Here is a 144179-nt window from a genome sequence, read left to right as displayed (position 1 = left end):
ATCTAGTAGCTCCCAGTCAGACACTCACTATCATTCATACAAATCCTCTACTTAATCTCAGCATTAAGACCTGCCATAACAATCCCATTGCATAAGTATGGGGCTAGATTAAATGAAGATGAGTAGCACAAACAAAACTGATTATTAGAATCAATAAATTTAGAATAAAATTTATGTGGCACATTTAATTACACATAATTGTTATTTTGCTGCTTAATAAATAAATCACAGTTGGAATTAGGCCACAGAAGTATTAAAAGTGATTTTTTTTAACAACCAAACTAAACTTTGAACATTTGCATTATATGCTGTGCCTAATATTAATAAGATTTCCAAGTGTCCCACAGACTTTACTTTTTAGTTCTCTTCTCTGGTGAATTAGCATAAGCACTCTGACAATGATTGTGATGTTAAGAAAGTCGGGTCTGAGAGGTCCTGCTCCCCCAACTCTTGTCCTGCCCCTAGAAGTATTTGGTTTATATTCATATCTCACTGTTACAAACTAATCACCAGAACTTGAGGTGTCTTTGCAGTTGGCTGGTCTCTGCACCATGCCTGATCCTCTTAGGGACACAACAGATTCCCAGGCCCTGGAACTTCGGACAATGTCAGTTACCCAGTCCAGGTATAAGCTCAGCAGATGTGGATAAGTAGTGAATGGGGAGAAGTAGAACAAGGAAAAAGTGTGCATTCCAGAGGCTGGAAAGATGAGCTTTAAGGAACATAAAAGACAGAGGTGAGCCCAGAGATCTGACTTCTAACTCAGGTTCTTTAGCATTCTAAAAGACTACAGCTGCTTTATTCTCAGGGTCAGTCTTAAGACCAATTTAATTTAGGAATGAGGTGGATACTGGCCAAAAATATGTCTAACCATTCATGCCTGAAATTATTTGAGCATGCACAAAGAAAGCCTTGATTCCCAATGAAAGAAACACAATAAAATACTAATGCCAGAGAGAATTCACTTATTCAAAGAATAAATGAAAATTGCATACAGATTAATAGAATTCTGGGGCTGGACCTTAGAGATCAATTATAGCAAGACCTTCATTTTCTGATGAGACCATTGAAATCCAGAGAAGCTTTACTATGGAGAGTGTAATAATTTCTTAAGTCCCAAAACACTGAAAACAGAAGTAAAGTGGAATTTTTTAATGTAAGTTTTGGGACAAAGATAATGACTGGTAATTTTCTACATGGATATATTAGTTTAATTGAACTTATAACCTTGCAAATGTCTTAGGAAAATAAAGGTTTGACAACTATAAATTGAGATACTGAGTGGATTATTAATGAAGTTGAGAATTTGAAGGATTGATATTGTAGCAGTCAATAGACTTTAGAACAGGCCTCAGAAGATGTATGCTCTCTGCTCCACTAGCCCTACATAATGGTCCTAGACAAGATAACAGGCCTCTTCTGAGATTCTCCAGGCCACATAGTGTAAAACCCAGAGGCGAAAATATAGTCTCCAATACTAAAATGTCGATTTAATACTCTGCATATCACTTGCTGCAAACCTCTGAAGTCACTATTATCAATATCAGAGGATTTCCACTAGATGCTTAGTCCTGTCCAGTACATCTTAAGAAACAAACACAAAGAAAAGTTTCTCCAATCATTTTCACTGCTGCTGCTCCGTATCAAGATTGTCTTAGGTCCCATATGACTGATGTTAAAATTATACACAATGGGAAGCTCTGATTAGTGATAAAATTCTAACGAAAACGATGAAAAGCATCTCAGAAGAATCAGACAACAGCAAAGCTACAGTCACTGTTTACCCCAAAGAATGATGAGCTTGTACATTAAAGAACTGCTTCAGTAAAGCTTATGAAAACTTCTATGACTAAAGATTAAAAATGAAGGATTTTAGAATTTGGTCTCCAATTAACAGTGGAAAGGAGCTGTTTCTTATCAACACGTTCAGTAAAGGAAGATTCTGTTTGGTAGCTCTTCAAATGACTGATTAAAGTGTTTTGAAAATGAATCACAGTATTGCTCAGATTACAGAATCTTATCAGGCCACAGAAGAAGGTTTATAATTATTGCCTGAAACGCAGTGATGAGATACTTTGGGAAAGGATTTGAAAGAGTTGACAGTGCCAAATGCCTCACCCTCTCTTCTTCAACCCCTTTTGACTAAACTAACAGTTCAGGTTCCATGCTGCCTCCTACTCCAGAGAGATGTAAACAGCTCTGTCTCTCATGCGTAGCTTTAGTTTAGACCTAAAAAATTATTTCTTTCTAAGACTTTTAGAAAGAACAAAAGTATCCACTTATATCATCCATTCAAAGACTGAGCATTATTCAAATATTTAAATTATTAAAATTTTCAACCATCTGGAAATATAATAGTTGGAGAAGTGCTGAAGGGCTTTGAAAAATTACAAATTGTTTCAAGTTTTAAAAAAGACCATGAATGGGTGCTACCATTTCTATTAATTTATCCTACAACACTATAGACCCCAGAACCCTCTTCCATGGAGCACCTGATCTCCACAAAAGCTGCTACACTCATACACTTTTCCCAGCAAAGAGTTTGGATTTCTGAGCTTTCCTGGCTTACAGTTTTGAAGCAAATCTTGCCATGAATTTTCACACGTGTCTCTGACTGATTCCAGTGGGATCCTGTGTGAGTTCAGCTCACAGGGTCCCCAGCCTGGTGGGCTGTGTCCTGCCAGAAACATATTTTATAGTTTCCAATTACCAACTTTCTATTTCCTAAATCATCTACTCGGATTTTCACAGTAAGTCTCTTCCTAGATCCTTTGACATTTGAAGACATAAATTTCAAAGCCTGGGTAAGCCCTTTTTAGTTATAATCTTAAATTATTTCCTTAACCTGCAGCCACTGTGGTCTACCTTGCCTGCAAGGTCCAAACACTGTCACTAGTACTGGCTTCCAAAAAAAAAAAAAAGAAAAAAGAAAGAAAGAAAGAAAAAGGAAAATTATAATGATCTTAGGAACTGTTCACTTTATAGTGAGACTGAAAATGAGAGCAAGGGCTTGTATCCTTCCACTTGGTTGTCAACAGAGATGAATAGAATTTGTTCTTTTCATAAGAATTTTGACATTTATGAGGACTTGTACTTCAGGTAACAGGGAATGTGAATTAAAGTGGCATGAACAATAAGAACATTTTAGCATGTCGCATATCAAGAATCCTTGAAGCCCAAGTTTCAGAATTCATTAATTTAGCTGCTTAAAAATGCCAGGGCTCTATGCTGGCTTTCCTACTGCTGTGATTTCTGTGTCTCACCACAAAATGGCCCAAATGTCTTCAGCTTCTCACCTTCAATAGCTGAAGGAAGGGCTTCAGACTCTTGCTTTGTTACAGATCCTTAACTCCCTGGAGTTAAGAGTCACGTGTGAAGCTCCACCTTCTTTCCTTATACAGTATGAACCTGAATAAAGTTAGTTTTGTGTAGAAAGAACTAATTTACAGCAGCCAGTCAACAGCCGTGATAGCTGAAACTCCTTGCTTGTCCCATTACTTTGCCTGCTTTTGGTCTAACTCCACATGCAAGGACAGTTGCAGATAGAGATACAGGATATATGCATGTAGGTGTGGTGCCCAGGAACCTAACATGCTTTGCTCCAAGGAAGGACCCCATTTTCAAACAAGGCATCATAGGCAGAGCTATCAAAATAACTAATGAAATATTTCAAGAACAACTGATTATGTTCACTTTATCATAGTCCTAACATGAGTACACATTTTATTTTATTATGTATCCATTCATATAAATGCCAGTAGTATAGACTTTTTGAACAACATTCAAGTTTTTAATTGTGCATAATGCTCTACTTTCTGTATTCTTCAATGGAAAAATTTAGGTCCTATAGCTGTAATAATGGAGGCCCAGAGCAAAAGGAACAAAAGTAAGCTAGGATTTGGAATAGTGAAACATTAATAAAAATGTAAACTCAAAAATGAATGGAGAGATCAATTCAGAGGCATGTGCAGCAGATATGTGGACAGGAAAGGACTTGAAAGTCAGAGGCTAAGATATGACCATGGATATCAGTGAACACATAGTCTGAGACAAAATGCAGAATCTCTACACTGAGATAAGACTAAGGTTATGTCAGCATTCCTCAGAGAAGGATGAAAACCTGTGACATCTATGCCACAGAAAATTTACAGATGAATTAGCAAGTTCCAACAATAAAGGACATATGTGCACCAACTACTAATTGTTAAAATTAGCCAGGCAGTGGTGGTGCATGACTTTAATCCCAGCATTCAGGAGGCAGAGCCAGGCAGATCCCTGTGAGTTCGAGGATAGCCTCGTCTAAAGAGTGAGATCCAGGACAGACACCAAAACTACACAGAGAAACTGCCTGGAAAAACATATATATATGGATAGGGTCCAGGGAGATGGGTCAGTATGTAAAAGCATTTTCTATGTAAGCTTGATGACCCAAATTCATATTCCCAGGACCCATATAGAAGCTGGATTCAGTTGCTCACAGTCTGTAATCCCAGAGAGCCTACAAGGACCTGGGAGATGGAAACAAGACAATAACTCCTCTTCTCCCTCTCCTATCTTCCTCCCCCTTTCTCTCCTCTTCTTTTCCCTCCTCTTTTTAGCTATTTACCCTAGAAACAGCCTCATAATATTATGAGAAGGTCCAGTAGTGAGGACAAGACTACACAGAGACATTCGAATTAACACCCCTGTTAGATGCTCAACTAACAGCCAGTATCAACTGGCAGGCCCTTGAGTAAGGTAACAACCTGACAGTTACAGCCCAGATGAGGGAGGGTTCAAGCATCACAGAATGGAACCAAAACATTCTTGCAATGTCCCATTTGAATTCCTGATCCACAGAGAACATGTTAGTTTAAGCCATAGCATTTTGAAGTAATTCAAAACACCAGTACACAATAACACAGGAAATGACAAAAATCGCCACACAGATGAGTGCAAAATGCTGAATATGACTTGGTATAACTTTAAGTAATAACTAGAGAAGTGAGAATATTTAATTGGTAAATGAATCCATTCCTCACAATGAACTCACAGAATTCATTGAATCAAAAAGTACTTACAGCTGCCACATGCTAGAGGTCTGGGCACCACTAAACATGGTCAATGACGACATTAAAAAAAATGACTGCATGGAAGACAGGTACAGAAAGATTAACTTGTTATGCAAGCCTCCCCAGTTAACATCCCTGTTCAGTCACAAGCAGCTCTGTCACACTAGACAAGTAACGTTTATAACCTCAGTTTTCCATATTTGTCAAGACCCTGTTCGAGAGTGTTAAATGGGTCAGAATAATGTATGTTAAACAGCATACAATCTAATTCAATTATTGTTGGTTAACCATAACAAAATGCGTGAGCTGTCACCAGTAGTATGGTCCCAAATAATCTCTGTCACTAGGGCTGGCCCTTAGTGTATTATTTAGAGGCTTGTATGTGTTATCATTAGAAATCCTCCTTGTGCATAAATGGTTTGAGAAATTCCAATGTCCTTTTTAATTTTTATTACTGATTTCTGGGATCCCACCTGCTATGATTTGAGTCTGACATGCCACTTGCACCTTATTGGCTCTTGCTTTGAGTGCTTGGTTCTTACCAAGTAGCACTCCTTAGAGAGGCTATTTAGTCACTTTAGTGACTGTGACTTAGCTGGAGGAGAATCAAGAGTGAGACAAATCATTGAGTATATCCTATCCTTGGCCCCTTTCTTTCCCCCTCTCTGACTCCTGGTCAGCCACAAATCACATTCTCCCAGTACCAGTGGAATTCTGCCCAGCCACCTGGTGCAAAGAACACATGGACTGAGCCCTCAGAAACCAAGATTCTGAATCTTTCCTCTTTTAGATTTTTTCTGTCAAATTTGGTCATGGCTATGCAAAACCCTCATTAATCCTACATTTATTAAATCTTCCTAATTACTTGTAGAAAATAATCACAGAGTTGTAGAGTTGTAGTTCTTACCAATTGGTAGGTGAGGTTTGTACCTCTTGTCTGTAATTCACGAACATGTCAAGTATTATTTCCAGTGATGCCTCCATTTCCATAGAGGCATTTCTGCCATAATATTTTTGAAATAACTATCAGGTATTACTCTACATGATATTTGCTGTTTCATAAAATAACCCAGGAGGTGAAGAGTATCTAAATTACAGGGAAAGAAGAATGTTGACTCCAGGTCTTCCATTAACGTTATTGCATACTCAAGCTCTGAGAAGCTGATCAGTAAGGCAGGCAGATACTAAGCAGCTTCGTGCAATGATGCCCTGCTACTGATAGCCAGACACTATGAATCAGATTCATCTGATATTGTCATCTTCTGTTGTACTTCCCTGAAAGACTCAAAAGGGGAACAGAAAAGGATGCTGACCTCATGTGAGAACACGCATGCGTTTGGAGCTCTTCATTTTGCTGCTACTTCAAGGACATCAGAACAGAATTGTCATCCAAGGGCATTTATAAAATAGAGAGAACCTCTCTAAGATTTAGTGCAGACTATTATCTTTATCTTACCTGTCATTCCTGTCCCTGGAGCTCTCTTCATTCCCAGACCACAAGTGGTACTTGATTAATGTGTGCTGGACTGAATGTAAGTATCAGGTCAGAAAGTAGACACAAAACCTTCTGAAAACTATTATGCAGAGACTGATGCTTAAAGTTGTTTCTCCTCCAAGACCCACTATACCTGTTACTTTGTTTTTCTCTTGCTATCTGGTATTTTCCCTGGTTAGAACTATGTAGTATAGAATGGAGTGCAAGAGCAAAGTCCCCACAACAAGGCTGGGCTGAGTTCAAATCCCAGTTCTGCCACTTTCTAGTAATACCTTAGGCAGAGTCCATGATTTTATCAATAAACCAGAGACTAATGATGCTTACTGGACTGGTTTATTATCTCTGGATAAGCCCATATGCTTATTGAAGTAATCACGCAGAGGCCAGTGTATATGAAGCAATTGACTAGTGTCTCTCACAGTGACAGCCAAACCATCTGGCACAGCGCTGGGCTTGCTGGCTAGAGTCAGATGCCCTCACTGGTATGCACTCTTGCAGTAGGAGAAAGTGGCTGGAGAGAGCTTACCTTCCAGAGCTCAGAGTGTGCTATACAGAAAATAACACCTCTGGTCCTTGGAATGGCCTGCTGTGCACTATCTGCCATTTTGTTTCATGGACAGATAGATAGTTTCCTGCCAGTTAATGGGTCCTGGAAATTCAACAAGATCTTGATTTTTCTCAGCAAATTAAGTAGTCTTGCCAACCTTCCCCTAAATTATCACCAAGCAGATTGAGAAATACATCCTTGCATCTTTTTTTTAAAGAGTGTATTTTAAAGGTTTGAAATACTGCCACCTACAGACTTGTGTTGCAAAAAGACAACAATGGCAGTGATCATGAAAGATCTCCAAAATGGAATTTGGATGTGGACCCCAAATGTCACCTGAAAATTCTACATTATTCTTCAGACCTATCCAAGTTATTTACATTTTGTATAAGCAGCCATTATCAAGCAAGAAAATAAAAATAAATCATAGCAGATGTGACTAATACTCTGCATAATTAATAATGGATGCTCAACCAGTGGTCTGATGTAATCAACTCATACTCTGCATAATTAATAATGGGTGCTCAACCAGTGTCTGACGTAAGCAACCTGCTACTTTTGTTTTGTGAGATATTTCCTTTCGTTCAGAACTGAATGGTAAATAATATGACATAAGTAGTTAGGCCTTAGTCCTAATTTTGTATGAATTTGAAGGAAAACATTAAATGAGGTAATTATTTCCATTCCACAAGAAAAGGAAAGGGTTTTAAGAACACAAGAAACAAAGAAATATCCTACTATAAGCATATTGAAGGTTTCCAGTTGCTGTGAAGCAGTGACCTCCAAAGAAAAGCATTTCCATCTGGGAGAGTGACCCATTTAAATTTTAAATTTAAAGGACATCCTTTAAAATTACCAGATTCATAAGCCAACCAGCCCAGTTTCCCGGAGAACACCCTCTGACTACAGAGCTGCCTGCAAGGGATATGGAGAGCTCTAGGCTTGCGGCTTCTGTGATTCATCACCCACATTAAGGTGGCCTTTTCAGTGAGACCTTTGAGCTGTCTGTGTTTAGCAACCCCTCATTTATGCTTCTGTTAGTAACCCTAATAAGATCATTATTTCTTCAAATTGGACTTTAGTACAATTGCTACTTTAGCCTATCACTGGTTACCTATCTGGGGTAAATAGATATTTGTTTATGCCTCCCCCAAAAAAGTCACATTACACCAATTTTCATTAGTATATTGACTAATTGCATGTGTTCTAGTCCATCTTTCTTGCTGGCTTATGTGGATTTAGAAAATTTATTGCCATTGGTTTTCACTAATCTTTGAATCTGGTTTTTTTGTTTGTTTGTTTTTTGGTTTTTGGTTTTTGGTTTGTTTTTTTTTTATATTTTTACCTGCCACCTCCTCTCTGAAGGGGCTCTAGTCAGCCTGAGCATAGCAAACATGAATCTGGAAGACCTTGCCCTTTTCCCCCATTCCCTCTACCTTGCTGATGAGAGATAAGGATAATGTCCTAGTTTTATTTCTGTTGTTGTATTATTATTACACCATGACTAAAGCAACTTGGGGAGGAAAGGATTTATTTCATCTTATATTTCCACATCACAGTCAGTCATGGAGGAAATCAAGGCAGGAACTAAAGCAGAGACCATGGCAAAATGATGACCACTGGATCATTGTATGTGTTACAGTTGTGAGGGGAAAGGCTTCCCCTGTGTGAGTGTTTCATCTCTAAGGGGAAAGGTATCCTGACAGTCAGGAGCCAAAGAAAACCACAAAGTCACATCACACAACAAACCTCACACAAGAGATTTGTTGGGAAAGACACAAGATGGGGTTGCCTCTGCTCAGGCCAGAAGTAGCAGGAAACTGAGCAGAAGACAGGCTTATACAGGGTTTCTTGAGGTGTAGTAGGACAGGCCTGTAGAGTCAAGGAAATTGGCTCAAACCAGTTGCTAAGGCATGCACATAACATACTTCTCTATGAGCCAACCTGGAGTCTGCCTGAGGGGGTGTTGTCTAGAGTTCCTGATTGTGCCCAGCTAAAGAGGGGCAATCATGCAATGTCATCATGTCTTGCTGTCAAAGCTCCTGATCACACCCAGCCAATGAAGGACGACCTCACAATGTCACCAGATTGGGACACAGCCTGGGTGCTGGGAGATGGGTATAAAAGGCCTTCCCTGTTACTGAAAAAATGAGTCTGCTGCTTGCCTTTCATCTGACTCCTGGTGTCTGTGTTGTTGATGCCATGCCTTCTCATCCCCTCCTCTGAGGGAGCCATTAGGACCCAGCAACACTGAGGGAGGAAATTTCCAGGGCTCCTGCCGCCATGCCTTTACCCACCATCAAGAACTCTAACCCTCTGGAACTATAAACCCAAATAAACTACTTCTGTAAATCACCCTCATCATGGTGTTTCAATGGAAAAGTAGCTGATACACTAGGTGATTCCAGTTTGTGTCAAGTTCACAAAAACTAACATAATTGACCCCTTATCAGTCTGACAACACAAACACCTCACTATTAAACCATAACTTTCCATTTCTATCTTTTATCAGGGTCTCATGTAAATATTGCAATATAAAGATAATACACTTTTAAGTTTTAAAAAATTTCAACACTTTAAAAGTTCTCTTTAAAAATTCAGTGTCTATTCACTGCTTGTTCTAGTAAAATCCAAATTAAGTTATACACTTGCTGATTTTAAAAGGGAAGAGCCAGAACACAGCTGCAATCAGATCAAAACAAAACCAAAATCCAGCAGTGTAAATAGCTTAATGCCCAGTATTTGGGATTAATTCATTATATTCTGGGCTCTAAAGGGCCTGGATAGCTCCACTTCTCTGGCTCTTTCATCCACAACACATTCAGCATTCTTGTCATCTCAGGCTGGCTCCATTCCACACCTATTGCTATCTTTGCTGGTTATCCCATCATCCTGGTATCTCCAATATGCTGAGTTTTCCACTACACCTGAAACTGCACCTTCACTAAATGCCTCCTGGCTCTCTGTGTGTACTCCAACCCTATTACATTTACTACAACCCTACCAATCCTCAGCTTCACTCCATGAACCTTTTATGCCTCCAAACTCAGCACCATATGAGAGACTCCTACATATTACAAAGTTGTGCTACCAGCTATACACAAGCCTTGGCCACTTCTGAATGATAGCTTCTGTTTGCTGACATTAAGTAAATATTTCCCAGAATTCTTCTCAATTATGCTGGTCTCTTGTTAATCATAGCTGATTTTTTTTTTTCATTGCCAGTTAGCCAGCATCTCTTTTCCTGGTTGAGCAAAGGTAACATTTCAACTATGTTGGTATCTTGTTAATCACAACTGACTCTTCAGATTACCAGAAACCACAGATTCTTAATAAAATGCAAATTCAAATTAGCATAGGAATGGCCTTTATAGAGTCTTTGAGGACCTCTCAAACTTCCTATTGAAACTTCACAAGCCAAGTCTGCATTTCCTTAAGTATTATCTTCTAAATTTCAACAACAGCTCATAAAGGTCTAAATATTCAATGACTTTTCCAACCGAAAGCTGCAGAATCCTTCACCTTCCTCTATCAAAATAGTCCAAAGCATAAAAGCCATATGGCCAGATCTGTAACAACAGTGCCCACTATCTTGTATCAATCTGTGTCCTAGTTTGCTGCTCTGTTTCTGTGATAAGAACTGACCAAAAGCAACTCAAGAGAGGAAGAGTTTAGTTTCACCTTACAGGTTACAAGGTAACAGTGTATGGTCAATGGAAATCAGGACCAAAACTCAGCGTAGGAAGCTGGAGGCAGAACCAAGGAAGAATGCTGCTTATTGGCTTGCTCTCCATGGTTTCCTCAGTTTGCTTTCTCTTAGAATTCAGGACCACCTGTTCAAGAGTGGCACCACCAGAGTGGACTGGGCCTCCCATATCAATCATTAGTCAAGAAAATTCTCCTATAAATATTATAGAAGTCAATCAGATGAAGGCAGTTCCTCAGCTGAGGTTCACTCTTCGAAGAGGTCCCTAATTTGTGTGAAATTTAAAAAACTAATCAACACACACAATGTACATTTCATTTTACACTGAGCTGGAGCAATTTCACTTTTTGGTTGTCCTCAAGGCATGACAGGATCTCTGTAGCCCACTAACTTATCTGCTGTGCATTTTCAGGTGGTATATGTTTAAAGATAACATGTGCATCAGGATCTCAATGCTCATAACAAGATAGGATTTAATTTAATGCTTCTGAAGTGCAAATACAGTACAATTATATATTTAAATTAGGAGTAGGCATCACACCAAAATATTACATTTATTACAGAATGTTGGATTAGGCATAAGTAAAATGCAAGTGATAAAAACTATCTTTAGTTTTTTCCTTACTATCATAACCATAGGTTTTTTTTTCTTGACATGTTCAAATCCAATTCTAATCCATTCTTTTAAAGAGGACGTGAATCAACTTCATACTCAATTACATATTCAAATCTATTATGATATTTATTATTAATAATGCTAATCAATGACTTTCATTAAGCAAAACATGAAACTAAGAATTTCATAAACTGTGTGAGGTTACAAAAACATGGAACAGAATAAAGCAAAATGACAAAACATTTTTGAGATGGAAGCCTAGTCTCTCTCTCTCTCTCTCTCTCTCTCTCTCTCTCTCTCTCTCTCACACACACACACACACACACACACACACAATTATTGTGATTTGTAATAACACTCAAGTGATGAGATTCCTCTTGGTAACTTAATACAATGGTTAGCAAATTTCTCTAGAAAAGAAAATTTATATGTAGCATGAATCCCTTGTGTTTCTCTTTGAGCTTATTGTGAATAAATTCAAAATTTATTGAACATTTTCCTTGTTAAAGCCACTAGGGTAGGGTCATTAAAGAAGAAAAAACATATTAAAACTATCTGTATCCTGATTAAGGCTAAATATGTATGAAAGATATATAAATATTCATGTAGTTAATTAAAAATATAAAGAATATGATAAATATTAATTAGATAGCAAAGACAACAATGAGTCTCTAGAAAGTACATATAAATGTGAGATGTTCCAATTAGTAGTGTTTCATAGAGAATATTCAACTTCCTTTGAACCTGTAATCACTCATCAGTAGTAGGGCTTGAGTTTGTGGTGATACTCTGTTCCCCAAAATATTGTGCACCCTAATAAACTTACCTGAGGTCAGAGAACAGAACAGCCACTAGATATAAAGGCCAGAAAATGGCAGCACACACGCCTTTAATCCTATCACTTGGGAGGCAGAGAACCACCTGGATCTCTGTGAGTTTAAAGCCACACTGAAACAGCCAGGCATGGTGACTCACACCTTTAATCCCAGGAAGTAATAGCAGAATGCAGAAAGGTGTATAAGGCGTGAAGACTAGGAACTAGGGCTAGTTAAGTTTTTAAGCTTTTGAGCAGCACAGTTCAGCTGAGAGGCGTCCACTCTGAAGAAACAGGATCAGCTGAGGAATTGGCAGGTGAGGTGGCTGTGACTTGTTCTACTTCTCTGATCTTCCAGCATTCACCCCAATACCTGGTACTAGGTTTGTTTTTATTAATAAGACTCTTTAAGATTCATGCTACATGAGTTGGTAGAAGAAAATATGTGAGTGCATCCCAAATGAGGAAAATTCAGAAATGATTCCATACACAATAATGAGTATATATATAGTGCTTTGAAAACTAAGGGTAGATAATCTAAACAGAACAACAGATTTGAGTGAGCACATGACAGGGAGAAAGACAGTGTGGCAAGATGGACAGAGCTTATAGATAGCAATAAATACAGGCTAGCTTGACTGCTACAAAGAGCCATCAAATATCATTTTCAGAAAAGCAACATAGGAAAAGTATTTTTCAAAATGCACATGGTTGTAATGCGCTGCCTGCATTGTAGAGGGGACAGTTTATTAAGTTTGCCTTTAGAACAGCCAGAGAAGGAGTTTATTGTGTGGGGTTCTTTTTTAAAATTAGCACATAAAGCATGAGGTATCATCAGTAGCATGTTCAAACAAAGTGTGTTTTAATAGAATCTGCTTGTCCCGTACCTCCACCCTCTTCCTAGCTTTCACCCCTCCTCCTGTCTGTCCTCTTTTACTTTCATGTCATGTGTCATTCGCTCTTCCCTGTCTTCCTCAGCACCTCTCTGTGCTCACTTGATCTCCTCTCTATCCTCTAAGGATTCACCAAAATTTACATCTATTTATCTGTACATACATGCATTAAAATGAGAATTCATATATAGAAGGACATGGAGGCTTTTTTCTTTCTGAATTCAAGGTCATCTCATTTATTATATTTTCCAGATCAACCCATTTTTTTCCAAAAAAAAAATTTTTTTTCAGGATAAAGAAGTGTTTAGCATTAGTAAAGGCATAAGTGCATCTACTCTGATCTAATTTTGTAAAGCAGGTAAGGCAGTGCTTAGATTAAATTAGTTGTGTAGGCTGTTGAAATGTCATGTTTTGGGGATTTGAGAATTTTCATTAAGGAAAGTTTCTATGATTATGGGTATGATCTTTTAATAACCATATAACCTACTATACACTCAGTTAGAAAACTCACTCTGAGAGAGCATACAGATTTAAAGTCTGTCATTGGCTTAACTTTATTAGCAACTCTTTCTTCACAAAAATAGACGAGTTCTACAAAAACACAATTTCCTTATTAACAAAATAAACTAGTAATGTTCCCATAGGGTAATTTGAGCCTGTTTCATTTTGGCTTCAGGCTTATTTCAACCCTGTGTGATAAAGCAAAACACATCTTTACCTTTACTCATCTAGAATAGACTGATGTGACTCAGACAACATAATATCTAGAGCACCTGCACACATCTGGAAACTTTAGCATGAAAACTAACACTAGCACTTGTAGTGGGTAGCCATTCCACCTTTGATCTGGAAATTCCAACCCCCATTGAAGCTTCGGCAACTGTCACACCTACAAGGTGCGGCCAAGAGAGGCGCTGAGAGACCCAAGATCTGGATGGGCCAACACTCGCTCTGTTCCTGGACCCTAGACAGTGAAAGTTGACTGAGCAGAGCTCCAGAGAACACCGCTGGACTTCGATACACCTTCCCCAGACCCCGCGACCTACCTATCCCTTCATTTGTAAGTTACTCACTAAATAAATCTTCCTTTTAACTATGTGGAGTGGCCTTAATAATTTCACCAATAAATGCTAACCACAATACAAGCACATGAGACGAAACTGCTTCTTTCCTGATGCAAGATATTTTATTATACTGTGTAAACATATGTCACTGTGATTGGTTTAATAAAACGCTAAATGGCCAATAGCTAGACAGCAGGTATAGGCAGGAAAGAAAAAAGGGGGAGTCACCATCCAGACACAGAGGAAGCAGGATATGCAGGAGGAGAGGTAAAAGGCACAAGTCATATGGCAGCACATCGATTAATAGAAATGGGTTAATTTAAGTTATAAGAGCTAGTTAGAAACAAGTGTCAGCTAAGGTTTAATAAAAAAAGATCTCTGTGTTGTTATTTGGGAGCTAGCTGACAGGACAGAGCTAGACTCATTACATATGCTGCCCAGTGTCTAGCCATGCATATCCACATAAGGCCAGAGTATGGTGATATATTGTATACCCTAATAAAATTTGCCTGAAGATGAGAGAACAGAACAAGCCACTAGATTAAACATAGTGGCCAGTCAGTGGTAGCACACACCTTTAATCCTAGCACTCCAGAGGCACAGATCTGTCTGGATCTCTGAGTGCAAAGCCAACCTGGTCTACATGAAACTAACTCAGTCTAGGCAGTGGTGGCACACACCTTTAATCCCATACTTGGGAATCACACGCCTTTAATTGCAGCACTTGAGATCTCATGACTTTGCTTGGGAAGCACACAATCCTTTATTCTCAGAAAGTTAAACCTGAAAAAAAGAAATGTATATAAGATATGAGGAGACAGGAACTAGAGATGTTTTCAGGCTGAGGAGCTGGTGAGGTAGGAAGTAGTGGCTGTCCGTTGTCTCTCGGATCTTTCAGCATTTACGACAATATCTGGCTCTGGGTTTTTTTATTATAAGACCAATTTAAGATTCAAAAAACATCTAAAATCCAACTTGTGGGGTACTAATTCACAAAAAGGCCACTTGCCTGTGGCCTTGCAGTCCTTGGCTCAGGCCTGAAATATACGAGATCAGAATCTCCACCCTACATGGGCCAGACTCCCTAACCTGCTGACTAAATTTTTATTGCAACCTCTCTGCAGCAAACATCATAGGTTTTTGGGCCCCCAAAACTGAAGGAGTTAGCCACATTTCTTTTTTTTTTTTCAAGACAGGGTTTCTCTGTGTAGCTTTGTGCCTTTCCTGGGACTCACTTGGTAGTTCAGGCTGGCCTCGAACTCACAGAGATCCACCTGGCTCTGCCTCCCGAGTGCTGGGATTAAAGGCGTGCGCCACCACTGCCCGGCACCACATTTCTTATATTTTCCTTGTGAGATAGTTGGATCTTTCACCCCTCTCTTCTCCTGGTGGGTTTTGTCTTTCTTTGAGCCCCCTCCTCAGGCTGCTGCCACACCATCATCTGAATCATCACTGTCAGCAGATTTGGTGAGTCAATAGGGATTTCATAAAGGGAGAAATTAGTTAAAAGAAAGTTTATTCCCCGCATTAAAAAATGGGAAACTTTTTTACAATGGAAGACATTTGGTCTCTGTTTGATAATACATTAGTCACTCTGAAAATGGAACAATTAAATGAGAGGATATTGTTGGTGGGATTTATGTAATGTCAATTATAAATGTTATTTGTTTGATCATTTATGTTTATCATTAAAAAAGTTGGTTAATATGAGTGCCAAGATAAAAGTTTTAGAAAAAAACTGTTAAAACAAATCACAACAATATTCAGACCCAGACAGAAGAATTTAAAGGAGAACCAATCTCAATGTTGCATTATAAGGTTACAGAGAAACAACCTAAGGCTTTCAAATAGCCAACCTTAATCTACCCAGTAACGTTACAGGTACTACCCAGTGGTCGATATCCTCAAGGCTGTGTAAGAGTTGACTGGATTATTGTGAAAATGTTAGATTTGAGGAGACTCAAAGAAGCAGTAGTCTCATATGGCATCCACCCATCTTTTGTGAAGCAGATGTTAAACTTGTCAAATTGTAATAGAATTATCCCTCAAGACTGGAGAGATTTGGTTATAGCTGTCTTAGAGGCTGGTCCCCAATGGAGGACCTGGTGGAAGGATGAGGCTAATACCATTGAACAATGGAGTAGGGCTAGAGGTATTGGAATTTGCCAAGACCAACTTCTTGGAGAAGGTAATTATGCTGACATACAAAGACAATCTTTATAAGAGGACCACACCCTGTCTTTATGCCACATGGTAGCCTTGAATACTTAGGACAGAATTGAAGAAGTAGGAAAGAAAATTGAGTCATTTACCAAAGTTATACAAGGCCCAAAAGAAACCTTCACTGATTTCTTACCAAGACTGACTTCAGCAATAAATAGAATGTTACCAAATTCAGCAGCTAGACAGATAATAATTGAATCTTTGGCTTTTAAAAAAATGCTAATATAAAAAGGGTAATTAAGCTGTTAAAGGCAAGAGCAGCACCCTTGGAAGAATAGATCCATGATACAATAAATATTCAATCTCATGATCATGATGATGCTTGGATAGGAGAGATGATTTCCAGAGGATTGAAGAAAAATAGTAATGTCAAAAGTTTTAATTGCAGTAAACAAGGTCATCTAAAAAGTGCTATAAACAGGGCATTCCTAGAAACAGTCTTTTTTCAAGGAATAATCCCAACAGAATGCCCCTTCCTTCTGGATTAGGTAGAAAGTGTGGCAAATGCAGACATTGGACTAACAAATATAGATCAACAAGGGAGAGACAAGGTAATCCCTTACCTTTCCATCAGGAAACTCCCTGAGGGGCCTCTCATAGGCCCCCATGTCAAATTCCATCCAGTCATTTCTTGCCATTGTAGAGGAAACACCTTCTCAGAGCAATTAAAGAATCTAATGCCTATTATAAAAAACCATACTGCTCTGATGATAGAACAGCTATAGAAGAGAAAACAAAAAAAATTCAGGAGAAACCATAAATCAAAATTGAAAAAGATTAGATTTGGAAACTCTCCAAAGTCAGGGTTAGGGAAGGGTTTTGCTTTTGTCTTTCAGGAGAATGGAGGCTAAGGCATCTGAGGAACACTGGACAAATGAGACATCTGAAGAAAAAGGACAAATAATCCAGAAAAAAAATGTCCCACAAGAAACATTTTATGCGGTGAACCATGACTAAACCTAAAAGCAACTTTGAAGTCTCCAAAAAGATGATGGAACCCCACAATGACATTCCATCAGGACAATGATAACTGACAAACACCACCCAAAGATTGGCTTTGGACCACAAACTGCTCAGGACAATATCAAGATAGTTACTTTAAAGGATACAGTCTCACAGACTATTCCAATCAGGACTTGACCATAATCTTAAGTTTTCTTTGTCTCCTCATAAGTCTACCAGCACCCCCAATCAGCAGGAAGTAGCCTGGAAAACTATGCCCACATTCCCAAAAAAAATTTATTATGGACCTTTGTCTTTGTTTAGAGGTTGGTTAAAAATTGTTATGGGTCACAGTCAATCTCTTTCTAAAAAAAAGAAATGGAGATATGATATAGAAAGATATTATATAGAAAAGATAGGCTAAAGAAGTAGATTATTGAATCTACTCTGAAAAAAAAAGATATAGAAATGATAGGATAAAAGGATAGATTATTGAATCTACTCTGAAAAGAAAAAAGAGAATATGGATAGGATAAGATAAAAAGGTAGATTATTGACTCTACTTTTAAAAGGCAACTACTAGTTTTAAATATTTAACACTGGATTGGATTTTTGTATATTGTATACAAATTGTGTATACTGATACAAATTTGAGATTTTGTTAGAACATACTGTACATACATTTCTAATCTTGTTCAAGGTATTGTACCTATGAAACTCATTTAACAATGTAATGCATATTGCTAGTCCTTGAAAGTTATTATTATCAACTAATTAGGATATAAAATAATGTAAGATAGTAGTTAGTCATTACAATCAAACTTGTAAGTCATATTAGGTATGTTTTCAAGGCCAAACAGATATATTTTAGATAGGTCATCTTCAAACACTTCAGAGATCTACAGATTATTGCATTGAAGATGTTTTAATAACATAGATTCTTATGTTTTTATGACTGTGCGACATGTCTGCTCCTGGCAGCAGCAATCTACTTCAGAGAAGATGATGGACACTGAAGAAACTCCTTATGGAGTTTACTTTCCTTGTGGGAAAAGTTAGCTGGACAAGAAAGTGCCCCTGCCTCAGCTGCTGGCAGTATGTTGTCTAAATGCACAAGCAGGACACAAAAGAAAAGACTGCTGAATCTTGCCAAGACAAGGTGGGACAGCCCTTCAGAATACCCTGCTTCACAGAAAAGTCTGTCAGGTATGCTAAGCCTCTTGGCCAAAGATGGATGCCCCAATTTTGCAGAGCAACTTTGGGTGATTGTCCAGGGAGCCAGCTGTTTATGTCAATTCTCACATTTTTTTTTTTTTGGAAGTCATTTGTTTGCATTTCCTGCTTACTTAGATAATATTATTTCCTTCTTGATTCTCTGACAGAGTTAAAGGCTAGATCATTATAGGTTTTTTTTTGTTGTTAACAAATTCTGAAAAGAAACTCACTAAAGAGGTGTAAAGTGTCTAAGTTTGAAAGACATCAAAAGATAGTTTTTGGTTGGTAATACAAGTTAGAACAGAACATGAATTAGGTACAATATTTTGGACTCACAAAAACAAGATGAATAATGGAGTATTTTCTCTGAATTTGTCAAATGTTATGGACTGGACATTGTTAATGTAATGCTTGACTGTATATATTATATATACTTATTGTATATAGTTTTTCTTATATTAGTTATAACCTACTTTTATTATTTTAGAAAAAAGGGGAAATGTGGTGATACATTGTGTACCCTAATAAAATTTACCTGCAGATCAGAGGACAAAATAAGCCACTAGATTAAACATAGAAGCCAGGCAATGGTGGCATACACCTTTAATCCTAGCACTTGGGAGGCAGAGATCTATCTAGATCTCTGTGAGTTCAAGGCCACCCTGTCTGAAAGCCTTAGGCTGTTTCTCTGTAACCTTATAATGCAATGCTGAGATTGGTTCCCCTTTAAATTCCTCTGTCTGGGTCTGAATATCTCTATGATCTGCTTTACCAGGTTTTTCTAAAACTTTATCTTGGCACTCATATTAACCATTTTTTTAATGATAAAACAGAAATGATCAAACAAATAATATTTATAATTGACATTACATAAATCCCACCAACAATATCCTCTCATTTAATTGTTCCATTTTCAGAATGACTAATGTATTATCAAACAGAGACCAAATGCTTTCCATTGTATTGTTTCCCATCTTTGAACGTGGGGAAAAAAACTCTCTTTTAACTGATTCCTCCCTTTAAGAAATCCCAATTGACTCACCAAATCTGCTGACAAAGACGGTTCAGATGATGGTGTGGCAGCAGCCCAAGGAGGGGTCCCAGAGGAAGCCAAAACTGGAGAGGAAAGAAGCAAAAGTTCCAGCGGTCTTCACAGGGGAACATACAATTGGAGCCTGATCCTGGGGAGTTCACCGTAGAGAGGCTGTAACAAAAACTTAGCCTGCAGGGTAGGGACTCCAGCCCAAGTGGAGTGGAGACTCCAGTCACATGCAGCTGGGGCCTCAGCTAGGGACTGTAAGACCACAGGCAAGTGGCTTTTTCATGAATTTGTACCCCAAAAGTTGGACACCAGGTGTTGTTTGAATTTGTATACTGATCTTTTAATAATTAAAAAAAAAAACTCAGTGCCAGATATTTGAGTAAATGCTGAAAGATCGGAGAGACAAAAGAACAAGCCACTGCCATCTCACATCGCCAACTCCTCAGCCTCAAATGGCCTCAGTCGATAGGCCTCCAGCTGAATGAGCTTCCTCAGCTGAAAAGGTTTCAGTCAAAAAAGCCTTTAGTTCCTCCTGTCTCCTCACACCTTATATACCTTTCTCCATCCAACCATATCACTTCCTTTTTAGTGCTGGGATTAATGCTGTGTGTGCCTCCCAAGTACTGGGAGCAAAGGCATGAAATCCCAAGTGCTGGGATTAAAGGTGTGTGAATCCCAAGTACTAGGATTAAAGGTATGTGCCACCACTGCCTGGCTTCTATGTTTAATCTAGTAGCTTGTTCTGTTCTCTCATCTTCAGGCAAATTTTATTAGGGTACAAAATATATCACCACATATTCCAAAAGTAAAACTCCTTTTTCCTACGTCCATCTTTTATGCTACTGCTTACAATACTTTTCCTGTATTCTAAACATATTATTAACCTCCAACGTCAACTATCTTAGACTAGAGATATAGCTCAGGAGCAAAGTGCTTGTCTGGTATGTGCAAAGCCCTAGGTTCAATCTATTCTATTGAAAAAAATGTCAACTGTATTTAAAGAAAATTTTTTAAAAAAGTATCTATTCCCCTTATATTTACCTACATATTTAACATGTATTGTCCTCTTCTTCCTTTTCAGTGGGAGTAAGATTCACAGAATGTCATTTTCCTCTTATGCCAAAGAACATTCTTTGCCACATCTTAAAAGCTCAGACATTGTAATATCTAATTATCTCTTATTTTGTTTTAATAAAAAATTAGTTTATTCAATCCTCATTTTAAAGATTTTTTTTTACAGGAAATAAAATCCTTCACTGATAGTTATATTATCCTGCAGTGTTCTAAAGTACAAGTCTACTGTTTGAGTCCTTCAACATTCTGATTAGTAAACATTTGCTGTCCTAGTTTGTTCTGTGTTACTCTGATGAACCCTGACCTAAAGCAATTTAGGGAAGAAAAGGGTTTGTTTTACCTCACACATTACAGTCCATCATAGAGCGAAGGTATAGAATGAACCCAAGGCAGGTACCTGAATCAGAGACCACAGAGAAATGATGTTCAGCGTCTTGCCTCCCCTGGCTTCCTCTACTTTGATTCTTATACAGTGCAGCTCCACCTGCATCAGGATAGGACCACAAACAGTGGGCTGAAACTGCCTACATCACTTAGAAATTAAGAAAATGTCCCAAGATATGTTATCAGGCCAATCCTTTAGAGGCAGTTTCTGGACTGATATTTCTTCATCCCAAGTAGATGTAGGTTTTTGTTAAGCTGACAGAAAGTGACCATGATGTCTGTCATTTGTACTTCTGCTACATATGTAATCTTCTTTTTTCCTCTAATAACTTTTAAATTTTTACCTTAATCTTGTCTTTCCAATGCTTTGACTAAGATGTGCCTAAGGTGTGGCTCTACGTGCACTCATGCTGTCTAGCGTACCCTGATTCCTAGATCCAGACATTGATGTTTCCCATTTAACTTCAGTCAGTCTATCTTCGACAACTTGTCATGCTCATTCTGTGCCTTCTCTCTTTCTAAAGTTCAATTTAGGCAAGTATTACACTGTTTGGTGTCATCTCATAAGTCACTGAAACTATGCAAATCTTTCTGCAGTCACAATCTCCCCTATTTAGATTGAGTAATTATCATTGATCTGCCTTCTAGTTTATTGATTCTCTTCTGTGACATCCAATTTACCGAGAAGACCATTAGTGAATTTTTCATTTAAGAAATAAACTTTCCAGTTACAGGATTTCTAGGTTTTTCTATAATTGAATCTTTGAGACAGTGTTTTCCCATGTGCCCCAGTCTGACATTTGCTATGTAGCTCATCTGGGACTTGAACTCATAATTCCCCTTAGTTTTCCTCCCAAGCACTGAAATTACATATATGCACTTGATTATTTTAAATTTAATTTCTCACCTGAGATCCCCTGTATATTAGCTTCTTATTAGCAGAGCTTTCCATGGGTTCTTTTTTTATAAAGGAAGGCTTAAGTTCCTCAGATGCTGCTTTCACAGATGAATCCCCTGCTTTTCTTTCTTGGTTGTGAACTGTACTTCTCCAAAACATTATTTTTTCATTGAAGAAATATGAGTCTATTCTTTTCTTCAGGAGTTCATTTTGTTTTGAAAATGAGTTACATTCCTGGCTTATCACCGAGAACCTGAGTAGTATATTGGAGAGTGGGTGGGAAGTCTATCAAGGTTCAGTTTGGAAAGATTAATGTACTAAACTCTATTTTTCTTGCCACAAGAAAAATCTCAACTCTATTATCTCTGGTTTTAGTAGTGACTTTCTAGTAGGCTTCTTGGTTTCTTTCCTGTGACTGCAGGGTGCACCAAGGAATGATAAGAATCTTTGGACAGAGTACATTTCTACAGATGCCTCTCCAACAAGTATTTTTAATTAGTCTTTCATCACTTCCTGTACTTGAACTCTATATTCTGATCCTTCAAGCCATTAGAATGTTGGTTTTCTAGGTAAATGTAGATATTTTATGTCATCCTAGTGGCAGAGTAATTTGTATTTTTAAAAAATCCTTGTGGATGTGACTATCCCCAGGGAGTATGAATCTTTTACAACAGGTAACTCCCTTCAAAGCTCTGTCTGCATCAGGCCATTTGCCATTGCCTTTAAAACATTTGCACAAATACCTTTAATGGGTTGGTCTAATTTTCTGCAGTTACTGGGACTAGTATGTTTTTCTCAGCATTTACTTTCAAGTCATCTGTCTGAGGTACAGCAAGAGTCTCTAACTAGTTTCCAAGAGCCTTTAACTATTCTTTGGCTTATAATTTTCTCTGTTCAAATCCATTCTCTTAATGACCTCCAGAGTTATTTTATTAAAACCACAATTTTATTTGATCATGCTACTCACCTTGAAATCTTTGAATTGAGTCTCATTATTTGTAGCATCCAGAATTCTTAGTTTGCAAATCTGTTCACCTGTTTCTTCCACTTTTTTCTACTTTCCTATTTGCCCCTTTAACTAAATTTATACCATGAATCCTTGAGTGAGGGGAGGGACCCAGGCAGAGATCACACATGCTGTTCATTCAGTTAGATCACTGTCCCTACAAGCTACCTTACTAATCCTTGCATTTTTAACCTAAATGCCACTTCTAGATCTAATTCCATTGTTTGTATCAGTGAAATGCTATACAGTCTTTTAGTAAAACCAATGAATTTCATAAAGAAGCCAAAAGCTATCATTCTTAGTGAGAGTGCATTCAAACAAGAGATAGTGGTATTTATAATATATTAAAGAATGAATAGGGCACTTCTGTGTTCCTATACAGACATCTGAAATTTCACAGACACATAGAAAAGAATTTTTTTATTTATTTAGAAAATTCACAGAAGAAATGGGGAAGGGAAACATTACAAGAAAATTAAAATATGTAAAATCTATAAATAAGTAAAAATAACACGGTTGCTTGAAAATTGAAGAATATAAGCTTATCTGGCAAATAGAGCTTCCAGCATTACAGTAAGGCTTGGGAATTGGGAGCAGGATCGTATAAGTTAGTGGTTATATAAAGTTGTTCATATAGAGTGTGAATGAAAGACTGAGTAAAAAGGCTAACCCTCTTTGCCACTCACCCATACTTATATTCACTGAACATGCATAGGAGGTAAGTAAAATCAGCAGTATCTGAGGAAGCTGAGTTCATGGGAGCTTGAAATTTGGTGATAGTATCCAGCTGGGGAAGAATGACATGTGATACTTGAAAGAAGAAAAGCAGCAAATGATACAATGAGAGGATGCATACCTGTAACCCAGCACAAATGGGCAAATACAGGGAGGATCAAAGGTAGACAGAGCAGCTGTGAAAAGAATAAGAACTAAGAACAAAAAGAAGCCAACAGTAAACATATACATCATTAGTGGTGAAACTTTAGCATCACCTTTCTTCATTCTGAAGAAGCCATCAGTCAAGATTCTACCCATTTTGCCTCCAAAGCTGGATTCCATATTTGCACACCCCTTCATTTTGGTTAATATGATCTCTTTCTTTCTCCAAATGCACTCTGCTTAAACCTTTGCATTCAGCATGTTCCCCCTTTCTGATCTCACATCATGTATGTCATGTGTGTTCTACTGTCTTTGCTGTCTTGAGGCATTACCCCTCACAAACTTTTCTAAAATCATTGGCCTCTACAGGAACTCCAAGCAGAATACACAAAGCTGGTGGTTCCAAGCTAGTATCCACATAGGAAATAGAAACGTAGCATTTGTTTTCTAACCCTGAGCTACCTCACTCAATATATATGTCCAGTTTCATCCATTCACAAGCAAATTTTGCAACTTCATTTTTTTCTTTACAGCTTATGAAATTTCATTATATATCTGTGCTATATCTTCCTGATACATTCATCACTTGATAGACATCTAGGATGTTTTCATTTCCTGAGAATAGCAAAATAATGAACATAGATGAACAGGGATCTCTGTAGAAGAAGATAGTATCCTTTGAGAGGAAGCTCAGAATTAGCTATTCCTACTGCACTTCCATCTCTATCTTTGTGGGGATTCTACAATGATTCGCACAGTAGCTGTACCAGTCTTCACCACCATCAGTGGTGAATAAGGATCCCTCCTTCCCTGTATTTGTTGTCCTTTGATTTCCTCATGGCATTCATTCATACTGGGATGAGATAGATTATCAGAGCAATTTAATTTGCATTTTTCTGTTGACTATCGATGATGGACATTTTTTAAAGTGTTTATTAGCCATTTGTATCTTTTTCTTGAGAATTTTCTGTTCAGATATATATCTCACTTGTATTAGATTATTTATTCTCTTGGTGTTTTGTTTTTAAGTTATGTATGATGCAATTTACTGCGGGGCTGGAGAGGTAACTCAAAAGTTAAGAGCACTTAATTGCAAAGGACCAAAGTTCAGCTCCGAGAACCCGTATGGGGGCAGTTCACAACTGTCTGTAACTCTAGCTTCAGATGATCTGATACCTCTGACCTCTAAGGTGCCAGCACACACATGTACACAACACACAATACACACACTTCAAAATAATAAATTAAGTATTTTCTGTTGCCAAAAAAATATTTTATTGATGAATACATCAAATACTTTGGATAAGCAATATATAGAAATCAAGCTGGAATGGAACTAGAAGCTTCCTCCTTTCTGATTAGTTTTCAAAGTTCCCGATGTGTAATATGAAGACTGCTTGGGTGGGGAAATGCATTAATTGTCTTAACCAGTTGTGAAACCCACAATCAACATGACCAATTTGCCAAGCAAAATCAACCCACTTCTGTAATAGAGGTACTATGATTATAGAATCAACCAAATGCTCTCTGATTATATTGAGGAGCAGCTCTGCAGGAGAGGATACATGCCTGACACTAGACGCCTGGTCAAATATCCATGCTGGGAAGAAATAGGTCCTAGTGGAAAACTGAATATTGCCATTTAGCTAAATAGACAAAGCATCAAACTGCCTTCCAAATACTAAGACTTATACCAATAGATAGACATTAATGACACCTATAATCAGAGAAGCCTCTTTTCAGTGAATGGTGATGAATGTAGAGATTCATGGGTAAACAAGATGCTGAGAATAAGTGATGGATGAGTGCTAATTCCTGTAAAAGTCATTTATGCAATTCTTTTTAAGGCTCTTTGATTGCAGAATATGTGTTATAAAGACTGTAAGAGCCAGAAAATAGGGAGAAGCACTGGAAAATGTCATTCCTGGGCCATTGACACAGCCATTGCAGTCACAAGCTCATAACAATTGCAGATGTGTACATTGGGAGTACACAATAATGAACTCATTAACAGTAAAGGTGGAGTAGGAGCTCAGGAGTCCCTATCTCTTATGGCTGAACTATTTGCTGCTGATAGATTCATGGAAGGGGAAGTCATTACCATCAGTTGTGTAACCACTGATTACCCCATCAGCCTCCAATGGATAGTTCCAATCCATGGGATGATCCTGATCAAATGGGTCATCAAACAAAATCAAAAGTCCTGAATCTGGAAAGGATACTAGTAGAGATGTGTGGAGAAGATCAACAGGGAGAGGGGAGATAAGAGAAGATGTGTAGGGAAAAGGCATCAGAATCCTCTGTGTGTGTGTGTGTGTGTGTGTGTGTGTGTGTGTGTGTGTGTGTGTGTGTTGTCATAAAATAACAAAATTAATCAAATAAGAAGGAAAAGGAGGGAAGAAAGAAAAATAAATAAATACATAAGATAGAGACCTGAGGATTGTTTTCATCAAAGCAAAAGAAGGACTAAGGAGTCGTTTTTCACTAGAGTTTCCAGGTGATTACATTACAGAGAAGCTGCCAAATGACAGCACAGTCTCCATGCAAAAACAGCTTCCAGTCAACTCTTACTGCCTGACTCTACAATACAGTCAGATAGCCAAAGATCACTAGACTGTGGAAAGGATGTCATGTAAAGAACGAAGGGTATAGGACATCACACACTCCAAAATGAGTTTGCCAGACACAGAAATTATAGATATTTTTAAAGGTTTGGTTAGAAACAACATTGATTTAGGAAAACAGCAGAAGTGAGTTCTCCTCTACGTTTATGATTTCTCCAGTTACATGTAATTGGCTATGGTTACAGTCTTAGGCATGAATTCCTACCTACTGAGCTGGCTTGAAATTCAATTGGACAGGCATTGGATATCCTCATCATATAACTGTGATGACTGCACCACCAATGATGTCTTGCCAGGATAGTTATTCTGTGGTTCACAGGTGTACTGGCTAGTTTTATATCAACTTGATTGACACAAGCTAGGGTCATCAGAGAGGGAGCAGTCTTAATTTAGAAAATGCCTCCATTAGCTCCCACTGTAGGCAAGCCTGTAGGACATTTTCTTCATTAGTGACTGAACCCCTAATGAGCTGGGCCTTCCCTGGGCTGGTGGTGCTGGGTTCTATAAAGAAGCAAGCTGAGCAAGTCATGATGAGCAAGTCAGGAAGCAGCACTCTTCCATTGCATCTATGTCAGCTTCTGCCTCCAGGGTCCTGCTTGAGTTGCTGTCCTGACTTCTTTTGATGATGAACTGTGGAGTGGAAGAGTTAGCTGAATAAACCCTTTTCTCCCTGCGTTGCTTTGGTCATGGTATTTCATTACAGTAATAGTAACCCTAAAGCAAGAGGGTTTACAGCTGGGGCAGGCCAGCTAATGTCTGAATGCTAACAATAAGAATTTTCTATCCAAAGTGAACAGCCCTAAACATGTAAACACACACACACACACACACACACACACACACACACACACACCTATATCAGCAATACTATATGTACTCAGTAGATATGTTTTATTTAAGTGTATATAACAATAATAACCAAAGAAGAGGTCATTAATTTGAGGGTTAACAGGGGGATACAAAAGGAGTGAAAAGAAGGTGAGGGACTGGTGAAAATGATGCACTTATGTATGAAAATCTCAAAGAAAGAAATTAAAATTAAATTTTAAAATGTTTCTAAATAATAAATCATTGAGGGCTTGGAGAGCTAGCTCAATAATAAAGTACTTGCTATATAAGTATGGGAACTTAAGTTTAGATCCCAAGAACTATCCTAGAACCTAGGTGTGGTAGTGTATACCTTTGACCCCAGAGCTGAGGGGAAACAGATGAATCTCTGAAGTTCACCAGTCTAATTGTGAATTGGTGTGTTATACATTCAGTGCAAGAAACTGTCTCAGAAATAGGAGAGAAGCTGAAGAAGGTCACTGGAGGATGACCTCTAGCCTCCAAACTCACATGCATTCATGTGCTTGCACAATCACACACTTACACACTTACGCACACCATATAGCATAAGCCAATCATTGATATCTTCACATGACTAAACTTTTGTTTCTATAAAAGATATAACAAGAAACTTTAACTGTGGTGCTGTAATTAACACCAGAAATAATATCAAGTCAAGAGCTAACAATATTGAGAATTTACACATTTTCCAACTGATATGGCTGAGAAGTAGTTGAACAACTAACTACTCAGAGTTTTATCTGGTGAATTTATTTGGAGAAATTGTTTGGGAGAATTCCTCATGTGAGAATTCACTGGATTCTGTGAGCAAAGGAGCAAAGAGGGTCTTCATTAGAGAGGTTCAAAGTGTCCTGAAAAGTAGGGAGTCCTTGAAAAGCCGGGGCCTGACTCCCGTCCAGGATCTCTGGCGTGGCAAGAGCACGCTGTCGCAGTGGTCTTCCTTAAAAGTATGTGAAGAGCTGGAGAGAGTGCCTCATTCTGAGTCTCAAAAGATATTTCAGTCTCCAAGGAATTCACTAAACTGCTCATGAATAGAGGACCATCAGCATAAAACAACATCCAAGAGGCCCAAAGTGAAGTGGCCATAAGGCAGGACACTCATCAAAGGATTAGTAATGCAGAGAGAATACAAGCCAGGTGCTGATAGAACTGATGCTGGTAGGATTGCTTGCTGCTCTTCCTCCTCACAACAGATCGGTAAAGTCGTGTTTACTGATCAGTTATGAGAAATGATGGGAGACCAAACATGTATCCAGCACTGAGTATCTTCTAATTACTTCCTGTGAACTTCACAGGAAGAAACCCATTTGAGCCTTACCACACAACAGAATTGTTGCTGGAGTTATCTCCAATCCCACCCGGGCCCGCAACTACTCAGACCCAAATAAACACACAGACGCTTAGATTATGTAAACTGTTTGGCCTAATGGCTCAGGGTTCTTGCTATCCAGTTCTTATATCTTAAATTAACCCATTTCTATTCATCTATAAGTTGCCACTTTTACATCTCACTTCCTCTGTGTCTGGCTGGTGACCCCTCACTCAGCCTTCCTATTCCCAGAATCATCTTCTCAGCTTATCCCACCTGTACTATACTTTCTGCCTGGCTACTGGCCAATCAGCATTTTATTTATCAATCAATCAGAGCAACACATTCACAGCATCCTCAGCACAGAATAGGTGGTATCAGCAGGCCCCTTGTTCAGATGATGAGTCTAAGGCCCTCAAAGATCATGAATCACTAAGGTCACACAGCTGGTAAGTGGCAATTTCAGTATCTAAGAACTTATTTATTGCTTCCTGTCCTACACTCATAACCACCATACTTTATGGTTAGATCTCTCATTCAAACTGAATTAATTATCCTCTGGTAAATCTTGATAACAACACATACTACTAAGTATTCTGGTGTATGTCCAGCCTTGTGTAAACTGTGTTCTAAAGAAGCAGGTTTCTGCTGTTTCAGCTGCCTTTCTATGCATTACCTTTTTTCAGAAGAAACAAAAAGAATTTATGGTCCTCGGGGACTACTGCAATCACAGGACTTGACCTCTGAGTACTGCAGTGCCAGCTTTGTGCTGAATTAAGCGGGAAGTGGATTTTTACATTGATGAAAAGTCTCCTGAATGAAGCTGCCACACTAGTACAAGACTAAAATCTCTGGACTGAGAAGGCTGAGATGAAAGAATTTTTTAATTCAAAGGTAGTCTGAGCTTCAGCTTAGGCCCATAGAAAGACCATGTCTCTCAAAAATAAAAGTTCTTTTGTTGGGACAATATTTAAATATAGTATATCATAATTTAATATTTGTTAATTTTTTTGTTTGTCGAGAAAGGGTTTGTCTGTGTAGTTTTGGTGGCTGTCCTGGATCTCACTCAGTAGACAGGCTGACCCTGAACTCACAGAGATCCTCCTGGCTCTGCCTACCAAGTGCTAGGATTAAAGGCGTGCACCACCACGCCTTTATAATATTATTTATTATAATAAATAATAATTTTTAATGAATTTGGTTTAAGAACACTATAAAAAGATACCAATCAATCTACTTAAAGGTCATTATTTTAAATTTGTCTCAGTTTATGTTGTTGATAATATGCATTTGTTTGTTGTTTTTTTTTTTATCAACTATGCCTTCAGGCTTAATTTTGCTTTCAATCTCTGTAATTGTCAATATTAACAATTAAAACTTCCATAATATAGGTCATTCAAGACAGAGCTGACAAATTTCAAAATAGAATAGAATACATCCCACTTGAATTGTCTCTAAAAGGCAACACTGAGAGCATCATAACTGGGGTGTTTTGAATTTGAAGGTTATATCATGCATTTAGATTTCTTGACTAGGCTCAATTAATTTCCACCCATTCATTCTGCAAATATCCCTGGGCTGCTATACACAGTAGGCATATGCTAGGCATAGGAAGTCAAGACTAAATAAAAGAAAAATGGTCCTTGTTCTTATGGGTTGACATACCTGTTCTACACTGGAGCTGCAGATAATCAGAAACACAGGAATGTCATGTAAAACACATACGTAACATCCGGAGAGTACCTGAGGGATTTTGCTATAAGCTGCAGGATTCATAATACAGTTCTATCAACAGGAGGCTCATTTTTTATTTTTTTTCTTTACTCTCTACTTTTATTAGTCCTGCTACTATTTTTGTAAGAACTAGTAGCCTTTGCCCTATTTGTAAATAAAAGTCATAATCATCTGTGTTTTCAGTAATCATGTTTCAACCAACTTTTCAGCAGTCCTCCATACAGTGTGTTCACTTTGAAGGCAGAAAAGAACCAAGGACTGGATGAATATTGAAGTTTCATGCTAGGGAGGGCTCAGCAAACTCAGAACTTTGAAAGGAGTCACTTACTCAAACTTCCTGGAGTCAAGGTCAGAAAATTATAACAGAGATCGCTGCTGGAGGTAAATCTGAGCAGTTTTTATAGGCCAGAAATATGTCTAATTCTCACGGTCTTCCAAACAAATACCACAATGATAAAATGCCCAAAAAGAAAATATTGGCAATCTCTACAATTCTCACCACCAAAATTAAATGAAACAACTAAGCTAAGTACTTGTTTATGCTCATCATAAATCCCCCCAGGGTGCTAAGCTAACAGGAGCCCCCAGAGCCAAGACTTGCAGGAGATGCCAAGAGCTGGGAATCAAGTCAACTGCTACTTAATTGACTCTGGGCACTTCCCATGCTCCCTTACCAAACCATTTTTGGAAATCCTTTCTGCGTGCAATCTGGTCTTTACAAATTTAAAAGACATTTTTGATCTTATTAATTTTTTTCAATTTATATCACTGCTTATTGCTTGGGATTTCTTGTTGGTTTTCCTTAATTTGTTTTTTCAGGATATCCTGAAACAAAGGTTCTGCTTTGTTTTTTGTCTTGTTTGTTTGTTTCCTCATAGAACCTGCTGGGAGTGAAATCAACAAAGCTTGTCCATCCATATTTAATTTTCTTCCCAGCAGGTGCTGTGGCTCTGCAGCTCATCTGGATAGAAACATGATAGGGCTCTTGTTGAGGCTGCCATACTACTTGCCAGATCAAGAAATGATTGGAAGACCCAACTAACACACAATGAGGGGTTCCAACAACTGCAATGACAAAACAGTAAAACACTTAAAATGCATAGAATGCACATTTTGAGCTACCTAGATAATGTGTAGTGACTAAGTAGTTTTGGAGACTTCTATTTAACCATTAAAGTTTGTTTGTTGTTATGATTTTTACTTTTCTATATATAGTGAAAGAAAGAATTATTTTTCATCAATCATCCAAAAACCTTGTCACTTCAAAAAAGTACAAATACAATAAGTAATAAAGAACCCCAATGGAAAAATGGAAGAAATTACAGAGAAAGAATTTTAAAATTATTATAAGTATTGTCAAACAACTAAAAGAACATGGAAATGAATAAAATTAAAAAGTCAATCTAAGATGTGAAAACAGAGTTTGAAAATATTTTATTTTATTGAAAATAACTTTTGTCTCACATATTATATCATGATTATGGGTTCCCCTCTCTGTACTTCCCAGTTCCTTCCCAACTGCCCTCCCATCCAGATCCATCCCTTTCTATCATTAGAAAACAAACAGGCAACTAACAAATTAAAATATAACAAATATAATATAATAAAATAAGAGAAAAACAAATACATCAGAATAGGATAAAACAACAGAGGAACAGAGCCCAAGAAATGGCACTTGAAAGACACAAGACTTAATCATTTGCATCAAATATCCCATAAAAACACTAAACTAGATGTCAGACTATATAGACCAAGGACCTATAGGGCAAAAAGAGAGGAAATACATACATACATACATACATACATACATACAGATGTATAAATACATATATATGTGTAAGTATAACTTCTTTAAAATGTATGTATGTATAACTGCTGTGGGATGGTCTGTATGTCAAATTGCTCTGATTGGTCAATAAATAAAACACTGATTGGCCAGTAGCCAGGCAGGAAGTATAGGCAGGACTAACAGAGAGGAGAACAGAGAAAACAGGAAGGTGGAAGGAGTCACTGCCAGCCACTGCCATGACAAGCAGCATGTGAAGATGCCACACAAGCCATGTGGCAAGGTATAGATTTATGGAAATGGATTAATTTAAGCTATAAGAACAGTTAGCAAGAAGCCTGCCACAACCATACAGTTTGTAAGCAATATAAGTCTCTGTGTTTACTTTGTTGGGACTGAGCGGCTGAGGGACTGGCGAGTGACAGAGAATTGTCCTGACTGTGGGCAAGGCAGGAAAATTCTAGTTACATATGACTTCTTTAAAAAGCTCTGACATGACATTATGACACAAGGAACCGCCAATAATGACACTGAGTTAGTTTTCTTTTGGCCATCAACTGGTAAGGATCCAATCTACACTTAAGAGATGTTTGAGCTGATCGGCAGTGACACATGCCTTCAATCCCAGCACTTGGGAGGCAGAGTCAGGCAGATCTCTGTGAGTTCAAGGCCACCCTGGTCTACAGAGTGAGATCCATGACAGGCACCAAAACTACACAGAGAAACCCTGTCTTGAAAAACAAAAACAACAATAACAACAAAAGAGTAGTTTGTTCCACCAAGTTTCCAGAAAACTAAATTTTCATTTGCAAGAGATTATCAATTGGAGATTGATTCTGGGTTAGGGTTGGGAAATGTGTCGACTTCTCTTTTCAGACCTAGGACTCCATAGGTTCACACCCGTGCAGGCTCTTTGCATGTTGTCTCAGTCTCTGTGCATCAGTGTATATGGTAATTGGCCCCCATAATCTCATAAGGAGTAACACTATTAGTTGTGGCCTAGTTGGAGGAAGTGTATCACTTTAAGGGGCAGGCTTTGAAGTCTCTTTTGCTCAGGCTTCCCTCAGTGTGACACTGTCCATTTCCTGTTTCCTTCTGATCAAGATGTAGCCAGCACAATGTCTGCCTACATGCCACCATGCTCCTTGCCATGATGATAATGGACTGAACCTCTGAAACTGTAAGTGAGCCATCCCAAATGTAGGACATTTTCTTTATCCATTCTTCTGTTGAGGAACAACTAGGTTGTTTCCAATTCCTGACTATTATAAATGAATATGAGTGAGAAAGTATGTTTATAGTAGGATAAAATGTCCTATGAGTACAAAACCAAGAGTGATACAGATGGATCTTGAGGGAGATGGATTCCCATCTTCTTGGGCAACCACCACACTTTTTTCCATAGGGGCTATACATGTTTGCACTCCCAGCAATGGATGAGTGTTCCTTACTCCACATCCTCGCAAGCATGAACTACTGAGAGAATCTTAGCTATTTATTGATCTTAGCTATTCAGATAGATGTAAAATAAAACCTCAAAGTACCTTTAATTTGCATTTCCTTGATGGTTAAGGATATTGAACACTTCTTTAAGAGTTTCTCAGCCATTTGGGTTTCCTCTTTTGGGAATTCTCGGTTTAGATATCTACACCACTTTTTAATTGGGTTATTGCTTTTGTTTATCTCTAGTTTCTTGAGTTCTTTATATATTTTAAATATGAGTCCTCTATCAGATGTGGAGTTATGTGGCCAGCTACAAGAATACGTTATAAGGAGTCCATCTGTGTATTAAAGCTGTACCTTGACTAGGCCAAGGGCCAGTCAGGTAGAAAGCCATCTAGCATGATCTATTTGGGGTTATACAGCTTAATATTCAGCTGTGCCTTGTTATGAATTTCTTGTGCTCACAATTTCGATAGAATGTGTGTGTGAACTTCCCTGTTCCAGTCAGTACTTGGATAAGGTCATGTAGGCAAAGACAAGCTAGTGGGAGATGCATAGATTTGCTTCTTGTGTTTCTTGTGCTCAGACCATCCCCTTGCCTTGAGATCTAGTGGCTCTCCAGAGCAACTGACTGAGAACAAAAGAGATTTTTACATATCAAGGTGGAAGGTAGGATGGAGCAACATTCCTGAGGAGGCAGAGAACTACATGGTGAGGGGAAGAAGGAACAGGCATTTTCTGTAGAGGCAGACACAAAGGGAAGAACACAGAGGTTCTGTAGATGGTAAGGCGGAACTCTTAAAGAGTTCATCAGAGCCAGGAGTAGAGAGCAAGTAGAGATGGAGTGTGAAGAAACAGAGGATGAAGATGAGGCTGGAAGCATAAAAGCTTAGTCATTAGCAGGACCATGAGAGGGCAGTAAATGAGGGGACAAAGAGGAACTGAATGTCAGGATAGAACTGAAGCTATGTAGACAGGATTTTATCTGAGAGAAAAAAGTAGACGGACAAGGAGCTTAGTGTATCTAGATTTATTCCTGCCCTGAATGCCTGATGGAGTTGTAGCTGTAAAGATAGAATTTTGTTTTAGAGTAACAGACATAAGAGCATAGGGTACATAGATTTTTTTTTTTTCCTCTCAGATATCCCACGCCAGACATAGTGTCTTCCCCGGACTTTGGACAAACCATAGAGTTGGTAAAAATCTTTTCCCATTCTGAAGGCTGTCGTTTTATCCTAATGACAGTGTTCTTTGCAATATAGAAGGCTTTTAGTTTCCTGAGGTCCCATTTATTAGTTATTGCTCTTAGAGCAGTGTTAGCAATGTTCTATTCCAAAAAGTCTTTTCTTGTGCAAATTACTTCAAGGCTCTTCCCCACTTGCTCTTCCTTCACATTCAGTGTATCTGGTTTTATGTTGAGGTCTTTGACCATTTGGAATTGAGTTTTGTGTAGGGGCATAACTATAGATCTATTTGAATCTTTCTACATGCAGCTGTTCAGTGTGACAAGCACCATTTGTTGAAAATGATGTCTTTTTTTCCCACTGTATTCCTGGCTTCTTTATCAAAACTCTTCTTTTGGTTCTAGAGCTTTCAGGTGTGGTGTTAAATTACTAGTATGAGATCTCTCTGTTTTTGTTTTTGTTTTTATGTAGGCACATACTGCTATGAACTTGCCTCTAAGAACAACCTTCATTGTGTTCCACAAGTTTTGGTATGTTGTGTATTCATATTCATTTAATTCTATGAAGTCTTTAATTTCTTTTGTAATTTCTGTCTTGACCCATTTTTCATTCAGTAGAGAGTTGTTCTGTTTCCATGAGTTTCTAAGCTTTCTGTCTTTTCTGTTGTTGTTCATAGCCAGCTTTAATCCACGGTGGTCAGATAGGAGTCAAGGTGTTAATTTAAATTTTCCTGTAGCTATTGAGACTTTTTGCTTCCGAGTATGTGGTCAATTTTGGAGAAAGTTCCTTGAGGTGCTGAGAAGTAATATATTTATAGGAAGTACAGCTTACAGAAAGCATTAGAAAAACAAGATTATTAAATACACATGTTTTAGTTCAAGGCAAGAAAATGAATGATACCTGGTTACCCAGAATGCTGGAATGGATGTTTTCTAACAGTTTGGTGATCTTTTGCTAGGCTGTGGAGCCAGCCTTCAACTGAATTCCCCCAAATCTCTAGACCTGGAGCCTTATCCTCAGCTTTGTTTCTTAGTGAATAGAACTCATCCTTATGAAAGAGGTCCCATGTACTCTGCATCCTCCATCAGTAGAATCCATCCTTATGTTTATTATAAGTTCTTGCTCCCTAGGCCCTTAACCTGAGAAACTGTTTATCAGTCAATAGAAGTCATTCTTGTAAAGATTACAGGTGCTTTGCTATAGAGATGTATGTTGCAACAGAGTTTCAGTGTGGCAATCCATGAAGCTTTGTTGTAAAAAGTGTCTTGTGGAATCCTTTTTTCCAAAGTATACTGTGTTTAAATGTGTTAAAAAAAAAAAAAAAAAAAAAAAAAAAAAACATAAGGTCAGATTCTAGAAGTTTTTGACCCAGCTCCTGTTAAGGTGGTGATGACCTGAGTTTGGTTCTTTATCTCATTGTTTTCCTACCAACCATGATACTTGTCTTTGGGTGAAATATTATGTAATTATCACATCCATTTGGGTTGTAATGTCCTTTTGCTTCAGCATTTCTCTGTTTAGTTTTTGTCTAAATGACCTGTGTCTATCAATGAGAGTGGGGTACTGAAGCTTCCTACTATCAGGGTGTATGGTGAGTTGAAAGAAAATGGCCCCTAAAGGGAGTGAGTGGTACCATTAGGAGGTGTGGCTTTCTTAGATTAGGAGGTATGGCCTTTTTGGAGGAAATGTGTCACTGTGGAGATGGGCTTTGAGGTCTCATATATGCTCAAGCCACGCCCACCGTCTCAGAGTACTTCCTGTTGCTTGTCTATCAAGATGTAGGACTCTAGCCCCAGCAGTATGTCTGCCTCCATGCCACCACACTCCCAGCTGCCATGCTCCCAGCCATGATGATAATGGACTGAACCTCTAAAACTGTAAGCCATCATCTTAATTAAAGGTTTTCCTTAAAAGAGTTGTCATGGTCACGGTGTCTTTTCACAGCAATAGAAACACTGACTAAGACTGGGAGTGAGGGTCAAAATGTGATTCTTTTACAAACTTGTCCTCTTGGTGGATTTTTTCTTTAATAAGTATGTAGTGTCCTTCCCTATTTCTTTTGATTAGTTTTTGTTTGAAGTCATTTTGAAGACATTAAAATGGCTACATCAGCTTGACTCTTCTTTTTTTGTTATTGTTTTTGTGTTTTGCTTTTCAAGACAGAGTTTTTCCATGTAGCCCTGGCTGTCCTGGAACTCACTATGTAGTCCAGGCTGGCTTCAAACTCACAGATCCACCTATCTCTGCCTCTCAGTGCTGGGACTGAAGGCATGCACCACCACCACCAAGAAAGCTTGCTTCTTTTTTAAAAATAATTGTTTAAGTATATTTTTATTATTTAAAACAATTTAAATTTAAATATATTTGATAGTATTCTTCCCCTTCCCATGTCCTTTTATGCCCCCCTCTATCCAGCCAACTTCAAGTTTTTTTTCCTCAAAAAACAAACCAAAGCCTAATAAAACAACAAGCCCCCGAAATCAAGGAGAAGCAAACAAACAAACTGTAACCAAGCAAACACACACACACACACACACACACAAAGTGTGGAATCCATTATATGTTGATCAAACATTCCTGAACATGAGGCCTATTCTAGAGTGGTTGATATACCCAGTGTCACGCCTTTGAAGAAAACTGATTTCCCTCTCCCAACAGGTATAAATGACAATTCAATTGTTAAACTTTACCCAAATGGCTAGTTATTCATTCATTCATTCATTCATTCATTTTTAAAAGATATTACAAAATAAAAGATAAAACAAAAGCTATCACATCAAAGTTCAATAAGACAAACTGCTACAGAGAAAAGAGCCCAAAAGAAGGAAAATATATCAGAGATCAACTCGTTACCACACTCAGAAATACCATAAAACAAACTGGAAGCCATAATATAAGCACACAGGACCCAGTGCAGACACATTTAGCCTCTGCACATGCTGCTTTGGTCTTTGTGAGTTCATATGAGCTTTTTTCATGTTGATTTAGAAGGTCTTGTTTTCTTGGTGTCTTCCATCCCCTCTGCTTCTTACATTCATTCTACATCCCCTTCGTAGGGGCTCCCTGAGCTCTAAGGGGAGGGATTTGATGGAGACATCCTACTTAGAACTGAGTGTTCCAAGGTCTCTCACACTCTACATACTATCTGACTATGGTTCTCTATATTTGTTTCCATTTGTTGAAGGAGGAAGCTTCTTGGAGGAAGCTTCTCTGATGATGACTGAACAAGGCACTTTGTAACTAGAGTTTTCCTGCCTTGCCCACAGTCAGGACAAATCTTTGTCACCCGCCAGTTCCACAGACACTCAGACCCAACCAAGTAAACACAGAGACTTAAATTGCTTACAAACTGTATGGCCGTGGCAGGCGTCTTGTTCTTATAGCTTAAATTAATCCATTTCTATAAATCTATACATTGCCACATGGCTCATGGCTTGCCGGCATCTTCACATGCTGTTTGTCATGGCAGTGGCTGGCAGTGACTTCTTCCTCCTTCCTGTTCTTTCTTTTCTCCTCTCTGTTAGTCCCGCCTATGCTTCCTGCCTAGCCACTGGCCAATCAGTGTTTTATTTATTGACCAATCAGAGCAATTTGACATACAAACCATCCCACAGCAGCACTTTTCATCTATCTATGAGTATAGAAAAATATCATTTGGAGTCATTTTATCACTGTATTTTTTCTTTTTTTAAACCAGTAGTATTTTTGTTTTAACCTGTGGTTCCTGTTTGAGTTCCTAAATTTTTTATTTCCAGAATTACCTCAGTTTAGTTTTTCTAATTATAATTATTCTATTTCCACTTTTAGGTCTTGAACTGATTCATTTTATTCCACTGTTTTGAGGTAGAGGGCTCTTTTTTTCTTTTTTGTATTTCCATAGCTTTCTTTAAGTGATTTTTCATTTCCTATTTTAGGATCTCTATCATATTCATAAAGGCTGTTTTAAGTTCTGTAGTGGGTAGCCATTCCAGCTTGGATCTGGAAGTTCCCCCATTGAGACTCTGGCAACTGTCATGCCTAAGAGGCAGGGCCAGGGGAGGCACCTGGAGACCAGAGAGCGGGATGGACTAGCGCTCTCTGTGCGCTCTCTCTGTGCCGGGACCCTGAGCTGTGGAGGTGGACCCAGCAGAGCTCCAGAGAACACTGCTGGATTGCGATACACGATACACCTTTCCCAGACCCTGCGACCTACCTATCACTTAATTTGTGAGTTACACCATTAAATAAATATCTTTTAACTATGTGGAGCGGCCAAAATAATTTCACCAATAAAGTTCCTTTACTTGAGTACTCTGGACATGCTGTGGAAGGGTTTCTGGGCTCTAGTGGAGCCACTTTTTTTTTGTGTTATTGATTGTGTTTTTATGCTCGTGTCTAGGAGTCTTTGATAGGGAAGATATAATTCTGGGTGCTGATATCTGATCTTGTCTTTGTTTGCTGGTGTTTTGTTCCTTGGTTTCTATTTCCTCTCTGGTTCTTGGGAGAGTGTGGTGGCTGTATGTTGCCATGTAGAAAATTCTTCTGGGTTCCTGAGAGGTGTGGCAACTGGGGGTTCCCGGTAAAATGTGTTAGTGGGTATTGGGAACTGATACTTAGGAATGGGGATGGGCTTGTGGGTGCTGACGGGGTACACAGGAGGGAGGAAAGCAGAGAGGTCTGCCAGTATCTGTGTAGTCCCCTGGGAACTGGGTCAGAGAGTAAGGAGAGGCCAGAGCATGTGTTCTGCTATAGAACTGGGGATGAGACTGGGGGATTGGACTTGGAGGAATAGAGCAAATGGTGGAGATCTGCAGTTAGCCTGCTTGCTTCCATGGCTGGAGTGATCTGTGGCTTTCCAAGGAGTGCCTGCTAAAGTCGGAGAGAAGGGAGCCTTCGATAAAGCACTGTGTTGAGGGAGGGAGGCTAGGAGGGGAGGTCTGTGTAGTTCACTGGAGATGGGTGCAGGACAGAAATGGAGCCTGGAGCAGGTGGTCTGCTGCAAAACTGGGGATGAGACTGAGGCATTGCTTCTGGAGAAGAGGGAGATGTGAAGATCTGTAGTGAGCCTACCTCCTTCTCTGGCAGGAATGGCCTTTGGGTTCCCAGAGAATGTTTGCTGAATTTGGATTTTGCTTCCCTGGTCAGAGTGTCATTTTGTTTTTTACAGGGTTTTAATGACAAACATAAATCATGTGAAGCCCCTGCATGCCAGTGTGGGATTGTACGCTATAGAAGAGATTCTCTATTCCATCCACCCCAGCATGTATCATTTGCTCGAAACATGAGCAGTCTATACTGCAAAGACTGGTGTGGCTGCCAGTTACAGTGATGAAAAACTCTAGTGAACAATGTTTTCTAAATGGATTATAATTAATTGAGCGCCACCTCCACTCTTAAATTAATTTATCCTCTCGTTAACAGCAAACATCACCCAACACCCTCTATCCTCACCTGTCAAAGTGAATATGATAGCAAAAACAAGATTTAAGAAAGCATTTCTGAACAGTATTCAACCATAGCCAAATTACAAACTTTATTTATAAAGAAAATCCACTGAGCTGTAATGTGTTGCAGGCTATCACAATGTAGAACATCATGTCATTTCAATATTTCAATGAAGCAATTTTTGTGAAAGTTGTTTCCACTTTAACCAACATAATTAGAAATTCCCAACAGTTTATAAATCACCATGCATGCCTTGAGACAGATATGGCAATAGCAACAATGTGTTCACTTTCTGATCCATTACTTACACCTAAATTTTGAAAGACATAAAACCAAATGCTTTTTCTGTCTTTGTATAAATGGTAAAAAGTTTAAAAGAACCCACTTTTAACTCAATTTGACATTGTCTATATACAAGGTAGTCTACCAAACAGAAAAATTAGAAATGTCCTAAAGGCAATATGTATAAATTGAACATTAGTTACTCACCATGGTCATCTCCAAGACATTGTATGATCACCCTTGCTTTGGAGGGCCATTTTTCAGAGGAAGAGATTTCCCCTTTCACACCTGTTCATATTAGCTCACCATGACTTCCAAAAAAATAACACATACTTTGTCCTTTGCAACAACAGAAATGTCTTCTCTTCTTACATCTTCAAGCTTCCTGTGGTTCTCACTGTGTCAGACCACATGCCCCAGTTTTCTTATCCTCTGTATCTCAGCCTTAAAGATGTTGTGGTGGTATTGTGTTCTCCAAAATATTGTGTACTCTAATAAATTTATCTGGGGTCAGAGAACAGACAGCCACTAGATACAAAGGCTAGAAAATGGTGGCACTCACACCTTTAATCCTAGCATTCCAGAGATAGAAATCCCTCTGGATCTCTGTGAGTTCAAGGCCTCATTGGAAATAGCCAAGCATGGTGACACACACCTTTAATCCCAGAAAGCCAGCCTTTAATCCCAGGGAGTGGTGGTAGAAAGCAGAAAGATATATAAGGCGTGAGGATGAGAAACTAGAAGATTTGGCTGGTTAAGCGTTTTGGGCTGGTTAAGCATTTGGCCTGGTTAAGCTTCAGGCTTTTGAGCAGTAATTCAGCTGAGACCCATTCCGGATGAGGACACAGAAGCTTCCAGTCTGAGGAAATAGGACCAGCTGAGGAACTGGTGAGGTGAGATAGCTGTGGCTTGTTCTATCTCTCTGACCTTCCAGTATTCACCCCAATAACTGGCCTCGGGTTTGATTTTATTAATAAGAACTTTTAAGATTCCTGCTACAAGATGTCTCGACTTCTGTCCAATAACGATATATGAGAGTGTGTTTAAGGCCCACCTATGCAATAATGGATAAGCCATTTGCCCTAAGAGCCTTAAAATTCATCACATCTTTTATCGCATAAATAGTCTCAGGAATTTGACTTCGCTTTGGTTTGGATTAAAGTCTTGCTACCTGGACTAGGCCAGAGAGCTTCCTGCCTTGGCCTCCACCCTGAGTGCTGCTAGACAGGTGAACGTTACACAAGCAGCTTGGCATGGATTTCTTTTGCTGCCACTTAACCGACCATGCCACTTTCCATGCCTTTAGTCCTACCTTCTCTGCTAAGCTTAAGGTTTTCTCCTCTGATCTTTCCCCTCTCCTTGCCTCCTCCTCTTTCCTCATCATCATAGATGCACAGTTTCAGTTTGCAGGGGCTGCCATAACACCTTACCACCACCTGGGAGGCTGAAAGCCAGAGTCAGGGAGACTTGGGTGTCCACAGATGTGGCTTTTTCTGAGTCTCCTCCATGGTTTGTTACAGCCTGTTGCCATGTGTCTTCAGACAGTCTCCCCTCTGGAGATGCCTACTTGAACTTATTTTGTAAGTACCCAGACCTAAAGACGTCATTTAACTTAATTACTGCTTTATAGACTCTAACTTCAAACACAATCAATCATGTCCTGAAGTACTAGGCATTAGGAATTTAACTTATAGGTTTTGGAAGGACAGAATTGAGCCTGTAATTCCTATCATTCTTTCCCATTCTTGAAAGAAAGATAAAACCATCCATCTAAAAGTTGACTTCAAATTACCAGATGCATTAGACATATAATTCTCATCAGGTGTGCTGTGCCTTTCCTTTTACTTAGGCTCTTGATATGGGAGATGTGTTGGAACATAATTTGAGTAGGCAGTATTGCAATCCTAAATGACTGAAGAGGTTTGTACTTTGCGTATTAGAATAGGAGAAAGGAATGTAATTTCACTTTGGAAAACACTGCCTCATAATACAGGTTTGGTGGCTTGAATGAGAATGGCCCCTATAAGCTCATATATTTGAATGATTGTTTCTTAGTTGGTGGAATAGTTTGGGAAGGATAAAGAAGTGTGGCCTTGCTGGAGGAGGTGTGTCACTAGGGATGTGTTCTCTTTGCCTCATGATTGTGGACCAGATGTAGGCTCTCAGCTAGTGCTCCAATGCCATGCCTGCCTGTCTGCTGCAATGCTCCCTACCATGATAGTGTTGAACTCTACCCCTCTAGAATGGTAAGCCCCAAGTTCAGTGCTTTCTTTTGCATGTTGCTTAGGTCATGGTATTTTGTCACAGCAATAGAAAAGTAAATAAGACAACTGGCAACAATTAAATCACACTTTTTCCAAAAAGAAGTTTGTATGATATTTTAGATGCATTTTTTTTATTCACAGACTCTCAGATTTTATCAGTAGAGGCTATAAAAACAAAACTTCAAAAGTCAGTTGTGACATTAGCACATTAAAATTACCTAGTACACTTCCAAAAATGTTTGTATCCCTTGATGATTTCTTTTAATCTTTTGGTCAGAAATAATCTTGTAATTGATACATTTATTAAGTTGGGTCTTGCTTATCTTTGCTTTACCTGTGATATAAGTTGCACAACTATAATATAATCACAGTGGGAGCAACTAGTCTATCTGAATTATTTGCTTGTCATAGAACAGGTGTCCCATAAATATTTATTAAATAAATCAGCTATTTGTAGCCTGAATATAACATTGTAATTTGGGGGAAATGTTGATCTTATTTTTTTATTTATATTTCTCTGAGCCTGATTTTTCTCTACTTGTGCTTGTAATTAATTCTATGGTAATAATTTTGGGGGTACTTACTCTACATTATGAGTTTATACACTGATAAAAGTCCTAAGCCAAATGTGGTGGCACATGCCCATGATCTCCACAGTTGGTGGGTGGAAGAATGATCTTCCAAGCTGCACAGTGAGCTTGAGGCCAAACTGAAATATATAAGCTCTTATATACTGAAAGTATATCCAATAAACATTGAACAGAGTTGTATTAACATACAAGGTGACATATGCAAATTTCCTGTCCTTTTTCAATGATGCAATGTAAAGGAGAATCCTAGCAAGGGATGTTCTGCATCTGCATTCATCTTACATCAAGTCATCAGTCACTTCAGGACTAGGTAAGGCGGCAGTTCCCAAAGTATAAGTCAAGAATCTGTGATGTTTCTAAATCTCAGAGGAGGTCTGTTGGATTAAAACTGTTTTCAAAACCATACTAAGTCATTTGTCTTGTGCACTCTGATTTTCTCATGAGGATACAGTAGCATTTTCCAGATGATATATAGTGTCATAAATGAAGCAGTTGCGAGTGTTCTACTAAGTCAAATATCTAAAATATTTGAGAAAATATAAAATGATACCAGTCTTATCAGTAAAATATTCTAAACTAATATAACATTTATGGTGGCTAGTTTTATTTGGCAGATTGAAATAGCCTACAACCATCTAGGAAGACAGCTTCAATTTAGGATTGTCTAAATCAGGTTGGCCTATGAGAATGCCTATGGGGGACTGTCTTGATTAGGTTAATTAATGTGGAAAGACCCAGAACACTGTGAATAACACAATGTTATAACTCAAATTCTGGGGTTTGAATTCTGGGCTATAGATGAGTAAAGAGGTAATAAATAATCTGACTAGTAGGCATGGATGCATTCATTTTTTTCTCTCTGCCCTTGCCTCTGGATGTAACTAGCTTCTAGAATGTTTAACAAAAAGTAAGAACCATGAGATAAAAAAAAATGGCCTTTTCTTCAATGTTATAGGAAACTAAAGCAAAAAGTAAAGGCCTCCCCTTTTCACTGCTCCTTTGGATCATTGATCATCGGGAATACCCATGTTGCCATCATTGGGCACCACATTGGGCCATACAAAAAGTCACTCAATGGAAGGATAGAATTCTGAGTAATGGTGTCCCAGACAGGCAATCTAAGGGTCTAGGGACACACCCCAAAAATGTGTATTCAATTTATTTCCTTTCTGTTTCTACCTTAAGCCCAAACCCCTGTAAATTTCTAGCTCCTGATAAAAAGTGATATCTCTGTAGAGGCCTTCCAGCAACTATCCCTCATTCAGAGAGATTCCTGATCTCCATCAGTGGCCCTCATGTTGCTGATGCCATCACTCATGAAGTCACTTTAAACTTGATGCTATTTATCAGAGGCATGGCCTTGCTCTGTAAATGGCAAATATATCTCATAGCAAGCATCAATTCTGATGAATGGTTACTGGAACATTGTTTTAGATGGATTCTGAAGCTGTTTCTTGCCTTTGTAAAGCAAATGTCATAATTGATTAGTGCTCTACCAGGGTACCTAAGCTTCTATGCTGTGTATTTGCTGACCCTATGAAATCACCTGAATTCACTATGGTCAAACACACGTTGAGCAAGACAATAAATGTCTAGTCAATATAAAAATTGTACAGAAATATAGCTACTATGTGGAACAATAAAAAGCATCAGCATTAGCATCTCTCTCATCAAGAAAATGGACCTGCTTAAAATGTGAGCAAAGGAGAAAATGCATAAGGATATATAAATTGCTTTTAAGTTTGCAATAACATAGGTTATGAACCCACACACCTGTGCTGGTTAGGTTTTAGCAACTAAATACAAGCTAAGGTCATCTTGAAAACAAAACCTCAATTAAGAAAATGTCTTCAGCAGATTGGCCTGTAAAAAAGGTCTTTGTGGTATATTCTTAGCTAATTTTGATGCAGGTGGGGAGAAAAGCTCCTTGAGAGTAGTGAGGAGGTCCCGGATTATATAAAAACTCAGGCTGAGCAAGCCTTCTGGGGTCAATAAATAGCATTCTAACATCTCTGCTTCAGTTTCTGCCTCCAGATTTCTGTTGAGTTCCTGCCCTGTCTTCCTTCCATGATTGACTATAAGCTGTAAACTGAAATAAACCCTTTCCTCCCCAGATTGCTTTTGGTCATGGTCTTTTTTGGTTTTTTTTGTTTATTTGTTTGTTTTGTTTTGTTTTGTTTTTTTGTTTTTCGAGTCAGGGTTTCTCTGTGTAGTTTTGTGCCTTTCCTGGAACTCGCTTTGGAGACCAGGCTGGCCTCAAAAGTCTTGGTCTTTTATCACAGAAATAGAAAGCAAACTAAAACAATAGCTAAAGATGCATTTATTTTTCAGAACTCCTCTTAATATTGCCTTTTTCAGAAGCTTAGGCAGATCTTCTAATCAGAAATGACTTTTCCTGTATGGAATATTGGAAGGAAGATTCTAGGAATGCCAGCTGTGGCTCTGATCTCTTCTGGATGATGTCACTGCTGCTGCTGCAGTATAACATCTGTTGTTTTGGTATACGTTTTTAAAGCATGATTATAGTATATCATTTCATTGATGTAACTAATACCTTATGCATAGAGGAAAAGGAGAAGATGGAGAAGATGAAGAAGGAAGAGGAAATAAAGGCAGACATGAGCTGTTCCTAGACATTTGGGAAATCTTGGCTTTCCCTTCCTTGGCAGGTGGAGCAGACATTCTGCATTTATTTAGAATGTGTTCCTACGGCTGTTAGCTGTACTATGAACACTACTGCAGAGCAGTGATAAAAGCTGATGATATATTTTTTTAAATCACATTTGGTTGATAAAACAGGAGAATTTTCATCTCATTTGGGACTAGGGCATATCAAAGCTCTGACAAGAACACTAACTGGTTCTTTTATGGATTTGCCTTTCGTCATTTTCCTGACTGTAGAGAAGTACAGAGCAAAACAAGTGATGCCCACAGCTAATAAATCTGGCATTGTACAGAAACGGGAAAAGACTAATATAGAATTTGTTCCCTTGGAAACCAAAGAATACTTACTGTTTCTGGGAAAATATATTTACAGCAGAATTCTCACAAAGATGTGGTACTGAAATGAAATTCTGACAACATAATCACAAATAATACTAGTAAGAAATAAGTGGAAGCAGAAATATAAAGAGATGATTTATACCTTTAAAGTACTTACATGGATTTGACTGGACTGGTCAAAGTACAAATATTACATACAAAATAATAAAATGATAGAGAGTAAGGAAATATAAGTCTCTGTTTCCTTAACAAGGGTTGAAGACCATAATCAGAGCCAGGCTGCCGATCTGTCAAGAAAACATGAAGCTAGTAAAAGAACTTTACACTATGTTGGGGTAATAAGAAGAAAAATAAACAAGAATGATTCTAAAACAAATAATTAAAAGAATAAGTTCACAGGTTGTACATTAAGCAAATGGTAATTAAGGACCAACATGAGTTCTTCTTTGTTGTTTTTGTTTTTTGAGACTAGTTTTCTCTGTGTAGCCTTGGAGCCTGTCCTGGAACTCGCTCTGTAGATGCTGGCCTGGAACTCACAAAGATCCACCTGCCTCTGCCTTCCAAGTGCTGGGGTTAAAGGCATGAGCCACCACTGCCCTGGCCAGCAAGGCTTTAACGGGTACTTGACCACCCTAAGGACAGAATGTAGGAACAGGAGATACAAAGGAAATACACCAAGTCAAGATTCTGATCAAGGTGCAACTATATTTTTCTCCAGGAGGGTTTATAAAGTTCCTGAAGGGTGGGGGGAGCAAGAAGCTGTCATCTGCATAATGTAGGGCAAGCTAACAGGATGTTTGTATAGGATGTTTACAGGGTGAAAAGGTCAAGGGCTCTGACTCAATGTCCTGTTGTTAGGCAATGTGACTGTAAAATAATCTAGTTCCCTGTCTTATGGGGATCTGTATTTTTCCACTAACTAGAGATTCTATCCTTGTCCCTGACACACCACCACCTGCAACAGTTCTTTAAGGTCAAATCTAGAAAAACTATTCTTATAAAACTGAAAACTTGAATACTATAACTTTCCTTAAAGAAGATGTCATTCTATCATCTTCCCTTCTAATAGAAGAAGTGTGAGGCTTAGGAAAATCGCATTAAAATATATCAAATAAATAATAGATAAAATACATCAAAATATTTTTAAAGATTTAAATATATTAAATAAATAAATAATTATAAAATATCAAACTCTTTTTAAAGTTTTTTGTTTATTGTGTGCATTGTGAGGAGGGCCATGGAATACATGAAGCACCTATGGAAAGCAGAGGCATCAGATATCCCAGACAGTTCTGAGCCACCTGACATACATACTGAGAATTAAACCCCAGTCCTTTGCAAGAGCTTAACTGTAGAGACCCACAAAGGTTTCCTAGTGAGATCTGAGCTTGCTTTACTCAGCAGGGCTGCATTTACAGGATTGCTTGACCATGTGCATGGTTACTAGGTAATTTGAAGGGTCTACACTTGACTGAGCTAGGGGGAGGTCTTTTGCTCCACCCCTTGGCATTCCTATAAATAGCCCTTTAGAATAGACAAAAGGGGCCAGTGGATAATGATCCAGACCCTCCCTAGGGTATCTTTCTATCTGTTTCTCTCCCCTCTATCCTTCTATCTAATATCTCTTATCCCTCACTCCTCAAGAGTAAACTATCATAAAATGTGGACGCCAGTCTCCCAGCTGGGCTCCCACAAATGGCATCAAGAACAGGGATGGGGACTTGGTGAAAGAAGTGTTGGGAATGTCTCAGATGTAAGGGGGCATGCCCAATAATAAATGAAAAATAAATGTAACAGTATTTTATTCTTGGGAGTGAAAGTAAAGTAGCTGAATGCCAAAGTTAAAAGTGAAGTTGCAGCAAGTATCTCTCTCTATCTAGGTTACTTTATTTTTCTCTCTCTTAATTTCCATCTATAAAAATTAAGAAAAAGATGTAAGATAGAATATAGGGCCGCACGGTGGTGCTCACACCTTTAATCCCAGCACACGGGAGGCAGAGCCAGGCGGATCGTTGTGAGTTTGAGGCCAGCCTGGGCTACCAGGTGAGTTCCAGGAAAGGCACAAAGCTACACAGAGAAACCCTGTCTCCAAAAAACAACAACAACAACAACAAAGAATATAATGTAAGAAGAAATTGAGCATAAGAGTAGAATTATGAATATTGGGTAAAAAGAAACTTAGGGTAGGTAGAACAAGAGAAGCAACAAGACAGAGGAGCTATGTCCTTGATTTTCCAGCTATGGGACTGTAAACACAAACTGGGAAGAATCAGAGTCATAGAAAAATACTACAAAAGAAAACAGGCAGAAAAAAAGATTCCTGTGGAAGCTTTTGGCCTGTGGTTAGCTTAGATCTAAGCCCTGAGTGGCATGGAAAGAATTTTCCCTGATGTAGATGTGAATGAAATAAAACTTTTCACTCTGCTGGCATCGGCACTGTATGAAAACATCGTACCATCAGAATTAGTTTCTTCTTGGCCATGAAGCCAACATTTAGTAAACTGAAGTTTTGGGGAAAATTTAGTAATCTTTCTCTAAAAAATTGAAAGCTTCTCAGGTCTTTCCTTCTCAGATTTTTTTTTCTTCTTGCAAGGGCAGAATTAAACTCACCTGGAAAATCTATCAGAATGAAAAAAAAAATGACCTGTAATTCTCATAGAAATAACGAAAAACCTCATGGTATATGGCAAATCCTCTCTACTTGTCCTGTCTCTCCTTCAAGCCAGTATTAGAAAAACAGCAACCAGAATCCCCTGAGACCAGAGCCTATGCCTAAGAAAGTGCTGGTGGAAAGCTGAGCAGGACAGCTTCCCCCAGGGTGGAACCACAGCAGAGGTGGTGCAAGACCCAGGTAGGGGCTGCTAGCATGCAGGCAGCAATGGAGGCTTTGAAATCCTCCCTGCAATGAATGTAGGGTCTAAGTTCCTAGCAGTATATAAGCTCTTACCCTAGGACAGAAATCAGAGAGCTGAACCATGGCTGAGGCATCACAGACTCTGCATCTTGGGAGAACAGACGAGCAGGGACAAGTAGGAGATCTACTGGGGGAACAAAATCTTTCTAAAAAAGCTTATTTTTTCAAGTATTCTCTTTACTTTTTCACTGATCTGGTAAGGCGGGGGAGCAAAGGGTTACCAAATGCCTGTCCAAGTGTTCATGGGCAGACAGATGAAACCGGCTCCGGGAACAGTGGCAGGTGAAAAATCTGACTAGAGAGGTCAAACAGTAATGCAGGTATCCTAATGCAAGCTTGGGGAGGACAAAAATCTCCCATGGTAAAAACAGAAGCTTGATTTTGACTTCAGCATGAATACAGACCGTATGAACGCAAGTTTTCTCCTGGACCCAGAAAGGCAGAATGGGAAATGTAGTTTGCAACAGCATGGCGCTATAGAGAAAAGCAGCTTAGGGAATGTAGTTCATAAAAGCGAGGCAACATAGGGTAGTAGGCCCGGAGAAAAGGCAGAGAAACTGGGACAAAAACGGGCTAATAAAAATCTATCAAAGACAAGGCATCATTGAAAGAGCTCATGGCAGTCTGAAAATGCAGCTTCAAAAAATTAAGAAGGAGGAAATTTTACCCTCAGAAGCTTGATGGCTGTTTTAGCGTTTGGCGCAATATGTGGAACAGAGAGGCTCTGACTTCAAACTGTCAGGATAACTTTCAGAAAGATGTCAAAGCTGACCAGGAACTCTGAACTTTTATAAATAAAGCAGTGTTGAGTTCACCTATAATTTTTACTATGGTAACTCATGATTTGCATACTCTGTATCTTGTTGAAAGAAAATATAATAATTCTGTTAAGAAATCTTTTCTAGGTGTTTGCTAAAGTTTGGAAAGAAGTCCTATAGAGTTTGCTTTTGAATATAAGTTAGTTCTCTTAAGAGATTCTTCTAGATAAGTTTGTAAAATAGTTCTATAGAGTTTTGTTTTGAATATGTTTGTAAAAAGTGTAAATATTGAATGTAAAAGGTGTTAATATTGAATGTAAAAAATGTAAATGTTGAGTGTAAGTTTGTAAAAAGTGTATAGTGATGTTCATACTAAAATTGTTTTTATTACTCTTTTATCTTCAGATATATTTGAACACATTTTATGGTAGTCCAAGATACAATTTTATGGTCAGTGGCCCTTGGAGAACTTAGGTAAAGGTATAATAATTAGGGAAGCTTTTCTGTATTTTTCCTAAAAGTTTCCACTCTTTCTTTATTTCTGTTTAGAAGGGGGTAGGCTTCCCACAAAGGGGTAGGCCTCTCACAATTGAGTTAGTTTGTACAGAAATTCTACTGCTGTGGTAGGAACACATGTATATATGAGCTACTTAAAAAGCTAAAAGTGTCTTTATAATTAACATGGATTTTTGTTTATTTGAGTGGATACTTTGAAGTGTTTAGGAATGACTGCTTTCTCTTGGGAATCAAAATATTCTCTTGAAAATTTTATCGAACATCTGTTAGGAGACATTTTTGAAAAAGGCTTGGTGCAGCTAACACTGCTATAGTCATCTTAGACCCATTCCAAAAAGGATATTCAATCTTTATTATCCTCTTCTCCTTTACTGGGAGGTGTGGCAGCTAAGGAGATCACTGTAGATGTTTGCAAGCTCATAGTAGGGACCTGGGTCAGAGCTCTGTAGCCCCCCCTCCGCCAAAGGTTGGTAGCCAAAGATGAGCTACTTTCTTTTTGATTGCTTCCTGAATGTACATATGTAAAATTAATCAAGAAAAGTGACCTAAGACAGGCACAGTTTATCTAAGGGGCCTGGAGGGCCCTTTATTATATCAAGAAGGGTAAGTTGTGGAGGCCCACAAAGGTTTCCTAGTGAGATCTGAGCTTGCCTTACTCAGCAGGGCTGCATTTAGAGACTTGCTTGACCATGTGCATGGTTCCTAGGTGATTGGAAAGATCTACACTTGGCTGAGCTGGGGGAGAGGTCTTTTGCTCCATCCCTTGGCATTCCTATGAATAGCCCTTTAGAATAGACAGAAAGGATAATGATCCAGACCTTCCCTAGGCTATCCTGTGTTTCTATCTGTTTCTCTCCCCCTCTATCTTCTATCTAATATCTCTTATCTCTCACTCCTCAAAGGTACCCTATCATAAAATGTGGGAGCCAATCTCCCAGCTGGGCTCCCACACTTAACCACAGAGCTACCTCTCCTACTCCAAATATATATCTTAACTTCTAAAATAACAAACAAATCTGGTGACCTCTGGTTCCGGTTTGTTTTTAAATATAGAAGTCTAATAAATTGGATCACTGGCTTGTCTTTAATTCTCTCAATCAATATTGTTAGCCACTTTAATAAACATATAAGCTTCATCAAATGTTTTGTGACAACGGGAAATGAGAAATAATTTTAAAAATAATCTCAACTGATTTAAACAACTTTTCTATAGTATTTCCAGAGCAAAAGGCTGTTATACCAAAATCCTGATACCTGGCCCTTGATTTCCATAGGTTTAGAGAGCACTGTGCCAGGTCTTCAGTTTCTGCTGGACCAAGACTACCCCAAAATCTGGGAGTACCTGCAACCAGCTCTCCAGCTAGTGCAGATCCAAAGAACACCATGGTACCAGAGATTACCACACAAAACAGCCCTCTAGCCCCACAAACAGTGGCTTCAGAAGTAAATGCAAGGTCCAAGTTTTGGCTCCAATGTGCACAAAGTTCTTGAGGAGTCTAGACATTTAGCTCTACATCTCTCTCATGTCTGTGTGGTAGTGGTATTTGACTTCTGAGGTTCCAGTTGTTACTGTGGAACCAGGAGTCTATACTCTTGTTCTGGAGGGTATTTCTGGTCTGGCATTCTAACCACAGTCCTTAGACAGTACACAGACTTGTCTAACATTTGGTATCCAAGAGATCAGCACTGAAATCATGTACACAGAAGCATCCCTAAGCAAACTCACCAAATTTTATTTATATATTTATGCATTTATAAATGTGTGTGTGCGTGCATGTAAAACAACAATAATTCAAGAACAAAAGACCATAAATTTGAGAGGAGTAAAGAGGAAAAGGGAGAGAATGGAGGAAAGGGGGAAAGGGAAAATAATATTAATATATTTTAATTTTTAATAACTGTGAGAAAAAGATATTGGAGCAGTAAAAGTCTTTCTTAGTAGAATATCAATAGCACAGCAACAGATGGAAGGTAGAAGCTTCCTGTAAAGGAAAGAAAACTAAATGAATATGCCCATTATGGAAATCAGTTTGGGGTTTCCCGAAAAAATTAAAATATAACTACCATAGGGCAAAACTATTTCAGTCCTGGGCATATACCCAGAGAACCCCATGGAAATATTGGAATCCTCATGATTTTATTGCTGCTTTATTCACTATAGCAAGGAAATGGAACCAACCTATTTGCCCTCAGCAGATTAATAGACAATACAAAGCTGGTGCATATATAAAATAAAATAATATTAAGTTCTAAGAAAATGAAATCCCCAAATTTGTGAGACAACAGATGTAGAATATATAATATTGAGTGAGGTCAACCAATATTAGAAAGAAAAAAGCCACCTGTTTTCCCTATATGTGAATCCTAGTCTATAATATATAGACATATGTATGTAAGCAAAGGAATATGTAGACATAGTATAACATTTACAATGGAGAACAAGAAAGGGTACTTCAAAAAACATAAAATGCATACTGAGTTCACATAAGCATTAAACATTGTGCAAATCCTCTGAATAATCTCTCAAAAGAGATCTCAATGTTAAATTATTTTATTTTTATCCTTTGAATATTCCTGTAGACTAGTTCTTTGTAAGCACTACTAAATTTAGTGCATTTTATTCTTTAAAGATGAATTTTAGATAGCCAAATAATGGAGTATGAGGATTGTTAGACATATGTTTAAAATAATCACAATTTTAAAATATCTTAGAATTCCTGGGAATACTGATGAGTTGTCATTGAATCTCAAAACATAATATTTTTTTGAAAACACTAAGAAATTTGTTTTATTTATTTCACTGTGTGTTATCATTATAAAGTATACCATTGCTTCTGAATAATTGTACTTAAAATAAATTTTAAAATCATAAATTACTTGTTAAAGAAAAGAGAAGTTGAATAGAGATGTATCACACACACACACACACACACATATATAATCTTTTCTGATAAATAATAGACTAAACCTGGTTTGATGGCAATTTAGGTAACTATGAGTGAGATAGAATATATAATAGCTGGATTTAAGTCAAGAGAACAATTAACAGAGGAAAATATCTAACAAAATTAATCTTGCTGTCATTTTTCCAACTCAGATTATGTATTAAATACTAAATTCCATATGGACAACCATGTTTCAAAACTGACATCAATGTTACTAAACTGTTCACCAGTCTAACCTGTGTCTCCAAAAAATCCACAGGCCTGAGTATATTACCAGGAGATATAATTGAAATATCTGGGATTTTTAACTTAGAAAAAGCAAACAGGAAAAGACACATTTCATATATTTAGATAGCCATTATATAAAAGGAATATTACCGATTCTGTCACCCAAGGAAAACACACAGAAAGGACAGAAACAAGTCTTACTTTAGTACAGACATTGTAGTTTTAACAGATCTGTCCTTAATGGATGACTCTGTCTTCCAAGAATCAGAACTCTCACCATGTTAAGAGTTCAAGAGAAAAAATTAACTACTCTGCCAGGAGTTTTGCAGGGCAATTATTCCTTTGTTGGTCTAGCCATTATTGGTGTATTAAAGAGCCTTCTATGATTCATGCAGGTCTGACACCTTCATCTTCAACATTATCTTGATCTTGCTTTCCATGATTTATCTTCTTTGTACGTAATGTCTGGTCAGGTCTAAGTCTATTTGTTCTGGCTCCAGTTTTTCTCTCTTCCTCCTCCTCCTCTACTTCCTCCTCCTCCTCTGCCTCCTCCTCCTCCTTTGTCTCCTCCTCTTCCCCAATTCCCCTCTCTCCACATTTAACAGATACACACACACACACACATGCACGCATGTGTGTTCATGTTTGATATATATATATATATATATATATATATATATATATATACACATCATGTATAAATACATAAATATATATTAAAAACCTGTTCAATCCATTTAGTACTACTTGTTTCAGGGCTGATCACTTGGTATTGGGTAACCAATTGGGGGCTCATCCATGGGGAAGGTTATTTCTACCTCTCTCAGCATTCTTTAGTTGCCTGTAGTTTAGAGGTGAGCCTCCATGAGGCTTCCATCTTCCATGTTAGCATGTGTGTTTGTGTTGCCATTGTCTAGGTCTTGTTTAGGCAGGCGTATTGTTGAGGTATGGATTTAGCTTCCCCATCATTTCTAGGAGACAGAATCACACAGCTGGTTTCTTGATCCTCTGTCTCTTACAGTCTTTTCACCTGAACTTAAGTGATGTTTCCTGAGCCTGCAGGAATGGTTTTGTAGATGTATCTACTGAGACAAGGCATCCCATGGTTGGTTGTTCTCTGCATTTTGATCATTTGTGGTTTTCTATAATGGTCACTGTCTATGGTAAAGAGAAGCGTCTGTGGTGAAGAATGAGAGCTACACTCTCTCTACCCCCTCCCCATTGTCCCATTTTACTTTCTTGGTTTCTTAGTTACTCGAGGTTACATACTCATGCCTGAAGATTGGGAGCTTGGAACTGCAATTAGAGAGAATATGTATGTAGTGTTGTTCTTTCTGGCTCTTGGTTCCCCTCACTTAACATCATCTTTTCTAGTTCCATTTACCTGAAATTTTCATGATTTCATTTTTCTTTCATGTTCCATAGTGTACTTGTGCCACACTTTCATTATCTATTTATCAATTGGAGGACAGTTAGGTTATTTCCACTTCTTAGGCATTGTAAATAGAATGGCACTGATCATGGCTGTGGAGTAGGATGTTTAGTCCTTTGGGCATATGCCAAGGAGTGATACAGCTGGGTCACAGGGTAGATTTATTTTTATCTCTTTGAGAGTTTACCCTGATTTCTGGAGTGATAAGACCAATTTTCAACCACACCAACAGTGAATGAGAGTACCCTTTCCCACATTCTTCCCAATATTTATTTTCAGTTGTAGTAGTAGTAGTAGTAGTTTAGCCATTATGACTGGGTATGACAATATCTCAAAGTTGTTTTGAGTTGTATTTCCCAAATTGCTAACAAAGATGACCATATTTTGCAACAATTCTTAGCCACTGTTCTTTCTTTGAGATCACTGTGTTCATCTCTATAATCCCCTAGTTTTGAGTGGGTCATTTGTGGGAATTTTTGTTGTTGTTATTGTTCTTTGATTTTTTTTCAATTATTTATATATTCTGGGTATTAATCACCTGACAGATGTGTAGCTGACAAAGAGTCCTTCCCATTGTGGGCTTCTTCACTTGTCTAATTGATTCCTTAGCTGTGCAGACAGTTCTTAGTTTTATGAGGTCCCACCTGTCAATTGGACAACCATGTACTTTATATCTTATAGCGCTAGAAGGAAGGATAATATTAAATGTCTTTTTCATGGATAGTATGTGAAGGGTTGGAGGTTTGACATAATTTAAATGCTATGCAAGTATGCATATGTTGAAGCATCACAGTGTTTCATTACTGTGTGTAATTTTATTATGTCAAAGGACAATAAGTAAGTCTGAGAATGTGTCATAACTCATGTACACATTGTAGTTAAAGACAATACCAGCTGTCTCCAGATTGTCTGCATATCAACATTAAGACAGTTTGCACACAACCACAGCCAGCTATCAGAAAATTTTACAAAGAATAAAACTTCACCTCCCCAAATACACACAACGTTCATTTTTCAAAGGAATTGCCTGAGTCTAGAAAACAGCCACTTAGTGTTTGTTCCATTGATTCACTCAGTGCATTGCTTAAAGTACCTCTGTACATCGCTTTTGGGCAAAAGTGAAATATCCCTGATTCAAAAGCACTGAAGTTGGTGGGTGGGGAGATGGTTCAGCGGTTAAAGGGCTCACTGTGCCAGCATCAGGACTTGAGTTCAGAGACCAGAACTCAGGTCAGAAGCTGGATATGGTGATCAACATGCCAGGGAGGTGAAGCCAGGGCAATCTCCAGGGGCTTGCTGGCCAGTAAGTCTAGATGAAATGGGAGCACCGAGCTTGCTGAGAGACACCGCTTCAGAAGATAAGATAGAGAAAGACAAGTGTAATGATGGAGTTCTCTAAATTTTAATCAAAGCTAGGTACTTAGAAGACATATTTATTTGTTGGATGTGTTATCTAGACCAATATATATTTACATTGAAAGGAAGTAAAATATTACTAAGTAACAATACTAACTACTAAAATATTCTCTACCAGGTGATTTCCCCACTGACTAAGTGGGGAACGTGGTGAATACGAATGAGCAATGGCAGTTGTCTTGCCTAAGGATGACAGTGCAGAGAGGCAGTGTTATCTTGTGCTCCACCATTTCATTCCCAGCTATGGTCATTCCTTTGTCTGAGTATATATTCCCCATAAGAAAAATAACAGCCTCTAGAATACATGAACTCAATTCCATGGCGTTTGCAATATCCAGATGGATTCATTTTGGGGAAATAAAATGTAGCGGTGATGTAGTAGTGAAGCCCACGTTTCTCCAGAAATGACTTCATTCTTGGCCCACGTAAAAGCCCGATTCATTGTTCCAAGTGGATTAGTCACGGTCTGTAATAGCCCGACAAAAGAAGCGTGTCTCGTCCCCTCAGCAAGGGCTCACGATCATTTGATGGTTGCTGAGCACAAACAGGCACCATGCAAAAGGAAGGATTACTGAGTCAGCCTTTAGCCAGGCTTTGAAGCGGTTTGCAGCCGCCTCCCGGAGGCCACGCCCATCCGAGGGCGCCGAGCGTGACCGCCACGCCCCTGTTCGCGATTTGCGTTGGCGCGGGTGTCTTGGCCCTCGGCGCGGCCCGTCCCCGGACGCCTGCTGCCGGCTGAGGGCTGACGTGTCTGCTGGTTCCCGGTGTGGTGCGAGCGAGGCGGCGATGGCGGACGCCTGGGAGGAGATCCGGCGGCTGGCGGCTGACTTCCAGCGGGCGCAGTTTGCGGAAGCCGCGCAGAGGTGCTGGCCCCCTCGGGTCTGGAGCCGGTGTAGGCCCGGGACGCTGCCCCATTCCCGCACTGCCTGCCGGGCGGGACCCCGGAGCCCGGCTGCTGCAGCTGCCGGTAGAGGCGCTCGCTGCCCGGCCTAGAGCGAGCTCGCAAAGACCCCGGTGCAGTGCGCAGCAAGTAGCCTAGCCCTCCTCTAAATCCTTCCTTATCTGTTGCCACAGCTCTAAGCCTGATCCACACGCCATCTGTCATTTTCAGGGACTCCCGGACCCAGACTTTTCTGTACTCCACGAATCTTGGGAGGCGTGGCCAGAACACCCCGACTCCATGTCCAGGATTACAGATCACATATATAATGCGAATAGACTTTTTTTTCCCTCGTAAACGAGGTCTTGTAGTATTTTATTACCACTGGATCTACACATAGAGTCCTTTCATGCTGCTTGTAGCATCGAGAGCTACAAACACATGTACAATCACACACCAAACAAGCAACAACAACAAAACCCAAACCATCAAAATCCCAAGAAAACAAAATCTAGGGCACGGTAAACTGTGTGGGTAACTAACAGTAGTAACTGTGGTTTTGCTAAGTCAGCTGTCCTGTCTGTACACCAACTATACTAGTAAGGTCAACATGCTGTGATTTTTAAGAAATGTTTATTTCATCGGAAAATTAAAGGCATAGCTGGTGTTTCTCCTTTTTTAAATTGTATGTCCACAATTATGGAATTTGAAGACTGAAGGCAGGACTAGAAGAGAACACTTTTAGAATCATAATACAGTGATGTGTCTGGATTAAGAAAGTAATTCAAACAGATGCAAACTTGCTAACTCTGAAGTTTTCTTTTTAAATTACTTATGTCATTGTACTAATAAAGGACAGAATTTGTAAAGTAGAAGTTACTCAAAATTTTGCTTTCAAACACTTTTGTGGAACATATCAACTACACTCTTAAACTTCTGGTTTCTGTCAGGTTGTCAGAGCGGAACTGCATTGAGATTGTGAATAAATTGATCTCTCAGAAACAGCTAGAAGTAGTTCATACGCTTGATGGAAAGGAATATATCACTCCAGCCCAAATCAGTAAAGAAATGAGAGATGAGCTCCATGTCCGAGGTGGTAAGTAGTTCCTTAGTGTTATGTTTTAGCTTTTACTGGGAGTTTGGGGAAATACATTAAAACTGTAAGTAAATAATCAACTCTATGGAGTTATAGGATATTCTCCTCAATTGTTCCTTTTTCTCCCGCACTTTGTCTTTGTTGGGAATTAAACTTGGGCATGCACTAGCAAATGCTACCCCTGAGCTGTAACCCTTCTCAACTGGTAACTTCATAGGTTCATGCATTCAGCCTTTCTAGGTTCACACAAACATGATCCTAAATATTGCTATGTAACAAATACCATATTTTTTTGTTGTATTGAATCAAATGTACTATATATGTGGGGCTTTTCTTTTCATATTAATTTACTTTGTTAACCAGGGGTGGGTACCTAGCTGCCAATGATGAGATGGTTAATTGTATATGAAGAATAGTGATTTAATTAGATTATAAGTTCTCAAATATTAAAGCTATATTACTATGTTCCTTAAAAAACTTTGTAAATCTATATACTATGACCTGAGGCCCATCGTATTATATAAAATTCAATTACTAGCAGCAAACATAAAATATTGTTTTGCTTTGTATTTTCAAAGTTTGAACAATGACTTAAAATAATTGAGCGCAGTTTGATTTGAACAAAACCCACTTTTCTATGGCTACTATTAGGGTGTAATATTGGTGTTTTGTTTCTTATCTTCCTGCAATAGTGCTAATAAAATACAAACTATGATTTGGAATATCTAACAGATTCTATCTTGCTGGTAGATAGATGCTTACCTTTTCAATTTCAAAGAATGAGGCATTCATCTTAATTTAGTTGCAGATGTTTCTTTTGGTCATTTTCGATAAACTGAATTGTGTAGAGAGTTGAATGTCTCCCATAGGTTTGTCATATTGTGTTGGTTGATGTTCATAATTGGGTCTGATGTGAAAAAAACAGCTTTGCAAACAGTATTGCCTGTGTCTTTAACCGTGGTGATTGATCAACTAGTAACTTGTATCTCAATGCATCAGTTATTGTGCCCTTTGTAGAAGAACTTGGACTGATCAACGCTGTGTCTGTTAGAATTGATGCTGTTTGGCTGTACTTCCATGTAATTTAAATGCCTGTCTTTTGTTCAAAGGTCGAGTAAACATTGTTGACTTACAACAGGTAAACTTATAAAAATTTTGCTTTTATTTCTTAAAAGTTTCTTAATTTCTGATACCATGGATTTGTTCAGTTCCTTTCTAAGTATTCACTAGTACTGGTGTGATATATTGTGTGATGTTTGTGAAGAAATAGTTGTGAATTCTTTGCTGATGCCTTGAGTTGATCTACTAAGTTTTCGTTCTTGTTTGAGAACATTCTTTACAGATAAACTCAACAGTTATTACTTTATAAAATTGTAAAGTTTGTGTAATTTTGGGTGAAACATCATTAGGAATTCATATTTATGTATTTTAGTATATAGAGAGGAAGTAATAGATAAATAGTTTTAAAAAGGAAAGAAAAGTATTTTTAAAATATTAAAAAGTGTATGTGACCACCAAGGTGGTCTAGAAACTAAAAAATTTTATATGAAATGCTGTTTTATGAAAATAGAGTTCACTGCTTAATACAAGTTTTCCAGGAAAAAATGTAATTCTTCAGAACTCAAAAGTAAATAAATAAGCAATGTTTTTTTTTACTTTGTCTCTTCTTTTTTTCTTTTTTTTTATAAATATAAAAAACATAATTTTATTTACATCAACCTATATATTAATCATAATGCATTTCCACTAACTTGTCTATAATAACAGTTCATGAAACACTTAGACTTTGAAAATCAAAGAGCAGAGTGTTGGTCACAGCAACCTGAAGTCTGAAATACATCTACTGCAGTTTTCTCAAAAACAACCAACCACTTTAACAAACAAGAATGCCTACAAATCTCAAAAACATATACTACCAACAATTTTGTAGCCACATCAGACCTCATAAATGGCATCATTTGAACATGGAACACTTCACACAATCTCTATTACATTAGTACTTTGTTTTCTTTGCAATAAAACACAAAATGGATACTCAAATATACAATTCAATTATACAATTTTCTTTCTTTCTTTTTTTTTTATTAGTGGTGTCTTCTCTTATTCTGTGGCCCTGTCTTACCTAGAACTGTCTCTGTAGACCACACTGACCTTGTGCTCGTGGCTGTCCTTCTACATGTTAGAATATTATAGGTGTTTTCTTTCCACCATACTTAGCTATCAGTATTTTAAAGCAAGCCAAAATTCATGTAAGGATGAGTATAAAACATAAATCTTCTTAAATTTAACAACTAGTTCAAACTTCATATAATTTCTATCTAATTCTAGGTTATCAATGTGGACCTGACTCATATTGAAAATAGAATCAGTGACATTATTAAATCAGAGAAGAATGTCCAAATAGTATTGGGTCAACTGATAGATGAGTAAGTATAATATTTAGAAGCACTTTCTTTCCTTCTTTCAAATAATATATGTTTAGGCTGGTCATGGCCAGTAAGGCTTTTTGTTTAGAGCTCATATAATACAGTATAAAAATCATTTCATGGCCGGGCAGTGGTGGTGCAAGCCTTTAATCCCAGCACTCAGGAGGCAGAGCCAGGCGGATCTCTGTGTGTTCAAGGCCAGCCTGGCTACAGAGTGAGTTCCAGGACAGGCACCAAAACTACACAGAGAAACCCTGTCTTTAAAAAAAAAAAAAAAAAAAACCCAAATCATTTCATTCCATTTTAAAAGTAAGTGCTAATTATGGGGAATACATATTCATAAATAATATAAATTCTGATATTTTTCCTATTAAAGCAATATAAAAACATAACTTTTATTATTTGTCATGAGTTAACTGAACGCAAAGCAAATGTATTCTAAAAATATGTGAAATGACTATAAAATCTATTGGTAAAAGAAAAGAAAACTACCATTTCATTAACCATACATTTGATTACATCCATGAGCAAAAAATTAGCTTTAGAGTCTGAGCAGTGAATGTTGTTCATTCATATCCTGTTCATTACTTTGGGGACCTATCATACTCCAAGAAAAGCATGAACGGGAAAGAATACAGAAGGAAACATTTTAAGTTTTTAAAAACCTTTTCTTCAATATTAGGAATTATCTGGATCGGTTATCAGAAGAGGTAAATGACAAATTGCAAGAAAGCGGTCAAGTAACCATCTCAGAACTGTGTAAGACCTATGACCTTCCTGGGGACTTTCTGACACAGGTACTTTTCCCCTAATAGTGTTAAGAATTTTAAAGCTTCTCAGTGGGGGACGGGGTCAGGCAGATTTATATAAGCTACAGGTGATTACCTCTCACAGCCATGGACTTTGGTTGTGAATTCCATCTATGTCTCTAAAGAGATGTGTTGAAAATGATTACAAGTATCCCAAGTCCCAAGCCACAAGATGCCCAAGAGCACTTAATAAATACTTTGTAGGACTGTCTTGGTGCCACGGAAGTGCATGTACCACGGGTGCATAGATTTGCCTCGTACTTATGATATCCACTGTACAGAAACTAACCAAATATACACCATTTTTCTATAATCGCTAAATATTATAATGTAGAGGGGGGATGATTAGGGCTGCTGCTGAACATTTTGCATTACAAACACCTTTAGCAGAGGGTTTTCTTATTAAAATGTCAGTAGTACCATTCTTTCCTTGCCATCCGTTCTCCTTCTCTAAACTGTGACCATGACAAGAAAACAAAGAATCTCACATATTCTCTAACTTTGGGTATTTGTGTTGATACTAAATTCAGATATCATGACTGTGGTGTAATAATGGTGTTACCTAAAACCTGAAGCCATGTGTTGGCTGTATTTTAAAGTAGTTTGTTATAATCATAGATGTCCATGTGATGAAGTGGAAAACCATACATAGGCTTTAGTGTTAAACAGACCTGGATTTGAATCCTATTGATGCCACTACTTAGTTACCTGACGTTAAGATTATTTCATCTTATGGTGTTTCAAATATCATACCTTTGGAGAAGGAATAACTATGTCCTTTTCATAAGCATCAATGAGATATCTAATGAAGTGTTAACACAAGGTCAGCACTCTACAAATAGCCAAATCTCATTTTAACTACCATCTTAGTTACTGTTCTCTTTCTCTTATTAGACATCATGACCAAAGCAACACTTACAAAAGGAAGCATTTAATTGAGGGCTTGCTTACAGTTTCAGAGGGTTAGTCCATAATCATCTAATCATTGTGGCAGGCAGGCAGGTAGGCAGGCAGACATGGCACTGAGTACTTACTTACTGATCCACAGGTAGGTAGTCCAAAGCCCATAATGACATACCTCCTTCAACAAGGCCATACCTCCTAATCCTTCTCAAACGTTTCCTTTGACTGGGGACCAAACATTCAAATATATGAGCCTATGGGGGCAGGAGTTGCCTTCTCATTCAAACCTCCAAAACTACCTTTCACCTTAAGAAAACCCAACTTTTGAAAGTTACCAAACCATGATTACTTGAGGCCTATTTGTAGTATGTTAGTAGAATAAGCTTGCCTGGTGGATAACACAATATAGAAATAATAGTTTTTTACAAAGCATTTAAGGGTCTAAGACCTATTTTACCTGAGAAACTATAAATCATAGAAAGTTAAACTTAAAAAATATTAGGTTCAGACCAAATGATTTCTTGTGCAACTATGCTCCTGGGTACTTAAGAGTTTTCAGCTCTATTTTCTGAATATCACAAGCATGTTCCTAAAAGCTTATTATGTTTCTCTTCATTATAAAACTATCAAACAAACCAGCTTGAATACATTTGCTTTTGGGGGGACATGAAATATGTCCAGACCTATTTCACACTACTTACACAGGTGTAGTATAGCCGAGGAGAAATGCTGTCTCAGATTTCAAAACAGTCAAGAAACCAGCAATCTGCCAGTTTAAATCCAGAAAAAGTCTTCTTACTATTGGGGAATATCGTTTTTCAGATCTTATGTTTCCCTTAGTTGGAAAATGTTGGAATAACATTTATTCCTGTTAGTATCCAAAGGTCCAAGCAGAGCCTTCTCTGAGACTCATCTTGCTATTTCTATGTTGAAAACCATTTATATCTAGAAAACTGGCTAATGGATCATTTTTATTTTCCATTAGAAATAAGTATTGTAAGCGAGGGCTATTATTAGAGTTAATCCTATGTCAATTAACTAATGATAATCAATAATTACTATTATTATAGCTAATGCTTTAACAATTTGGTATGTTTCTGAACTCTGCTATGAGACAATGAAGCTTTCTAGATACTAATCCATCATTTTAGTTTATGTATGATGTAATATGTACAGTTGAAATTTCTGTCACAGCACATAGCATAAATTGAGTAGGATTTTACAAACACATATTTTAATTTTGTTATTTCAAATTATTAAATGTTGACCTCTTATTCCCAGGCACTAACTCAGCGACTTGGTCGAATTATCAATGGCCATATTGACCTTGATAACAGAGGGGTGATTTTCACTGAGGCCTTTGTAGCTCGCCATAAAGCACGCATCCGTGGGCTCTTCAGTGCTATTACCCGGTAAGCATGTTTTGAAGTATGTATATATGTATATTCTTATACATTTCTTTGATATGATTTGCATCTTTAACTGGTAGTTGAATCTTTTTAAAGCAAAATCTTGAAAGCATCTAGTTTATTAAACATGTAGAAAGAGAGCTCTGAATGGGACTATTAAAGCCTCCAGGACCCCCAAACTCAGCTGTCTCCACTCATATTGCCTCCTTTCCCTGCTCCCACACCTTTTGTACTTTTACAGAAAACAGTGTACAATCTAATGCTAACATCACTATGTGAAGATCACCCTGAAATCATAGAAAGACCATGCAGTGGCTCTATTACATAGCAACCATGTGATGTGGGGCAGATAGTCAGTAACCTGGCGTACTTTGAGTTTAAGTGGGACTGTTTTTGAAATCCTTTTTACTAGAAGTTCACAGTTGTAATGAATAGCAGTATTTAGACAGGCACATTTCTAACTAAGAGTCTGTGAGATGTTCAGATTTATTTAAATAGAGAATTCAGAAAGCCTACGTTCTTAGTTATCGCCTCACTTGTCACATAGTTTCTGTTGAATAGCTTTGTGTCCCCATCACTCTTTGAGATGTCCATACAACTCTGTGGATGGCATATTCCACTCTATCTAATACCCTGTTCAAAGTCTTTTCTCTTAAGGGCGCTTAAGGCGGATGTCTGTGTTCACTGTCCATTTTCTTACCCTCTGTCACTTCTCAAGCCATTTGTCTGGTATCACAAATCTGTTATCTATTTTCTATCCTTATTTTACTTGTCTTTGCATCAGTATTTAAGATAGACATTTCTTTTAAATAGAGCAGATTAACAGTATGTATTTATTTAGTATCAAACACATGCATGGCACAGGAGTACAAAAGATTGAAAGCTTTGGAGGGGAAGCTTATATTCAGTTGGAACAATTTTCTTCTTTCTCTTTTTATTCTTAAGTAGTTTGGAATTTTTAAGTAAACTATTAGAGAGTGTTTCTATGACCAGTATAGAAGTTATTCAAGTTTTACCACAAATATTTTAATCTGTATTTCCTACAAAAAGAGCATTGTCCTGTATAATATAATACAGAACTCATAGTAGAAAATTAACATTGATACATACACCCATCTAAGATTTGGATTCATTTTGATATACTGATTGCTTCAGCACTGCCCTTTCTAGCCCCTTCAGGTTCAGTTCAGAATCAAGTATTTTGTTTAGTTGTTATAGGTCTTTGATCACCTTTAACCTGGAATACTTGTTTGGTCTTTCTCTGACTCTCCTGATCTCGATATTGAGACGGTCACAGATCAGTTCTTCTTTAAAATGTCAAGTTCTCAGGGCTGCTGTTTGTGCATGTTGGTGTCAGTATTTAGGCTGCCCATCGTTGGCAGGAATATGCAGAAGGGACTCATTATTCTCGTAATTAAATCTTAGCAGGTGATACACAATTAAGATTTTTCCAATTACTGATTAGTGTTATAATTACTTAACAGATATAGCTGATAAAATTCCTGAAAAGCTACTTGCTTTCCTTTATAAAGAAAACAAATAGTCATGTGCAGGGATGAAATTTTAGTTCCATGTATCCCATTCTTCCTCAGACTTACAGTTTGTTTTTATTGGATACTTAGTGTTCCCTAAATTTCTCATTTGCTCTCAACTTGTTATAAATTCCATTTTCAAATCACCTTTGATTTTTTTCTGGTAGTTGGCCCTCAGACTGGCTTTTGACCTTCTGGCATGACCTCATCATTCCTGGGTTGAGTACTTTTTTACTGATAGAACCAAGTGTTTTGGGTTCAGTTCCTATTTCCCTGACCCACTCAGCCTGTCGAGTAGCCATTTCTCCAAGGCTGCCCCATTCCTCTGTTGGAGTAGACTGTGTAGAAACCTACATCTGGATACTTAGTTGCTTTACATACTATTTGGGTCTCACTATTCCTTGGCCCTCTTCTAAACAGGTTAAAGCAGTGCTTCTCAACCTGTGGCTCACAACCCCTTTTGGGGTCAACTACCTTTTCACAGGGGTCACCTAAGACCATCGGAAAACACATATATTTATATTATGATTCATAACAGTACAAAATTACAGTTGTGAAAATAATTTTATAGTTGGGGGTCACCACAACATGAGGAACTGTATTAAAGAGTTGCAGCATTACGAAGGTTGAGAACCACTGAGATAGAGGATGTACTGACACAGGTGTGTGTACTTTCTGTTTCTATTTGTATATATAGCAAAACCATGTGATCAAACTGTTATCTCCAATTCAAGTCAAATACGAGGCTTCATTTCATTCTTTTTTCTTTTTCTTTCTTTTGCTGTTTTCTATATTTGTAATTCTCTTCTTTAACCGTGGTAAATTTAGCATGCATTGTCTTTAATGTGCTTACTTATTTCATCAATTCCCATTATGTACTTATGTACCTGACTTGCTTTTGTTGCTGTAGTCCCCCTCTCCCCACACCCATGGACTCTTTATCCTCCATGGCTTCTGACAGCCTATATGTGATCTCTCCAAATGCAAGTAAGTGATAGCTTTTAGAGGAGCTGAGCTGGGAAACTGATTGGTAGAGATAGGGAGAGGCAGATTTGTAACTTTTGGGGCCCTTTGAATTCATAGTTTAGTCAAAAACTAAAAATACTTTCCTATTCATGTGTGTGTCTTTTCTATGTTGCTGATTACTGTGGTGAGTATAAACTTTGTCACAGTCAGCAGTTTTTTTCTCTCATAGTAATCCTGGGTTTCTGTGTGCAGATATTGTCAACCTAATTCTGCGCCTGACAAGATAGTGCTAAGACATGTAGCTTCCAGATAGTGGATTGAATTCACTGTATCTGTATACTAGTTTGAAACTTAGGAACCATTCACTTTTCTGGTCTGAAGGTATATCGTCCACAAGGTTATGTTGATACTGGTACAGGTAGCTGGAGGAACAGGAAGTAAATACTAAGCCGAGTGTGACATGTAGGTACACTAGACCACATTCTGTTCCAAATCGAAATAAAATTTCATCAATCAAAAAACTTAGAAATTTAGTACATTTATTGAATGCCCTACCCTGAGTAATACCTAAGTTCTAAGGTAGAGTCCTTTAAAGAAGCTCCTATTTTTGTAAGTATGTTTCCTTGATGGGAACAGAAAACACACAAAATAACATGAAGAAGGTTGTGATAATTACTGTAAGATAACAGAGATGACACAATTTACAGCGTACTGGGACCTAATTGCCAACTTGAGAAAATTTGGGATCAAACAATTTAATAAAGCAAATTGATCTGTATGAAATTCTGTTAAATAATTTAGTCAGAACTCTCCAGACACAGGAGCTTTAAGTGTTTCATTCATTTTAAATAATGTTTCTTTTTTACCAAGCTTTTTCAAGGACTTAAAGGAAAAAAAGTTATGGCATTCTAACTACTCAGTAAGGCATTAAAAAGTTGGAATTAGTTAAAGGACTTTGAATATGCATAAAATTAAAATCTAGCTGGAGAACACAGATGATGGCTTTAAGTGAACAGAAACAAAATCTTACTTCCAAAACTGAGTAGTGAAAAGTAAATGCAGGACCGGGCAGATGGCTCAGTGTGCTCTAAGTGTGTTTTCACATGTTCTCAGCATGTTCTTTAAAGCCAAGCATGGAGGCACATCTGGACCCAAGTACTTTAAAGTGGAGACAAGCAAATCCTGGGAGGTTGCTAACCAGCAACCCTAACTAAATAGAAATCTCCAAGTTGAGTGAAAAAAACCTGTCTCAAAAAATGAAGGGGAGAGATAGTCCCTGTGGCCTCCACAGGCTCACACATAGGTTCACATACCTGAACACACATACATACATCACACACAAAGAAACAAAAAAGTACACTCAGGTATATGTTCAACTACCTAAAAGCATATGATGGTCTGGGGACATAAGTTAGTGATAGTAGGAGAGTGCCTCCTGTGCACGCACAAAGCCCTGGAATGATTTATAGCACCCCTATCCCACTGCCAGTCACACACAATGCCCATACAAACACATGAATACATGACATTCACTAAATCAATTTATGATGCTTCAGACTATTGTAATAGACACCGTAAATATCTATCAGCTGAACATATAAACAAACTGGGCTATATCTGTATTATAGAGTGATGTTTATGACTGAACTACTTCATGCATGTTTCATTATTGATGAACATCTAGTAATATAATACTTTGTAAAAGAAAACAGGAACACAAAACCTATTGATTCAACGATATTGAATGTCTAAAAGGTCAAATTATAGATGCAGGAAAGAGACGACTCTTATCTGCAGAGTAGCAGCAGTGATTGACTGCAAATACTACTGAGTGGTAAAATCATTGTGAAACTGGATTGTTGTGATGGTTACGCAAGTTTATAAATTTATTAAGATTAAGATCATTGAGTACACACTTGAAATTGAGTAGATGTCAATTATATATAAATCATACCCTATTAAAATAGCTTAGAAAATGTTACAGAAAGTACAGATAAATAAAAAGAGCATAGTAACATTGATTTCTCTCAAACACTTTTGTCTAGAAATATTCCAGATGCATTTAAGTACACATATTATCTCACTCGAATATTCTCAAGTGAGTAGAGTGAAACCACAGTAAGGAAAATTATACTCACCCGCCCTCACATGTCTGTGAGTTCTGCATCATTGATCGATGCAGCCAGTACTGAAAATATTTGGGAAAATCACATATGCACTAAACTGTTCAGATAACACATGCATTAGAAAATTAGGACATCTACAAATTCTAAGTGTACAAGTTATAGGGAGGTCCCACAGCATTTGATAACGAGAAATGTGAGCATCCTTGGATTTTAGTTTGCTGCACAGTGGGGGCAAGAGCAAGTCCAGCATCACAGAAAGGAAAGTTACTGGAATCATAATAGAAATTGATCTGGGTTATGAAGAGACTCATTCCTACTACCTGGGTAGCACAGTCCTGATCAGGTATCTAAGAGTTGATATAACTTTGCCGTTATTTTTTCTTTTAAATTAATTGGTGTTTTCTTTTAATAAACTCCAGTTTGGATTTTTTTTAATCATATACAATTCTATAGTGACTTTCAATTTTTTTTCTTTTAATTCCCATAAAGGCCTACAGCAGTGAATTCTTTGATTTCAAAATATGGATTTCAGGAGCAGCTCCTTTACTGTGAGTTTTATTTCAATTTGTATTGTTTGGGTTGTGGGCATAACTCAGTAATACAGTGATTTTTGAGAATACATGAGTACCTGGCTTTCATCTCCAATGATGAAAAAGAGAAAGTTTCACACAGTTCTCTTCAAGGGCATAAATTTAATGATCCAAGGACTTCCCTGTGGGTTCTGCCTTCCGCAAGCTCCATCAGCTCAGTAGCTCCTCTTTAGGACCAAGAAGACATTCAGCATCAAGAGTATAGCACTGCGGGCTGGAGAGATGGCTCAGCCGTTAAAGGCTAGGCTCACAACCAAAAATATAAGAGTATAGCACTGCTTTATAGACTGTTAATGAAACACAGTAATTTATTTTCTCATTGTCTTTATTTTTTAAAATTATAATATAGCCATGTCATTTCTCCCTTCCCTTTCTGTGCTCTGAACTTCCCATATATCCCTCCTTGTTCTCTTCCAAATTCATGACTTTTTGTATTGGGTGGTGGTGGTGGTGGTGGTGGTGGTGGTGGTGTGTCTTATTGGATAACTAAGTGGGGTGCTGTCCCTGGGAAAGACTTTCTCCTACACTCAGCATTTCTGAGTTGCCTATAGTTGTATGTGTTAAGGTTGAGGCCTCCTGGCTTCTTTTTCCCTCCACATTACCATGCCTGTTATTGTGGGCAGCCATGTTAGTGAGACTTTGACATTCCTAGGAGCCACAATTGGTGTGGCTCCTATAATTTTTCCACCGTCTCTTTCACAATGGTCCCTAAGCCTTAAGTGCAAGAGTTGTATTATATATGGATCCATTGTGACTGGGCTCCGCACCTCTGCGTTTTGATTGGTTTTAGTTCTCTATAATGATCTCAGTGTGTTACAGAAAGAGGTTTCCTTGATAAGGAGTGAGGACTGCACTGTGGGAATAAGGACAGTTACTTAGGATGTAGTTGGCGGTTATGCTGGTTTAGTAAAGTGGTGGTTGTTGGTTCTCCTCCAAGATCCATAACTTCACTAGCCTCAGTCATTATCACCATATGAGGCATGATTTCCCTCTTGTTGAGCATGCCTAAAGTCCAGTTAGCTTCCAGATTGCCGTAGATTTATGAGGATAGTGGTGGTGATGATGAAATATGTATTGAGTGCTCATGATATGCCAGCTGATGGTAACACTTTACTTGGATACAGCAGCCTTAGGAAATAGGTATTGTTATTGTCCCCATTTCACAGATAAGGAAATAAAGGCACTGAGGAAATGATTTTCCCAGTGTTTTATAGTTAGTAGATGGCAGAGGTAAGGTATGTCCTTGATCACTGGAGCCACAGCATCCATCCTCTCAGCTGTGGCATTTTACTTCTGCATTAAGAATGGTTGATATACTGCTTCAGGTTAAACAGAAATGTAGTAATAATGGAAAGTGACCACACTGCTGATTCTAACGTGTCCTGGTGTTTTGGTTCTTCTAAATACTAGTAAATTGAATGTATAATGCTAATGATTAAACACTATCTGTTCTTAAAGTATTTGCTCACCTGCTTTACATCAAATTATGAAAGAAATAATGGGGTGATGATTTTTTTATCAAGTTTTTAAATTAACATACAATGTAATAGGATTGATATGGCATTTTCATACATATGTGTCATACTTGTCTTTTGTCTCCGTTTCTACTACTCTCTCTTCCTGGTCCCCTCCGTCCCCCACACGGTCCCCTCCATCCCCCATACGGTCCCCTCCCATTTGCTTTAATGTCACATGTGTTCCATGGCCCCCTCTTTTCAAGCTTTTCCCACTCTCTCATGATGCTTCCTCCTCTTCCATGGCCTCCATTTCTGATTTCATGACCAGAATGTTGAGTTCTATTCAAAATCACTCAGTGTCTGGTTTGAGTTACACTAGTTTCTAAATTTTCCCTGAATTACAGCCTGAGTAGTCTCATAAAACAAGTATCAAGGATTTTGTTTAAAGTGTAATTTCATGCATGGTGTTTAAATTTTAATGTATCTTTAAAAAGCATGAAGTTTAGGAAGGCTGACTGGAAAGCTCTTGGCCTTTAAAACAGTGTCTCTGTTCTGATCTGTGTGTACTATGTGTTGTGCTTTAAGCTGTGCTTGAGGAACTCGTTGGCACTGGACGTTTACGAGGCACTGTGGTTGGCGGGCGACAGGATAAAGCAGTATTTGTCCCTGACATCTATTCCAGGACACAGAGTACATGGGTGGATTCCTTTTTCAGGCAGAACGGCTACCTAGGTAACTTTTTTTTCTTTTCTTTGAAACCAAAATTTCTTCCTAACACTGGAATATTCTTAGAAAATATTGCACTCCAGAGTCCACATGCGTTTTCCTGTGATTGATTGGATAGATTGTCATGGTGCCCTTTGACTACAAAAGTTGTCACTTTCAATTCTGTGGGGCTTAGGAATTGAAATTATTGAAATTTAAAAATGCCAGATGATGTTATTGATAGTTACTAACCTTCAATTTGTATACAGGTGTTATAAAAATTTAAGTTTTTAAACTCCAAAAGCAATTATTGTGTGTTTAATGTAGTGTGCTTATTGTTTCAAGTTATTTTATTTTAGAAACATTCATTGACTGTTAGCTTTGCAATGCTTACATTTATCAGTTTTCTACAACACAGAAACATTAACATTATTCTGAAGTGTACTTCTGAGGTTCTGCCATCATTTCTGTAAAGTAGCCTGACTGATTTAAAGCAGTACCCCTTCATTTCCTGAGTGCAGCCCTGATCACGCTGCAGAGTGGGGCCTATTCTCCTAAGATTGTGAAGAACGGTTTGAATGTACGTCCAGTACAGGGCTTTGCTTATGCTCACTTCATCTCTGACAGTGTGCATTCAACTTCTTCAACCACAGACTTAGGTTAGAGCGTTATTACTAGTTTTCTTAATAACTATAATGCCTTCAGTACTAGTAACAGCTGTAAATCTGAGTCTGTTATGTTAAATAACATATGTATTTGGAGAATGTCTCTGTCCTGCTGTACAGTGACACATTTTTAAAAATAAAATTCATTCCATTAACTAAAATAAGCAATATAGATTCCAGTTTTGAGTTTGAATTTGCACTGCTGCCATTTACTTTACTGCCGTTTTTCATTGTATTGCTCGGTAGTCCTGCTTTCCTTCCACCCTTCAGCTGGGGACGAGGTCACACAACTTGTGTTCAGGGAGCACTTGAAGCAGGTTTCCTACAGAGACCTTCAGTAATAGACATCGAGGAAAAGAGCCATTTAACAAGCTACACTGCATTTATTGTACTCCTCAGAAAATACTGGAATACATTACGTTCACATTCAAAGAATGGGTTTGTGTAGAACTTAACTTTTTATAAGACTTCTGGAAGGTGTGAGTGATTGACAGTTCTGTTCAACTTTCTTGTGTATTTCTAGAATTTGATGCTTTATCCAGACTTGGAATCCCAGATGCTGTGAACTATATAAAGAAAAGATATAAGAATACACAACTCTTGTTTTTGAAGGCAGCTTGTGTTGGTCAAGGACTCGTGGACCAGGTGGAAGCATCAGTAGAGGAAGCCATCAGCTCGGGGACATGGGTTGACATTTCTGTATGTTTCACCTTTTTCTCTTAATTTTTGTTTAAATCAGTGATGGGTGATATTTTACCAAAATATGCCCAGTTTAGAAATAGGCTATGTAAAGCTAATATTGCCTTTAGAAGTAAATTCTAGCAGTCATTGTTACAACAGAAATAAAATTTTAAGTATTTTAGGCTTAAAGTAATGTTATAAGTGTATAAATTTTGGATCAAATCCAGAATTTTATAAATCTCAAAAACAAAGAAAATAATATAGCAGTCATTTCAGTCCTGAGAGTGAAATTGATGAGATTTTGCACATCTGTCTGAGTTTTCTTTCCCGTTGTTATGAAAAAAATACCCTGATAAAACCAATTTCAGGGTGAACAGGCTTGTTTTAGGTCACAGCTCTAAGTTGCCCATCTATCATGGAAGTCAAGGGAGCAGGAATGTGAAGCAGCTAGTCATAGTACATCTGCAGTCAAGGACAGAGAACAAACTCATGCATGCATGCTTGCTAGCACTAGATTTCCTTTCTCCCTTTATCCAGTCCTGGGCCCAAACCCAGGGAATGGTGACACTAACTTTTAGGCTGAGTCTTCCCATTACCAATTAACGCAATCAAGGCAGTCCTTACAGATGTGCCCACAGGCCAACCTGATCTAGACTGTCCCTCACTGAGACTCTTCCCAGGTGATTCTAGATTGTGTCAATTAGCAGTTGAAAGTAGCCATTATAATGTCATACCCAAGCTTGTACAACCACCCTGACCTCAGACATCCTGGTGCATTTGCTTATCCCTTCTCCAGTAACCTCGTAACATAGTAGCAGAAACTGCTTTATTACCTATAGTGCTTTACTTCATTGTTCAAGGTTCACCTGCCTTTCAGTTATGCCACAGAGACACTTCACTATGGGTAATGGCTGGAGGCCAGTCTGTTACTTTCAATCAGAACATAGGTGTTTTTATAAGGTAGGAAGACTCCTGCTGTGCTTGCCAAATTTCTTAAGGCATCCTTATTCTTACAGCAGGTCTCAGGTAGTTCCTGTGTGGTAGGCACTGTTCTATATGCTAGAAATATGGTAGACAAACACGTATCTTCTCTTAAGATAGGCAGTTCATAGGAAGAGATGTGTAAAATAGTAATTAATAGTAGTAATTCAGATGATAGAGCTGAAAAGAAACTTTGTACAGGTAAATTTGTCAGAAATTACTGGTGAATTGTTTCTAGGTTTATAAGAGAGAAGCATAGAGAGGTCTGTAGGTTTGGGTGGTGTTTTGCCCAACTTGAGATTCCTATATCCAGGCATGCAAGTGGGGAAATTGGGTTTTAAAAAAAAAAATGTTATATGACTCTAGAGCTCCAAGTGCTGATGAGCCTAGATAAACAGTTGGAAAGTTGGGATCATAACTGCTTCTGAAAGCCACTGGCTTAAATGAGGTTCCTTGAAGGTAGTCACATTTATAAATATATCTACACACATATATGTATGTTTTACATATGAAACAGATAGCCTGTGTTTTCCTGTATTTCTCTCATTTTCATTTTGCTTATAATTCTAGCCTCTGCTTCCCAGTTCTCTGTCAGTTGAAGATGCTGCCATGCTGCTTCAGCAGGTGATGAGACCATTCAGCAAGCAAGCTTCAGCTGTAGTCTTTAATGACACAGTTGTGGTCAGTGAAAAATTTATAAATGACTGTACAGAGCTGTTCAGTGAACGGATGCACCAAAAAGCGGAAAAGGTATCCAGACTTTCTTCCACCTGCTCATCTTCACAGTGTTTTCTTTGCGGTTAGGATCATCTGATAGCTTTTGGGAAATGCTGTATGCAGTCTGACCACAAAGGAATATCATCTTGCACAGCTCTTTTTTTATGTCCTCTAGGATTTATTATTCCTTTTCTTCATCTTCATTAGAACCTGTTAAAAGTTAGAGAACTAATTTTACAAATAAAATCTTACCAATAAAATTACATAGTTTTTGATTGAAGTCACCAAAGGATTTGATCCACTGTTAAAACTTAAAATGTATGTAAGTCAAACTTACTTTGTGATCAGAGAGACATCAAAGAAAGAAAATCAGTGAACATATTTTTAGTACAAAGAATGAGTAGTACCACAAATAATTACTAAATCTAGCAAAACTTCATTGATTTTACCTGGCTAGAAGAAACAGGATAACTCATCGAGAAAAGAAATTTTATTACTGTCAAAGTTAATTAGTTTTCAAGAATGATGGTACATTTCTGTAATTCCAGCACTCAGGAGCTAAAGGCAAGGAGTAGAGTTCTTGCCAGGCATGTCTTCATAGCTGTCCAGTTCATGCTTGTAGTACAAACCACCATATCTGCACAAAGCCTGTTCTCAGAGAAAGCAAGCCCTATGTCTTAATACACTGTTGCTGAATTCATGCAGACCCATTCAATGTGTAAATCATTTGTGTTTAACTATATTCTTTTAAACCTTAGTAGTGTGACTGTGAGATAGTTTTCTGCAATTGTCTTGTTTAGCAGACAAGCATAAAATTATTGATGTGACATCAGTAAACTTTAGGTTTAAATGTGTTTATTCTGTACTGGGGACAAGTAGACCTTCATATTGCTTATCTTCAAATAATAAAAAAATGATACTCTGGTAAGAATGTATGTCAATACAGGGCTAGAAGTGTATGTGTGTGTGTGTGTGTGTGTGTGTGTGTGTGTGTGTGTGTGTGTTAGATATCACTTATTAAAAAATGTTCATCACCTTTCTTTGAACTCTGTTTAACCAGAAAAAAAAAAAAGGAATGGATTTAGAGAAAGGTAATCTTATTACTGGACTCCTCATTATCCTAAGCATTTTTTCTAGGAAACCAAAAAGAAAATGATAATATTTTTACTGTAGAAGTATTCTTTTATCACTAGAGATTAAAGAACTGTCTCATAAAAAAGAACTGATTTCTGAAGCTGGAAATAGTTCTAGTTCGTTGTTAATTGTTAACATAAAATTTAAGTAGTAGAGCTCTTCGGTAACTAATTCATAGGAAAAATAGATTTATTTGAAAAGGCTGCAACTCATAGTCATTGGAGTGATATCAGTGTCCATAGCTTTCTTATAATTTCAAGTATACTGGTGGCACAGTGCTCAAGAGTCTCCGAAAAAGAACGGGACAAGGGGATTCTCTTCAGCTTGGCAAAACCAGTGAGAGCTGGCAAAGAGTGTGTCTCTCCCTCTGCAGTAGATGCTCTGTGTTTACCTTGCTGCCTTCATTAGCCAGGGAGAGAAGAACAGCAGATGAGACTGAGACACAAAGACAGACAGGCTCAGAGCAGCACTTAAGAGCTCTATCATCTTCAGCAATGAAACCTAATAATGATCATTAGGATGTATGAGTTGATAAGCAACTTCTCTACTGTTTGAAATGTTATGTGTATATATATTGCCTACTAAAAGAGCATGTTTTATTGCAGGAAATGAAAAATAATCCTGTGCATTTAATCACTGAAGAAGATCTGAAGCAAGTTTCCATTTTAGAAAGTGTTAATACAAATAAAAAGGATAAAAAAGATGAGCGCAGGAAGAAAGCAACAGGTAATAATAAATCCAGAATAAGTGAGACTCATTCATAGTGTTTGTAAGTACATGTTACTAGTACAAAGGGGTTTCTCTAGCACATTTCCATACTTGCATGTCAGATAGCCCCATTCTGAGAAGAACAAATGTGAAGTAAAGAGCAGCACTGGAGCTGTCTCAGTTCCTGACTAAAGTACCACAGCCATGGTGTACTAACAGACAGTGTGGTGCTGGAACAGGACAGACACACAGATCTGTGAGTGAGTGAACAGGAGTCAGCCCAAGTATCTTCAGCTCTGGGGTCCCAATAAAGGGGCTGAAAATATACATTGGAAAAATGATGCCTCCAGCAAGTGCTGCTGGGAAAGTTGAGTTTGTATATTTTGTACTTTGTGCAGGCCATTTGAAAGACTTTTTATTTAATGATTCATTTTTTATCTTAACTGCTAATCTGAATCAAATCCTGCTACTAAATTAAAATTTAAGGTTTTTTTTTTTAATTTTATGTGTATATGTCTTACCTGCATGTATGTTTGTGCACCACATGTATATATACCTGGTGCCAGAGGAGGCCAGAAGAGGGCATCAGGGTGGAACTGGAATTACAGACAGTTGTGAAGCTCCCATGTGTATGCTGGGAATGGAACATGAATTCTCTGTAAGAGCAGACAGTGCTCCTAACCACTGAGACATCTATTCAGCTGCTAGTAAATTCAGTTTTAATCATGAAAATTAAAACAACACAGTGTATTCTGATTTTGTATGTATTCATGAAAAGATAACAAAACCTTTTTTATGGCTATCCATCCCTTCTATTTTCCCTTCTGTGTTCTCATATTTGCCAAGTTCATATTCACTCCAAGGCCTCTGCACTAACTATGCTCTTAACTTGCTTCTTCCAAACTTCAAGCAGCTGGATTGTCTTTCACTTAGAGTTCAACTCCAAATGCTACTTCCTTGTGCCTTTCTAATCCCTCATAATAGTGACTGTACTTGTGGCCTCCACAGCTGACTTTGTCACTGTAGTGTGTTATATTGTTTCAAAACCACATCCATGGTTGTATCCCTAGTACCTAAAACATGATTTGGCATAATTTCAGCTTTCCTGAGTGAGCAAATCTCCTGTTAAACATTATATTTGACCTTTATACTCAGTTGCAGTTGTTCTAGGGAGAACTTTCATCAGTAACTTACTGTTGACAAGCAACATGTATTTTCCCTGCTTTTACTTGTAGCAACAAATCAGTGCTATGTCAGTGCTAAAAACTTTGCTATTCAACTTCTTTTATTAATAAACAAAGGTGTCTAACATGTATGCTTAAAACATAATTTTTACTATGAAAATCTCTTCCTATTTCATTAGCTAAAATTTTTCCTCTTGTAAAACCTTTTTCTGTGAGACTTTGGAGATCTTTCTGATATTCTCTCCATCTTTCCAGAAGAGCCACAGAGAGTTACTCCAGTGACTCCCAATACTCAGATACACTTATTTTATCCTTTTATTTAAGTGATATTTAAAAATACACATGTTGATTGGCAAGTCAAATCAGTATAGTTGATCTATTTCTCTCAAAGTACTTTATTCTCAGTGACTGAAGTTGTGTGGCAGTAATTAATTATGGTGCACCAAATCATGTCCAACTCAAATGTCCTCCCATAAGAAACTCAATACTAAATATTAAAGATAAATTTCACCTTAGGCATGTGGTTTTATATTTCTTATTATTGTAAAGTTGAGGAAAATAAATTAATGAAATCTAAGGGAATTCTGCTTAGATGTTAGAAAAGTATGTTTAGTTTATAGAAATCACTTTATTTTACTCATTAAGTAATCTTTATGTTGGAAACTATTTAACACATAACCCACTGTAAGATGAGTATTCTGTTTTGTAGATGAGATCCTAAATGTAGACATCTAGTGGCTTTGTAATGTGTCTTTACTCTCATGCACAGGACATAGGCTTCTCATGATTTGTGTTTATTAAGTCTTTAGTAAGTAAATTAATTGATTGAAAATTACCAATTGATAATTGATTAGTTAATAAACTAATTGATAATGCCATTTTTTGTTACTGATTTAATACAGACAGACATTTATCCAGTATCTGTTATTTTTCAACCACTGCATCTTAAGAATTCTTAATCTAGGTGAGTGGTGGGTGAGTCAGACTCCTCCAAACATGGATAATGACCTGTCTGTTAGCCAAGAAGGTAAAACCAATGGAATATGTCATAAGAGGGAAAATAATGCTGTGATAACAGAGATAACAAATGGAAGGATGTTTCTTTGACGGGACAAGAAAAGGTGAAGGGGTGGCTGGAAAGAGAGCACTGGCTGCTCTTCCAGAGTCGCAGCACCCACATGGTGGCTAACAGCCACCTGTAACTCCAGTTCCAGAGGATCTCACGCCCTCTCAGGCCACCATGAACACTGCATGCATTGGTACACAAACATATGTAGACAGAGCACTCATACTCATAAAGTAATTTTTTTTAAAAAGATGAGAAAGAAAAGGTGAAGGGATGGATTTGACTAAAAAGATACCAGCAAGCTACATAAAAGAGTCAGGATTGAGTAATTACAGTTAAAACAACCTTGAATTTGCTTAAGTTCCAGAGGTTTCTACTTTTAGTGATAGAACTTATTATTGTTATTATCCTTATCACCTAAATATGGAAACTGACCATAATAAAAAGAATTTAAATTTTTCTTTATATTGCTTTTCATTTTTCTATCATAATGTTTAATACAGCAGTATAGTATCTTCATTTTCTGAAACTTGTTAAATAAGTAATACTAACTAAGATATTTCCGCAGAGGGCACTGGAAGTGTGAGAGGAGGAGGAGGGGGCAATGCCCGAGAATACAAAATTAAAAAGGTCAAGAAGAAAGGAAGAAAAGACGATGATAGTGACGAGGAGTCGCAGTCATCTCACGCTGGTGCGTACTAACTTAGCTCTCTGTTGATTTGTGTGTACATGGTGTTAACATTTTTCATAAGATACATATAATTGGGTATGTGTGTTTGCATAGAGAGTATTTGCTTTACATTTCAGTGACTACAAACTTCACAGTTTAGTAATATAAAGAATAAACTTGTCTCTTAGTTTTCATACTGGAAATCACTAAACAGAAGGTACCTATTATGGTCTTTGACAGTCAAGTCACTCATTTTAAGGTTTGTCAATACATAGTCGATCTTCATGCAAAAACAGCACAGCTTATAGTTAACTGTATTGCCACCTTTCTCCCTGTGATAAACCAGTTGACAGTTTACAAAAATGGACAGTTAAAAGATAAAAGAATTGAAAAGTAGTAACACTGGAAATAAAATTACTGTCAAGCCGTGTGTAGAGGCACACAGTTATAATCCCAGCACTTAAGAGATAGAGGCGGAGCCAGGCATGGTGGTACACGCCTTTAGTCCCAGCATTCAGAAGGCAGCAGCAGGGGATTTCTGTGAGTTCGAGGCCAGCCTGGTCTACAAAGTGAGTTCCAGGACAGCCAGGGCTCTCTGTTACATAGAGAGACCTTGTTTTGAAAAAACACCAAAAAAAAAAAAAAAAAAAAGAGGTAGAAGTAGAGGCAGAAGAACTAGGAGTTTAGGACCAGCCTTGAGTTTTTGTCATTCTAGACTACATGAGATGCTGTCCCTAAACTAAATCAAAATTGGAATCAAGCTTAATGCTGGGGTGATGTCTAGAAATGCTGACTAAATGGAGAAACTTAGTATTGGCTCACTTATCTCACTTATTCATATAACTGTAACAAAAAGGGTGAAAAATTTTAGAAGATGGACACTAGGCATAAAAAGAAAAGAAAAACACAACAAAACAAAAGTCTCTGGGACGACCAGGGCCAGCAGAGTGTTGATCCACATGAAACAAGAAGGAACAGAGTTCAGCACAACTCAGTAGCTAGGGCTGGGTCAGACAGTCTGACCCGGGTAGTTTGTTTTAGACATAAAAAGTACAGTACAATTTGGAAAAAGGTTTACTGGTATGACACAATCCCCTGTGCATTTCATCGAAACTTCTCAAAGTACATGTTACTTCTTCCATGAAGGTGGGTTCTAGAGATAAGTTACATGTGTTACCTTAAAGGCCTGTGAGATAGTACAGAGATCATCTGGGCTATTAGCCACTTCCAGTCCTGCTTGTGGGAGCTTGGCATGGCCTGGCCCTACAGACAGAACAAGGACCACCCAGGCTAGTAGCCACCTCTGTTCCCGCCTTCCAGGCAGAAAACAAGTTCTACATCTTTTCTTTTGAAAAGACAACCCTGCGTGTTTAATGTCCCTGGTTTCCCTAGTGGTATCTGTGAACACAAAGACCTTTGTGCACCCAATACCTCTTCACCTTGAAAGAACTCTTGGAAGTAGTTGAAGACATTGAAAGGTGAAGAATAGATGTTGGAAGCTGATACAGAGAGAATGACATGCTTGTTTGAAATTTTTCCACACATGGCTGCCTTGTTACTTACATCTGAGAGGGGATGAATTAACTGCTCTTGCATCTTTCATTGCCAAAACTTCATAATGTTTGCCGAGGTTGACTCTGCAAGAGACATCATATTTTGCTTTTCTACTACAATTATATTTTTTCTATTTTAGAGATAGGATCATGAAACATAACGCTGCCTCCTCTTTATCCCCCGCAACAATTTTAAAAAAACCAAAAACCTCAAATGAAGATAATATGCTACTGTTTGCAGCCTCACAGTTGCCTAGACTTTCCTTTAAATAATCTAAGAAAGATTGAACTACCTACTGTTGTTAATGTGCACAAAGAAATGTTTATTAAAGGAAAGTGTCCAATAGAAGCTGTTTTTCTGTCTGCCCTGATTCTAAACAGCATTGATACGGTGTTGTGTGTTATTCCTTTTCACTTTGTACAATTGTTTATGAATTCCAAAGATACAGTGGGAGCAAGAATAAAGAGGAATTTTTAAAAAGTTATTCTCTAATACCTGTAATCGTAGAGAAATGAGGCATGTGACATTCTTTTGTGTATAGATTATTGAGGCACTATAACAGTGTAAAACCATTCTACCTTAAAAGTAATTTCAGTGCTTTGAAAAGGGGTTATGTTGTAATCTCTGAAATGGAGGGTGAAATTAGGTTCTCAACTAAAATACAGAATTAAGTCAGTATGAAAGATTACTGGAAGAAATGTAATTTAACAACCTACAAAAGGCTTATGGGAAGCAAACAGGAAAAAAACTGTTTACTGTGAACATCAGGATTGCAAAGCAGATCTTAGAAGGGACTAGAACTTGGGTATCTACTTTGAAGCTATGATTTCAACTGTTTAGATCCTTATTAAGACTGAAAATTGATTTTTGAGCCATTTTATTTTATTGCTAAGGTTTCCCTTGTAGAATCAATAATCCGACTTAGCTGGAAATAATCATTTGTAGAAGGGTATAGCTTTATCATTTATAATGAAAATATTGTTCACGTTCTTTGCTACCAGTACTCTTTCAAGTAAGTGGTTAGGCATGACATTTCCACAGTTAACAACATTTCCATGGCACTGGCTGCATACTAATTTTGTTAGTCATTAGTATAGAATTGTCTTTGAGAAAGCAAAAACAAGTGATAAGGGTTTTTCTGTTTCCTTCCTTTGTATCTTTCCAAAAGGGTAAATTTTAACTTAGTCCTGTCACTTTCTGAAGCTCTCATGTCACATCCAGGGCTGACTAGACTTCAGTGAGCACTCAGTTTTGTGAAGAAGGAAATTCTGCTATCTGTTGTTGAAAGAAGAGAAATCACTCTTTTCTGAAAGACAGTCTACTTGATTGTCCTGATACCTAAATATTTGCATTTCCCAAGTTACATGAGAGTGAAGAGTTCCCCTCGTCTTGTGACTGTCTTGTGGAAAACAGTCATTTTTAAAGGAAGTTAAGAAAAATGATCACCTAAAAGAAATTCTACTATATGAATGTTTAAAATTTAACTTTATTAGATATTTATATTTGGAAGTTGCAGTTTTGTTGACATAAAAATGCATTTCTGTCTGGTGAGGTATGTATTACCTGCCTGGCTTTTGCTGTTGAGTGTGTGTTTGTTTTCCCATTGCTGACATATGTTACAGGAAAGAAGAAGCCAGACATCATGTTCATGTTCCAGGATGAAATTGAAGATTATTTAAAGAAACATGTGCAAGATGCCCCTGAGGAGTTTATTTCGGAACTTGCAGAATACTTAATAAAGCAAGTATCTCTTACCATTTTTGACAGAATGTGATTTTTACTAAGATCTCCAAAACCACATTTTAGCTTTTTTTTTCTTTTCCCTAGAAAGAATTTCCCCGCCTTTAATCCCAGCACTCGGGAGGCAGAGGCAGGCGGATCTCTGTGAGTTCGAGGCCAGCCTGGGCTACCAAGTGAGTTCCAGGAAAAGGCGCAAAGCTACATAGAGAAACCCTGTCTCGAAAAACCAAAAAAAAAAAAAAAAAAAGAAAGAAAGAATTTCCCTATGTAACCGCCCTATCTATCCTGGAATTCACTCTGTAGATCAGGCTGGCCTCAAACATACAGAGATCCACCTGCCTCTGCCTCCCAAGTGCTGGGATTAAAGGTGTGCACCACCACCTCCTTGCTAGACTTTTTTTTTCTCCCAACCCTTTGGATTTAATTTAATCATGGAATTCCAAATTTATTTTCCTTCAGAGGCAGCTCAGTTCAACATTCAGTAAATGTTTTGGACAGTGTGAACAGTAGAAGCTGAGACCCTTTGAAGTGTTCACTGAAGTTGGGGTCTTAGGTCTTGGCTGGGACTAATTACTAACTGGTCCCTTACATAGCATGAAAAATAGCATCTAAAAGGAGAAAGGGATCGTGTCAATTTTGATTTAGTCTCTGGAAGGGAAATTGACCCCAAAAAGAGTAAGTTTAGAAACATCTACTTTGTAAATGAGCCAAGCTAACGTTACATGCAAAAATGAAGGAAATTTTACATAACTTAACCACTGTTAACCAGACCTGGTCATCCCTCAAGTTAGACCCAGCACCTAAGTCTCATAGTGTAATCCAAGACCTCAGGTAATCTAACTTTTTTATTTTGGGGTAGAGCTCTTATAGTGAGATAGTGAGATTTTTTTTTAATATAAGTAAATTTTATGCATAAATATATTATAGAGTCATAGTCTATAAAAATAGAAAATAGATACTGCTAGTTATGCATTATTTTTTAATTAGTCTGTTGTAGAACATATAGGTGTTTTTTTTGATCCATCATCTTAAATAGTACTTTGGAAATTGAGACCTTCTGTTGTGATTCCTGAGAATGAAGAACAAACTTATATTCTGCTATTTTGCAAATTAATTTTAAAGGTATGCTTAGATTTGTAGAGTGTTTATTGCTATCATTCTTGTCATCTTTCCTGCAATTACTTTGAATACTTTAAAGTTGTGAAAAAGATTTAAAAGTCCATTTAAGTTATTGTTCCTGGCCCTGTACAACAAATTCTTTACTGAACCTTGCTTCAAATTAATTTTATTTGTTAGAAAGATAGAGGCATTTTAAAGTATTATTTCACTAAAACAAAATTTATTATCTACATAAATGGAGTACATTTGAATTAACTATATTTATGTTGTCACAGACCTCTTAATAAAATGTATCTTGAGGTGGTACGTTCAGTGTTCATGTCTTCAACATCTGCTTCTGGAACTGGCAGAAAACGTACAATCAAGGACTTACGAGAAGAGGTTTCAAACCTATACAATAATATCAGATTATTTGAAAAGGGGATGAAGTATTTTGCAGGTATACTTAATAGTGTCTTTTTTATTGATTCTTGTAATCCTCAAGGAAGTTAGTCTTCATAAAGTGTCCTTCTTTTCCAGATGACACACAGACTGCCCTAACCAAACACCTGCTGAAGACAGTGTGTACCGATATCACCAACCTCATATTCAACTTTCTAGCCTCAGATTTAATGATGGCAGTAGAGGACCCTGCAGCCATTACAAGTGAAGTATGTTAGTGATTTACTTGCTGATTGATATAATTTGAGTCTAAGCACATTTTTATTTCCTCTCATTTGAAATAGTTTAAAGGGAAAATAAGAGTTTTTATATGGCAAAAAAATACTAAAGAATTTAAGTATAGTACAGTGCTTATATATTTTATAAGGATTGATAATATGACCAAACTATTTATAGTCAAAAGGTTTAATTACTCTATGATTCTATGATAAATAAGACTTTTTCTAATTGTTTCTATCAATCTTTCCCTTTTTCTTGTTGGTTTATAACTTCCTTAATAATTAGTTTCTTAAGTTCACAATCATTTTTGTCAATGGCAATATACCACTTAAATATTGAGACAAGCTCAGATTCATTTGTTTAAAATTATAGTCTTAAGCTACAGCCCAAGCCCATCACATCTGCACTTGCCATGTGACGTAGAGCCATGGCTCAGTTACCTACAGGTAAAAGAGTTTACTCTATTCCTGTGGGAATAATAACCATTCCGCCACCTCTTTTTCTTCCTTTTCCTTCTGGGACCATCTTATGGTTGGAGATTCAGGCAAAATGAGTGCGAAGGTATTCCTGTAGCTATCTGCATTTATAACTGGCTTTGAAAGCAGTAAAACCACACCCATCTAATGCTGTGACCTCTATTACTGTGGTTTGTCGCCACAGAGGTGGCATGATTTTTCTTGGTGTGGTGACTCCCTTATTTAATAAAGACCACCCTCCAACTCAGACGGAAGTACAGTTATTTATCTCTGCTACTACTGGGAAGATACTGGATTCCTCCTCTTCCACTTTGAACAATGATCCCCAACACTCGGAAATGTTGCATGTCTCCTGTCTCTTTACCGACTTCCACTCTAGAAAGTCTAATTCTGGGAGTCTCTCCCTGTGGCCTTAAACAGAGCTAAGGATTGATAAGAGGCACAACAAGGAGGCTCTGAGTAGCCTGTCTTCCCAGACATGACACACCAGCCAGGTCCTTGGGTCAAGCTTTTCAGCAGCCCCTCCTCCCTGAAATGTACTAGAAGGAATGATCCATCTAATCCACAATACCACGAAATTCACAGTATCTACATCTGTGAAAGATGAAGAAAGCTTCCTTATACCACTTATCACAAAAGCATCTAGCCACAGAACAAGGTCCACTGCCCTTCCTACTGACATCCCTTTCTGTGTGAGAGCCATGGGGCTCAGTGGCCCTCTTTCAGGTGGCACTGAAAAGAAAAACCCCTGGCTGTCTTTACCCAGAGTCTCCTCCCACATGGCCGGCCAGTCACTCTGTGGTCATCTAATACCACTGGGGCTGTAAAGATGAGGGCTAGCGTTTGGCTAGCTCTATGATTCTGGAGTTTTTATCCCTGGTTTGAGACCTAAATTTCAGAACACAAAATATATTACATAGTACTGAATATAATATATTTGTCTGTTTGATCTTATATCAAGCGTATATAAAAAACACAATGCCAAAAGAATTTTTCCCTTACAGATAAGAAGAAAAATTTTAAGTAAATTGACAGAAGAAACCAAAGTAGCTCTTACCAAACTGCACAACTCTCTGAATGAAAAAGTAAGTCAGCACTAGCTGGTGACTCCAGTTAGAACTTTTCGGGTACAGCGCTGTGTGTACGTGATTCCAGTCAGAATCATTGTAAGCGGAATCTAAAACTAGTAACTCTGTGTGTGGGTACCTTTCGGGGAGGTGAAGGGGAGAAAAAGATGGGAGCATATAACATTTTCAGTCCTAAATCACAATTTCTGTGTGCCAAATACTCTGTTAAAAATTTTTGTTTGGTGTGTAAAATTGCAAATCAGTATTAAATGTCTATAAAAGTAAATTGTGTAATTAAATGTCTTTAGAGCATAGAAGACTTCCTTTCTTGTCTGGATTCTGCAACAGAAGCTTGTGACATTATGGTGAAAAAGGGAGACAAAAAAAGGGAAAGGTAACGTTCATTCTCTTGTTACTCCTCCTCAGCATGAGCTACTTTCATATCTGATATTAGAGTGTGACTGTCGAGCGTTTCATTGAGAGTCTACTCACTTCCCTCATCCCACGGATGATTCATCCTGGGACGTTGTATTAGATTTGAGACCTTCTTTACCTGAAACCTTATTTAAGTCACTATAGCTTGTTTGATTCTAGCAACCGAAGAAAGTATACTTTGAGTTTCCTTGTCTCATAGCTTTGTAACTTCTTAGCATGTTTATCTACCTGTGCCAACTGAAGTTAAAGTAGTGTGTATACAGATTGTCCATATTTAAAGAATTCCTGAAAATGCTGGGGAACCCAGTCATTAAACTAGAGAAGGGAATGATAAAGGGAAAATATGTAAACGGTGAGCCCTTGTTAATTATGCATGTCTGTGATTGTGCTTTGCAGACAAATACTCTTCCAGCATCGGCAGGCGCTGGCGGAACAGCTGAAGGTCACAGAAGACCCCGCTCTTGTTTTGCACCTCACATCAGTCCTGTTATTTCAGTTCTCAACCCACAGCATGCTCCACGCACCTGGAAGATGTGTCCCACAGATCATTGCTTTTCTTCAGAACAAAATCCCAGAGGTATTACATTTTAATACATGGGAAATTTTTCAAGCTTTTAAACTTGGAGAATTTTGGATATGAATCATTGCCAGCACTCAGACAGAGAGAGAGAGGAGAGAGAGAGAGAGAGAGAGAGAGAGAGAGAGAGAGAGAGAAAGCCACTGCCACTAATATCTGTCTGTATCCAGGAATGGGGACAGTGAGTTAGGGGTTGTTTTGTTTTGTTTTTTATAATTGCATATAGTTCAAGAATCATTTAGCATTCTCTAAGATCCATGGTGAAAAGTCCTCTAATTTTAGAAGTTAAGTTTTCAGAAAAGATACAAGAATGTCAGAACTTCTCTCTGTTTCCCTAGTTTTCATTTAGCTTTCAAGGACCCCTCCAAATGTCTTGTCCAATTCGTCTAAGGAAGCCAACCCCCAGCTAAAAGCAATCTGGCTTCTTTGACTCTTATGATTTGGGTTTTTTTTTGTTTGTTTGTTTGTTTGTTTGTTTGTTTTTTGTTTTTTTTATCTTTTTGATGATAGAGCATAGCTAAATCAGTTTCTTATGATGTAGTCTGCACAGGCTTTCCTTTTCCTGATCTGCACCCTATCTGCACTCTGAGAGCACAGACCTTGCTTGTCATACTCAGCTTTTCATTAACGTGGCCATTGTTTCATGAAGATAAGGCCTTTCAGTTTGTACTGCTCAAACAAATCTACTTTATCTGGTCATAGAAAATCAGATGTGCTTCATACAGGTTCTTTGTTCTTTTCACAGGACCAGCATACTCTCCTGGTGAAATATCAAGGTTTGGTTGTAAAGCAGTTAGTCAATCAAACTAAGAAGAGTGGGCAGAAGGAAGATCTGTCCTCTGATGAGTTAGACAAGGAACAACACGATGTCTCCAATACCACCCGGAAGGAGCTTCAGGAACTGTCTTCATCAGTTAAGGACCTTGTTCTGAAGTCCAGGAAATCATCTGTGACAGAGGAGTAGTGCCCTTAATTTACTTTTATTTTTCCCAAAGTTGAAGATAAATGATCACCAAATTAGTCACTCAGCACACCCCAGTCTCCCCTGTTAATCCTCCCCACACAATTCAAATAAAACAGTGGTGTTGCATTAGATGCAAATCTTTTGGAAATTTTTACAAGTTGAGTTCTCCATGAAACATTTTCTTTTTACATAATCCTATGTGTAATTTTTAATGTAATAAAAGTTCTTCAAGGAGTTCTGATTCTAGAACATATTATATGCTTTAATGTTTTCAAGAAGTTAAAATGAAGAATAAAATAGAATACTTTTCATCTCTAGGAAAGAAATTGTTTGCTATTTAATTTCTAAGTGCCATATCCTGTATTTTGGCAGATATTTAAAATAATGTATTTTTTCATGGAAAAATGTCTTTGTTATGTCTGAAATAAAAATGAATCAGTTTTACTTTTAAATTAATAGAGAATGCTTTAAAACTAGAAAGTTTCAGATATATTTTGTATCACTAAGCTCCAGCTCTTGCTTTTGACAGATAGGCCTCCAACATAAATGTTTGCAGAAGCCTGAGAGGTGGCTTGACAGGTGAGGACCCTGGATAAGCAAGCCCCAGGAAACAGTGAGGGCAAGCCTGAGGTCACTGAGACAGTGCAAGGCACATTGTATAGTGGGGAGGCTAAAAGAACCGGGGTGTTTCTTTGACTAGATTTAGATTTTGTTTGTTTGATTTCAGTAGCTGCTTTACCCTGAGTTCTTTGTTGGAACCTGTGTAACAGGTAGATAGGCTGTTCTTTCTAATGAACACAGAATCTGTAAGTGTGATTAAACCAGGCAGAACTTTTATTCTAAAAACAGAATTATAAAACATTTTCTTTTTTATTTTTGCTATTCTTAGTTAAGGCTTACTAAAATAGTTCCTTGGAACAATAATTCAAACCAAGTAAGTTCTAAGCAGTGTCCTATTACTTTTCAAAAAGTTTAGATATTCTGTGTAATAAAATGTTTAAAGAATGCTGATTTATGTATTGCCTTAGGTGACATTGTAATTTATATACTTTAAAAATGTTTAAATACAAAATAAGACTACCTCTTTTCCACAGTGACAGAGTATTAATACTGCATGGAAGTAATTAATTACTAACTAAGCATTTGTTAAAGTTTACGATGGAACTTTATAGAAAACATTAAGGGGCTGGAGAGGCAGCTCAGTGGGTAAGAGCAGTGTCTGCTCTTCCAGAAGACCCGGGTTTGATTCCCAGCATCACCCACATGCCTGCTTTGTAACTCCAATCCCAGGAAATCCAATGCCTCTGGCCTTATAATCACACATGCAGACCAAACACGCTCCACACAAGAAAATGGTAAACATGATTCCACATGGGTAACTTTCTATTGCATATTTTCATATAAGCAAAAGAAGAAAAGGAATAAATTCTCTATGACTCCAAAATTATTTTATTTTTTTATTCAGCTTCCAAATTAATAAATACCTAGAATTTCAAATTTTGTTTAATAACATTATTTGTTTCAGGAAACACCAAAGTAATCCATGTTTGCATCACACTCTGCCTATAAAAATACAAGAAATTATCAGATAAACTCATTTTAATTTCACTTACAAAAATAAAGTAGAAAAAAAGTGTAAAGCTTTGTTACTCTTACTTGCATTTATTTTATTTGTCCCAAACATTGTTATTTTTCCTTAGTAAATAAAAAGTGTCTATTGTTTTATAGATAAAATTATATAGCTGACTTTGTAAAGAATTTATTTCTGATATATTCTTAATGGACTGGGTTGAGAACATTATTTAAAATAAAGTTGTCTGTTCTATTAAATTTTATATGCTATTCTGAAAGTACTTAGCAAAAGCAATCTATATAATGCTTCTATTTTGAATTACTGATTGTTAAAGGAAGTGATTTTTTATTACTCAAAAATAATACCTTGCTTCCTGGTGTTTTTCATTATTTGAAAGTTTGCTGTTCATCTTTGTAAATCATTTCTCAGCCAGATTTCAGTAATTGTATAGCCATGTTCTCATATCTGTAGTCAATAGAGCTATGAGAAAACATGCCCCACTTGTAATGTTCGGTGAGTTCCATCTGTAGACAAGTATAGTCAGTGGAAACCCGCTCCTGACCCCCCAGAAGATAAGGTGACTAGGAACAGGTACCTTCAGAATCTCAGTGTGCTTGGAGCCAAAGCCACAGTGCTATAGAGCGTGAATGGGAAGTGGCTGGAGCTCTGTGGGGGACGACCTTGGACATTTGGAAAAGTGCTTTACTCAGATAATGAATGAGACCCAAGTGTAGCAGAGAGCTAGACAGACAAGGAACCATGTATGGCTTTTGTTGAAATGTCATCAACCCCAGGCCCAAATGTTTTCTTTTTGTTGTTTGTTGTTTTTCTGTCAAAAACTACTTATGACAAATTGAATGAAAAAAGGGTGGGGCAAAAGGTTTGTTTTTGTTTTTGTTCTGTTTTTCACTTAAGTCCATGGAACCTTTACTTCAGTGTTACATAAGGAATATGATTAAAAACACACATAAAAAACTCCTCTGGGATATACATTTTCCACATATGTCTTGAGTCAATATTATTAATAAGTTATTTTTAATGAATGATATTTTTAAATATTAAAAAAAATTAAATAATTTAAATAACCTTAAAGGGTCTTGCAGATTGTTCTACTTGTTTATTGCAGCCATTATTCACAGCTTCTGTACAGATAATATTTTATTGATTTGGAAAGTCTCAGTATATTAAGTAAAAGCCTAGAGGGCTAGCAGAGTATGGATAATCATGGCTTCCTACTATGTGCCCTCTCTTTTACTACCCTAATATCCTGCTCCCTCCCTGTCCAGTCATAATTCACAACTATACACTCTTCAACAAACAGGCACAAAAAAAAAAAAAAGAAAAAGAAAGAAAGACTTTTTGAGACTTTCTGAAATGTCCAGGTCAAGTAAGAAATTTGTATGCTATAGCAGTTTGCTTTTGTTTTTGGTTTTTAGGCTTTTTTTGTGGGGAGTGGTTTTTTTGAGACAGGGTTTTTCTGTAATAGTCCTGGCTGTCCGGGAACTCACTTTGTAGACCTCAAACTCAGAGATCCACCTGCCTCTGCCTCCTGAGTGCTGCGATTAAATGTGTGCGCCACCACAGCCTGGCTGCTGCGTGGGTTTTATGAGAATGTCCCCCATAGATTCCGATGTTTGAATACTTGGTTCCTATTTAGTAGCGCTTTTTGAGTAGGTTTGGGATGTGTGGACTCAACAGGAAAACACCAGTGAGGTTTCAAGAGCTGCATGCAATTTTGAGTTTCCTCTCGTGTTTCCAGCTTGGGTTCACAATGTGAGGTCTCAGCTCGCTGCTTCCGTCCCCATGCCTGCCTGCTGTCGTCATGATAGTGATGCACTCCTATCCCCCTGGAACTGTAAGCCCTTCCCTCTATAGGCTGCCTTGACCATGATGTTTTATTACAAGATTAGGAGAGTGACTAATACATATGCTTTTCTCTTTAATTTGCCTTTTGTTATCAGTGAACCTAGAAATGGGAATACTTCCTTATAGCTATGTACTATGTAGTCCGTCTTTTCTGACTAAGTATATTCTGTAACTCTGAAGCTATATATAAACATTTATCCAAATACTTATATTGCCTTATGTAGTTAACATATACACACAAAATTCTAGAGCAAAAGGGTAAATATTTAGGTTATGCTGGAAAGTAATTTTAAATTCTGTATTTTTTTAATTCTTCCAGAGTTTAGGCAACATGCATTTTTATAATTCAGTAAGACATTTTAAAGAAACATCACTCTGTAATAATATAAAGAAAGGATAAGAGGGAACCACACTGAGCAGAGGCAACTGTTTGTGGCTGATAAAGCAATTTCTGTAGTTCTATTACATCTGGAATGAAGGGGTAAGGAATGATATGCCTAAGAGATGTTACTTACTAAAGTAGAGCCAGCAGAAGCTGTCAGAATAGAGGCTGGTAGAGAGTAAGTAAGGGAACCTAAGATCTCAGATGACAGGTGGATGGCAGTGCCATGCTCTGAAGAGGATATAGGAAGAGGATAAAAGCCTCATTCAGGACTGAGATGGCTACAAGTCACAGACGAAGATTCCAATAGATCACAGGCTACACTCCGGCAACCTAATAGTACCAGGGCAGACGACACCAAAGGTTTGCTGGTTGGAGTATGTAATTGTGAAGTGGCTCGTAAGGAGCACCGTGGAGTGCAAAGAAACTACCTAAGGGGAGAAAGGGAAGGGGAACCACAAGAGTCCCTTAGTGAAAGGAAGGAAGCGGGCTTCAAGAAAGGCCCGGCCAGAGGGACTTCCTGTAAAATGTGACAGTGCTCTGGGAGATTCTAGTCAGCAGACTTCGTGATCCTAAAGTGTTTGTTTGTTTGTTTGGGTTTTTTGTTTTTGTTTTGTTTTGTTTTTTTGTCCTTTCTGGTGGAGAGTTCAAGTGAAAGACAAAATGTAATAAACTGAGGGGGTCAATGAAGTTGAATCTGTGAGTGTAAGCCATCCTCTTGAAGAGTTTGTGTGTAAACCAAGAGGGCAGTGACCTCATAACTGGGTGGGGACATGAGTCCTGTGACATCATGGAGACTGCTTCCCTTCTTGTAGGTGGAAGAGAATTCCTAGTTATCAAGTACTCAATTCTATCACTAAGGAAAGGCAGATATGCTTTTGCGGATCAGATGTTGTTGCTAATCATGTTTCATCGCAATGCCCCACACATAAAACCCAAGTGAGTTTGACTTCAGGAAATATTAACATATGCCTTCATGGCTTAAAACAAGGACGGTGTAAGTCTGGTCAGGAAATAAATCAAGTTATGACAGGGTATTTCTTCTCTTCTCCCACCTTCTACACTGAAGGAATGGTCTCAAATGGAAATTCTAAGAACCAATACCATTTGTCACACAGGTCGGTGTGACCCATTGAGAATTCTCATGGCCAAGCCTCCCTTCTGATACAGTTGACTTCTCTGGACACTTCATAGTTTGAAGATTTCAAAAGGCCAGATGAGTTCATGCTTAAATGAAGTCACATAGTGTGGATAATGACAGAAGAATTGGCGCCAGCCCCTGGGGACACAGGCAGACGTCCAGCCACACTGCAAGTGACATAACATAATGACAGGTGACATAACAATTGGTGCCAGGCCCTGGGACACAGGCAGAAGACCATCCACACTGCAAGTGCAGAAAGCAGGTAACTGTCCTGAGTTGTTTCATTCACGTCCAACCCTCCAAGTTCTCAAATTTCCCAAGAAAGACGTGGTGGAGGCAACCAGCAACGTCTCAGCTGCTCTACAAAGAACTCCAAAGGTGAGAGTTCTCATCTCCCAGACAATACAACAGGAAAGACTGCCCTTCAGATGTTTCCTACCCATAAGGAGGATTTGGGTAGCCACCAGAAAACAACCAAAACTGGATTGATTAAGAAAATACAAAACAATACTTTCGGGGAGCACTTTTTTACAGTCATGGCCTTAATTGAGCTGAGTCAGTGGAAAATCTCAAGTGTATGTGTCTGTCTGCATAAGTGTTCTATATTTTAAACTTTGGGGCTTAGCCAGATACTTGAGCTACTAACTCTGGTCAAATTTCCCTTTAAGGATATTCTGAAGGGAAGTTTTTCCTTGCAGTTTTAAGTAGAAATTGACAAGGAGTGGTTTTTGGCTGAGGAGGAGCCTTGTGTGAGGTCACAGCGTTGGAGGAGAGAGCCTGTTTTTTCCTACAAAGTTGAAAGGCTGTAGGGACCGTTGGTGCTGATGACCCATTCTGTTCCTTTTGGAATTGACATGCCTGTGATTGAGAGGTGAATCCACCATCTATCCCGGACTCTGTAAGTCAAAGGAAAAAGCAGCTTGAAGAAACAGTGAGTTTTCTCTAAAGTTTCCTTTGTTTGTTTATATGGCATTTTAGGGCTTCTTAAAATTTTGCACTGTGAGATTTTTACAAACTTTCCAGGAAATGCTTACGATAAACTTTTGCTTGGAGGGTGGGTACCTACCATGAAGCCTTGGCTATTAGAGCTGATTCCTGCTTGATATTCTTTTTCTTGAGTTTACAGATTCCTTATTTTGATGACACTCATGGAGGCAGCACGGTGGCAGGTAACTGGAATTGCCTCCCGGGTTTTTAATTGTCTTCATACAGGGACATTTCCCTTTTCATAAAAGGGGAAGAGGAGATATCCCAGGTTTTATTCTGCTTAATTTATTTGAGTGAATAATGTTATCATTGGGATATTTCTTTTTTTTTTTTTTTTTTTTTTTTTTTTGGTTTTTCGAGACAGGGTTTCTCTGTGTAGCTTTGCGCCTTTCCTGGAACTCACTTGGTAGACCAGGCTGGCCTCGAACTCACAGAGATCCGCCTGCCTCTGCCTCGCGAGTGCTGGGATTAAAGGTGTGCGCCACCACCGCCGGACATCATTGGGATATTTCATGACTGAATTATTCATACAAAACACACCTTAAAGTCTTAGCCTTTAATAAAGGGGTTAATCAGAAGCCTCCTATATTCCAGAAAAATGTTACTACAGTCTAGAAGCAGGCATAGAACAATTCTAATCTGTTTTCAGAGGTTGAAGTAAAATGCCTCTATGTCCCACTCCCATAAATATATGATATATGCATCTAAAGTGCTGCTTTTTGAAATTGAGATGCCATTATTTGGGCAGAACAGACTCATCTGTCTCCCTTTTTTAGGCATACCCTCTTTGGTAACTGTCATCCATTAGAAACCAAATTCAGCATGCTAGCTATTTTGGAGTATAGAAATGTGTAAACTTAAAACATTAATAAAATGTGCAATTCTTGTACCTACAAAGAAAGAAAATATTTGAGCCACTTTGGCCATTATTTCAGGTTTGTAATACTGCCATGTGTAAATCCTAGCAAATTTAGCACAAATACATGTACATCACAGAAAATATTTCTAAGCATACATGTCAAGATAGATGCCTGAAGTCACAATTCACAATGCTTAATGAGGAAGGTCAATGCATTGTGTCTGTTTTCTGCTTCTATAGATTCCCATGTTGACCTTAGTTGAGTGCCAGTTTTCCATCCAAAGTGGTGTCATCTCACTGACAATCAGCTTTCTCTCCTGTTCAGCGTGTTTGCCCACAGCAGTATTTCGAGTAAAAATGTTTTAATTTGGATTATGCAAGCCTAAGTATTTTCTACTTATAATACTTACATTATCTACTTATTATACTGAAAATAAATGTTTTTATAGAACATTTTAGGGAAGCTTTGTTTTTGTTTTTGTTTTTGTTTTTTTGATGGTTTTCAATATAGGAACCATGGCCTCTTTAGAAATGAAAATCAAAAACTTCAACTCATGAAAGTTTGACTCAGCTGTCAGTTAAAGCTTGTATTTCATTACTCTTGTATAAATAACGTCCTCCTGTCTTGGGTAACCACTGATACCATAGAAGGACCTTTGAAGAGAGGGATGAGGAGTGGATAAGGGATGTTTCCCTCAAAAATACCTCAAATCCTCTCAAAATGATCAGCTTGAAAGTGTTCCTGCCTCTAAGTCAGACCACATGGCTCATGTGGCCAACAGCCCCGTCTCAGAACAACAACAATAATAAACTGAATGTAGTGGTATGGGGGCACCCAGGGCACCAGCTGGAGTGTGACAGGGACAGCACTAGGATCCTTCCAGAATGGTCTAGTAACTTACGTTATTTCTGTCTGCTGCCTCTTTGGCCCTGGCTACACATCTCTCTTTGGTTGTCTGACAACATTCTCAAACTTCACACATTACAACCAGGTACTTCCTTCTGCTTCAAACTGTACTTCCAACAGGTACACGCTCCTACAATCAAAGATACCATGATCCAGGCTGTGACTCAGCCAAGACCCAGGATAGAGTCATCTCTTCCCTACTCTTACTCTAGTCTTCTTTCACTTGGTTGACATTAGCCCTTTAACTGACTCCCTGCTGCTAGTTGAAGGAATAGCTCCCCTCCTATGCCCACCTCTTGTTGAGGCCTTATGAGCCCAACCTCCATTCATGACAGCTTTGCATTCTGAGTAAGTTCTGGTGATACTAACAGTCTACAGACTTCGCTGAAAGGCAAGGGGAACTCTTGGACTGGATGAGCCGGTTCTCAAATAACAGTGTAGCAGCATCTCTGGTTGTCATTAGCACTAGACATAAAAAATTGAATACATTAACCATTTTTTCTGTAGTGTTAAACTGGCTTAATCTAGTTGATGAGTAAATGAATTAATAGGTGAAAATGAACAGATTACAGGCAGGCATATTTTCCTGGTTCTGTAAAAAAAAAAAAAAGTAATGATTTGATAATTTTGTTAGAAGTGTTAGCACTCTTAAAAATATTAACCATTCTATGATTGTGACATGTAATTAAGATGAGGCTCCTATGGGGAATGGGGTTTCTATCATAAATTTTGATTAAATGCCTGCCAGTGAAGAACTAACCATGCTTCTAATGTGCAGGTTTTCTTCACATGAAGGTTAACATTTCTTTAGCAGCTATGTGGATATGACTGTCATTTGGGAAACTGTAAATACTGGCACTAAGCTGCTATGTAGTCTAAATTAAGATTCTGTTTCAAAAGTGATCTCCAGGAGCATTTTTATAATTATGCTATGACAGAAACTTCTAACCTTTGACCAATGAATTTTCTAAATTGAACAGCTATACTCTAATTTTATCCAATATTTCTCTTATTGTCAAAGTGATACTTTACAATATTTGATTTCCAGAGAACTACATATTAAAACATTTAAAAACTCTATGACCTCAGTCAAGAGGCATAATATCTCGGCATGTTTTCTTTTTTTATTTTACTTTTTAAAAATATTTAGATAATTGATATTTAATTTATTCCATTTAATTTTCACTTAAAGCAATATACACATTTCATTATTCTGTTAAATACCATTACACACACCATGTTGATGATGTCTAACATTATTTTAAAAATAGAGAACCCTTTCAAATCCTAGCCAAATTTAAGCTTATTTTAGCAACTGTCCAGAAGGCTATAATTAAAAGCACAAAATATATTTTGAAAATGTTAATCACTGGTCAGCAAATATTTATATAAAGAGTCACAGATAAACATTTGGAGCCTTAAGACTAGTGATCCTAGTATTGCAGGTGCCAGGTAGCCAAAGCAAGAGTGCTAGTACATGTGCATAACTGCATTCCACTGCAACTAGCCAGTGTGCCGGGCATGAGTGTGCTTTCATTCCACTGCAACTAGCCAGTGTGCCGGGCATGAGTGTGCTTTCATTCCACTGCAACTAGCCAGTGTGCTGGGCATGAGTGTGCTTTCATTCCACTGCAACTAGCCAGTGTGTCGGGCATGAGTGGGCTTTCATTCCACTGCAACTAGCCAGTGTGCTGGGCATGAGTGTGCTTTCATTCCACTGCAACTAGCCAGTGTGCCCGACATGAGTGTGCTTTCATTCCACTGCAACTAGCCAGTGTGCCGGGCATGAGTGTGCTTTCATTCCACTGCAACCAGCCAGTGTGTCGGGCATGAGTGTGCTTTCATTCCACTGCAACTAGCCAGTGTGTCGGGCATGAGTGGGCTTTCATTCCACTGCAACTAGCCAGTGTGCTGAGCATGAGTGTGCTTTCATTCCACTGAAACTAGCCAGTGTGCTGGGCATGCACTAAGGACAGGTTCTGGTCCCACTGCCTGGGGGCCTCCCAAACAGTTCAAGCTAATCAACTGTCTCACTTATCCAGAGGGCCTGATCCAGTTGGTGCCTCCTCGGCTATTGGTTCATAGTTCCATGTGTTTCCACTAGTTTGGCTATTTGTCACTGTGCTTTTTCCAATCTTGGTCTCAACAATTCTCGTTCATACAATCCCTCCTCTTTCCTGCCTTTAATCTTAGCACTCCAAAGGCAGAGACAGGTGGATCTCTGAAAGTTTGAGGCCATTCTGGCCTGCATATTGAGTCCCAGGCCAGCCAGGGCTGCATGGTGAGACCCTACCCCCCCAAAAAAAAAATTATTGTTTTTGTGGGGGGTAGGAGGATGTTTTTGTTGTTTTAGGTTACACTTTATAATAACCAGGATAAAAAGAGAATAGATCATGACTCCTCACTTAGTATTTAGGTTAATAAAGCATAATTATAAAACTTACAGACTCTTCGTTCTTCCCCTTTCTCAATACATGCACACACAAGGTCAGATAAGAGGGAAACCACCTATTTTATAGTATACATGTAGTTTTGAAATTTTCACTGAATCATGTGCTTGTCTTTTTGGACTTTTGAAACAATCAAAATTAAACACCTATAATATGTGAATCAGTTTATTACCAATTCATTATTGTTAAAGCTGTCTTAGGAGAGCACAACTTGTGTGAGAGGAGGATCCACCCCTACCCCAAACTGCACTTTTCCCAATGGGGAGACATGGGAGGAGCACCTTCATAACCTGGGCAGGGGCTGAGGACAAGCAGAGCACCTTCACAGCCTGGGCAGGGGCTGAGGACAAGCAGAGCACCTTCACAGCCTGGGCAGGGGCTGAGGACAAGCAGAGCACCTTCATAACTGGGCAGGGGCTGAGGGTGGAAGGAGCACCTTCATAGCCTGGGCAGGGGCTGAGGACAAGCAGAGCACCTTCATAACTGGGCAGGGGCTGAGGGCTCCTTCCAGGAAAGGCACCTGGCTCCTCAGCAGAGTAAATGAGAAATGTTGCACGTGGGAGCACTTCATTCCCGGTTACTTACAGATGAAGTGGTTGGGGGCTGGGGGTGGGGAATAGAACGAGTCAATTAAGGGTGGGAAATTTTATGCTCAGTTCTTCCAAATGAGAGAAACTCATGCAAAAGAAGAGAGAGGGATAAAGCTTTTCTCATAGGACCTTTAATTCAAAAACTGCACTCTGGGTCTGTCTTCAATATTAGTCATACATGAAAATTGTTGAAATGACGAACAAGATAAAAATTTTAGTTACTCTGTCATGGATCTGCTTTTCCAATACTGTCTAAAACTGGACAAGAAGAAAATTTTGCCCTAGACTGTAGTTGTGGCCATGCAAAGCTGAGCTCTTCAGGCTTTACCAGTGACCATCAGTTGTGGGCATGGCCAAGGAGGCTCCCGGACGCACTTCCTGCAGCTCTGCTCCACTGTGACCCCCACCCACTCCTCTCGATTCCACAGCCGGGACTGTGGCTGCCCTCGGCTTTGGAAACTCTCTCACCTTTTCCGAGTCTTTCTGCTATTCAGCTTTTAAGACATAATTCTGAATTCTACCTGCAGTTTTCTGAAAATTATTGTGACTTCCCCGAGCACCCCATTCACACCTCAAAGCATTTTCAAGGGTCTGCTTTCCTTTCTTCTCACACTTCTTTGATCCATGGATGTTCCTCAGGCTCATTGCAGACGGTTAACGCAACAGTCACTAGGGACCTGGTTGAAAACAGGCTTTCCTCTGCATTTTCTGCAGAGCAGACTACTAACTAGAGATGATGAGGGCTATGGGTGGTAACTTACTGAGAGCCATGAGCACATACATCCAGAGTCCAGTCTAAAAGAATGATGGAGTAAAGATGTGTCTCTGTCCTGGTTTGGTTTCCATTCCTCTGATAAATACCGTGGCTGATGCTGAGGACCAACTTTGTCTAAATCTTTGAGAATTAGAACAGATAAAAATAAAAGCTGAATTTTAAATATTGCTCTCCACTTACTGTCATCATTTTAATCAACAAATTTTAAGTGATTAAGAGTTTGCAACTATCAAGTAGTGGTATTACCACTGTACCAGCTATAATTTTACTTTTAATCACATTCTGGTGAGAAGTAGATTACACACTTCATGTATACATGTCACAGTCACATTATTGTAGGTGACCAGCCAGAAATTACTGCAAAACCCATTTTTGTGTCTCATTTCCAATAGCCATAGTAATCCAATAATGATCACAATAAACAAAAACAAATACGGACTTGCACTGAATATTACATGGGACTTGTCCTTACTTTTGAAGACAATTTGCTTCACTTTGTACAGCTGCCAGCCCATTGGCTTCAGATACAAAACAAACCTCTGCATCTATGGGTAAGAGGCTGTTACCTGGCAGTAACTAAGACATGGTAAGGGATGCAAATAAATAGCAGCCTCCCCCCACCTTTTTCCTATTTTCAGAAAACACATCTGTAATGAAAGCCACCATTAAAAAAAAAAAGCTTTCTGCTATGTGAAAAAACAAAATAAATTATATCTAGTAAGTGCCAGGAACCTGAACTATACAGAAATATTTTTACTAAATACTATGTCAGTGTAAAAACAAAACAAAAATAACAGTGTGTTCCTCTAAACCCACTTTCTCCTCTTGTTAGATGAGAGAAACAGAGCAGAGAACAAACCAAGGACTTCAAAGCCATCTCGGCTGCCAGACTTAGTGTTTCTGTGAAAGTGAGATCACAAGCACACTTTAAGCGAATGGGAACATAAAATGAGTCCGGAGGGGCTGCGTCTTGCAGTCTTGCAGGCCATCCAAGGAGTCTCCCATCAGAGGCCCCCTCACCAACTCTCCCCCTTTCTCCCATTCCTCCTTCTCTTCATCTTTGCTGGGAGAGTCTGATATTTGGATATGGTATTGCATAGAATATTAATTGGCTATATAACTCATTTGTTTCAGAGTGGATGTTCTTTCATGAGGAAATGAGATCACACAAGTTGAAGTGAGGTAACAATTTTCTTAAAGTGACCAAAACAGTAACAAATATAAGACAGCCTTTAGCATCTAATTTGAGCTGATCTTAAAGGAAACCTTTTTCATTCTTAGCTCTTCAGTTAACTAAGCTTCAACCTCAATAGATCACACATGGAGAATTTGTAATATAAAACAAGGCTTGTTTAAATAAATTTGGATTAACACTATGAAGCCATCCTATTAAACATTTGCAAATTTTGATTTGGAGGTGCATTCAAATTTCCCAGATGCCCCTGGAAAGAAGTCTGAAGGCAAGATAAATGCCTTCTTCATAACTTAGTCCCCACATGTAACATAGTGATGTTAAAATAAACTGAATTTTTACATTCCATGTTCAAGACCAAGAGACTATGTACAGATATGTGTTGAGATTTAATAGGAAATTTCAAGACAGGCAATTCCTGCCCATGATACAAAGTTCTCTGCTACAAAAAGAAAACCTAGTGCTCCATGCATTGCCAGCAGCACACTGTCCCTTGTGGTTGCAATAACGACTGGCTTTTTAAGTAAAACATTGGTTCACTGGAAATAGTGTAGATTTCGAGCACTATCCAATGTTATAGAACTATTGTATGTAAGAGATTACATACACATACTTAAATTTTGTTACTTTTCCTGTCTATTCACACTATATTTCCCACATGCTTTCCTCCTCCACAATTTTTACATTCTATAATTATTGGAAATATTTAATATAACCTGATTGATACATGTTATCTAATTTGTTCTATTGGTATAAAATAAAAAAAAAATTCTACCCTGTAAGGCATATTACAGTTACGTTTTGGCATGTATTTAGATTTTGTCAATACACATATCATTGCCAAAATATGTGGTATAATGCTGATAATGCACTGTTTTGTATAGTATTACTATGAGCTATCACCCCCCATGCCATGAACACTGTCAACTGAGATTAAAATTTGCAGGTCAATTTCAAAGTTCATGACTATAACAAGGAGTTTATGTGATATACGATAAGCCCTTCCTGGTGGCCTGTTGCTCTTCCCAGAGATGCCTAGGACTAGGACCTCTCTCCAGGTCTGTGGAGAGCTGGAAAGAGCTCTAGTAGTCAAAACTCAGCCCTGTGCTACTCAGTCTCATGCAGACTCGAGAAGAGTCTGAAGACTGCAGGGGCCTCCATTTTTGAAGGAGAATGAAAATGTGTGAAATGACAGTGAATCTGTAGTTCACACCTTTGCCCATCAGCAAAACCTCTGCCAGACCTGAACAAAGGTAGGGTTTTATATCCAGTGATTTGGCACATCCATCTATAGGAAGAGAAAAAAGATTATCTGCAGGCTTCTTAGAAATCAAGGAAAATACGCCCACCAAACCTACAGGAGGCACTTCAGACATGAAGGAAACACAACAGCATCCCTCATAGAACATTCCAACAACCCGTTTTGTGGGCCTTGATAAATCTGATAAAGTAGGAATCCTTCACAAACTGCCATCGGTTTCATCTGAGACATTTTAAATTACCTGGTAGATGGGAGGTGCTGTAGGGCTCCAACTTGAAGACCAGCTTCAAGAAGGTGTGACTTGTTTATCCTGAGCTTAAGCTTTGGTTATGAGGGATACAGCCCACACAGAAATATATGCAATACAAGGCAGAAGTTTAACATTTCTAAGAGAATCATAAATAATTCAAATTAGACATATCTCAAATCACATAATTTCTGAATTTGCTCTCATAAACCTTTTAATTGAAACTGTTGAAGATTTCCTTAGAAGGACCAGAAATTATCTCTTCTTTCATTCTTGTGTTTAATGATAAGATCTCCAGCCAGGAGAATCTACTACTGTACACACCAATGCCAGAAAATTTCAAAGGAAATGGAATTTGGCTAGTCTGCTACAAGCTCAGAAAAAAATGTGTGATTGGCTATAAAAGCTTACTTATTGCTTTTTCTTGAATAACTCAAAGTTCTTCCTCCCTTTTTTTTTTTAAACTGGAGTTGTCATTTAGATGAATTGCAGATTAAACAAAAACTGTTCTGTAGACACTATTAAATAAATAATGTCTATCACTAAAAATCACTGCAAAATAAATATATTCTTCATTTAACTGAACAACTTCCAATATTATCCATATATTAGAGATAGAAACTATTTCTTATATTTAAAGGCATATTTATTTTACAGAAAATCATAGAAGATAATTTTTATTTGATGTTCTATATTATGAGATTTTTTAAAAAAAAAATATAAAGATTACAGTGTTAGGATCAACCCACTACAACATAGTGATTAGAGCCCTGAGCAAGGCCCTGACTTCCTGGAATAGGAATTTTTAACTGGCCCTGCTCTGCAGCAATGGCTAAGATGAATATATTTGACATCTTGTTTGTGGTGACTTAATGGAGTGAGGATTGACTAGTGAATGAAATTATTTTAAAATATTGGAGAGATGAAGTGATCAATCGATTTTCTAGTGCTCAGCTCCTCACCTCTTTATGGCTTCTAACTGAGATCACTAATGGAGAGTTCATGGAAAGGTCATAGCTTCTCTTTCTGATTCTGTTTCCACAGACTATGGCAACTTCTTCTGACCCATGCACCTAAATGCCTGTCTTGGTGAGGGTTTTCTGATGATTAATTCGAGATGCAGACATGGCCCTGGTGATAGGCTTGCTCCTTCCTCAGTCGTCTTAGTTTCTACAATGCCAGATGGCAATTTTTGCTGGCAAGCTTGAATTTTTCCATTGGGCGCAAGGGAAGCCATTAAGAACAGTGTTGGGTGTGCAGATTGATGACTGTCCACCACCACTCAAATCAGCTACCAGCTGGCAGTAGTTAGGAAGGTGATGAAGCAATTTCCAGCTAAGAAAGGATGCCCAAAAACAAAATAAAAATAAAAAACCTGACATGATTAATAGCTTTCTGAAATTTTACAGATTGCTTGCTGACTATCCAAGGAGCATACAGAAGAGGTAGATGACACTTGCTAGTGTGTATTAGATTTTTCCTGATAGGCTCCATCACTAGGAAACAGGATTGCATTGTCTCTGACATACACAGAGCTTGTGTGATACTATTAGATAAATCAGCTCTTTAAATCACTCCTAGTCTTTAACAAGGTCTGATGCTAAGATTCCCAAAAAGGCCTCAAAGAGAGTAAGACAACCCAGGAACTGGTTTTGCTTTTCTAAAACATTTTTTTCCAGGAATGACCAAGCAAGAACACAGGGAATGGAAGAATAGCTTGAAATCACACCTTCTGAAACTTCCATCATTCCTTTTGTAATGATGGATTGAAAGAAAGCTGAGATATGGTTAGGACTTGGAGATACAGTTACCCTACGAGCAAGATTCTTCTTGTCCTGAGAGTTGCTTTACACCAGTGGATTAAAAATCAAGGGTAGCATGAAGCCTGTGAATTGTTAGAGTCCTTTGCTTCTAGAAAGAGCAAAATGTCTGAAAAAATGTTATGCATTTACCTTGGTGAGAATGATGATGTCTTAACTGTTTCAGTTAATGGCTACCATCACAGCACCATTCTAAAAGTAATTTCTCCATGAAACCATACAAAGTGCCTTTTTTTTGTCTTTGTTCATCTCCACTGAATTAATTAACAGATGGAAAGGTCTAGTCAGCTGCTCTGTTTCATGGGAGAGTACTTCACTGGCTCTCATGAGAATTCATGTTTGAACCATCCACACAAAACATTTGAGCTTCCAACAATCTGAGCTTGCAAGGATTCTCTAGAGACTAATATCAAACATTCCACCACAATTCTATGTTGCTTGTTTTAGATTATTTTTGATTGATGCCCCGAAGTTATGGCTTTGGTTATTTTAAGACTGTTGAATTTTGTTTTTCTTTCAGTAGCACTTTGAGTGGGGGGTGGGGTGGGGAATAGCTACTCCTTCAAGATGGGAAGCAGTTCTGGCCATAGGGTCTCCACCAAGCAGAGCAACCTGCGGCCAACTTATTGTGACTCTTCTGTTTTACATGTACTTTGGGTATGATCATAGGCAGTCAATAGGATTCTCATTCTGTAGTTTAAAAAAAAGGGGCGGGGGGCAGAAAGGTCAAATGACTTCTGTAATAGCAAACTAAAAGTTTGTACTAAGGTGAGTGCTATGGGAATCTTCACCTTCTCATTTCCAAGCCAGCATTCATCTTATGTTTTGGTTATGAGCAAAAAAATCAAATAAGGTACTGCATTATATGTTTGCCTATCCTCAGAATGAGAGAAAAACATGAAAGAAAAACCTAAAAGCAGAACCTACTTACTAGTTTGTCTAACTCTTTTGTGGGCTTTTAGTGCGCGCGCGTGTGTGTGTGTGTGTGTGTGTGTGTGTGTGTGTGTGTACATGTATATGATGTGTGTGGGTACTGGCAAGCCGAGAGTACATGGGGACATCAGAGGACAAGTTTGTGGAGGGCATTCTCCCCTTCTACCGTTATGTGGGTCCAGGGATCAAACTGAGGTCGTAAAGCTTGCGTGGCCTCTCCCTGCTGAGGCCCCTGAACAGCGCAAAGCACATGTATGTGGACTGTTCTGAGTAAGAGCACATATCTGTTTCTCTGCCATGGTGTAGATGAATAATAAACTTGAAAGGTTTCCTTTTGTCAGGAATCTCATTTAACTCTCCTCAGTCTTAAATTAAGCATCAACAACACTTGTGCTAACTATGGTGGACCTAGTGGCAATACCTTGAGCTTTACCATAGTCATGGATTCTTCAAAGTCAGATGTGCCGACCTCTTAACAGAGAACTAAAATATAACTATCTGGGAACTTTTTCACTGGATCTCAACTGTCCCCGTAAGTTTAGAGAAAAAAATCTTTTAAATGTCCTACTCCTGCTGTTTTATTAAAATACCTTTATTAGCCAGTGTTCAAAGGACACTTGAGAAGTCTTCTCAGTCACCCTTGTAGGGCCTGCGGAAGAGCCATCCCTGGCCTATCGGACCCTGAGGACTTGATCTTCTACTCTCTAGTCTTTGTTGTTGAGCCTGTGGCATATCTGGCACACCTATCATGTATATGAATTAATGCACTAGCATTGGAATCGAATCCTCTTCTCACTTGGGCTTTTGACAGTACTTGTACTAGACTCCAGCTTTCCCACTCATTTATTCAGTTGTAACGTTTCGTTCAGACCATGTTCTGAGATGCACAGGTGACGTGAAATGTAAACCCCTTGAGGAGCCAACAACCCAGGGGGACACACTGGAAAAAAGAAATGAACAAAATGGGGCGAATAAAAATGTACCTTTGAACTCAGGAGAGAAATTTATGTCCTGAGAGGTTAAAAACCCTTCATACAGAGTGGGTTTTTAGTTGGACCATGATTGGGGGAGAATTGTTAGGTTGGACAAATAAAGGACTAATATATGTATATTGTTTTACTTTCTTATCAGAGACACAAGGAGAGAAGTGCATCACAGTCAGTCATACAGGAAAGTTCAAAGTCCTGAGGACATAGTGTTTCTGGGGAGGAGTGAATCATGGGAGGTAACTGGAAAGGGTGAGAGATAATAAGATGGTAGGAGAGAACATATTGTTTCTCTCCCTGTCTAGGCATCTAGAGCTTTTGTTTCTGTCTTTGATTCTTCTGTTAGTCAACAAACTTCTCCTCATCTTCCATGTTAGCACAAAGCATCCCCCTGAACACCATCAGCATGCAAAGCCCTGCCCAAAGTGTGCCCCATTCATTGGGTTCTTGCCACAGTTGGTATAAAGAGTAGACTACATGGATAGCTCAGGAATCCCGTTCCCCTTGATTCATCATCTGCTGTTTTAAAGAAAAAGAAAGGTTACATATACAGAAAGGAGCATGTGTGTAAAATGCAAAAAAATACCAAAGCTTCATAAAGGAGAATTCATTGTATATTCAAATTATTTTATCTGACTTCCTTGTCCTCTTTCAACATCAAAAGTGAAATTTAAACTGAACTCTGATGTTATGTATTTATCACCACCATGCTTCTAAAAATTGTTCTATTACATTGTGTGTACATGCATGCATTTATGATTGTGAGTGTATGCACATACGTGCGTGCGTGCGTGCGTGCGTGCGTGCGTGCGTGTGTGTGTGTGTGTGTGTGTGCATGTGTGTGTAGTTTTCTGATGACTGCATTTGTCTGGTTGGAACTTATGCGAAAGACACAGCTTTTATAGAATCTTTTGTCACTACCTGTGTCATAGAATGTAAAGCTTGGTATTGGGAAGAATGCATGTGCCGTATCCCCCTTTATTACCGTATGGTGAGATGGCATAGGACCATGTATTAATTACAATATGGTGAGATGGTGTAGGACCATGTGTTTATTTGTCCTTTTGTCCTTCGTGGACATTCAGACTGTGTCTTGATATATGGATAGTCTATTGTTCTGAGCAGGCATGTATGATTGTTATTTATCTATTGGTACAGTAGAATTTGCTGAACTCTTTCAGTAACTATGGGTTAAACTGAGAAGATTTCCTGGTAGCATCTTGGCTCTCCTCTAATGCATTTTCTTGGGTCTTTCTTCAGCTGTCCACCTTTTCTCCTTTATGAATTTGTTGGACTCCTTTGTATGCTCTGGATGTGAGCTCTCAGTGGATAAAAAACTTGCAAGACCTTCTTTGACTCTGTGGCTTATTTTCACTAATTTGGTTTTTTGACAAATAGAAGCTCTTACGTGTAACTGAACATGGATCTCATGCTGCTAGTACTTTTTCTGTCTTAAGAGCTTTTTCATATTGACATGTTTATACAGACTGTATTGTCAAATTTTTCTTTTCCCTATCTTATAATCGGGCAGAAATGATATTGTCCCATGAAGGAAGATAATATGCATCTAATTTCATGCTTTTCACTTGGAAATTCAATTGCCCCAGGGCCATTTGCTGAAAAGACCATTCTGTCCCTCACCACTCATCTTGGTCAATAGACCTTTCCAACTTTTTGCATGCAGCACTGTCTCTTTGGTCACACTTCCGCATGTGTGAGTTCGTTGTGAGCCCCCTTCATCCCAGGGATCTGTGTGGCTAAAGCTGTGTTTGTACCCCCACAGTGTGTTGCAGCAGTTCTTCACAAGCATCCCTATCTTGTTCTTGATTGAATGTGACTTGATTGTTCTCGGGCTTTGTATTCCTCTGTGGGTTATAGAATAAGTTCATAAATGCCACCAAAAATAGCCCAGCACCATTTTATCTCGATTTGCAGAGCAAGTAGAGGAAAAACAAAAGACAGGTTCAGAACACTGAATTTTAACTCCATGAACATCTCATATCCTTCCACTTATTTGGATTTTCTTAATATTCCCTCAAAGCTTTTATCACTTTCTATATAATGGCCACATGACACAGTAACTGAGCAGTTATGATGTTTCAAGAATCACTTTTGATAATTTTACTCTCTGATTATTGCCACTGAATGATAACAGGATAGATTTTCACCTACAGATTTTATCCATTCTTATACCTGAAGACAAAACGGAATACTTGATTCCCCAATCAGGTTACCAATAAAGGATACATTTGTTTCTCTCCAGTCTTATTTTTGTTATTGCTGTGGGGTTTTGAGTTTGGTTGTTTGTTGTCTTTTTCTTCTTTTCTGACTTCGATGCCATGTATGACTTCCTGGCAAAGCTGAATAGAAGTAACTGCTGTAGGCATTCTTTGCTAATTTCTATTCTCTCACAGAGCCCTTTCTCCCAAACTCAAAGGGTCCCTTTTTATTTTCCTTGTTTCTGTTATTCCTCCAGTTTATATATTCACACCTGAAGATTTGGAGCTAAGAACCACAAGTAACAATACACAGTGCTGAGATTTTGATTAGAGTGGTTTTAGAGTGGTTTTAAATCAAACTTTTAATCCCAATGACTATTAATTTGTCTAGTGGAACCAATATTTATTCGTGACTGTGTACTAGCCAATGCCTTTCTCTCCCATTCTCTCTTTACCCTTCATCTTATTCTCTCTTTGGAATTTTTCAGGCCTGGAATGACATAGAAATCCTCATTTTGTGTGTGTGTGTGTGTGTGTGTGTGTGTGTGTGTGTGTGTGTGTGTGTTCAAACCAGGTCCTGGGCACTACCAACCAAATTTCCTTGTTGATCTTAGTCTTCTAAACCAAAACTCAAAGGAAGATCTCAGAAATCAGTCCTCACTGGTTGTCATGGTCACCATAGCTGGGAAGGCTTCTGTGAGGAAGAGGCTCCTTGTGAGATTGTCCCTTTTCCTAGCTTGCTGATTTCTTTTCCTTTTTTTTTTTTCTGACTGAATTTTTATTTTTTGCCAATTCTGCAATGCATTTTATTTTGTTTTCTATTCTTAGGAGAACATTTTTGTACATGTAATTTTTCAAAGCTTCAACAATAACCACCTTTGCAATTAAATTTTAACTGAAATCTGGCATCACATAGTATTAAAATTGTCCTTAACCTGCACTAAGTTGTTCCCTTTTAATGCCCATATTTCCTTTGTCTGCCACAGCACAGTGGCCTTCGCTGACTGCTTGGTCCCCTTCGCACTCCACAGCTTGGGTTTCTCCACAGCCTTTTCCCTTTTCTCCTTTCCTATGCTGCAGCCTTCTCTGACAGCCTCATCCAATACCGTCACGTCAGCTCCCCCTGCAATTTATCCACCTCTAAATGGCTCAGCTGTGACAACGGTCAAACTTGCTTTAGCGCAACACTCCACTCCAAGTTTGTGGACAGACAGCCGGATGCCTCTCAAGTCCTGTTCCTCAAAATCAGTGCACATAAATTTGAATTAATCTTGCCCCTTATTAGTTTTCTTCCATTCCCCATCTTCTTTAACACACTAATCCTACAAGAAACCCAGATGTGAAACCTCAGGATGATTCTTTCTGACTCCTCAGCACATTCAGTTAGGTCCTACTACATCCCGATTCACCCTCCCACAGCTCACATTGTCCTCTTCTGAGTAAGATGGACATCACCTCCAGCCTGAGCACTTCAAATGCTTCCATCCTTTCCTAACTGCCAATTTCGCTCCCATTCATCTCCCACGCTTCTCAGAATCCCAGGAGTAGATACATGAATCTCTAAAAGCCTGTCTCACACTGTCAGTTCTCGTCTCCATTATCAGCCTGCACATTTGGCAGGACACAGTACATAGCCCGTGTGTGTGATTAAACTGTACCATCTACACTTGTGTAAACAAACTAGCCACTACTACAATAATGGAATTGATTAATGACACATTTCTCAGAACATATCCCTGCCTATAACAAGATACGGTTGGGCAAATCGTGATTTATGCCACTTGGCATTCATTGCTTGCTCTTGTTTATGAATGCCTCATATGTACAAGTGTGCTTACCAATTGTGTTAGCCCCTAGTAAGGCCCTTCCTCATAACCACAAAGACAGAGAGGTTTATGCAGATATCAGACTCCAGTTTCTGAAAGGTGCAATTTGAATTTCTAGCTCCTGCATTTCATCATCCAAGTGATTTTGGCTTCAGAAAACAGTCTCTTCACCTGCCAAAGAGAAAATTTATAATAGGCTTTGGGGGATGGGATTATAGTGAAGATGAAAAGACTCTATATGCATTTGTTAAAATAGTATCCTCCTTTCAGGAAACTGGAGTATTACACACCATTGCTAATGTTTCTATTACACCAAGGGTGGTGCTGTTCATGTCCATTCTGCCCTATGATTCACGAGTCGGCCCCCCATCCCCCACCAACTGCTGCCTCTAACTCCACCACCACTACTGCCATTCACAGCCAGAAGCTAGTTATAGCACCTGGGAAAGTGACTGTAGGCACCCCAATGGGCAGTAATCATTCATAGCCGCCAACCCACTTGCCAACATCACAGCATTTCATGTGATACTATTGCTAGGCTCACTCCAGGTAGGAGAGACACAAAAACAAGAACATTACCCAAGCCAAACTTGAAGAACCAATTAGTTTACTGGGGTTTCTTACAGAGTATGAGTGAGAGGATACATACAGCAGCAGAAATGACTCCAAGACAGCTGCATTACCAAAGCCCACCTCTGTATGAGCTACACCTCAGGAAGGCAGGGACCCTGAAGTGCACTGCACAACTTTTAGGCAGCTCCAGGTCAGTGTCTCCTCCAAGCAGCTGGGCTCTTCTGGGCCTCTTCTAGGCAGCTTAGGTTATCTGAGAGTCTTCACAATTTGGGGATGGAGGGATCTAGTGAATCTGGTCAGTTTTAGAGACACTATGAGGTGTCACAGTTATTTACTTCAGGGGTTTTTAGGGGCTTCCTTGTAGAATGGAAACTATCAACTCAAAGGAAACTGTTATGCAATAAGGAAGTAGGATTTCTTTCACTGTACATCTACCCTCCAGCTTTGTAGTTAGAAGAGTTCAGGGAGTCTCCTGGACATTCACTCACTGGAAGAGAATTCAGGAAATAATTTTGGCTGACAAATGTTTTCACCTAGAAAGAGAATAGAGCCAAGGTTGGCAAACTATAATACGTCCATTACAGGCACACAGGTGCAGCTTCTCCAAGTAGTTCCTGACTGTTTAATTGCTGAAAACAATTGTTCTGTCTCCTTCCTTGAAGAGGTAATTTTCAGAAAACACTGGACAGGAAATCATGTGAGAAATGAAAAATATTTATCTTCTGTCTCTACCCCTAGAATTCCAATTTGGGTTAAGGATGCACTTCGGACATTTAAAAATTTGTCACGCATAGAGCACTCCTCTAACTTCTGTGATGTTTCCTTTCTCTTTGCTGCTTCCAAATTGTATTCAGATGTTTACAAACTGTCCTAACCTTCTTAGTGGTTACGTGTATGCTCTCTGCCAATGCGATGTGAGTTTCATGTGTTTGATATAGCCTTTACAACTTCTAACTGTTTACTTTGCAAATAAAACATACTTTACATATTTATTGAATCCATGGATAAATGACAGATGTGTAAATGCCTAGTGAGCCTATTAAGGACCTCATGAATGACAGCTAGTTCTCCCTGCCCTCCTCCTTGGCATGCTCTGTCAAGTATACCCACGGTGAATCTCTTGATTCTGCTCAGCAGAAGAAAATATAAGTAGATGCTGTTCATAGCTTTAGCTTTCTCATCAGTACCTCACCATAAAATGTAACTTGACAGAAAAACATTCTTCATTTGAAAAACAGCACCTAGTAAACAGCCTTGCCAGCCAGGGAATTCACATCTTTTTATACACAAATTTAAAATCTAAAAGAACAATACAGAAAAGAAAACCTTATTTATCTTTCTATGCTGTATGATACATCGTTTCACTTCTAAAGCCGTCTTCCACATCTGTAGTGGGTAGTAATAAAAATTATGGGCTTAAGTTTTATATCAACTGTGGGATGAGTTTGGAAGCTTAACACTGATGTCTCAATTGTGTACCACACATGAATGGCTGGCAGTGCACACCTACATGTGTTAAACGTAGCTTGTGGGGACACGACAGTAACACTAATAGTTCCTAAGCCTCCTAATCAAAACTTCAGTTTGCTTCAGCATTTTAAATCTCCAAAAACAAACTCTTCTGCTGTCTTTGACAAATAGTACTGGGAAAGGTACTCCCCCTCCCCCACCCTGCAGCTTTACCCCTTGGACAATGATTACAGACTGGCTGTTCAGCTTGTTTATGGACACAATTCTCCCATTAGTTAAAACATATTGGTTCCATAGACAAAGAAGGCAAGGAAGTACAAACGGTGCTCAGAAAAAAAGAAGTGGTAAAATTTCAGATAGCTGAAAAGACTCAGCTTATCTAACCTCTCCACCTCACCCCACTTAGTCAGAGGTCCAAAAAAATTAAAATTTCAAGGTCTTCCTGAATACCTTATCTAACCCAGTAAGAATCCTTTCTCAAAATTCAACATTCTATTTGAGATCCTGTAGCAACCTCTTACACGTCTTTTCTCCTTCTTTATAAACTAGGAATGATTACTTCTTTCTCTCTCTCTTTCTTTCTTTCTTTCTTTCTTTCTTTCTTTCTTTTTCTTTTTTCAGTCCTCCTTCCCTCCCTCTCTTCTCTCATTCTCTTCCTCCCTTGATTTGCAGATTTCCAGCAGCTTAACTCCCTTAAAACTTCCTAGGAAAGTTCTGCCCCACTTGTCTCTCTATTGGCTCCCTAAGAATTGTGTATGATACTAATAAATGTACTTATTTCTACAACTTTTTTAAATAAAATATTTGAGCATATTTCTACATTCATGGTTAAGTGATAGACATCCTGAAATGAGGACTGAATTTTGTAATGTGTTTTTGCCAAGAAGAAAGTACACGTTCAGTTTGTTCATTACTTCAGATTATAGTCACAATTCTCTGGGTAACTTTGAGACTTGGTAAAGGTGGGGAGGTCAGCTACCACTAAGTTCATATTCAGTATAGTCTCATAGATACAAAAATCATAAGATTTTAAGATATTGGACCAATTCTGTTTTTATCCTACTCAACTCTCTGATGATGTTTTTACAGAAGAGAGTGAAATGAGAGTAGCCCTTATCTTTTTAAAAAGTAAGGAAATATGCTCCAGCTAGTTTAAGATGTTTCCATGTTGTGTAGTCAGGGAGGGAGGATCATGTATTTCTGTCATTATATTTAGATTTCTGACCCGGCCAACAAATGAAATACAGAAATTACAATGTGGTGCATGAATTATTGTTTTAAATAAAATATTGGAGTAGCACATTTTCGAAATCCTTTGTCTTCATTTTTCTAACATACTAAAGTCTCATAAAATAGAAGTCACCTGAGTATTCCCAATCCAGGAGGGAACCCACTCTTTATGGTGGCACTGTACACATTTTAAATTAAGTACATATTCACAATGAAGATGACATTTCCATACTAAGTGAAAGAACTTAGAAGTATCCTATTTACTGTGGAGATTAAACACTCGGTCACTGTAAATGTAATTTAAAATATTTTTATCATTTCAAGGGAATCAGATCTATCTTCCTGCTGTTTATCTTTGAATTCACTAGGAATGGACATTTCTGTGAAATTAATCAAATAGGGAATTCAATGTTCTTTGCAGATAATTTTGGCCATATCCCATTGGGAACTTTCTAGTCTGGGTTTGTATCTTTCCTGGGAAAGACTCCTGTGTTCCAGATGGTCATTCTCTCCCTGCTTAGTTGTGAAGAGTGATGAGCAAAGCCAACACACACAGAATTAACGATAGTGTGAATCTGCCAAGAAACTCTGCTGCAGACTTCATTACTAAAATAAGAAAATAAAACATATTTGAGAACAGCATTTAACATGGTGTAGATATAAATTATCATTAAAATATTTTAAAGCACAATATTAATTACTTGATGTACTATTTTTTTTTTAAGTAAAAGAAATCTAGATTGGAGAATAAGAATATATTCCAACAAATCCAGAGATGGCAATTTCAATTTTTCCCAACGAAAATTAGTGCTATTGTTTTTGGCTATGATGAAATTGTCGTGCTCACAGTTTTACTAGGTTGAAAAAAAATCCAACATCTTTTTATTTTTGTCAGTTTTCATTGTGCTGGAGGCTCTTGTGCTGATTCATGCCATATACATGCTGGTTTCGCCACAAAACTTAAATAATCCTGTGGTTTTCTCTGACTCCCCATACCTGGGACACTGCTCATCCAAAGTCATGAAAACCTAGCATGTGGACTGAATCATACCTGCAGAGTTCTGTGTTTTCAGCTTGGCCCTGACATTTAAATGCAGAGTTCCAGGTGGCCTAAAGGGAGCAGGAAGCAGTGTTTGGAATTGCCATTAGAACAGCAGCTCAGGGGGTCCCGATAGAGAAGTGTATGTATAGGAAAGTCTTCGTATCAATATGCAGGACCCTTATTAGGAATCCAAAACAGAGTTTAAGAATTAAAAAATGCAGTAAAAATAGCAATGTACTAATTGTTCAAGTTTGAATAAAAAAGAATTGTTATTTTTATCAGACTCCACTTCCAGAACTCTCTTGAGATAATTACGTAATGCCAGTTTTAAACATCCTGTCTCAGGTCATATTATGATGTTTGGTATGGCACATGCTGCATGTATCGCATTCTCATTGATATCCATCTTGACACGTGGTGAATAAGATATTTTTGTTTCACCATTTGGCTGCTTTTACTTTTGAGAGGAAAAGAATACAGAAGAAATGCCAAGATGGAAGAGTAGCCTTTCCTAAATCACCACGACTATGCGCAACTTCCTAAATTTGTGATATTTTGCCAAGTAATAAATAAATTCAAGTGCTTGACTCACATTTTACAATGGATTTGCTATTTGTAATGAAGCTTTGTTTTTGTACACGAGAATCATTTTCTTATCCACAGGATCAAACAGAGATGACAAGTACTCAATTTGATTGTCAATACTGCACGGTATCCCTTCTTGGGAAGAAGTATGTGCTCAAGGATGATCATCTATACTGCGTCTCCTGCTATGATCAGATCTTTTCTAACTATTGTGAGCAGTGCAAAGAACCAATTGAATCAGACTCTAAGGTAGGCATCACTTCAGTTCAGTTACTGCTTGTGGACAGTGGGTGACTGCTTCAGAATGCCCCTTTCCTCTCCAGGTTGACTTTTTACTTTCTAACATGTTAACGTATGGAGTCGCAATGTGTAGTTCTGTGAAATGCATGCTTTAATCTCACATTATCCTTAAGACAACTTTTTTCTTTTAGTATATGTATGTGTGGTAGTTTTTAGGATGAGTAAAAAAATTAAAGGAGTTAAATTATTTCCCCAGAGTTTTACAGCTAAATATTGAGTTATGTCTAGAATAGCTAATACATAAAGAAATACATAAAAGAAGTTGGAGGCATAAAGAATTCAAAGCCTGTGTTTTCCAACTTAACAATCTGCCTTTCTCCCTTGCCCCCACGATGGCTCCTTTGCACGCCACACTTCCTCCTGCTCTGGACTTGCTATTTGCTTTCTTTCTTGCCTTTGCTTTAGCTAACTGTTGTTATTTGTTTGCTTGAAGTCAAAAGGAATAATAAGGTACTGTAACCTAAAAAGTAAAATTATTCCATGTAAAACCTCTCTTGTAGGTTATAAAAGGAAGATAAAGAAACTTGACAAATTCCAGTGAGGTTTCTTTTTCAGTGGCCTTTAGTGGCCAATCCAACAAGCCCCAGGCTTTTGCTCTTAATTATTACCCCAGAGAGTCTTTCTGCATATAACAGTATCAACAACTTTCCCCTAAGCTAATGGTACTAGGGTCCTAAGAGTGTCCCATCTTGTCTTAGAAAACGTCTTGTTTCGTGTCAAGCACATTTAATTAACTTTATTTATTGTCTCAAAGGATCTTTGTTACAAAAACCGTCATTGGCATGAAGGATGCTTCAAGTGCACCAAATGTCATGAGTCTTTGGTGGAAAAGCCTTTTGTTGCCAAGGATGAGCGCCTGCTGTGCACAGACTGCTATTCTAATGAGTGTTCCTCCAAGTGCTTCCACTGCAAGAGAAACATCATGCCAGGTGAGACCCGGACAGAGCTGTTGGCTCTGCCCAAGGAAAACCCTTCACTCTCCAGGAAGCACCAGGGGCTCACACCGCTGGTTTGAAAAAAGGCAATGCTCTTGTTTTCTTTCTCTGGTTCCCAATCATCTATTCTTCTTGATCAAAGTAAATTGCAGTGCTCTGTAATTTTGTAACTTTATCACAGTTCTCTATATTTTATTTTCATAAAACCTAATTCACAGAAACATGTTGAGCCAGAGATAGAACTAAAGGATAAAACTTGCACGAGAAGCACAACTAAAATGCCCTCTCTTGGGCCTAACCAATGGCATTGAAAGGGATAATTCTTCATCAGACATTGAAGATGGTCCTCATTTTTTAATCAGTTCATTCATTCATTGTGTCTATTTTTTTCCGTTGTGGGGAGTGTCACTTCTCTCCTTCCACCAAGTGGGATCCAGGGATCAACTAAAGTCATTTGGCATAGCAGCAAGCCCCTTTACCAGTTTATCCTTATCACTGGGCCAAAAGGCATCATTTCATAGCTCTGCACAAACTGGTTTGAGGGACATTGTTTTCCCTTAGGAAAGAAAAGAGTCCATGTAAATAACTTCACTTTAAAAAAATAATAATAATTTAAGGGGTTAGGGATTTAGCTCAGTGGTAGAGCGCTTGCCTAACAATCACAAGGCCCTGGGTTTGGTACTCAGCTCTGAAAAAACAAAAAAGAAAAAGAAAAAAGAATTTAATTAAAATACACTTATGTCATTCCCTCCCTCCTACCCCTCCTAAGTTTCTCCCTCTCTCAAATTTGCAGCATCTTCTTCATTAACCTTTGTTGTTACAGACGCAAAAGCAAAGAAGCACATAAATTCAACCTGCTGAGTTTTTTTCAGTGTTTCCTGAAAGTGTGTGTGTTCTAGGACTGAGCATTTAGTATAACTAATCAGGAGCTCATCCCTAGGAAATACTAATATCCCCTCTCAGCAGCTGTTAGTTTTAGCTCTTCACCTAGGGATAGGACCCCATGAAATTTCCCACATCTGTGTTAGAACATCAACTGTTGTTGGAGTTGTCCAGGTCTGGTTTAGGTAGCCATGCTGCTGAGATTTCATACTTTCTCACACTAAAAGACACAATCTCACGGCAGATTTCCTGTCCCTCTGGCTCAGAACACCTCTCTTTCCCATGTTCCCTGTTTTTTGGTCCTTTCTATCCCTGTGGACAGCAGCATAAGAGCATGAATCAATCACCCCCTCCTCGCAGCGCTCTGGTCATTATTACTACTGTCACTATTATTATTATGAAGTCGAATAAATCCAGAAGCCATTCCCACAATATGTATCACGGGGGTAGTGCCCTGGGCATTTATAATTATTCCTCTAATGACGGCTATGACTCAATCTGTCTGAACCATGAACCATTCCAAATCTCTACATGCAGCTTTTGCAGAAACTGCAGGAGTTTTCTGTGCGTGATTCACTCTTATCGTAGCAGAACTGTAGCAATTTTCCTTTTCTCTAAGGAATAGCTCAGGAATGACAAAATGTTTTTCTAAAAGTTTTCCCCTGCTTATTTATACCGTAATGCAGTTTATTACGGTCATACTTAGACTATTTTAAATAATTGAGGTATGTTTTCTTAAAGAAAACACCAGTATGCCTGGCTTGCTCTAACAGTCTTACTTTGGGATCCAGGTTCTCGGAAAATGGAATTCAAGGGCAACTACTGGCATGAAACCTGCTTTGTGTGTGAGCACTGCCGACAGCCAATAGGAACCAAGCCCCTGATCTCAAAGGAGAGTGGCAATTATTGTGTGCCCTGTTTCGAGAAGGAGTTTGCTCAATACTGCAACTTCTGTAAGAAGGTAACTATCTGAAGAGGGTAAAGCTAGGGAACCTTCCAGAACACTGGGTTGTTTTTTGTTTTTTGTTTTTTGTTTTTTTTTGCTGCCTTATATATTTGGAATGAAGTGACCCTGTCATGCTGTATCTAATGCATGATGTAATCTTTAAATTTCAACACATCACAAACTAAAATTCTCATAGTGAAGATGTTTTAGTAGCCATAAAATTCCACCTTAGATCATGACCTAAGAAGCCTCATGGCTTCCAGAGCCAATGGCATTTATAGCACATGCTGGAAACAAAATGAGTAGGCTTATCTTGTTCTGAGAGGCTTCAATCTTAGGTCTCAGCTTAGGCTAAGCCATTAATGAAACTTGTGGGATCTGTCATGTAATTTACTCATCAATAGCACAGGTTATTTGGCCTCCCAGTTGCATTCACTGCCTTACAGAAACTCTGTTCTGGGACAGGCACATTGCTCTTTGCTTCCTAGAAGACAGTTTTGATTCATTTACTATTAACTATTTCAGGGAAATAAGGATTTGCCTCTGAGAGCAACAGGGGGGAGCAGATACTAGGAAAGCTGCCTATTATTTTCTAGTAACTAAAATCTCTTCTTGTCTTGAGGCTTTGTGTTATCAAGGAGATTGGTAGGCTTAAGTAAGTGACAGATTGGGAGAGAAATCCAGTTGGCATGAAGACACACAAAGCCAAGAGCTGTGATTTCCTTCATTTCCTGCTCCAGCACAAATACAAGCACCCTCTGACTCGTTCCAATTCAAAGCATACTTTCCTGAAGGAAAAGTCATTTTTTAGGAATAAACATGGCCTAACATTTCACCCTCTCTGCTTTTATGTGAAAAGCAACTCATGCCCATCATCTTGATGAAGGCTGTCTGTATTCATAAAATATATACTGATGTTCTCAAAGAAATCCTTGACACATGAAGCATCATGAGTTTAAAATGGCACTGTGAATTGTAGGAGAACGCTGAATCATGACAATGGATTGGTGTTGGCTCCTGAATAGTGTGATCCATTAACTGTCATGACAGCTGCCCAAAACACTGTGTATTTGCACTTGGACTGCTGGAAAGCTCATCACACTTTCTCCAGGTGCATGTGCAAGCATGTATGTATGCACACATGGTACAGTGATTTTCTGCTTCTATTGGTAATACCAGTGTTGCCTATACAATAAAGTAACAAATACACTTTTCAGAGTTATAATTATTATATTGCATCATAATGGTAGCTGATAGCTACAGTGAATAGTCAGGAGATGGGAAATCATCTACTACCTAAAAGTCTCTATTTTACCAGAAACACTGGCTTTGAAAATGATGATCTGAGCAACAATCAAACCCTGTGCCATGACCACATGACCTAAGAAGCCTCATGGCTTCCAGAGCCAATGGCATTTATAGCACATGCTGGAAACAAAATGAGTAGGCTTATTTGTTCTGAGAGGCTTCAATCTTAGGTCTCAGCTTAGGCTAAGCCGTTAATGAAACTTGTGGGATATGTCATGTAATTTACTAGTCACAATGGAGTCTTCCTTTCAATGTTGTTATAAAGACTCAAGATGCCTGGGACAAAGTGCTGGGTTTTCCAGGCTATGGGAGACTGTGGCTATATGGAGGACAGGATCTGAAGTCATGAGAAGTTTATGAAGTGCTCTGATTGGATTGTAGAGATGATGACTCAGATTATTTTCCATTTAATCATTAAACTATGCACTTTTTAAGAAAAGCTGGATATAAAAGTGCTAGAGAGGCCCACAGAAATCCACAAAGATACCTCCACAATAGACTACTGGCAATGGTCAAGAGACAGGCCGAACTGACCTACTCTGGTGATAGGATGGCCAAACACCCTAATTGTTGTGCTAGAAACCTCATCCAATGACTGAGGGAACCGGATGCAGAGATCCATGACCAGGCCCCAGGTGGAGCTCCAGGAGTCCAATTGGCAAGTAAGAGGAGGGTTTGTATGAGTGAGAATTGTTGAGACCAAGATTGGAAAAAGCACAGGGACAAATAGCCAAACTAGTGGAAACACATGAACTCTGAACCAATAGTTGAGGAGCCCCCAACTGGATCATGCTCTATGGATAAGTAAGACAGTTGATTAGCTTGATCTGCTTGGGAGGCATCCAGGCACTGGGACTGGACCTGTCCTCAGTGCATGTGCTGGCTGTTAGGAACCTGGGGCTTATACAGGGACACTTGGCTCAGCTTGGGAGGAGGGGACTGGACCTGCCTGGACTGAATCTACCATGTTGAACTCAATCCTCAGGGGAGTCTTTGCCATGGAGGAGATGGGCATGGGGAGTGGGCTGGAGGGAAAGTGGGGGTGGGGGGTGGTTGGGAGGGGAGAGAACAAGGCAATCCATGGCTGATATGTAAAATTAAATTAAATTATAAAATAAAATAAAAAGAAAAGAAAAGGTGGGTATAAATAATTGTAATCAAAGCTAAAGAAAGAGATTCTGTTTGATTCAAACCAGAAACAAAACTTGGCTTAAATAAAGTCAAACTTCTTGGCAATCAGGCCTTTAAGTTTTCCCTCACCAGTTTCATTTTGGTACACTGGAATTTTCTACTAAGCAACTGGTGGCTCAAACTGTAAGTGCTTTGAATTCAAATTCTTCAGGGTAAAAATGGAATTAAATGTGTCCTTCCATTCTTTAACTGCTCTCTACTCGGTTCGAAATCCTTACTGTCAGTTGGGAAGATGATACTGTGGAGGATATACTGTGTAAGCATAGGAAGAAGAGTTCACATCCCCAGCACCAACATAAAGGCTGGGCCAGGCAGCATGAATCTGCAACCAGCACCAGTCCAGATGAAATGGAGAACACCACATTCAGTGAGAGACCTGTTCTCAGAAACTAAGATGAAGAGTCATAAACAAGGACATTTAATGTCAACGTCTAGCCTCTACACAGATACACATGCACATACATGCACATTCACACACATGCACACAGACAGATAGACATATGCACACAGAAACGGACAGACATATGCACACACAGAGACACACAAAGACACACTCATACACATGCATATGCACACAGACACATACACAGACATGCATGCAGAGACATACACACACATGTGCACACACACATATTGTTAATGTCTCCACTTTGCCAGAGAAGAAACTTATTCTAAGTCAACAGTCAAGCCAGACTTAGATAGTAGACTTCATTTTTGCTCTCTGCTTCTTCAAAAGGAATATAATCATGGGCAAACTTTTTTTTCAAATATTCCAGAGCTCTAGGATATATTATTTTGCTGGGAATCCATTTTTCAAGTTTCAGATCTTTTAAGCACTGCCTACAAATCATTTGACCAAACAAATCAAAGGAAGCATGATTTTGCTGGTGCCTGCTGTCAGGCATTTGAAGTCAGTGGGAGGCATTTTAAATTGCTTTACTTCTCACATACCACTGCGCTCCTCATTTACTTATTGAGAACAGTAGAGTATGCTTTTTCCTTCTAGAAAAAAAAAGACCCCTAACAAACATCTTTAGTTTCTGAGAAACTTGACATACAGTTAAAGTGTGTTTAGAATATTTTCCAAAGACATGTATGATAGACAAGCAATATGTCTGTGTATGTCAGCAAACAAAGACAGCCTAAAATAGACTTGCATTTTTAACGTCTAGAAAGATTGATACTGATCTGCAGCAGCCATCTTCAACATCACATTTCCTTGGTCTTTGAAAGAGATAGACATGAATATATTCAGTTTCCCCAGCAGCTGTATGAGGTCAGCATCTATGGATTTGAAAGAACAAATGACCAAAAAATAGCTACACAGGAAGACTTAACCAGTATCTATCAACCTGATTCTCAAAAATATGTTTCCACATTTTAAAGAACATGAGAATTAAATTGGTTTTAAAAATAATGTATTATGGGCTAGCCAAGCGGTTAAATATCTTCCTGGAATGCACAGGGTCCTGGGTTCAATCCCCCACCACTATGCAAGCATTATAATGGACTAATAAGTAGTCTGAGGCTCAACATACATTACAAATTCGTGACTTCATGGCCAGCTCTTATGTTCATAGCATTAATCTGAACTCTGTACACCATTTAAGACCTGAAGTTGAAAACTCACGCAGTAGCTGAAATCAAGTTTCCTGTTCAAAGTACAGTAGTAGCATGGCTTTTCAACACAGCTGAGCACACAGATGGTAGAGTATGTGCAAGTTTAGTGCCGTCTCTCAGTGGATGTAGCAAGTAACGCTGTCAGCCACCACTCAAGGACTGTTAGTCTACAGAAGGACCAAGTCTATGCCATGTAGAGGTGTTGAGAATATCCAGAGAGGGTCCTCCCTAACCCAGGAATGAGGATGGGTGTAACAAGTAAGTCGTTGCTCACACTGATGGCGCTATCAGCTCCACCCAGGATCTCCAAAACTGAGTCATGCTGGGAGCTTTCAAGAAAAAGCACTCAGGCTTCTGTTTTGTTTTATCACCTTTTCCAGCATTCTTCAAGGTCTGATATTGATATAAATGTGTGGGGTAGAGCTATGTGAGCTATGTGAGCCCTAAAGATCTTTGGAGATAAAAATAAAAGACTTCCAAACAGATAAAGTATGTCAAGCACCTGATGCCTTTATGATCTTCCTGAGTCCAAGGGCTTTCTGCCTCTTTTCTGATACAGTCTTTAAGAAAATCAAACTTATTTTCAGTTTTGAGGTTCTGTATAATCCCTCTAACATTTGGCTTCTCATATTGTTTTCTAAAAACTTACAAAGGTTTTCAGGGAAACGAGCATCCTACCGCAAGCTGGTACAGAGCTCAGAGTACCAAATGTGGGCACGGAGAAGCATCATGAGATGGTCTGAATTGCAATGGTACTCAAAATCATTGCTTTCTGTTAATGCTTTGGCAGGTGATAACTTCTGGTGGGATAACCTTCCGTGACCAGTTATGGCACAAAGAATGCTTTCTGTGTAGCGGCTGCAGGAAAGAGCTTTGTGAGGAGGCGTTTATGTCCAGGGATGATTTCCCATTCTGCTTGGATTGCTACAACCATCTTTATGCTAAAAAGTGTGCAGCCTGCACCAAACCCATCACTGGTAAGTGCTTCATCTTACCATGGTTCTACCATGATGCAATTAAAACTATGGAAAATGCTACCTAGTTGACTTAGGAAATGTAAATTAAAAAAAAAAAACGTAATTTTTTCTACTACATTTCCTTTTGAGATAAACACAAGTATATACTCACTTATAAATTTAAATTTTATGTGGACCCCTCAAGGGAATGACAGGATATAGTTTGGGGATTTGTACACTGTCAAAAGTAGATACTAAACCTAATAGTATGGTTTCTAAGGACAGTTATAGTCCAAGGAAGGAAAACAGGAAGCCAGGAGGTCAGAGAAGGCCCTAGTGAAGAGGCTCAAGTTGAGACTCAGGAATTGAGAGGGCAGAGGGATATTACTGAATTAGAATCCTACTAAATCCCAACAAGGGCCAAACATTTAAAATACAAAAGCTTTTAATTAAACTATTCTATAAATTAGCCAAAGCTGTAATTAGAGTAACATAGAACAGGAATTAATTTCATTTCTTTTTAAGATGCTTTAAACAAATGTATTACTCCTTCCTCTCTACTCACTTGCAACAACTTGATTATGAATGAAAACAATATAGTATTGTACTAATGCAATAAAGTACAGGAGACACCATTTGAAAAATAACATAGATGGCAAATCGATCCATGCTTCTCACAGGGTTGGAGAAGTGCATTGTGTTTTTCTCAGAGCCATCTCTAAAATGTTAATCCTGTGGTAAAGAGGCATAACCAGCATGAGACTTGAGAAACCCAGAAGCTATTCTTTCAGACAATTTGTCATTAATAATGTGACAGAACAGTATTTCCACTTTCTGTTTTCAGTATTCTTAGGTCATGTTTCATTTTTTAGCTAACATTGGATAGCAATAAATTAAAGATTATTCCCTTTCCTTCTCTGACCTCAAATCTCTCTCTCTCAGTCTCTGTCTCTCTCTGTCTCTGTCTCTCTCTGTCTCTGTCTCTCTGTCTGTCTCTGTCTGTCTGTCTGTCTGTCTGTCTCTCTCTCTCTCGTGTGTGCACGTACGCGCACGTGTGTGTGTGTGTGTGTGTGTGTGTGTGTGTGTGTGTTTTGAATCTACACCCATTTTCAAATGAAGGAAAGTATTTCCTCTGCTAAGCTAAACTTGAAGGCTTTCCACCGTTGTAAAGGGAGGATGTGGTCTCCTAGTAAAGCACTTGTTTGTCCATACATGTTTTTCACCAGATTCTCACTAGTCCATGGATTGTGTTTGGCTAGCAGACAGATTTTACTAGGCCAATGTTTAATTCACAGGGTTAGGGATGGGACTAATATAAAAGCCATTGTTACAAGGGAAAGCAAATTGAGAGCTTGCCCTGGATGGCCTAGCTGCCTTCACATTCCTAGTTCACTCTCCTAAGCAGCAGGATGGCTGCCCTATTACAGGGGGCAGGTCTTCTCACACTGTTCCACTGTCATTCAGCTATGTCACCTCCTTGGTACTTACAAGGTTTCATGTTAACAATTCCAGACTACTGGGCTTCTCACCATGTGTTCCTAACCACTCTGCTTTCCTGTCTTCTATTCATCTGGCAGCTCCTGCCAAGGGAGGCAGCTACCAGCTCCATCACTTTTAGTTAGAACATGGAACTTCCTGATGTTTCAAATCACTAGGACTCCAGAATCTGCTCCCTCCCATCACAGTCTGCTCTAATTTCACTTGAACTGGGCTAGAAAAAGAGACCCTCTGATGAGGAAATTAAGAGGTGAAAAAACTCAAAATATTTTTACAGCTCTTTGAGAATTCTAACAGTTAATGGTGATCTCACAGAGCCCTGAACTTGATGGGGTTCAATTCTGATCCATCACAGACCCATGAATCTAAATGGTGTTTCTGGTAAATGTTCCACCAGCCAATTGTACTAAGCTTCATTCAGTATAGACAGAAACCAACAGTTTTGCACAAAAACATAAAACAAAAGACCAGATCCCAAATTAATCTAAATGTGACAGTATTTAAGTGAATAGAGTCAATCCAAAGGACTTTCTAAGTATTAAGACTGAAATGCCTGCAAAAACAGCCAGCTCATTCTAACATTTCTTAAGTAAAGCCCTAAAGTAAGGCTTATTTAAAATGAGCTCTCTGGATTAACACACAACAGGGAATCCTGGAAATGCTGTGTTTATTCTCAGAAGTTGTGAATTCGTGCAAACACTTAGCCATCCTGGGAGCTATGCATTCTCACAGATAAGTTCAAGTTCAGGAAACTTACTGTACATTGTGGCGACTACAGTGAATGATAATGCATTATATAATTGAAAAATCTATAAAAGACTGAATTTTAAAAGATGTATTTAAAGTAATTCATGTTAATTAGATTGATTTAGACATTCCATACTGTTTTCATGTATCATGACATCACGTTACATACTGCAAATATGTACAATGAAAAATCAATATTAATTTTAAGGAAAGCTATTTCTGTTAGGATGCTTTTAGTATAGTATCCTATGTTAACTAAATCTACCTACAAGTAGGTGTATGTAATTTACTGATACTATTTCATTAAATTGACTTAATTTTAACTAATTACAGATATAACTATGATTTTCTTTTTTCAGTTTTATTTTCACTTAAAATATAATTACATCACTTCCTCTCTTCGCTTTCCTCCCTTCATCCCTTCCCATTTCCTCTTCTCAAACTCCTCCTGTTTTCCTCCTCACTCTCAATTTGATAGTCCCCTTTCCTTTGATTATTGTTGCACTACACACACACACACACACACACACACACACACACACACACACACACACGCAAACATATAATTAAGTACAGCCTACAGAGTCTGTTTTTGTTGTATGTGTGCATATGTTTTCAGAGATGACTACTTTGTACTAGATAACCAATTAGTAATGGTGGGAATCCCTGGAAGAGGCTAGTGCCCCCTTTCTCAGCAGTCATCAGTTACCTGTGGTTCTTTGTCTAGGCGTTGGAACCAGTGAGATTTTTTTCCCTCTCTGCATCTACTGATAGTGTCATTATGCAGGTCTTGTTAATGCAGCCACTTCTAGGAGACACAACCCTTTTCAAAGACGTTCCCTGAGATTTAAGTGCAGGAGTTATGTTGTACATGTAACTGTTGAGGCTGGGCTCCAAGCCTCCTGTTGATCTCTACATTTTGTCCAGTTGTGGCTTTCTGTATTGGCCTCCATTTGCTATAAAGAGAAGCTTCTTTGATGGGAGATGGCAGCCACACTTATTTGTGAGTATAAGGATAAAATTTAGAATGTGTAACTACAATTATCTCTCCTCTTTTAAGATTTCACTACCTCTTGAACTACCTGAGCTAGATGAAGTAGCTTGATGTAGTGAAAGTACTCTGAACTTGGTGTTAACAGACCTTGGTCCTGTCTGTGTTGCTGGCCACTGTGTAACTATGGGTAAATGACTCCCCCTGGAGGCCCGCACTTGCCATATCTACCAAATAAGTGGAAAAGGACAATACATGGGCTTCACTTCATTTCTTTTTATTTAGAGAAAACGGAGTTTCAAGTGCTAAAGTTTCTACAGAAAGAAGCATTAACGTTCCCAGTTCTGTTCTTTGCAAAGATAAAGTAAATTTAGTGAGGTTAACAGCATGGGCTGCAAAGCCTGACTGCAGAGTTTGAGTCACATCTTGCCAGCTGGTGACCTTAGAAGAGTGGCTGAATGTCACAGTTCCTTGGTGTTAGTCTACAAATTGAGGATGATGCTAATATCTCCTCTAGGAAGGTTAGGTGAGGGCTATCTACAAACATTGGTGCTGAGTCAAACTCCAGATCTCAACAAACACTATCTTTTATTTTATTGGCTTATCAGGTACAAATGAAGCCAGATGAAATAGGCATCAAAGATCAGTGTGCTTACTCTTTTTTTTTCTTCTTGAGACAAGGTCTCAGTATGTAGCCCTGGCTAGCCTGAAACTCAATATGTAGACTTGGCTGGCCTTGGACTCACATAGACCTGTAGCTAGAGTTTTCTTGCCTTGCCCACAGTCAGGACAAATCTCTGTCACCTGCCAGTCCCACAGCTGCTCAGACCCAACCAAGTAAACACAGAGACTTATATTGCTTACAAACTGTATGGCCGTGGCAGGCTTCTTGCTAACTGTTCTTAAAGCTTAAATTAATCCATTTCCATAAATCTATACCTTGCCATGTGGCTCATGGCTTACTGGCATCTTCATATGTGGCATGTCATGGTGGCGGCTGGCAGTGACTCCTTCTGCCTTCCTGTTCTCTCTTTTCTCCTCTCTGTTAGTCCCGCCTATACTTCATGGCTAGCCACTGGCCAATCAGTGTTTTATTTATTGACCAATCAGAGCAACACATTTGCCATACAGAACATCCTACAGCATAGACTTGTCTGTTTCTGCACCCTCCCAGTACCTGAGATTAAAGATGTGCACTACCACATCCAACAGCAGATCAGTTTCCTAAAGAACTTTGTTACTTCAAATGACCCCAGTGACCTAAAAGAAGTAAACACAATCAAATGTGGAACAATTTACAAAACCTCAAGGGTTGGGTCAGACCTTCTAACCTACTGTTAGATGCCTCTGTTTTTCTTCTTTGTAAAATTCTATAGTTACTTTTACATTTGCCACTTGTATATGGCTTGCTAATAAAGTTGAGAATAACTCATAAGTGTCAAAGTCCTACACATTCCATAGTTAGTTTTATTGATAGAGATTATCTATGTACATACATACAGAACCTTATTCTTACAGTTATCTTATTAAAACTTAAAAAAAATTAATTGGTATATGTCTAAGTTAAGGTTTCTATTTCTGTAACAAAACACCATGACCAAAAAGCAAGTTAGGGAGAAAAGGGTTTATTAGGCTTATGCTTCCATATCACTGTTCATCGCTGAAGGAAGTCAGGACAGGAACTCAGACAAGGCAGGAACCTGGAGGCAGGAGCTGATGCAGAGGCCATGGATAGGTGCTGCTTACTGGATTGCTCCTCATGGATAGGTGCTGCTTACTGGTGGTTCTGAGTTCTGTAAGCCTGCTGCTTTCTTACAGAACTCAGGACCACCTGACCAGGCATGGCTCCACCCATAATGGGCTAGACCTTCATTCACAAGTCACTAATTATGAAAATGCCATATAGGCTTGCCTACAGCTGGTTTTTATGGATGTATTTTATCAACTGAGGCTCCTTCCTCCATGAAGACTCTAGTGTGTGTCAAGTTAACATAAAACTAGACAATACTACTTTACTCTCATTATAATAAAATGATGACACTATCACAGATACCCACACTATAGGTTTAATAATGAAAAGGAAGTAGGATCATAGTTTGTGAGCTAAACTCTGTATAACTTAATCTCTGAGCGATGGCTCAGTGGTTAAGAGCGCTGCTTGCTGCTCAGTCATGAGCACCAGAGTTCAGATCCCAGCATCCATATTGCATAACTCATATCCACCTGTAAATTCAGCTCCAGTGGTTCTAACACCCTTGTCTGGCATATTCAGGCACCTGTACACACATGTGCACAAACACATAGATGCATATATAAGCATTTTCAGACGAAAAGGATGTTAAATAAAAGTCACTTCTCATTTTCAGAGAACTTATCTGAAGTAGATTCACAGTTACACTTTGGGATTCTTTATCTCACAGGAGAATTGGGCAATGCATGTAAGTCAGCACAGGAAATACTTTCATCATTCCATGGGTGACAAGCAAGTCACTAGTAACCCATAACATAAACTTTACTTGGGGACAGCTTGTCAAACAAAATGAGTAGAGCCAACCTGTCACATTCCAATCACTTCCTAACTTCTGGAACTCTTCTTTTTCCTACAACTACTCGATACAATTTTGTTGAGCTGCATCTTGAAATTATATTAGACAGACAGGGGTCAATATTTTGGTGAGTGCTTAAAAAAATAATTTAGCTCAAGTAAAGCTAAAGTTATGGAGGATGAAGGCCTTCTTGGTATTTATCTCTAAATAAGGTAACTAGAAAACTAGAGTGAAGAGATTCCTCCATTTACATCAGAACTCTGAGCTGAAGCTGCTGTACAGCCAGGTACTAAACACTGTTACTGCAGAATAGCTCTAAGGTAATCTGAAAGAAATTCTCGACTTGAGTCTTTGGAGAATTGTGCCTCCAACCTCCCCAAATAGGATTTACTCCTCGTAAAGTGAAGCATGAGAAAATGAGGAAGAAAGGAAAATTGAAGTCAGTAAAACATCAAACCCCAGGCTCAGAAGTACACATTCCTTTCATTATGTTTTCAATTTGCGGCTGAGAAAACCTGCTCACATGGAGAGCAGGGCAAACTGCTTTCATGTTTGGATACTGTGAGTTTCTGCCTCCCCTTTGCACTGCAGTTTCTTAACTACTGTGCACAGTTTTCATCTGCCTCCTCCTCCCCAAAACAATTTAAAAAGCAATGCGTATCTAGCTTCACTTTACTTCCTTAGATTACAGCAGACTTGAGCTAGGAATCTCGTGCGGCTAAAATTCTCAGCTGGACATGAGGCCAGCAGGCCACACCCTTCCGGGTTACTTGTGTCTACATTGTCTCGCTCACGACTCTATTCGGTAGTTGTAGAGTATTTGCTTACTTCTCAACCTGTCCATGGAAAAGAATGGATTACTCCTTTCCTCCGATTCCTTTCCAGGTCTCAGAGGTGCGAAGTTCATCTGCTTTCAAGACCGCCAGTGGCACAGTGAATGCTTCAACTGTGGGAAGTGCTCCGTCTCCCTGGTGGGTGAAGGATTCTTAACTCAGAACACGGAAATCTTCTGCCGCAAGTGTGGCTCCGGGACAGACATTGACATGTAGAAAGAGACAGCCTTTTCCCACCTGAAACCCACTTTGCCTTTGCTCTCACTAAATTGGGAACTCAGTGGCAATAATATTTTTTATTTGTATTTTAGAAAGCAGTTCAGGGGTGAGGGTAGGTAGCAGGAAAAGTTGAGTATACTTTATAACTGAACTCTAGAATAAGAAACACACAAAACCACAGTCTAATAGAAATGAATTACTAAGCCTCAATGCTCTATCTCCTTGCAAAATACTGCACTCTGCTGTTGGAAACATGGGATAATACTTCTTTATTATTGAGTATATGGCCTGTATATAATAATTGTGAATGTTAGTACTGAAGGACGTTTTTCAAAACTGCAGAAGGAAAACAAGATCCAACGGAGAAGTATACAAGAGACAAATGTTTGCATTTTAAGCTAGCTGGTTTTATACATAACATGATAGAAGGAATATGAATAGTTGCAAGATTTATGAAAAAATCAATTAGTAATCATCACACTTAACCTTATCATTTTAGAAACATTCTTTTTTCACAAGTACTGAATAAGAGTTGAAAAACAAAGCCATGGATTTTCTTCATACACAGGGCTTCCATCATCAGCTGCCTCCGTAGTCAATGGAATTGGACAGCTATGGTACCCTTATACTTAAGTATAAAGGGCATCATCCCTGCCTGGGGAGAACCAAGCATGAATTTTGATTAGATTTAGATTACAGATTCAAATACATTTTAGATTAATTGTATTTCCAAAGCCCACAATGGTTTCTCTAAATGCTTATAGATTTCATCTATTCTTTTAAGTGAATCTAACCAGAATATTTGTTGTCCCCAAAGGCAAACCTTTAAAGAAAATAAACCATTAAATTTTCACCCATGGTAATAAATGTTATGGAAGCAGTTCAGTATTAGAACACGAGTTTCATCCAGATAGCTAAGGCAAATAGAATGCATAATTATTTCTAAGGCTCACACATTTTGCCTTTGAAAATTACATAGATAACTAATGCTCAAACATAAAAGTGCACTTTAAAGAAACCTAGTAAAAGTAATAACTTAAGAATAATGCTTCACTCTTGATAATTCATGATCATAAGACAAATAAAATACCACAAAATGGGACTCAGAGAAGCCCTCCTCAGTTCTATTCCTGAACCACCCCCTGTCCTGAAGCCAGCCAACCCCAGGGCTCCAGTCTGCTATGTGACAAGAACTTCCACACCCTAAGTAGCCAGTCCAGAAATCAACATGTATTCTGTCACAGAGGAAGCTTTAGTGGGAATTCGGCCACCATACAAACAACCTTCACATCCAGCACCAATTGATTGTGGCCCTCTCTAGTGTAGGACGAAGGGAAAGCAGTCTGTGATTTCAGTACTTGGTCATGAGGTCATGGTTACAGAGGTTCAGCTGTAGAGTGAAAGATCAGGAGAACTCTCCTGGATGTAGTAATATGCTGACTTTCAGACTAGTGCAGATGTTTGAAATGTGAAAATTTTAAACTAAATATAATAAAAGCCTGCACCAGATGACAGTGGTTAAAAATGCATCATAGGAGATTCAATTACAATTGCTATCGAAACAATTTAAGTAGTGTAAAATGCAAGAGATGTTCAGAGATACTAATAATTTTGAGAAATTAATAGGTTAGGCTACATACACATTTTGAAAATCGAAATTTTGCTTTTGAATTAACAATGATCAAGATATTTTCTCATACTAGCATTGTGGTGTGCAGGCCAATTAGTACTTGCTTGCACTAAATGAAATGGCACAGATAAAACTAAACATGCTGGTTATTCTGTGACCTAGAAAATAATTCGTTTACAACTGTAAAAATCTAAATTCTTCATAATTTATATAGATATACAAGATATGCCATTGTCTCTGTTAACCAATTACAGATAAATATATAGCACATGATATTTCCTGGTTAAACAGTTAAAAAGATCAGATGTTTGTTATGGTATGTGGGAATGAATAGGGTAAGGATTGCATTTTTTTTAATGCTGCTAGAAATCAAACCCAGGACCCTACACACACTGCGCAAGGACTCTACCACTGGGATATATTCTTAGCCCTTTGAATTTAATCTTAACAATTAAATGCATGAAATCACTTGCTATATAAACATTTTATTACCCTTTCTTAAGTACAGTTTATAAATACATAGAAACTGTTGTCTATTTTTGTATTGCTTAGTCACCAAATATACAATTAATGTTTGCTGCCCAGAATTTAAGGTCATGCTTCTGGGACTTTGACGTGGGGGGAGGGCAGATCTGGATTCAAAAATGTGGAGGTCTCACTGCAAAGACCCTTCCCCTGGTGTTTAAGGAGAGTGCCACTGTAGATACAGCATTCATATGCAAAACAACTAGGAAAGACTTCTTCCCAATGACACACAAAGACAACTGTGGAAAAGATGGATGATTTATCTGATTTATAGATGGAAAAGTTCTCATAACTGGCTGATTAAAAAATGGAATGGGCTGCCTCAGTAAGCAGTGGGCATTCATGATCCAGGGTGACATCTGCATGGGCAGGGAAGTAGTTAGAAGCAAGTCTTACACCAGATGGCTTGGGAGCTGCAGAGATGCTGTGCTATTGAGCAAGGAGAAATAGTATTGCTACAAGCAAAAGTCGAAGGAAGGGGAAACATTAGCTGTCAGGACAAAAGGTACAGGTGTATATAATAGGCCATGGAAGTTGCCAGTGTTCTTAGTTAGGACAGACAGAAAAAGGCTATGACAGTGTTCAAGGACAGTTATAGCAACATGTATACTGTGTAGAGTAGGACCAGAGTGGACCGGAGTGATTGGTCCCAATGATTGGTGATTCCCAATGCTCCTCATGTGCATGTGTGGTTGGTGGCTGCAGACCTGAGAGAACAAGCAGAAGTTCAACCCTGGAGCTGTGTTTGCTGACGTGGCTGAGTGTACACGTCAACAAATCAAGATGCTTGACACGGTTATATTTGGAGTTGACGTTGATAAAACGGGATTTTTTTTTCCCATAAAAAAAATGGGTAGGATGCCCAAGGGCTCAAGTTTTAATTAACAAAGCCACTAAAAACTTTGACTGAAATAAATTAGCACCAGTGGATAACTGAGATATGATACTATCACATGGTTCACAACTCAGTCGTTATGACTTTAGGAACACCGCATTGTACATTGCAGTAAAAAGGTCAGTCATGATGAAAAATGTGTGCCTCTGAGCATAAGTGACCTTCATTAAAAACCACTGCAGAATACCACCATGAAAAATCAGCCTTCTCACAGTTTTGATGTGGGTAATATCACTTTTTAATGTAAGTGTAAAAGTATTTTTAAAGTACTTGACATACTGACATAGTTCATGTGTTAAATTTAAAAATGAATTTTACAATATGAGATGGTTATATTTAACTGAGCATATAAATTATTCTTTGATGCTTTAATGGATATTTCATACCTGTAGCTGCCACAATACAGCTTTTTGTTTTACAAATGGTGGTTTTAGAAGTTTCTTATATTGAACAAATGTACACTACACATAGTAGATATTCTTGAAATGGATTTTGGATTTTTTTTTTACATTAGCTGTGCTGTGAACACAGCAGATACAGAATAACTTCTTTAGAATTTCTACTTTTATTTCATGCTTCTTGTCTTATCATTTTTACAATATACAAATGACTATATTTGGTTATCATCTCTAGGCACAAATAGAAAAATACCTTAAGTACTGATCCAAATGGAATGTCTCTACTGCTAGCTAAACTGTGCTGCCTGACTCTTTTTTACAGTGTCGTATTTACAAGACTACTAAATTATTTTTTTTTATTTCTAATTACTTCCTCAGAAGCCAGGAGATGAGCTCACTTTAGATTTTCCTGCCATAGCTCAGACTCTTTTGCTAGTGTTTTACTAAGTCAGAGGGATTGTTAAAACTCTTGATAGTTTTAAGCACTTACCTATTTTATTGAAATCAAAGCTTTTGTAATACAAAACTTTTCCAAATCTCCACTGTTTTACAAACTATAATTACTTTAGAAAATAAATTTGTTTAATATTTGAACCAATAAATATTTGGAAAAATAACTCTAAATAGGTACTCCTAGTTTTTCTTTAAATTAATGATTTTGAAAAGTCATGTTGATTGTGACCCCTGAGGGACAGGGAGGTAAGTGGGATTGGAAAGTATTATGTGAAATTCACAAAGAACCAATAAAAATAAAAAGAGAAAAGGAAGGAAAGAAGGAAGAAGAAAGAAGAGAAAAGAAGAAAGGAAAGAAAAAGTGTTACTTATATGGATATATGAAAGTTAAAACTTAAGCCTTGTGCCTCCAAGTATTGTTTCTTCAATTACAGTCATTCTATCATTGGATATTACGGGAGCTAGCAACATTGCCTTCATCCTGAACTTTCCCCCCAAGGAACATTGAACCTTTAGACTTCACTAAAGTACCAGGAATGTGTCATATAACATCAACATCAAGAAATGCCTGGGGGCTGAAGAGATGGCTCAGCCATTAGAAGCACATTCCAGGACCAGAATTGGATGCCTCACACCAAAGTCCAGTTGCTCATCAGCACCTGTAACTCCAGCTCCAGGGGGATCCAGTGCCTCTAAGTTCAGCAAGCACCTGCACTCCCACGAGCACACACACACACACACACACACACACACACACACACACACACACACTTAAAAATAAATCAGTATGGTGGTTTCTCAGAAAATTGGGAATAAGTCTTCCTCAAGACCCAGTTATACCACTCTTGGGCATATACCCAAGGAATGCTCAATCTTACCACAAGAACACATGCTCAACTATGTTCATATCAGCATTATCCATAATAGCAAGAACCTGGAAACAACCTAGATGTCCCTCAACTAAAGAATGGATGAAGAAAATATGGCACAATGGAGTACTACTCAGCAGTAAAAAAAAAAAAAATATCATGAAATGTGCAGGCAAATGGATGGATCTAGAAAATATCATCTTGAGTGAGGTAATCCAGACTCAGAAGGACAAACATAGTATGTACTCACTCATAAGTGGATACTAAATGGGAGGAAAGGGATGGCCAGACTGCAACCCACACCTCCAGAGAGGCTAGCTAACAGGGAAAGACCCTAGGAGGGACACATGGATGACCTTGTGAAGGAGAAGTGGATGAGATCTAATGAGTGGACTGGGGGGGGGATGGCAGAGGGTGAGGAGTGGGGGATGAGAACATAGGGAAATGGGAGGGTCAAGCTGGAACAGGGACAGAGTGGGAGGGCAGGGAGGAAGATACCATGATAGATGAGGACATCATGGGAATAGAAAGAGGCAGGGTGCTGGAGAGGCTCTCAGGAATCCACAAGGTTGACCCCACCTTGGTCTGTTGGCAGTGGTCCAGAGGGTACCTGGACTGGTCTACTCTAGTGACCAGCATAGCAAATAACCTAGCTGTTATCATAGAGCCTTTGTACAGTGACTGATGGAGACAGATACAGAGATCCACGGCCAGGCACCAGGCTGAGCTCTGGGAATCCAATTGATGAGAGAGAGGAGAGATACTGCAGGCGATGGACATTGAGATCATGATGGGAGGACATGCAGAGATGACTGGCCACACTAGTGGAAGCCCATGAACTGCAGACTGGTGGCTGTGGAGCCCCCATGGGATTGGACTAGGCCCTCTGGATATGGAAGACGGTTGTTTGGCTCAAACTGTTTGGGGGGCACCCAGGCAGGGGGATCTGTCCTTGGTCTGCCTAGGCTCAGTGTACTGGGCTTTGCTGACTCCCCATGGGAGACCTCGATTTGGGGGATGTAGGGATGTGCGGTGGCTTGGGAAAGAGAGATGGGGGTAGGGAGGAGGGGGGGTCTGTGGATAGCATGTGGAGTGAGTAGAAAATTTCTTAATAAAGAAAAAAAAGTAAAATAAATAAATTAATTAACTGAGTATAGTGGGAGTTCCTGGAATCTGTACTCCTCAGAGCCTGAGGAGAAAGGTTTGGAATTGAATACTGGAGCCCAGAGCATTGAGGCCTGGCTGAGAACATGGTAAGACCCAGTTCAAATGAGGAAAGCACTATCTCAAAACTCTGGGTTCTTCACTGATTCCTATAAGACTTAAGAAAGTATGATACATGGGCAGATGTAAACTCAGAGCTCAGAAATCACAAAATCTGAATTTTATATAAATTATATATTACCAACACAGCTGAAAGATGCCATGGAAAAAGATAGAATCTTCATTTAAACCATACAAATTTCTTCTCAGTTGAAAGAATTGTAAAAACTCACAGTATGTTAATATTTATTTATATTTTAAAAACAAAGTTACATAGATAATACAAAAATGCAGGAGATGTCTTCCTGTATGCTGTAAATGTGTGTTGCTCTGATTTGGTTGATAAATAAAATGTTGATTGGCCAATAGCCAGGCAGGAAGTATAGGCGGGACAAAGAGAGAGGAGAATTCTGGGAAGAGGAGGGCTGAGTGAGGAGACACTGTCAGCCACCACCATGAGAAGCAAGATATGAAGGCAAAACTGGGAAAAGGTACCAAGCCACGTGGTTAAACATAAATAAGAATTATGGGTAGGCACCATGTCGGGCTGCAATGGTGGCAAAAAGAAGCCCCTGAGACAGCCCAAGAAGCAGGCCAAGGAGATGGATGAGGAAGACGAGGCTTTCAAGAGAAACAAAAAGAGAAGAAACTCAAGGAGCTAAAAGCCAAGGCCACAGGCAAGGGACCCCTGGTCACAGGTGGAATTAAGAAATCTGGTAAAAAGTAAGCTGTTCCTCATATCCGAGATGATGGTGACCCTCTTCCATCCCTATTTAAACATATTTGCCACCTACAGCTAGAATGAAGTGGTACCCTGGAGCCTGTTGTACACTGTAATAAACTTCTGTAAATAATAATAATAATAAATAGTAATAATACAATGGCTCATTGTCTCTAGTGTTCAGCAATTCCTACCTCAGCTGTGAATTTAAAGTAAACCCAGTCTGAAATCCTACCAGAGCTGTTTCATCTTTGTTGTACTCTGAATTCTGTATCACTTCAAATTAATTAAACCAACTCATTAAAAGGCTAAAAAAAAAGAATTATGGGTTAATTTAAGTGTAAGAGCTAATGAGTAATAAGCTTGAGCTAATGGCCATACAGTCTGTAAATAACATAAGCCTCTGTGTGTTTACTTGGGTCTGAGAGGCTGCAAGACTGGCGGGTGAGAGAGATTTGTCCTGACCTCTGGCAGGCTAGGACACAGGAAAACTCAGCTACACAAAAATTTATAAAAGTTTCTCTAATCCATACTTTTAAGAGAACACAGAAATAAACACCCCCACTCATATCCATGTGTCTTCTTAAATGACCCCAAAATACATCCAGAAATGGAAGAAAACCCTTTATTAGAACAATTATAGCTTTGGCTGATTGACTAGCCTTAAGGTCAGGTATACTCCAGAATAATGGAGGTAGAGGGGTTATTTCTAAAATTGAAAATCATTAAGGGAAAACACACACACACACACACACACACACACACACACACACACACACACAAGGATCAGGCTCCAAGTTTAAGCGTATTAAAGAAAAGCCAGTCTGTGAGTATCCGAAGTAACAGGACTGGATAACTCTGTGGATGGGAAAGTAAGCAGCACAATTTGATAGAATTATAGCACACATGAGAGGAAATGAGGATTTAGGTAAAGTATTTTCCCAGCAACAGACATGAACTTGTGGGGCAGATCTCTATAAAATTTGTTTGACTGAGTAATATTAATGAGCTCAACAGACATCCATCCAGCAACACAGTGACATTAAATGCTAGTCTGCCTCATTCAGAAAAGAAATTCTGAGTTGGTGTGTGCGGAATGGTGGGTATGGAATGCAGCAGTGTTCTCTTTAATCCCGAGTTGTGCCCGCAATGTTGTTGACAAGACTATTCCTGGCAGCTCCACCCCAAGATCTTGGACACAGGATGAGTGAAGGAGTATGGACATGGTGAGTAGGAAGAAATGGAGTGTGGTGATTTAAAAAGTGGCATTCCTAAAAATAAAGGTTAAACTTGAACTTCAAAGAATACTGTTTTCTTTATATAATACAGTAAAAATCCACCATAATTACATGAAATTCAAAGGAGCAAAAATATATAAACAGAAAGTTAATGAAGTTTTATGATTGATACCTTCCCTTTCCATGGAAATCTGTCAGCTGGCACTGGCAGACACATTGATCTCGTTCCGTACTCCTGTGAGGTGTTTGTCATTATTGACCTTTCTTTAGTCCTTCAAATCCTTTCTTCTGGTGGCATCCATGGTTCCAGCATCTCCTACTTCTCTGTCCTCATCCCTTCACTATAAACGGACATGAATGATCTTTGTGGAAGGAAAAGAAAACATTTTAAAACTGATTTGTGGGGGCTGGAGAAATGGCTCGGTGGTAAGAGCACTGGCTACTCTTCCAGAGGACACAGATTCAATGCCCAGCACTCACAAGGTAGCTCCTAACTGTCTGTAACTCCAGTTCTAGGGAATCGAACACCCTTTCTAGCCTCCATGGGCACATGGCACACAGAAATACCTGTAGGCAAAACACCCACACACATAAAATTATAAAAATTGATGTTCTTAAACTGATTTATGGGAGTGTGGAGGAAAATAAGCTCAACATACAATACATACCCATATGAAACTGTCCTCATGTGTTACCATGTACAATGAATACAAGGAAAACTGAAAGTAGAACAAAAACTCATCCATGGTGATGATTGCACTATTTTGTAAAACTAGAAAAAATAATTTATTTGTACATTTAAAGTGAATAACTCTAGGGCATATAAACTATATCAATAAAGCTTTCAAAAATACCTGCCTTCATTTTCTTCCTCTCAATCCCCCAGTTAAGCCAACAACAACTCAGTTGCTCCCCAGAATCTCTTCTCTAAGTCAACATTCCCCAGTTCTGTGTTCCTTCCCCCACTATGTTCTTTGCCAAAGACAGGCTCTCATCTGCCTGTCAAATTTTTAATTTACATGAAAAGCAAAGTCAGAATTACCTCATCTGGAACAAAATGTAATGTTTCTTTAGGTTCTTGTATATTTTTTTAATTTATTTATTATGTATACAGAAGAGGGAACCATATCTCATCACAGATGGTTGTGAGCCACCATGTGGGTGCTGGGAATTGAACTCAAGACCTCTGGAAGAACAGTCGGGCTCTTAACCTCTGAGCCATCCCTCCAGCCCCATAGTTTCTTGTATATTTTTTAGAGAAGTTTAAATATCTTGGTTTATTACAATTAGGAACAAAAATAGTTAAAGGTTTAATCTTTCTAGCAAAGAAAAACTGAATTTAAAATGCCAGTTCTCAAAGGCTGAGGGGCCAACAACTGGATCAGGCCCTCTGAATAGGTGAGGCAGTTGATTGGCTTGATCTGTTTGGGAGGCATCTAGGCAGTGGTACCGGGTCCTGTGCTCATTGCATGAGTTGGCTGTTTGAAACCTGGGGCTTATGCAGGGATGCTTGGCTCAGTCTGGGAGGAGGGGACTGGACCTGACTAGACTGAGTCTACCAGGTTGATCTCAGTCCTCGGGGAGGCTTTGCCCTGGAGGAGGTGGGAATGGGGAGGAGTAGGCTGGGGGGAAGGGGAGGGGGGCAGGAGGGGGGAAAACAAGGGAATCCGTGGCTGATATGTAGAACTGAATGGTATTGTAAAATTAAATAAAAGGGAAAAAAATAAAATAAAATCCCAGTTCTGTAAGTATAAGGGAAAACATTTAGAATAAAGTTAGTAAAGCGATGGTTGTATTCTCCTCCAACATGCATGATTTCAATAGCCATGCACAGTTGGCTATGTTTCCAGTAGTAGACATGATTTTTTTCTTGTTGAGCAGATCTTAAGTCCAATTAGGTAATTGTTGGTTATTGCTAAGGTATGCATGCCACTACTGAAACTTTAGGGTTCTTGTGCCATGCTGGTCATTGTTGTGATTAATTATATCCACATTTAAGTGTAGTAGTCCTCATCCCTCATCAAGAAAACTCTTTGAAACAGATGGAGACCCTTAAGGAAAACCATAAAGAATCAAAATGCAAGGTCAGGGAGCCCAATCTTAGTGAAAACACCCACACGACAGTTTACACACCTAAGGCTCAGGGATCGTTGTGGAAGATAAATGGAAAGATTGTAAGAGCCAGAGGAGCAGTTTGCTGTGAGCCTCTGTCTCCTAGGAATCTTAGAAGCCACATCCATACAGTCTTACCAATTCTATTGCCTAAATGTGACCTGAACAAGGACAACAATAGACATGTCACAGCCAAAGGAGAAAGCCTATGCAGCCTCAACCCTACACAAAGAACTGCAGGCAACTAAGAAATACTGAGTGGGAAATCATCTTCCCCAGTGAAGGGCACATCAACCTATTATCTAATACTAAATAGTCACCCTGAAAACACATATACAAATAACTTACAGGCTGAGCAGGTGATACTTATGAATATATATGTACATACATATACACATATGTGTGTAAAAACAATGAAATAAAAAGCCATGGATTTAAAGAGAGTAAGGAGGGGCAGGTGGAGGGGTTTGGAGAGAGGAATGAAAATGGGCAATTGATGTAATTATAATCTCAAAAAATTAAAAAACAAATAATCCCAGTTCTTCCCCTTGCTTGCTGTATTGCATTTGGTGAGGTACTAAACCGAGATAGGTCCAAACTTCAGTTTTCTATTTTCAACTGAGAAATTATAATATTAACCTTAAAAGGCTAAGGATATGAAACTAGATATGTGAAAGCTACTTCAAACCTTACTGGCACTTCCCAGCTTAGTCTAAAGTTTCAAATATCAGCTAGCCCTGCTGTGCCCTGGATCAGAGGTGTATTTGTATTTCATAAAATTAGCACTTAAGTAAATGTCTGACACTTGGTTGTTACTCAGTGAGTACCCAACTTATTTGTAGTTGTGGAAGCACTATTGCTACACTTTCTTTCTATGCTGGTAATAACCATGTTTAATGTGTAAATCTCTTTAGTTTCGCTCATGTGAAAAACAGAAGACAAATTCATTCCTGCCACTTTAAATAATTACTTAGAACCTTTCATTTTCATACCAGTTTCTGACCATGTGAATTTGGATGCCCTTTCCAAGCAGCATCCACATGGTACCTGAAGATACCTCTAAGAGCTCAAAGTTTATTACATATAGAAAGCTTTTAGATTAAACCAGACCATCCCAAATCAGGAATTATTTGTCACATCATGTGATTATAGACAACTGGAATATAATTGCACATGCTATCTTCAACTATGTCCTGGTTATCTTTTATTGCCAATTTGACACAACCCAGAGTCATCTGGAAAGAGGGAAACTCTATTGAAGAATTGCCTCCATCAGATTCGACTGCGGCCTTGGTAAATCATTGAACTGAGAGAGTCCAGCCACTGTGGGAAGCACCAAGCCTACACATATGGGCCTGGGCTACATAGGAAAGCTATCTAAGAGAGAACTAGACAGCAAGGCAGCAAGCGGTGTTCCATGTTTTCTGTGTCAGTTCCTGCCTGAGTTTCTACCCTGGCGTCCTTCAATGATGAATTGTGACCTCGAAATACAAGTTAAAATAAATCCTTTCATCTCAAAGATGCTATTGGTCATGGTGCTTATCACAGAAATGGAAAGTAAACTAGAATGGATCACCATGTATATTTACTGAGTCCCCCAAAGTACACACAATGTTTTTTAACCCACTGTTGAGTGTGTGCAGCTGTGAACTTAAATTTGATTATCATACTGGAACAGCATTCAGTGATAGGACCTTCCTCCTCTGTAAGCTCCACCTGTTCCTACACTTCCTGTCTCCCATCCTGCTGTTCTGAATGTGCACTAAGCCTTGTTGGCTGGACACTCAGATTATTCACATAATTACTTTGGTTTGAAGTCTAGAAAGTAGAGGCTCCTTACTTTAGAAAGTCATTACCTTCTCGGCATTTCTGCTGCCAAATATTTCTACAGTGAGCTCAACATAAAACCTCAGGGGCTGAGAAACCCAAATTCAAAAGCTCAAGACTGCAAGAGAGGAAACACACTACATTCTGATACTTCCACTTTTATTCTTAGGTTTTTCAGAAAATATTTTATCCCTCCTAAAAAGCATGTTTCCAGCTGCCAAAATAAAGCTGTTAACTCATTGCAGGAAGAATAATGTCAAAGCTAACCACTACTTTGATTCTCAGATGTAAAAGCAAAATGATAACTTTTAATTTGTGACCATGAGGGAGAGTAATACTTTAAATTCTCTGCTAATTATCTTCCATATGTGAAATCATCACCTAACTTCCCCTCCATATACACCTGATACAAACACGGGCATAAAGGCACAGGTAAGTTTGTTTTTGTTTTTTCATGTGCTTCAAACCTCCTAAGTTGAGTACTCATCCCCAGAGATGCAGAATACACTTGTATGCACTTCCCACACATAATTATTCCCTGACAGTGCTTTTTAATTCATATCTGATAGTGGACCAATCTTGCCTTGCTGGCTCTCCTTTATCTCCATTATCTCACTTCCAAAAATCTATCCCCTTTACAGTCCTCTTTCTCAGTATTTTCCACCCTGGGATATATGTTCTTGAGAATGGAATCTTTGCCTATTCCACCACCATTATATAAAGAGTAAGCAGAAATATTTAGAAGGTAGTTAGGGATTATGCTGTTTTAGTAAAGTGGTGGTTATAAATTCTCCAATATCTATAACTTCACTAGCCCTGAGTACCTGGCTAGGTTTCTAGTACCAGGCATAATTTTCCTCTTATTGAAAAGACCTTAAGTCAATTGGAGAACATTTGTTAGCATTAAGGTATATGTGCCGCCACTACATATTTAGTGTTATTGTGCTGTGCTGCTGGCAAGGTTTTCATTGTTTTCTCTTGTTTCTATTTTTATTTTTGAGATTATAATATGATTACATCATTTTCCCTTCCCTTTTCTCACACCAAAACCTCACATATACCCTTCCTTGCTGTCTTTCAGATTCATGGCCTCCTTTTTCTTTAATTGTTGTTACATATATGTGAACTGGCTCTTGTCACGGGAAAGGCCACTTCTAAACATCTTGGTCACGAGCAGTAAAAGTTAACACACATTAAACAACATTGGTAGGAACAATGACATGGAAAACTAAGTGCTTTGCGATGGTAAGTCATTCCAGTAAACCTAGGAGGTGTCCACTGTCATCAGCAGAAAGAGAAACTGAAACACTAAGAAGCAGCATTCATTCTGTTTCCACAGGTGAGTGAAAGAAAAGACAACATTTCATGTCAGAGGGTCAAGGGGAAGAAGGATATTCTCTCTGGACATTATTACTTCCAAGATGGGAAAGGAAAAACTTAAAAACTAAATATAAGCACATTTGCCTATATCACACATATCACACTAAACATTCAGAAATGGGGTGTCTTGATTTATGTATTGCTAGTGTCTGTAATTATTAAAATATGTAAAAAAATGCATTAAACATTAATAAAACAATTTTATATTGTATTTTTTATTGGAAAAAAATCATTTGAAGTTCAGTTAGTGGGAAAATTGTTTTACTAACACAAATTCTTTCCTTCCAGCCAGAGGAGGGGGATTCAGTAAAGTCACGGTTTATTCTCAGAATGATCCACTAGATGGCAGAAAATTGTTACTGCCCAGAGTGCAGTCAGTGGATCAGTACAGGCTGGGTTCTAAACCCCAGCAATATGCAAATCGATTTCCACTCTACCCCTACCAATGCTGTTTTCCACAAATGTCATTTTTAAGCAAACCACTGTTTTTAGGCTGGGAAAGAGAAATCAGAGTTTTTCATGGCAATGAATATTAAGTATGAGCCTACTAATGATACATTGTGATACTCAGCTTCGCCTTGCAGAACAGCTGCAAGTCCATGGAGAAGGAACCACAGGCACTGTTCATCCTGATGCTGGAAAGACTCAAACGGAAAACCCCTGGTCGCAGTCCACATCTGCCTCGGTCCTTTGAACTCTCATGAAGGCTGGCTCCTACACCCAGCTTGCTGAAGCTACTTTTATTTGGATTTAGTATGGGAGTTTCCATTTGTTGTTTTGTTTTTCCCGTGCTAGGAATGAAACTCACAACTTCACACAAGCCAGCCAGGTGCTCTGCTACTGAACTCCATCTCCAGCCCTCAACTACGAACTGGGAGGGGTAGACTAATATAGCACTAATGTTTTAGACGGCATCTAACCCTGTGTCTATTACTGTGATTGCCCTGAATGTAAATGCTGCTTCTGTTCTACATTTCTCACGAATAAGAATTACATTATACCATACTGTCAAAGTCCAAAGGAATGCTTCACACTTTACCTTGGTGGTGCTCACAGGTACACGGGAAGCTGAAGAATACAATGTTATGCATAATCTGCTCATAAATATTTGGCTGATTAATGAACTACATCCA

General features: G+C 38.5%; 2 protein-coding genes and 1 pseudogene across 4 annotated transcripts; all 3 read left to right on the top strand.

Annotated features, from left to right (window-relative positions):
• Positions 1–57256: 57256 nt before the first annotated feature.
• On the top strand, positions 57257–88935 carry Ufl1 (UFM1 specific ligase 1). The gene is made up of 19 exons (XM_028877984.2): positions 57257–57413; positions 58381–58526; positions 59636–59664; positions 60855–60952; positions 61635–61749; positions 63946–64076; positions 69187–69245; positions 71330–71476; positions 72638–72813; positions 74347–74526; positions 76233–76353; positions 79154–79276; positions 82432–82549; positions 83944–84107; positions 84188–84318; positions 85809–85889; positions 86180–86265; positions 86703–86883; positions 87629–88935. The coding sequence occupies exons 1-19, from the start codon at positions 57337–57339 to the stop codon at positions 87845–87847; spliced, it is 2382 nt and encodes a 793-aa protein (XP_028733817.1). The 5' UTR covers positions 57257–57336; the 3' UTR covers positions 87848–88935.
• A 3644-nt stretch (positions 88936–92579) lies between these two features.
• On the top strand, positions 92580–130588 carry Fhl5 (four and a half LIM domains 5). Of its 3 annotated transcripts, XM_037202477.1 has the most exons (7): positions 93110–93190; positions 100515–100562; positions 114843–115013; positions 115819–115993; positions 117673–117842; positions 122737–122923; positions 129569–130588. In XM_037202477.1, exons 3-7 carry the CDS (start codon positions 114855–114857, stop codon positions 129730–129732), a joined length of 855 nt encoding a protein of 284 aa, XP_037058372.1. In that variant the 5' UTR covers positions 93110–93190; positions 100515–100562; positions 114843–114854; the 3' UTR covers positions 129733–130588. The 3 variants fall into 3 exon arrangements, with proteins under 3 accessions (XP_037058371.1, XP_037058372.1, XP_028733818.1); XM_037202476.1 differs by lacking the exon at positions 100515–100562 and having other exon boundaries at positions 92580–93190; XM_028877985.2 differs by lacking the exons at positions 93110–93190; positions 100515–100562 and adding an exon at positions 93229–93743.
• A 5707-nt stretch (positions 130589–136295) lies between these two features.
• LOC114699071 lies at positions 136296–136651 on the top strand (annotated as a pseudogene).
• Positions 136652–144179: the final 7528 nt, after the last annotated feature.

Source organism: Peromyscus leucopus, chromosome 2 (assembly GCF_004664715.2).
Source record: "Peromyscus leucopus breed LL Stock chromosome 2, UCI_PerLeu_2.1, whole genome shotgun sequence".
Taxonomy (NCBI): Eukaryota; Metazoa; Chordata; class Mammalia; order Rodentia; family Cricetidae; genus Peromyscus; species Peromyscus leucopus.
Note: the sequence above shows the minus strand (reverse complement) of the source record. Positions and strands in the feature narration are given on the sequence as shown.

Bases quoted from the DNA above. Each gene is read 5' to 3' on its own strand.
- Ufl1 (XM_028877984.2), top strand. From the start codon at position 57,337: ATGGCGGACGCCTGGGAGGAGATCCGGCGGCTGGCGGCTGACTTCCAG. The intron at 58,527-59,635 runs GTAAGTAGTTCC...TTTTGTTCAAAG, and splicing joins TGAGCTCCATGTCCGAGGTG to GTCGAGTAAACATTGTTGAC. The intron at 84,319-85,808 runs GTATGTTAGTGA...TTTCCCTTACAG, and splicing joins CTGCAGCCATTACAAGTGAA to ATAAGAAGAAAAATTTTAAG.
- Fhl5 (XM_037202476.1), top strand. From the start codon at position 92,996: ATGACAGGTGACATAACAATTGGTGCCAGGCCCTGGGACACAGGCAGA. The intron at 93,191-114,842 runs GTGAGAGTTCTC...TCTTATCCACAG, and splicing joins CTCTACAAAGAACTCCAAAG to GATCAAACAGAGATGACAAG. The intron at 115,994-117,672 runs GTGAGACCCGGA...TTTGGGATCCAG, and splicing joins CAAGAGAAACATCATGCCAG to GTTCTCGGAAAATGGAATTC.